Source organism: Diadema antillarum, unplaced genomic scaffold, assembly GCF_040938485.1.
Source record: "Diadema antillarum isolate AM-2024a unplaced genomic scaffold, OU_Dant_1.0 seq00000108_RagTag, whole genome shotgun sequence".
In the NCBI taxonomy this organism is placed as follows: Eukaryota; Metazoa; Echinodermata; class Echinoidea; order Diadematoida; family Diadematidae; genus Diadema; species Diadema antillarum.
In genome coordinates this window covers 1415001-1545740 of record NW_027271194.1, presented here as the reverse complement: position 1 = coordinate 1545740, position 130740 = coordinate 1415001, and the positions used below count along the sequence as shown (strand labels likewise).

Genomic DNA, 130740 nt, shown 5'->3' with positions numbered 1-130740 from the left:
ATGATACATTGAACTCATATCTGCAAAAGCTAACGTAGGTGCCTTATGACAATGTATAACATGGCAACTCTGGTATAGACAGCACACACACACACACACACACACACACCAGCTTTCTACTACCTTGGAAGATGAGCAGCACTGCAATGATTTGATTCCAAGCTGGCCGAAGGTATCGAGTGGTCTATTCCAATTAGTTCCAGTGCTCTTCCTAGGTTAATGTCACACTCCCCGACATGGCATCGCTATCGCTCTAATTTTATGACCAGCCATCGGAAGAGGGGCTGCAACGAGATGGGTCCACGGAAAATTGCAAGAGAGGATAAAGGGCAAGAGAGAGGGGGAGCTAGAGTTAGCCTCTGGGTCCCTCACTGAAAATAAAATGTCCCCCTCTCCGCATCTGTCTATCCGATGGACATTGGTTTGTGTGATTAGCTGTCAGGATGTGTAAGATGTTGGGTGAGAAGAGGATGACCGTCTATACTCAGTGTCACGGGATCCCGTTACAATATGGCGTCAATTAACATCCAGGACTGACCAGTCCGCTAAAAATAACGACAGGTAGCCCTCGAAAGGCCCCCCTGGGAGATTTGGCTCGGGCCTGCTATCACCACACCTAACTGTCAATCACGGCAAATGAGCGCGAGAAGGAAGAAAAGGAGGAGGAATACGTAGAGGAGGAAGCGAGAGACGTCCAACTCTGCTGGCTGAATCATCCAACTCCTCCAGCCCGAATCTCAATCGTCTCCCTGAGCAGAGCGAGCGAGGGAGTGGATCACCGTGACACCTGTTCGGCACGGACGGGGTGGGATTTGAGACATGTACTGGCCGGTCAGGTGACTTCGTCTGCTGCCGCCGCCGAAGAATCATCGACTGTCGAGCAAGGGGGAACAGATGCATGTACTGACACACTGCCTTACCCCCACACGGCTGGCTGAGGCGAGGGAGGTTTATGCTCGATTCTCTGCCATACTCCCGCATATATGAGTTAGGTAGTGATGAGATGGAGAGAGAGAAGGGGAGATACCTGCCTGATTTCTTGGCTACCTTCCTATGTTGAGTGAGCAATGTGTGTGTGTGTGTGTGTGTGCGCGCGTGTGTGTGTGTGTGTGTGTGTGTGTGTGTGTATGCGTGTTTGTGAGTGAGCATGCGTGTATGCATGAGTGTGTATGTGTGTATGTGATTTAGTAAATGCGTGTGAAGCAAACAGTTAGGATGAGATTACATGCGCTAGGGTGGGAGTCTGCCTCATATCACTGGGCAGAATAATAGCTAGTCTCTTCTGCAGACCCTTTTGGCATCTCCAGCCTCACTATATACCCACATGAAAGAGAGGATTGAACTGGATGACTGCGATTCAACTTGATCTGATCCAATTCTTCCATTCAGATAAAGCTTTTCTTGACTGTCTTAAAATGTATACCCTTCACATTTTCCATCAATGCATAAGCAACTTTATTCTATGCAAGGGTATAAAACAGCTACTGAATTCAACAAAGTAATAAACAATTTTCTTTTTTTAAAGAAACCTGCAAGAAAAGCATCAGTGGTGATGCTTTGCTTAAAAGAAAAACTATAAAATTGATAAAGAATAGCAAGGAATCAGCTTCAAATCAATGCAATATCAGACAGACAAACTTATACAGGCATGTTCAGTAAGACGAGAATTTATCCCAAACATACATGTCGATTTAGTGAATGCAAAACTTGAAGTAGATGGAACAAAATCATCAATGACCTTTTGACAATAATGGACAACACATCAAAAAGTCATTAGTTGTCGGGTTTTTTTAAGCTATGGTAGAATTCATGTACCTACATCACTGCAAAGCACAGTAAGACCAGTTTGTGATGTCAATAGGATACAATGTAAGGAAAATATAAAAAGAATTTCATACATCTTTATTTTCATTGCATAATACTAGAGTTCCTCACTTACCTCCTTAGAAAGGAAAATAATACCACCCTGGGCAGATACCTCAGTAAAAGTGTTGAGGGACTGTGTATTCTTCATAAAAGCATGAAATTTTGTAGAATTCTTCTAATATTTTGGGGGACATATTTACTTTAATAGGTAATTATCTTGCTCGTCAATTAAAGATGCTGGCTTTGGATTTTACAACATAAAGACATTCCTTCTGGTGACCAAAGTTACAAGAAAGAAAATAAAAAAGAAAGACTTCTTTCCTAGTTCATGATATCTTGCTTTAGCTACATTTCAAGATGTCGAAAAATTACGGACGACCAACCAAAGTCTGGGCCATAGACTACTACATACACGGTACAGGTCATTCTCACGCTGCGATTTGAGAATGGCTACTTCCAAACATGTCACTGGGCATTATTCTGCAATGCCGATTTTTGAGAGGCGAAACCTTGGCAAACTGCTTAGAGAGGTATACAGTGTTGCATGACAGATGTGACAGAGAAGAACTGAAGATTGACAGAACGTATAGCACAGGGAAGGGAGTGTTCCCTACAATGATCTCTTACTGAATCAGGGAGAAACTAAAAACAAGTAAAACCGGACTTTCAAGCCCCCCCCCCCCCCCCCCCCCACTTTCACATCCTCGAAGAATATAATGAACTAAAACATTGCTTGAAAGGGAATAATAATTTATCACGTTGCTTGTTTTTAAAGAGACTAAAAACATTGCTTAAAAACAAAAATAAGTGTAGGTGCAATATGACACGATGCTGAGATGTCTTGATAACATAAGGAAAATCAAACAGACAGAATGATAAAAATCAGGAAAAGTTACAGAACATTAAGATATTCCACATTTTTATGAATCAGTGATGTTAGTCATAATGACAAATTCACACTCACAAAGGGACTGATGGCTTGAAACTTTCAATGACTCTTCCACTTTGTCTGTAATCATCATCATCATCATCATAATAATAATAATAATAATAAATGAATTCACACTTTTCTTCATTGATTTAGCAATCATTACCTCTTTCCCCCTAAAAGTCTTCCATTGCTAGGTTATTTCATAACACAAATAATTTCATGCAAAGGATATGTCTTGTCACTGATTTTGATTGGTTACTTCTCTTTTAAAGGGACTGCACGGTACTGGTTGAGGTGGGGATTCAGGTTTATAACATTCCTAAGTAAGATAATGAGAAACCTCTTATGAAATATGAAAGAGCATGTAATTTTAAGAAGGATTCAACGTTTATTTGATGAAAATTGGTTTTCAAATGGCTGAGATATCCACACAAAAAAGGGATAATAATAAAAGGTGACAGGCCACGCCTTCTATTAGGATCTCTTTGCTTCACCTTATTTTTGGATATCTCAGCCATTTCAAAACCAATTTTCATCAAATAAACTTTTGATACCCCTTAGAATTGCATGCTCTTTGACATCTCAAAGAGAGGTTTCTGAATATCTCACAAAACGTTAACAGCTAAATCCTCACCTCAACCAGAACTGTACAGTCCCTTTAAAAGACACTTTCATTGAAATATGATTTTGCATTCCCTGCTCTCTTCCCTTCCACTCCCTTTTCTAAAGACCCCTCCCCCTTCTATCTAAGCCCCTCCCTCATCTCTCCTGGCCCCTCCCCTTCTATCTAAGCTCCTCCCCCATCTCTCCCTTCCCTTCTATCCAAGCTCCTCCCTCATCTCCCCTGGCCCCTCCTTAACCCTCTCACTCCCCATCCCCCCTCTTCACTCCCCCTCCCCATTCTAACTAATACTGCCATCTTTCTTTCTAATCTTTTCCCCTTCTCTATATCCCCTCTCTCTATATATTCCTTCTTTCTATCTTTCTCACCTTCTTGGTAGTCATGTCTCTTCCTCTCCCTCTCTCTTCCCTCGTTCTCTCCATCCCTCCCTACCTCCCTCTCTCCCTCTTTCATTTAACTAATGTACTCTCTCCTGTATAACACACTCAGACCTAAGTCAACAACAAGGTTATATCTCATGTCAGAGTAGTCTAAGCAAGCAAACACCACACTTCATATTTGATATCTCCATCTGCACAGCATACATATTATACAGAGCCAACTCCTACTGAGGGATTTATGGTGAGTCTGATCATCACAATTCAATATGTTCGTGCAATATATCTGTTTGTTGTTGTTTTTTTTCTACACCATTTGCAGCACTGACCAGTGAGAGCTATAGGCCTATCTGATAGAATGAGTCTGTGTTATGAAGAGTAATGGCATGAGGAGAAACAGAGTCTGGTGTATATGAGACTAGTATCAAATATACATCAAACATAGTATGTGTATTCCCCTGGAGCCTAGAACTCACCAGACTACCAGTCCTATGACGCCTTCACACACCGATATCGCACCGCATCGACGTGACAGAACAGGGCCTCCCTGCGACGGGAGCAACTCAAGGAGATGAATGAAACATCCCTGTCCCTGATGAGTTGGCGTCGCAAGGCCCTCAGATCGGGGGTAGAGAGGCATGCAAAGGTACGTTTTGGCATCACATACATACACCCTATGCTCGGTCGGCAGCACCAATACACTCCAAATGTATGACAGAGAATTTCGAAATCACATTCGGCTCCGAAAGCCTTGAAAATATGATGCTCGGTGGGATGGTGCATTGACTGTCATGATCAATTAATGAGAACTCCTGAGGGTTACGTGATAGACTGAACGACGCAATCCACGAAAGAAAAAAAATAAAGATGAACCACATAATTCACCTCGAAGACCATTCTTTGATGAGACAAGCAAGTTTTTTACTAACCATTAGGCCATACAGTGTATATAATGGAAGCACGGATCATCATAAGATAATTGTCATTGTTCGCATAGATTACCGTGCAGTGCAGTGCAGTATAAGATGATAAATTTATGTCACGCGAAAGCTATTTTCACTCTAAATGGTGACATCGCAAACGACGCATCACCGAGAGTGGAAAGGAAGATGGAAAAGCGTTGAAATAGTTCCCGCACTCTGACTCCCAGTTAGACATCTTAGATGACGCCCTCCAAAGAGACGTATCAGTGTCACGAGCATCACGTTTCCCCCTGACCCAAATCCTGGCTTCCTATCCGAACTAAGGTTTCTCCAATCTGATTCAAGGAATCAATTTTCCCCCGTCACAAAAGGTGTGAAGGTTCTTCATATCCTTGATTTTGTCCTGGACAGAGTTACAAACAAACAGAGTCATTCAAGAAAACATGAAATTTACATTTCATTCCCAAACAGAGAAGCATAAAGCAATACTGTAGTTGTACACCTAAGGTAATCATGGATGTAGATAATATGTGATCGTGCGTCGCAAAACCAACAAAACGTTGTGTGCCCTGATCTATATGAGGACTCAAAAAAGGTGAAACGGGGCAACCAAGTCAATCTTGAGTATTCCATATTTTCTGAAAGAACAATTCATCTACATTTTTCTAAAGTTTGGGATCATAAAAGGAATGGGAAAATTGTGTTTTCAGCAGTTTTTCTAGAAAACTTCTTGGGTAGAATGATGTGATTAAGTATGTCTTAGAGCCCCTTTTCATTTCTTAAAAATCCTTTACACACTCTTCCTTTTCAACTCTAATAACTTTTGTAAGGATGATGCTACTGCTTTGAAAGTTGTATTGGTAATGGATAAGATTTTTGATAAAGCACGTTTAATTTCAACTTAATTTGATAATCCTTTCAATGTTGTTGCTCGGGTGTTCACATCCACATTTTGTCACATTCATTGCACAGTGAGCATACGTCCTATACATTTACTTCAGAGCCTCATTTCTCAGTGCACCATTTTCTAGAGTGTGTTCTTTCTTTCTGATGTTTAGACAGGTTGGGAGAGTCCATTTGAATGAAGTTATACATTGGTTTAAGGCTGAACATCTACTCTTTCAACCCACAAATGGGCACTACAGGAGTATACCACCAAAAAACATCATTGTAAACTGGATGCTTTAAAAACTAATTGGTGTAGACTTTCCCCAATTATGCGAATGCAGTCATTTTCGTCTTTCCCATATCACTTCTCCAAAATATACCTCGAAAAGGGATTCTGTTAAGTTCAAGAAACATTCATGGCATGAAATGTTCGTAAATTGGAGCTGACAGCCTTTTTTGCAGCATGAAATTTTCATGAATTGCCACCAACATCCACTGAATTATAGTGTAGACAAGAACTTTGGCATGCATTTCAATGTTGTGAATCTTGGCTCTCACAAAATTCATGAAATTAAATTGCACATATGAAAGTTTCTAGCTTTACAGCACAAGACATCAATTTTGGTATGCATAAGGAAGGTCATTTTCCGCCATGCAGCCATAAAGAATCTATCTAATCACATTTACACCTGTGACCAAATTTTTACTGACTTATTGCTTCTTGTTCCAAGCATTCAACAAGTCTACATTTCACCTTTGAGAGCATCTCCTATTAGCTGTTTATGTGCCAAGTTTACACACCGGACTCAATCGATGGCATTCACATATTTTGCTCAAATGCACAAACCCACCCACACCGATCGATAAATCGCCGAATGCCACAGTACAGTGAAAACTTCACTCACGATAACATACCCCACTCATGTACACATAGCTTGTGTTGCCCTGTGACTGAATACCACTGTTCTACAGGGGTTTCAAGTAAAGATTCTAACTTGCAAAGGTCACGCAATTCAGACCTTGGCAATAACGTAGCTACTGGCCATATGGAAGAAAAGTAATAATAGTTTTATCATAAAATTTGCATCATAGCAAAGCTAGGAAATTTTTTTCTCTAACTTACTCATGCATGTCTATGGAATGGAAGTTTCTGTAAAAATGTTGAACACAGAATGTTTCCCACAAGCCCTTTTGCACTATGGTCTCAGAATAAGGTAGTCTGCATCAGCGTTTACATCATGGTACGCATAGAGTTAATGACCAGCATTGCACTCTGCAAACCATTAATTAGGGGAATGTGGAGGGGAGGGGTGCAATGAAACATTAAAGACACTCAGTCGTGGCGAGTGGTTTGTGCGGCACGGAGACGAACGCAACACGCTGCCTCCCCCATTCTGTATCAAATGTAGTGAACCCGAATGAGAATAGCGCTGGCTCAATGGGTCAGCGAACAAAACGTAGGAGTTCTGTGGGCTACAAGAGAGCTCTCTGTGCTAATCTCCTAACCCAAAATGGCTGTCCGAGCGAGCCACGGGAGCTTCCGAATGGACGCACACTCTCAGTGCGCATGCGCATGAAGAGAGGCCAAAAGAGCCACGCGGCTTTGACCTCTCTCCTCCAATCACCGCAGCTCGCGGTGACAATATTTGTGTATGATGCGTACACACACGCACACACACACACACACACACGTCTTCTGGCCTCTCTCCTCCAATCACCGCAGCTCACGGTGACAATGTTTGTGTATGATGCGTACACACATGCACACACACACGTGTCTCAGTGGCAGCATTGTTCCACACGTTTATGGATATAGCACCGAGTCTGGCATTGCGCAATTGCATGCACAAACTTCGGTCGTTCGGAGTTTACGTACCATTAGGGATGGCGATCGGCTGCCTTTAAGATGGTCACAAATCTGCCTCAACAATATCCCAGATTAACTGCAACTATACAGGGCTGCACACTAACCCTTTTTTGTACTGGTCTGACCTGTCTGTTGGACCAGTAGCTACATATTTTTTCTTGTTTTACTGGTCCATTCCTGAAAAAGTTACTTGTCCGACAGTGATTTTTACATGGCAACAAAAGGGTGAGGAGGAGGGCCCCTGGTGCAGCCCTGGTTGGTATTTATAACAATGGCATCATTTGATTCAAATCATAGACTAGAATCAACAACTTCAAGTAACATTAACAGATGTACAAAACCACTACACTGACAAATCAACCCATTACACGTCCAGATATCAACGTCTATTCAAACCACTCCCTCCCATAAACACACACACACACACACACACACGCACACACACACACACACAAATGAACATATGTACTATACACACATCATAACTTACACACAAACACACACACACACACACAGACACAATTACATTTTGATATGATGAACTTCTTTCTTCCATGGATTCAAAAATATTTGCACCCAGCTTGATGAAATTCATCAAACTAATATAAAAAAACACACACAAAAAAAAAACAGGATGTTCATTTTACTCAAGCTAGCTCGAATGCTAGAAACCCTAATGATTGATTCAGGAATATTTCGTTATCAATGCCAATGCTATTACGAACCTCCATATGACCCACGTGTTTGTGTGATTACAATGTAATTAGCATACCAGCTTTTTTTTCTCTCTCTCCACAAGCACTTTATGATCATTGGGGCTCATTTTGAGGAGACAAAGTTGAACTACCAGATTTTCCATGGAAATTTTCCACAGGAAATAAAGGAATAGAATAGTGAGGAGACTTACTTCATGCCATAATACAGTGTACAACAAATATTTATTGTATGCACCCTATTAACAATTCTGACAACACAAAGCCAGCCCTAAATTTTATGGAGAAAAAAAAAAACATTGTTCCCATGACAACATTTTCCGAAAAAGTTTGATACACAGCCATTATAGAGAAGACTACTAATGGGGACAAAAACAGACAAACTAAATGGTTTAAATACACAAAGCACACAAACTGTTCATGGAGAAAAAAAAAAAAACCACGATATCACAGAATTCTCGCCTACGATAAAATCATGAGGCTTAATTGAATAAATAGGGGAGCACAGTAAAACATAATGACAAAAATTTGATGGAAAATTGTATTATTTTTCATATAGGCCTAGTTTTTAACAGATTTGGCAGGGAATCTGGACGCTATAACTTTGGGTGTACTTTACAACTTCCATTGTGATATGCATGTCTCTTAGTTTAGTGGCATTTAGGTTACCATGCATTATGTGAGTTAAATTGATATTAGATTAGAAATGCAATAAAACTTTACCCCCTAAAATAACTAAATGATTCAGAAGATCTGTTCAAACAGCCTCAATGGCACATACTTGGCATCTAAAGTGGTTTTGGAGTACCGTTGGAACCTTTTCCTCGAAAAGAACTCTTAAGGCTACTCAAGTAGAGCGCTCTCCTCAACTCTGAACCATAAGGGTAGGAAAAAGAGATACCGTACTGTAAAACCTTAAATTTTGTGAATTTGGAGAGAGACAAGTTTCACAAAATTAGAATGCATGTGAAAGTTCTTGTTTACACTATGCATTGAATGCCAGCAGCAATTCCCCCAAATTTCATGCTGCTAAAAAAAAAGACCATTGGTTCTAATTCGCAACAATTTCATGCAATGAATATATCATGCTTTAAAGTATACAAATGATGCACAGGACAGAGTGGATCTACGAGAATTGGATGCATGAGTTTGGAACTGTTTAAACCCACTCGCTGCGCTCGTGGGTTTTAGACTGTTTCCAAAGTTAAATAAGAGCATCCAGTTCTCACTGATGCACAAACTATGCCTGTGAATCATTTGTTTTATACAATGAGTGGGTTTTAGACTGCGAGTGGGTTTTAGACTGTTTCCAAAGTTAAATAAGAGCATCCAGTTCTCACTGATGCACAAACTATGCCTGTGAATCATTTGTTTTATACAATGACTCCGTAAATTCATGAAAATCGAACATGGAACACCCATCATAGAATTTCTTTCAAACTGGCGAATGAGAGCTTCTGGTTGAATTTCTTTCATCCTCTCTACTACCGTACAAGTAAGAATGACAGCACATGCACGAAACAGCCCGCACAATGTTGTTGGGGACACTAGTCTTTGCTCGTCATCCAGGAGATTACCCATAATGCCTTTCACACTACAGTGTTACAAGGGAGTTCCCGAGGACACTTAATGATCCTCATAGTTGTATGCTCATGGTAGAAAGCTCAAAATATTGCACATTGAAATTGTTCCACTTAATTTTTTCTTTCTTTCTATAAGTCAGACTGAAAAATTTTGAAATCAATGGACATAAAAGTTCCTTTGAGATACTTCAATGAATTTGAGTTGAGAAAATAGGGGCATAGGGTTCCAATGACATCTTTCTCTTCTTCTATAATGAATATATTCCTTCATGAATTTCTTTCACATTCAACACCAAAACATGCTGGGTACTTTTTTCTTTCTTTTGCAGATGGAACACATTCATGAATGCCGTCAGCTGCTGTGGAACTCCATCGCGAAAGATAAGATTCATCAAATGGGATGACAGCATGGGGAACAAAAAAAATGCCCACTCTGGCGTCTCGCCCCGCACGATGCAGCACGGCGACAGTGGAGGGTTGTGTTAACACTCCAAGGGGAGCGTAAGAGGAACATGGGGTAGGCCTGGCAGATCCCACTGGGCCCTCATGTGACAGACCCATGGTTGAATCTTGCAAGGGAAGGGGGACGCTCTAGCGAAAGGGAATTGTTAGCATCTTGATGGGCGGGAGGAAATCTGTCTCACTTCCCATGCTTTAAAGAACATTTTAGAGTCAATAGTGTCCTCATATCTATAAAGATATCAAACTTTATCATTTTAGATATCATCAGCAGTATAAATTTTTTACATTTCTATTTTCAGAATCGTCGAACTTATTCCTTGTCAAATCATTCATCAATTGCTACAATTACTATAAATTACTATAAATTACTATAAATTTTGCATTTATACGTAGAGTATTGATATTGTGTTGATGTAGGATGTAAAAAGGGATGTCCTTGATTTGTTATTTTGTGTATGTTGAACTGTTATATTTTGTCATTCTGTTGCAGGGCCCCCTAGGATAACAGTGTGTAAACCACTGATGGGGCTAATTTGGGTAAAGACAACTGAATACATAAATAAATTACTATAGTCATGTTCTATTCTTAACTATCATTACTTTTAATACTACCAGTCACATTGTTGAAATATTTTACTTCTACAGTAGATAGCTCGCCACTAAACAAAGCTGACTATCACTTTGTAGCAAAAGTTTTCTTTTGGTAGCGCACATCATAGTGCTCATGACATGCTAAATCTAACTTGATAGCATTTTTAACTAGAACTATCACTCATTGTGATTAATATACCCCCACCCACAATTGAGGAAATTAGCTCAACCAGGATTTTATTTTTACTTTTTAATGAAAAAAAAAAATTACCAAGGCAATGCACTGTCCAACAGTAAATAAATGTATTGCTCACTGTTAGTCAAATGTCCCACATCTCAAGTCTAGTGCTCAAAAACTGAGTGAGCAAGATAAATAAACTGACGATTTCTATGGTTTTTATTAAAAATTGTATAACCATGGCACAACACAATGTTGGATATTAACAAAAAATTGAAGTTTTGCACAACTACAGTAATCATAGCCATCACATGTGCCAAATTTCAAGCCAAATGCTAACAGGATGAGGGGCTTAGTTGAATTCACAATATCAGTGTATCATTTTCATTCAAAATATACTGTTACCATGGCAACACATTTTCAACACTGACAAAAGAGTTTTTGCACATCTAGGTAATGTAGAGGTAACATGTGCCAAATATGAAGCCAAAATGCTGTAAACATAGAAAGTTAGGATCTAATCGAAATGTTTGTATGATTTTCATTCAAAATGCACTGTTACCATGGCAACACATTGTTCAACAATGATGAAATACAAAGTTTGCATATCTCTGTACTACAATTGTTGCATGTGCCAAATTTCAAGCCAAATGCTCAAAGACTGAGGGAGTTACCTGAATCCACAATATTCTATGTTGATTTTCATTCAAACTATGCTGTTACCATGGCAACACAATGATCAACAATGACGAAAGGTTAAGTTTGCACATCTACATACCATAGTGGTCAGGTGTGCCAAATTTCAAGCTAAATGCTCAAAGACTGAGGGAGTTGGCGGAATCCACATGCTTTTTGGTGAAAAAATGTTGTTACCATGGCAACGCATTGTTCAACAATAACGACAGATTAAGTTTGAACATCTATATGCTATAGTGGTCATCTGTGCCAAATTTCAAGCCAAATGCTCAAAGACTGAGGGAGTTAACTGAATCCAAAATATTTTTGCATGGTTTTCATTCAAAATATACTGTTACCATGGCAACATATTGATCAACAATGACCAAAGACTATGTATGCTCATCTACGTACTATAGTGGTCACATGTGCCAAATTTCAAGCTTAATGCTCAAAGACTGAGGTAGTTACCTGAATTCACAATATTTTTGTATGCATTTTAGTGAAAAGCTGCTGTTACCATGGCAACCCATTGTTCACCACTGACGAAAGATTAAGTTTGCACATCTATATGCTATAGTGGTTGCATGTGCCAAATTTCAAGCCAAATGCTCAAAAAGTGAGGGATTTAACTGAATCCACAATATTTTTTTATGATTTTCATTCAAAATATGCCGTTACCATGGCAACGCATTGATCACCACTGACGAAAGATTACCTTTGCACATCTACGTACCACAGTGGTAATGTGTGCCAAATTTCTAGCTAAACGCTTGAAGACTATAGAAAGTTAGCTGAATCCACAATATTTTTGTATGTTTTTTGGTTTAAAAAAGCTGTTACCATGGCAACGCATTGTTCATCACTGACGAAAGATTAAGTTTGCACATCTATATACTATAGTGGTCATGTGTGCCAAATTTCAAGTCAAATGCTCTAAGACTGAGGGAGTTAACTGAATCCACAATATTTTCGTATGACTTTCATTCAAAATATGCTGTTACCATGGCAACACATAGAAAAAAATGACGAAAGAGTAAGTATGCACATCTACATACAATAGTGGTCACATGTGCCAATTTTTACGCCAAATGCTTGAAAACTGTTAGGAGTTGGGCTAATCCACACATTTTTGTATGATTGGTAAAAAAAAATTCTGTTGCCATGGCAACAGATTCATCACCACACACATCAAAATGTGTTTTGCACAAATATATATTACATTGATCGCATATCCCAACTTCAAACTGAATTGCTACAAAACTAAGAGATTAGAGCAATCCACAACATTTTGTAAGATTTATATGAAAATCTTCTGTTGCCATGGCAACGCATTATGAAATACTCATGAAAAAGGTCTCTTGCACATCTGCCTGTGATAGTGGTCACACATGCAAAATTTGAAGTTTATTGCTCAAAAAATGAGAAAGTTGTTCGATCCACAAGTTTTTATGAAAATATGCCGTTGCCATGGCAACGCATTATGCGATAATAATGAAAAAGGTGTCTTGCACATCTACCTTTGATAGCAGTCACACATGCTAAATTTGGGGTCAATTGCTCAAAAAATGAGAGAGGAGTTCGATCCACAACATTTTGCTAGATTTTTTTAAAATTTGCCGTTGCCATGGCAACTCATTATGCAATACTAATGAAAAAGGTGTCTTGCACATCTCCCTTTGATAGCAGTCACACATGCTAAATTTGGGGTCAATTGCTCAAAAAATGAGAGAGTAGTTCGATCCACAAGTTTTTATGAAAATATGCCGTTTCCATGGCAACACATTATGCGATACTACCGAAAAAGGTGTCTTGCACATCTACCTTTGATAGCGGTCACACATGCCAAATTTGGGGTCAATTGCTCAAAAAATGAGAGAGGAGTTCGATCCACAACATTTTGCTAGATTTTTTTAAAATTTGCCGTTGCCATGGCAACTCATTATGCAATACTAATGAAAAAGGTGTCTTGCACATCTCCCTTTGATAGCAGTCACACATGCTAAATTTGGGGTCAATTGCTCAAAAAATGAGAGAGTAGTTCGATCCACAAGTTTTTATGAAAATATGCCGTTTCCATGGCAACGCATTATGCGATACTACCGAAAAAGGTGTCTTGCACATCTACCTTTGATAGCGGTCACACATGCCAAATTTGGGGTCAATTGCTCAAAAAATGAGAGAGGAGTTCGATCCACAACATTTTGCTAGATTTTTTTAAAATTTGCCGTTGCCATGGCAACTCATTATGCAATACTATTGAAAAAGGTGTCTTGCACATCTCCCTTTGATAGCAGTCACACATGCTAAATTTGGGGTCAATTGCTCAAAAAATGAGAGAGTAGTTCGATCCACAAGTTTTTATGAAAATATGCCGTTTCCATGGCAACGCATTATGCGATACTACCGAAAAAGGTGTCTTGCACATCTACCTTTGATAGCGGTCACACATGCCAAATTTGGGGTCAATTGCTCAAAAAATGAGAGAGGAGTTCGACCCACAATATTTTGCAACGGACCGACCGCCCGACCGCCCGACCGCCCGACCGCCCGCCCGACCGACCGACCGACCGACCGACCGACCGACCGACCGACCGGCCACCCGACCTCAGGATGATTCCTATATACCCCCCTACACACTATGTGTGGGTGGGGGTATAATTATGTATGTTAGAAAGACTTCATGGGAAATGATTTACAGATTTGTTTTCAGCTTTCATATTTCGACAGGATTTGTAAACATGTCAGCTAATTTCTCTTTCCATAACCGAAGGACATAAAAAATTTTTCTTATTCTCATTCACTAGAAACATTTGACTTTGTTTCTTCTTATCAGACACTTAATCATAACTGTGTAGGAGACACTTTTAATGTAACAAAAATATATCGTTGTGATCAGTTTCACTATGCTTTGGAAGTTTCAGCAACAGCATTTTTCTTTAAAAAGTTTTTCTTAATTTCTATTCAAGTACATTGTAGTAAAACACTTATTTTTCACAATCTCCTTTCCATTTCCAAAATGCTGTGGCAAAATACTATTAGTGAATTTATTTGTTAGTATTCATTCTTGTTTACGAAATTTCCTTGTAAATATTGCAAATAGTTACTGTATGTCAATCTTGATGCATTTCGAATGTGTTCCCAAATACCTTGGTATAGTGTGACATGGGAAAATAAAACAATTGTCATCATTACCACTGTCACTGTCATTGCTACTGTCATCCAAAGTCATGCTGTAACAGGATTCCACAAAAAAAAAAGTGGCTGGTGGGGTGGCAGAATGGGCGATTGCGCCTTTAAGATCAAAGCTGGATAAGGGGTGCATTGCTGAATACCTCTGCTTGTTAATTCCAGTGATGGCATGGACGCGGAAGGTGTGTGGGGAGGTGGCCAATGGTTTATTCAAGTGCATACTTGGGATGGAAATGCCCCTACTGTTTACCGAGGCCCTGGGGCTGAATGCATCACATACATGTACGAGCGATTCTGCCCAGCACAACCAATTTTCCTCAACTTGTGTGGATGAGAGGAAAATGCAAGCAAAAAGGGAAAAGGGAATCTAATATTGCACTCTGGTGGTCTTTTTGTCAGCATGTCCACATTTATTTCCTTGAAAAGAAAAAAGAAAAAGAGGGAAAATACTCAATAACCTTTCAAAAACTACTGAAGAAGATTTATCTACAAATAATTTCAGCAGCACAGCCTTTTTCTTCTTTCTATCTTCTTTTTTTTTCTCATTTTGCAGATATCTTCCAAACCTGTGCTTATACCTCCTTTGGAAACCTTGTGCACAACATTAACTTTCCTCAGGGCATTATTTCTGCATAAAAAAAAAGAACTAAAGCAAATCTTTTCAATTTGAAATGAACATTTTTATTTTACCAGTTTGCAGAATTGAACGGCATGAAAAGATAGAAAAGGACAAGTTTATATCTTGAAGGTTATCTTATTGCATTTTCCCTCAAAATATTACAGACAGGATGAATTTCACACAGAGTTTTGTAAGCAATAATAAAAAACCCTCAAATTTCCGACAAGCAAAGCAATTTTTTGATCCCTGAAGAAAAGCTCTCTCCCATATTAAAAAAAAAAAATGACTGCCATGATTTCTTTCAACACACATTCATGAATTCATGTCCCCGATGATATGGCTAGGAAGGGGGGGGGGGTCCAGCAACTACCATTATTCTGAAACCACAAACCCAAGAACATGGTTGTTTCTTTCATGCTTTCTGTACACCCTATGCTGGAAAAATTCTTGAGATAAAAATCACTGCAACATTTGCATCATTAGAAAACAACTCTGGTCAAATGTATTTTTGCCTTGAAAACTAGGGCTAAATAATGGTTCCCCCATCATCATCAAAACAGAAACATTTAACATCTAAAATAAAAATAGATGCATTAGTAAGAATAAAGGAATCAATATAAGTCATTATTTGTTTGTTTGGCTTCTTTTTTTTTAAGGTGGTAGGTACTTCCGGACACAGCGTCTCTCTTAGTTAATCTAATGTAGATGTAGACTTATTCAATGAGAGATATCCAACAACACTTATAATACTCCAAGAAATCAGCAACTGATCTCAACAACCAGAAAGAGGCATACAATGTATGGTAAAAATAATATTTAAAAAAATAGACACACACATATTCACAAACAAATTTGTAATCAAAGAAATACAACCAGGAAAAAAATGGCAGCATGCGAATGAAAGAATATGATCAGTTGCACGCTCAGACATGGAATATTACATGACAAAGTGCAAGTCTTATTCTGGCTGCATTTAACACCGACGTTTTTGGACGGTAGACTCGAGGTACTGATGGATTTCTGATCCCCAACTCGGATCCATGCCATAAATCTGCCAGCTCTCAGACGAATCCCCTTGGATGCTAAGATTGAGGAACATATATCTTTCAAGTAGTGCACATAAAAAGAAGGAGGGGGGGGGGGGTTCATGGAAGAATGTGATATATATATTTATGAAATCACGCCACCGAGGGCGAGAGCTTAGAGCACATTCAGACATGGTATAGGGTGACGGAACACAAGCTCCCACAGTACAAGTGCAGGGGCAGACTATTCAAGGCTTTGTGAAACATTAGCAGCCTTGCTGGAAGATGGCGATACTGACGATGACAACAACGATGACGATGATAATGATAACAATGATGATGATGATGATGACGACGGTGATGGTGATGACGAAATTTCTGCAACAAGCTGTTTGCACGTGAAAGCTTCTCTTGGAAGAAATTTGTCATAAATTTTTTGTAGAGCAGGTACATTTGTCTTGAAAATGTTTCGAGCATGTCGGCACGGAGGGACAAGCACTCGGGCGGATTCAGAGTGCTTTGGATGACTGATGCGACACCGGCAAAGCACGTTAGCGATGCAAATCTTGGGAATCACCAAGCAACAGATCGACAGGAGTCTCAAATGATGGTTAGAGGGGGGAGGCTGCTTTGTGTCCCAGATGCAAAATGTTTACCATAAAACATTCTCTCCATCTGCAGGATCAACATGAATCCTCTTCAGATGCAATAGATAAAATCCCGTCCTGGGGATTTACGGAGGAGGAGGAGGAACGGGGGGACTTGAGACATGTTCCTTAGGCAACCGATAAGGGCGTCTTCAAAAAGGATGGAGATCATCATCATCATCACCACCATCGTCATCAAGAATGCGCACTCCACAGAACTGGACAAATCATGTTTTCGAAAATTTGATCTCTGCAGATTACATACCTCCATGGAAGATGGAATGCTCTCCCCTTATTTGCAAGAAGTTAAAAAGAAAATAAAACGAGACAAGACAGTACATGAGACATACAAAATCTAATGCAAATATAACCAAAACTTCTCAAAATATTTTCACTATCTTTCTCCCTGTCTCTCTCATCTTTCTCATCTGCCCCTATTGGCCATTAGATGCCATTGACTGAGAAATCAACTTCCATCATTTTCTAGAAGTTTCCATCTCTCCCTCTCTCTCTCTCTCTCTCTCTCTCTCTCTCTCTCTCTCTCTCTCTTCCTACATGACAGCAACTTAGTGTAGGGATTTGTCCAGAGTGTTAGATAGATTAGTTAGTTAGATTAGTTATAGGTCTCCGTATCTTAGTTTCTCTTGTTTTTCTACTTTTTATGTATATCAGTCTATCAATCATATAATTTGTGGTATTACGTGTTGGGGGGGGGTGCACCCTACAAGCACTGCTTTTTACCATTCCTCCCCATTTCCAGCATTTCCGTATACTTACAATATTTTGTAAACTTATCCTTTATTATGTATTATGGATTAAATTTATGTATTCACTTCCTGTAAAAATGTTTCTGTTGGAAATGGAAAAAATAAATGAATGAATGAATGAATGAAATGAATGACAGGGCTATGATGAAACTACTCAAAATGGTATTGAGCCTTTATAAGCTCAGGCACTAGGTTTAATTTGTCATTCTTTTTCATCAGCACTCATCCAACTTGACCAAGTTGTCAAGCTTCTCAGGAAGAACACTCGGGTGTAGCAATGTGCCTCAGTCCAACAGGAAGGCCATGGTAACACGATAGGGATTATGCGGATTAGGTAATCTGTTTCTGAACAAAGCACTGTGAGGGTTGGGGAGCTCAACATGCGTACGTCTCTGCATAAATGGCAGGACAAGCTACAACAAGATCCATGATCAACGCATATGAAAATGGCCACTTCAATTCGGCAGAGTAAAATCTCTGCAGCTAGTTGGGCAAAGGCAACAAAACAAAACAAAAACACAATTCTACACTTCTCACATGCATGCTTTGGCAAAAAAAAAAATCAATCACTCAATGATACACTGTACAAACATGTGAATACCAAGTATGTATACATGTATTTGTTCCACACGTTACAGTTAGTGGTATTCCCAACAATATCCCCAAGCTGAGACCCAAACCAGTAGCACAGCACTCAATCCAGCAAATAATTTTGTGTTCTTCAAATTGTCGACAACAAATGTTTCATTGAGCGCAGGCCTAAGATTTGCAGACCAACGAGATCGAAATACATAGAGTAATAGATCCTTGTCTTACTGGGTATGTCAGGATATGAAATCTGCTTATTTGGAACCAGATATGCACAAATAATTCTTACTCCCACCCCCCCCCCTTCCCCCCCCCCCCTCCGGAAAAAGCTAATACAGATACATATATGTACATATAATATATATTCATATATTTATTCCGCCCTCTTCCTCTGATTTCTAGCCTGCCACTTACGGGAGACACGCAAACAAGAGCCGAGATGTAATACCGGCTCCTCGTGGTAAACAGTCGCCCTCTCTGCCGGCAATCAAGTCATTTTCCGGCGAAGCAACATGTAGCGACGTCACTCCATCAGTAATCACTCCGCCCCCCGCAAGTCATCCAGTCTCCCCTGCCAGGCGGGCAGAGACAGCTGACTGTCTATCCCTTGATTTGGAGGAGCTTAACCCTGTCATTCCCAAAGCCAAGACTAACCATGTTCACTTGCAATAGGAAGTTTACCACAGTGGTCTTCAAAGGGTTAAAGAGCCCAAGATTCCCTCCCACCTTTTTTCTTTTTCTTTTTCGTAGATGGAACATTATTAGATGCAGAGCAAGGCCCTGCAATTTAATTTGCAAATGCTATATGCGTAACGCAATTTATTTGTTTTCATCAAAATCCTGCATATTTCACTTGATGCACGTGCAGTCTCTTAATTTTCCTCTTTGCGATTTGTTTTTGTGCTCCCCATCAGTTCCAAATATTGTTTTGACTCAGCTGCAATTCCCTTCCAACTTTAAAACTCCTCACACATTCTCCATATCTCATCCCTTCATCAATAGTTTTGAAGTTCATTCTCTCCCCTCAAAGTTTTTTTTTTCAAATCTCTATTCCATTTCTTTGTTAACATACAATTGTACAAAAAAAAATGCTTTCAGAGCACAGTAAAAACTGTACTTTGAAAGAGAAAACACTTTGTAATACCAATACCATCTGGTGGTGCCCCATCTCCAATGACCACACCCATTACCCCTTCCCGCCACCTTTGCACTCAGTGTCACATCTGACCCATCTTGTCTAAAGCTGTTTCATTGTCAAATGTTCTTACACATGTAGTATGAAGAAATACCTTTAAGCTGGGGGGATGTATTAATTCTCTGCTAACTTCTGTCTGTTATCTTTTTTCTTTTTACTTTTTCTTTGAAGGTGTATATATGTGTTCTTGTATGGCTACATAGGCCTCTGGGCCATGTCAAGGAAATTCAATTGACAAGATGTTTTCATTTGAAGGCTGGTAGTAGTTACAGTTCCTCCCTAACATCTTTGTTGTTCCCATTTTGTTGGTTCTGTTGTTCTTGTTCCAAATCATCCTCCTTTTTCCTCTCGCTCGCATTTTCCTTTGTCTTCTAAACCAGTTTCTTCTTGTCTTCTTTTCTCTCCCTTTTTTTTTTCTCCTCAATAATTCAAATTACCAAGTCTACATTCTCAAGAATTGGTCCCTGCCCGATGTCTCCATGCATGTGAAAACAATCTAATTATTTTTCGATCAGGACGTGTCTCAACCCCTAAGTCCCTCATTCTTTCATTTCATTTGTCTGATAAATCTAAGTGCTTCTGAAATCTGTCGAGGGTTCCCCCTCCTCTTTGCCAACCTTCTTCTGATGATTAACCCATTTTTAACCTCCTCTTGATAATGCATATTCTTCTCTCTCTCTCTCTCTCTCTTTCGTTCATACTTTTCTCTCTTCCTTCTGTCTCTCTTGTTTTCTCCTTTTCTGTCAGCATATAATTTCTTTTTGTCTCTCTTTTTATCTCTTTATTCCCTCAGGAAGTCTTGCCAGAAAGCCCACATAAATTTTTCCTCGTACATATTTGGTTTTCATGCTATATTTTCTTTTTCAAGTTCATACGTCTTCCACTAACAGCTTAGAATATCAGACACGCATACAAGTGCACAACTAGAAACCTGTGTTTTTAATCAGGCTAAAAGATACTTTTCATCATTGATTATTCAGAAGAAAGAATGTGCCCAAAGGTTTCTTATTCATTGTATCCCTGAGTAAGAAATACCTACATCTAAAACTCGTTTGGATAGTCGTTTCTCGGATTATTCTGCATAGGGCAAGTCTGTGGTCTTTCCTGATCCTGACTGACACTTTTATTCTGGTAGCCTACTGCCAGAAAACAAACCACAGATTCACACATCGTCCCTTGGATGACTAGACCTTGTATCTCAATTAGCATACATGAATAAACCTCCTAACTCAATTTTGAATTGTATCTCTTTATATCTAAATTACTGATTTGAGTTTTAAAACAGAAAAACCATTAATTTCATCTAAACAAAATCTCCACAATATTTGACATCAACACTGATGTAATGTTGTGAAAATGTTGCAAAAGTACTTTTTTTCACTCTCCTGAAAATTCATGATTTTAAGATACAAGGTCTTGTCACCTTGGGAATAAGGGAAGATATACATATATACTTTTGTTTGGTTTTAGTACCAAATAAACCCACGATGTCCACAGGTTACCTAAATGTATTTGATCTATGCATGTTGTGCAAATCTACCCCGACATTAACTCACAGTAAAGGAGGAGCTAAGGAATCTCTACGTCAACAGAGACGCGGCTCTTCATGCCAAGTCTGCATAAGCGGCGGGGAGTGTGACCGCACGTTTACGCTTTTCCCCGCCGCAGCACTCCCGGGGGGGACAGGCGGGAATGTTGGCCGAAAATGTTGGCCTCATGCTTGGCAGAGTCCTGGAGTGTTTTTCGAGGGCTTGAGGCACAGGTCTCCTCACCCTTACTGTGCTGTTTTCACCCTTCATCACATTTACTGGCAGCGAGGTGGCTCAGTCGGTAGCGCGTCTGCCTTGCAATGCATAATGGTTCACGTTCGAGTCCCAAACTTGAGTCCACCTGAGCAACATTGGCTGTCATCATGCCATCCCTTCTAGTCTAGAGGCAAAAACACTTTGTCCATCGGACAGGACATGAATAATGAAAATAACAATTTGCATTCATAGAGAACGTAATAATTCAGAAGATTCTCTATGCACATTACATGACTTTCCTGTTATACCACAGAAAAAAAAGAAAAGTTTTCAAGGATTTTACAAATTCCTTAGTGTCAGTCTCAGCCCTATGTCTGTCTGGCATCCTAATAAAATGGATGTCTCACGTGTGAGAGAGTTCAGACTCAGACACCTTACAAGATCTCACTTCACCGGGTCTCGCAAAGAGCAGGGTGCAAACCTGGGGAAGTGGTCAGCCCCACATCATCCGCACCACACAATGGGCAAACGATACTGACCCCTCGTGGTTCGCCCCAGCTGACTAGCAATGGTCAGTAAATGGCATCAACAAGAAGTGCATTGTGCCAGTAGAGGATAAAGAAGAAGAAGAAGAAGAAGAAGGCATCCACTAGTAAGACTTTTTGGCCAATCAGCCTTTGAGCAGAGATATCATGACTCTCACTGATTGAGGTAATAATCTGTAATCCTATCAACCCTACTACAGTAACCAGAAACATTGTTGCAGCATGAAACTTTTGTAAGTTGGAGCTGACAGGCTTTTTCACAGTGCATGAAACTTTCATGAATTGTCAACGATGGAAAGATTACGAGTAACTACGTGTACTGGTAATTCAGGGATTCATTTAACTTTCACATGCATATTACTTTCGCAAATGATGGCTCCTCGCCAAATTCGTGAAAGATTCATGATTGTGAATGGTTTTACAATATATATCACAGTCTTCTTTGTGAGGTGTTGTTGTTGCATTGTTACCTTAGTTGCATTCACACATAAGAGTTATCGTTTTTGCATAGTAATACAAAAATCAATATGTATGCTACTGTTCACAAATGGGGACAAGAAAAATCACTCTTCTGCAATTAAAGCATTTTGAATCTCGGGACTGCGCATGAATGAACAATGACCAAAGTATCATCGCTGGCACAAGAGTGTGCAGGCCCGTGTGGCGAGACATACACTGTAGTATGATGGGATTCAAATATTTGATGGATTATTTCTGCATGTGCTGTTCACACATGCCATGCACAGCAAATCATCACAGGAGGGTTTTGTTTTTGTTTTGTTTTTTAATAAAGCTGGATCAATGTTTGCATTACAATGACCATTGAGCGAGTTAACAAAAGAGCCATCTTGGTCAGTTTTGTGACAATCACCCTTTTTCCATAATAGTAATATTTAGCTTGCACTCAAAACAACTTAATATCTGAATTGAATTAAAAATTAATCAGCTGAAAGTGTTACTCCTTCTGCCTTGAGTAGCAAACAAACATGCATGTATTACCCGTGATGCATCTTGAGAAGGGACACAAAAAAATGCTGCAATCTTCAATTCAGTTTTTCAATTTCAATCATATTTTACCTCCATCCAACTAAAAGTCATACATAATACATAGTATAAATTTGACAATTCATATTGTTTAAGAATTTGTACAAAGTATAAGTCATAAAGTACAATGCAAAATACATGTACAACTGCTCATATAATGAGAAAATAAAGCACACTTTGCAATATGCTTGTAGAAGAGAAAATACGGGAAAGAATGATCTACTGAAAAGTGAAGTGGATCTTCCAGGAAATGTAAAATCCAGAGCTTTTAGTTTACACAGCCAGTGGGTGCATTGCTACAGACATCGCCATCATGTGATCAAGGTATCAACAGGTGACAAACGTAAGAAGGTGTCTTCTTGAGTTTTAAAAAGTTACTTTCTCATACTAGACAAGGCATCTTGACAAGTGTTAACATTTGGCAAGTTTCAACAAGTAGAGTCCCTCCCTTCTCATCCTTAGGAAAGCCTCCATTGCAACTTTTAAAAACAAGTTGTCTACTTAACATTTCACCTATTTGCCCTGCCTGAACTAGTCTTAACAAATCTATTTGTTTTCCTTCTTATTCTTATAAAAGGGCCCTTTACGCATTTTAACAAGTAACCTTCTTGCCATTTAATCATCTTGTCCTAAACAAGGTACTGGGATGAATTTCATCAAGTCCCTTCAACTTGTCCTTGACACAATACCTTGGCAAGTTTCAACCAGTCACCTCCATGCTACATGTTAAAGGAAACCCAAACCCAAAGAGAAATGTGAATTGAGTGAAAGCAGCAACATTAGTAGAACATATCAATGAAAGTAAAAACAAAAATTCATTATTCATGAAAATCACACATTCCATCAACTTGATACTGTCAAATGTTTAGGGGAGCAATTATTCCCCCTGCTTTCTGATAGCGGTTAGTCAAGTGATCTTTAAGTAATGCTAGAAAAGTGAATTTTTATGGAATTTTCTTTATATTTTCTTTATATTATTGTCCACACATACGTTACAACCTCTAGTAGTCTCCTAATCCAGCGGTTCCAACACCAAAACATTAAAAATTCATAACTTTTGCATCGATTGTCCGATTTTCCTCAAACTTTCACTGATGTGTTCTACTGATGTTGCTGCTTTCACTCAATCCACATTGCTCTTTGGGTTCAGGTTCCCTTTAAAGCTTCTGCATGCAGTATACAACTGCAGGACTTATGCACAGAATTTCACGGCTTTATCAATTTTTGTTACACAATTCCATTTCAAATAGCATTTTGTTATGGGAGAGTCTGGTGTCAAGTTGATACCAGAGAAAAGATTCCAATTCCAAGGAGAGACCAAAACCATTCTCTTAATACATCACAAGATCTTTATTCTCTGTATGTTCTAACCACAAAGCTCTGTGGCTGCATGCTTAGTGTTCTATCTCACCAGTGCTGCACCACTTTGGTTTCCATCCATCTGAATGCATGGACAATTGAATTGTACAAGCTCATAACTCTGATTGAATTTCCCATTTGGCAGCCTAATTCCATGTATAAATATACTTGGCCCTCATTTTGACATGTGTGTGAGTGTGTGTGTGTGCGTTGGAATATGGTCTCCCTCCAAATGAATATTGTTCAAATTCTTCAAAAGGAGAAATGGCATGTTTTTTGCAAACCTCCATCAACAAAATACAAACAAACAAAAATATATACATTGAAAATGCACGAGGCCAGCTAATGCATTTCCACCCAGGATATTCACCTCACATGGCCTGGATAGAATCAAAACAAAATTTAAAACAAAACAAAACAAAACAAAACAAAACAAAACTCTGTGGAATAACTGGCATCTTGAAAACTTAGACTAGGTCTTTTTGTCTGAGTTGAGTGTACACGGCATCACTTCCTCCCTGATGTCATCATTTCGTAGGGCATTGCCATGAAAATAAATTCAGTAGACGAGCAGCTGATCATATATGCCTTTAAGTGCATCTGATATTAGCTCCTAGATTGTTTATATAAAATCCCCAAATCTTTCTTTTTTTGCAGATGAGCAGACAAGTCCATATAACTCTTGTTGACTGTAATATCTGCTCTAATTGAAACTGAGATGACCCCCTCCTTAATCAATACAAACTTGAAATCATTGTTTTCTTTGAATCATAATTTTGTTAGACATTTTTGTTCTTCAGTTGGAATGTTAATCTATTTCCTACGAATCGGAACTTGCAAGCTTTGAAATACAGTATTTGTTCTTAAATCTGACAAGCAGTCTAAGTTCATACAAAAAAACTCCTTTTTCATCTTCAATATCTTTTCAAATTGATATCGAGGTGACCTGAGAAATTCATATATATTCATGGTTTATGACTTTTTATTTCCTTTCTGTCATAGCCAAGGACATGTAAAAAAAAAAAAAGTTACTCGGCTGAAAATACACTATCTGACAAGATCCAGCTCCACTGAAGAAATAATGCATTCATTTTGAGAGTATTAAAGATTGTTTTGACATAGTGTTGAAAATTCTTATTCCTCTGAAAATTCCTTTTCCAGCAGTTATGGCACCAATGCCATTTTAGCAATAATCAATGTACAGTCATGCCATTTACATTTAATTATCAAATACACATTTAAAGATATATATATATAATAGAAACCATAGTAAGTGTGTTTCTTTTTCTACTTTTATTTTGTATCAGAATGCACTATGTCCCTTGTATAACTTTGTTTGTCACCTCACTTTCATTTCTTAAAAAAAAAAAGTACATGAGTCGGTGATCTTTACTGACACTGTTTCAAGTAGCATTTTGCACAATTGCCTACCAACTTTCACCAAAATATTATTATTTTTGCCATGTTGAGAATTTGTTTCACCAGTAGTATAAATGCCCCCAGGGAACCGTGGTTCATGCTCCAGTCATTGTTTGAGTACGCACACTTCAGACATTTAAAGTGCCGTGCTTGCAGCTGAACAATCTTTTTCTTTTTTTGGGGGGGGGGGGTGGTGGAATGTGTGTGCAGTGGCAAATAAAATTTTGATTATTGCAACTCAATCTCAAAACAAAATAGCTCTTGCATGTTCAAGGGCCTACGTTGAACAACTTGTTTTCTTTTTTGACAGAATTTAGCTGAACAAGTGAGATGATCTGATGAAGGAAAAAAAAAGCATTAAGGACTGCTTGCCTGACTTTTAGTAATTCCTTAATCACAATCACACAAAAAAAGAAATGCATAACTGATCCATTTAACACTTGCCTTCTATTTTTGATCAGAACAATTATCAAAACAATATTCTAATATCCACATTATCAAAGAAATATGCTGAAACAAAAAAAATTGGGTTAGCAAGATTTCTTTGGCTGAGCAAGGATACTTCTAAATATAGAAATAGGTTAATTCAAGAATATACTGTGAAGTCCATACTTATGAAGGCCTGGGAATTAAGACTCCTGAAAATAATTTGAATCCAAAAAGTGAAGGATCCCAATGAAAATATAAAATTTCTGGATCATCCGTTACATCTGCTGAATTTATTTTTGCAGCAGCACTGTACGAAATGATGACATCATGACATCTTGTTTATTCCAATCTTAAAATAGCCTCTCATTTTTTTTTTGGGGGGGGGGGTCAGAAAAAAAGCAGAAGAGATAGAAATGTGGATCTCGATGAAAGAAGATGCCGCATGGGATAATTTCCACGTCAGTAATACCCATTTGAGAAGTGCCGCGGGCACGGCGTACATCATGGCCGCCACGTCCAAAGGAAAACAGCATCGTCTGCTATCTGAGATAGGGAGAGTTATTTCGCATCAGACCATCTGCAATTCCAGCCGCATAAACCTTTTTTTTCTTTTTTTTTTGCAAAATTAAAAAAAGGACAGAAAAAAGAAGGAGAAAGCGAGGAGAGAAAAAAAAAATGTCTCTGCGATGGCCGCTCACAATCAGCGACTCTCCACAGCACCTCTCCTGCTCTGTGGTCTGGAATACTAAGTTGAATCAAATGGACCCATTTCTTTGCCATTTCACATGAGTGCTGGCCCATATTCCACAGTTGTTGCATATGTTGATCTGATCTATATTTCGCTGTTGTTGTCGAGTGGGGCTTTACTCTTCTTTTCTCTTCTTCTTCTTCTTTTTTTTTTTGCATATTCACTTCCAAGAAAATCACTCTAAAGACTGTTCGCTTTGTACAGATAATGGACTCGGGAGAAAGCTTCATCGGCGGAAAGGCACTTCATACTCATCGCATGCATGAATACGGCGTCATTCACACAAGACTCTCTTCTGTTCCTCACACGTGTTAAATATCTACCATAATGGGTACCTATTCCATCACAACTGCAAAAGTTACGGTGATGCTTGCATTCTATTCAACCATGCGGACAACTTTTTTTGAGGAAGTTTTGTATGGAATACGACAAACCCTGCATATATGTCCAAGCCAATTTTGAATAAATAAGAACCCATCTAGCGAGGAAAATATAAAAACTACGTAGAGATAGGAATCACTCCTTTCTCAAAATCATCTTGTCCCTACAACAACAACAAAAATGAGCTCTATATCATTTCTATATCCACTCTGCTCTGACAAATAAATATGAAAAAAAAAAGTCATATTTGAATATCCGTGCAGCATTCTGTTCATTTGACCCGCATTACAAGTTCCAGATTATTAAATATGAGAGTCTTTGTAGAACATATTCCAGGGCTCACATATCCTTTACATGCTCACTTAAGTCACAATTACCTACGTCTGGAACGGAACATGGGATAAAATGCTCCCGAAATCAATAATGTACTCGGCATTATTTATTTCATCAATAAATTCCTTGTCTCCTTCCCTTCCTGCAAACTTGATTACACGTTGCAGAAACATGCCATTTTTCCATGTCAATATCTGCGGAAATTTTTCCAATTTTTCGGCATTGCAAAGTTTGATTGGTTTAAAGGGGTGAGCATCTTCTCTCCCATTACTGTATTAGTATTACCCCTTTTTTCTTAACATCTTCAGCAATACATGAAGTAAATGAATATTGATCTCATCGCTTGTGTTTTGCTCGTCCCAAGAGATATCATTTTGAAAATAATAATATCTTCCTTTTTGGCCCAGCTGCAACAGCAAAAAAACAAACAAACAAACAAAACAAAAGAAAAGAAAGCAACAAAACAACAAAACCATAGAAGAAATCATGCAAAAAGATCCACAAGGTACACGCAAAGCAAAACACTCATCTCATACAAGCATCCTAAATCAATACTTGACTTCTTGTACTACACCATGCTCCATTCTAGTTGGAGTAAGCACAGTTGGAGGACTATGGTTGTCCATGAAGCCGTAAGTATTGAAACATTATATGGTTTGAGAAACACAGAACACAGACAGGGCATTTGTGATCACACTATCACAATGCTAAATTCTCACTCTCGCGTATGACGCATTTCAACGCATTTATGAACGGATGTCCAGAGGGAATGATGATATTCTAAAAAAAAAAAAAAAAAGAATTAACAGATTTAACCATGTTTCGCTGCATTTCCAGAGGCAAGATGGTGATAGAATTAAACCCATTGCTTACCACAAATGAGTCTGTAATGTGTACATTCCACACACCTAAAAGAAAGAAAAAAAAAAAGCTTACAGGCAGTGAGTTTATTTTGATAGCTGCTCTGAATTACAATAATCTCTCTCCACATGATGAAGTGCGAAAGATAATTAAAGGGCTTGTTAAAGAAAGTTGGAACCTTTATTTGCCCACTGTGAGAATTACTTGTACAAATGTACATCTATCAAACAAAACTACTAAATATCACCCCCACATGCAATGCCAATTGCTTCTGTAAAACTAATATACAGACCTTGAATTATAAGCACCAATATACAATATCTGTAGTACAATCAAAGGAAAAACAGATAAGATAAAGACAAAAAGCCATGATCAAACTGTCAACAGGGACAAGCATGCATTCAGGACCAAGCAAATCTCCAATGTGAAACACCTCTGACAGGCTGAGACTGGTCAAACATGACTGTCAAAGAAAAAATGTTTGGAAGAATCTCAATTGAAGCTTCTATTCACACACACACACACACACACACACACACACACACACACACACACACACACACACACACACACACAAATCACCATTAAACATGTTTACAAACGAGTTCCCACCCAGTGTGAAAGGGCTCCTTCTGCCCACTGGATTCTCTCCTTTCTGAAACCTCTTCCCACTTCTCTCATTCCATCTTCTCCCTCACCCAAATTTCCTGTTAACCTCGATCGATTCCAATCCCAGGTCACCACCGCTCACATTTTATTCAGGAGATGTGACATTCACACTAAAACAAGATCTGTAATACGAGGTAGCCCTATCAGCAGAGAACCCCCCCCCCATCCCACCTTTCTCCCAACAAAACAAAACACAGAACAAAACAAAAACTCTGCAGACCGAAATACTAAAATACAAACTGGCGCATAATAACAAAGTCTTCAGACAAAGTTTATACTTTGTTTAGAAAGCTGAAATTTGACAAAGAAAAAGGTGCAAAAACCATACTGTCTTAGTGTGTATAAAGGAAATACATACTAAATATGATATTTTTTCAATACTTAATTGCTTATGTTCTGAGGGTTAAATACTTCTGCTAAAGCACTTGCCTAAATGTGTTGAACAGCCATTTCAAAATCTTGTAAGAATAGGGTTATTTAATAAACATGAAGCATGGCAAACGTAGTGATGTTAATTCAAATATGAAATATGGACTTCAACATCAGCAAACATTTCTATGGAATGAAGAAAATACACACTATTGTCTTTGTTTACAAGCACTGCATGAAAAATTAATAAATCCATAAATAGATAATCTATATGCATGAATAAAATGAAAGTAAATGAGAAGAGATGACTGCACTCTTGGTCGTATCATGTAATATGTACATTTTTATATAATGTTGTGACATTTTTTTTCACTGGTTATTCTCTTCCTTTCAAATAATACCAGAAACATCAATTCACTTTGGTATTACTGTACAACATAACAGCATATTTCCTTTTACAAAAAAATGCAAATGGAAACATATACATTTCATTTGTCAAATAACGAGTAAAAGCAGAAGTGTTATGCCAGAGCAATAAACAGACACACATACATACATACATACATACACACACACACACACACACACACACACACACACACACACAAACACACACCAAATAATAACATGAATAGATTTATGAAAAAAAATCATGCATCAGCCATTTGTCCATCTGAATAAAGCATTACAAACATTACACTAGTCCCATGTGCCACATTCCACGAGTCATGGGAGAAAATTTAGAAACAAAACTGAATCGTTGGAAGTCAAATATTCAGTTGGGCACATGACACTTTCTCTCCCTTTCACCTATACTCAACCAGCACGTTTCATACATTTACGATCGATAACACAACTTATATCTAAACCCCGATCGCACAGACACGGACGACGTGTCATCCGCTCTCATCTCAAACACCCAAATTTCATCTTTAGATGCGGGTGTCGGTAGCAAGCACCCTGTTTACCCCATGAAATGATATCCTGTCCAAACACAGGCTTGGCTGAGACTCTGGCTAGCCTCTGATAGACAGAGGGAGATAGGGATACACGCCAAGTTTTTATAGCCCTGCCGCCAAGGCATTTGCTACCTTCTCGTGTCCACATCAAATTCCAAGAATTGGATTGCACATTGTCCCAGAGAAGTGAAAGTGACTTAGGTTGTGTTGATGCTTAACTTTTGGGGGCCATAATCATTATTTTGAAGCAAAATGCATCTCAAGTCACACTGTATCAAAATACTGATTTAAAAACACACAGAAAGATGCATCTACAATCAGTGATTCTCTCTAATCACATTTACTGGGGAATATAAATGCACAATCATGTATGCTGAACAGCTCGCTACGTAAAGGGTGTATAGTTTTTCAATAATTCACAGTGCATGCTCACAATATCAACTCCTTATTGAGCTAAAAAAAATAATATAATAATAATAAGCATACAATCAGTACCTCCTAAACAGCGTTTTGGATCGACACTCTGGATCGGCATTTCAAAAAACTGATTCTGCCTTCCCAATTTGAACATAAACACACCCACAGAGTTATGGGACTCTATTCGGTTAGAATCACAGTCTAGGGATACAATAATTCCCTAACATGTCAGAGTGCCCGGTCATTTCAGAGGAAGATATGAGCAAGCTTCAGATCTGGAGATTTCCAGATGATACCTGAACCTTTTAATTTGAAAGTATAAGATGTGAAAAGTTGAAAATGTGTTTATAGTCTTCAAACATGAGCCAGGGAAGTCTATCAAATTATTCTTTTAAGTTTCATCTAACTGGAGCATTAGGGAAACCACATCTCACTTTTATCTAAAAAATCTTACAAATCTTCCATATTTTACTACATGTCAAAAAAAGAATGTAGCCTATTCATCATGCCACATAATGGTGATTTGGACATCTTAAAAATATTACAGTCACAGGGGTGGATCCAGGAATTCCGTAAAGGGGAGGCGTCTTTACAAACTTAAAGGGGGTGCACACGCCCCCCTTTTCTTTTTATTTCTTTTGTTTTAACAAAAAAATAATAATAAAGAGGGGCATGCACCCAGTGCGCCCCCCTCTGGATACTCCACTGAGTCAGGTCCGTCTATAGGATGGACATAATGTCCCTGGCTGTGACAAGTATGATACCGGTCATTGGTGCTTATCGGTGACACAACTGTGCACGGCAACTGGCTGACAGCACCGTAAGTATTCTAATCCATCAAATTTCACTTTGATTTCTGCCATGAAAGTTTCATGGGCTGGTGCAAATCTCCTCAAAGGTTAGATGCATCACCTGTGCATACGTTGATACAAATCTAGGATATTGGCAGCTAAGAATACTATCTGAATTTGTTAAAGGATTTTACAACCTAGTGAAGTATCTGACTCAAGAGAGATGTTCTTACAAGATCATCAATACTGGCTGACAAACTCTGGTTCAGAGAAACTCTTTTAAAACTGTGGTGGCTCAATTTAAAAAAGAATAGTCAAACTGTGTTGAGTGAGCTGTATATTGATATTCAAATGGCTGGGAAAAAAAGAAGAAAAAAAAAAGAGCCTCAAGCACAAGAAAGTTTTTAAATAAGGCTATCACTATCCCAAACATAGAACAGATCCCATCCTGCTAATAGAAACCATTCACTGAAAAGTTTATTCCAGCACTGCTAAGTATGTAAAAATTGCGCATTTTTACTTTCTCTTGAAGCATTCATTTCAACTCAATTTTTTTTTTTCATAAAACTTCATTCTTGCATATCATCATACTCAGCTGTAGCCTGTAGGAACATCACGCTCAGATATATACAAACGAGAAACACTGTTAAACACTGCTTTTAAAGGAAATCTCCATAAAAATCAATGCTTTTGCCATACTCATACCAGAACAAAAATAAGCACATGAATTTAAGAAACTGTCAGTTTCTTTCATATAGAGTTTGCTTCAAATATTTGGCAGGTTACTGGTTGTTTGTACTGGGTACTTTAACTGATTTACATCGACAAAATTTCAAAGTTTGTTTTATTAGGCGTGTCTTCATCAGCCCGAAGTTTCAAAATAGCGCGCTATCTTGCGGTTACCAAACTAGTCCGATGTCAAAATAGCGCACTATCTGTGTAGTGAAGACGCAGATAGCGCGCTATTTGATCGGGAAAATTTCCCCCCAAATCTTGGTCTAGTTCGTCAAATAGAGCACTAATTCGTGAAATAGCGCGCTATCTTGGGTGCGTCTCCATCAGCCCGAAATTTTCTCGATCCCTCCACGCTTCTGGTTAGCCAGCTGGCAATGGAAAGAGCATGTACAAGCAGCTAGTGATTGTGTATAGTACATTACACGCACGGTGTATTCAAGGATCACATGTGTGTATACTATAGGCCTACTGTTGTTGTCATCTTTAAAACCAGGGAGGTGATTTCTCTCACCTCCCTATTAAAACTCAGTGCCGTGCATGCTAGCTGTTTTTTTGTAAACTTCTTCTTCTGGTCCACTCTACCTTAGCTGAAGATTCTTGCAGATTGTGTGCATTTTGGATTTGTTTAAACATTGCAATTCGTTAATTTCATATAAGATGCCTCACTGGACAGAAGAAAGAGTAGCGTTATTAATATCCCTTTGGAGAGAATTTGCTGTACTGCTCACCTCTCTGGTTGTAGAATCGTACATACGGTGATATAGGAGATTTTGAGCGGGGAAATCCACTTTCGAACCGCGAGCCAGGCAGAGTAATATTGTAAAGTGCGCATGCATCTATTTTCGGACTAATTTCCCGAAGCAGGCTGTTCGAACTGATGAAGGCGCACATTCGCTGTATCGGGCTATTTTCTAAGACCACGTTAGTTTGAACTTCGGGCTGATGAAGACACGCCTATTGAGTACAAGGCAAGTGCCAAATTGTGTCTCCCCCATTCGCGTAGAAGAAATTAATGTTTTTCTAACTCCCGGAATTTCATTGACCCACCTATGACCTTTGACCTTGTGGTGATCTTCAACTCCCCAAGGGACATCTACCATCCAAGTTTGGTCACAAACGGACAAAGGGATCAAAAGTTTTGAGCCATAATCGAAACGCGCCGTAAAAATTTAACATTGGGCCCTAAAAGTTCGTTGACCCCTGTCTGTGACCTTTCACCTTGCGGTGACCTTCATCTCCCAAAGGGACATCTACCATCCAAGTTTGGTCACAAATGGACATAGGGATCAAAAGTTATGACCCATAATCGAAACGCACCGTAAAAACTGAACATTGGGCCCTAAAAGTTCGTTGACGCCTGTCTGTGACCTTTGACCTTGTGGTGACCTTCAACTCCCCAAGGGACATCTACCATCCAAGTTTGGTCATAAACGGACATATACATCAAAAATTATGAGTCATAATCAAAACGCGACGTAAAAACTGAACATTGGGCCCTAAAACTTTGTTGACTCCTGTCTGTGACCTTTCACCTTGTGGTGACCTTCAACTCCCCAAGGGACATCTACCATTCAAGTTTGGTCACAAACGGACATAGGGATCAAAAGTTATGAGTCATAATCGAAACTCGCCGTAAAAACTTAACATTGGGCCCTAAAGTACATTGACCTCTGCCTGTGACCTTTGACCTTGATGTGACCTTCATGTTTGGTAAAATGTGCAACTTTGTATGACCACTCTCCCCAAGTTTGATTGAAATTAAAGTCCTCAGTAGAGAGTTATTCAAGTTTTTGTAGCGTCACGGACGGACGACAGACGGACAGACGCCGCAGGCAATCCCAAAGGCTGCATTCGAGTGCCCTAAAGCAAACCAAAGTGAACTGAACCAAAGCGTACTGTACCGAACTGTGCCAGATTTGAAGCGTTCGAGCGCTCTGTCGAGAAAGCGTACCTCACAAGTTATTTTTAGAAAAGGTCACGCATTTTTGTAGCAGAATTTCATCCACCTGGCGCTTGAACTACTTACAGCTGTCCCGAACAAAGAGAATGATGTCTTTGCATTGTGACGTATGCGCATGATACACGCATGCTTTACAGCGAACTTTTGGTACGCTTTTGGTACACTTTTGGAGCACATCGGGAAGTGGTCCACTTTTGGCTCGGTACAGTACGGTACGGTACACTTTAGGAGCGTTCGAGCGCTCCTCTGGCATAGGTACGGTACGGTACAGTTCGCTTTAGGAGAGCGCTCCAACGCACCCTTAGTCTCCCCACACCTCCGGTGGGCTCGACAAAAACCAGGTTCTGATATCACGTGTGCATGAGAATGGGGTGTGACAGGCATGTGGAACATGCCATGGACCGGCATGTTCCACATGCCTGTGGCCTAAGTGTGTGTTTCAATAACATAACACCTTTCATTTCCCTACCCTCTTGCAGGACAGCCATCTTGTAGTCTGATGATCAATTGGGTGGGAGAGATTGCAACGAACGATATGATAATGAAAGGAGTGATGCGGAAGCACAGTTGGCCAGCTCTGGGTCATTACAACAACCGACATCCATTCCCTAATTAATCTCAGATTCATTTTAAGCTCATGGACTGACCAAGTAATTTCTCCAATCAGACAAGATGGTGATATACCAATGGGGGTCATTTAAAGGAGACGTCCGGGTGATTCTCAGATTTTTACATTTGTACAACTATGAATTAGTTATACTGAGGACAGAGTTTCAGAATTTGTGATAATTGGGATGAAGAATAAGAATATTTTCAAAAAATAGAACAAATTGCAATGAACAAGGATGATGACATGGCAGAGTCACCATAAGAATGCATGAGTTGGGGCTCAAGGAAGCAGAACAAAAGAAGAAGGCATGCATAGATTATAGACAGGTGAACTCGCAAGCAAGCGGTATTGTTATGGAATTACACTGCTATCATTTCTGAAATATGTGAACCTTCTATGTCATCATCCTTGTTCAGTGTAATTTGTTTACGGTTTTTCAAAGTATTGTTTTTCTGCTTAAGAGCCACAATAAATTCCACAAATCTATACAGGGAGTTGCCGATTTATGTACTACATGAGGTGAAATTATGAAAATCGTCTGGAATGTCCCTTTAATCATCATTTGTTGTTGCTGCTGAATACATCCAACAAATTCCATTTGAGAAAAGGAGATGAGGGATTTCTCATTCTAATTACCCTCCAATGCACAAAGAAAAGAATATGATAGATAAATAAATGAGTAAAACAAAAGATATGCTGAAACACAACCATCAATGTATTCTGTACCCTACAAGATGACGTGTACAATTTTGGCGTCTGCTTGATGTTACCAAAACACACTATTCTAAAAGTGGATATTTTCGCAGGAGTAATTTCTCGTGCTCTGCAAAGTAAAACAAATTTCACATGATTTTAATTCTACAGAATAAAGACAACATATAGTGGAATATAAAACAAGCAAGAATATTTGCAGGCTTTATTTTTGTGCTTGTTTCTGGTCGTGAAAATGTCCACTTTTACAGTATGCGTCCTCACCTGAGACAATTATATCCACGCTGGGCAAAACATACTGTGTGTGGAGGTGGGGACTGCTCTTTATATTTATTGGTAAGCCTTCTACAGGCCTATTTATCAAAGCAAGCTGGACAAACACTTTCTGACCACCAACGCGGGCACCCACACCAACATCATTTTATGCATGCTGATTTTTTGCTCCCATTTTCCTGGAACATCTCACATCTGCAATGATAATGAGTATGCAGCACAGAGTAAAAAAATATGAAACATATGACCTTGCGTGGTAAATATACAGGTTTTGCAGTCCATCAAATATCTCCCAAAGCCATAATGCTGTCATTCGTCAAAATCTATAGCATGATATAATTCATCTAGTTGGGGAAGATTTGACAATCAGAATGCTCAAGGAACAAAAAAGAGGAACCCACTTCTTCGGGATTGGATGCAAATATCACGTTCCATACAGACAAGAGCAATCTTTAAAAGAACATACTGTGTGTGATCCGCATGATTTTGCAGTTCCTGCAGATGTGTTTACAGTGAAAGCGCTTTTGCCAGGGACGTCACACAGCGGCAAGCACTTCACTTGATGACGAATTGTTTCAAATTCATCTCAATAATTATTCCTAAAAGGGGGGAAACACAGCAGCACCATCTACCATAGGGAGAAGGTGGGCGGAGTTGGTCACGAGCAGCACAGTAAAGAGTGTGGGAGGTGATAATTGTGAAGTGTTGATGTGACCAGAATGAGCCTAGCAATAGCACACAGAGTATAAAACATCAACTGTACTCCTAACCTCAATTGAAGACCAGCATTCTGCAATTAGGCACAGTCTCTCCTTTAGAACCACCCTTCCCTTATTTGCTGCAGTGGGAGTACTGCAGTGCTGTGCAGGGAATGAGGCTCTAGAATGGTTAAAGGGATTGTATAGTTTTGGTTGAGACTTAACTTCAGGTTTTTATCATTTTTTGGTGAGATAGTGAGAAACCTCTTATGAAATATGAAAGAGCAAGTAATTCCATGAGGATTTCAATGTTTATTTGGTGAAAATTGATTTTGAAATGGCTGAGATATCCAAAACAGAGTGATCTTAATAAAGTCTGGGACCCACATTTTATTACTTTCATTTTGTTTTACTTTGTTTTTGGATGTTTCAGCTATTCCAAACCCGATTTTCATCGAATAATTTTTGAATACCTATTAAAATGGTATGCTCTGTACTATATCATAAGTGTTTTCTTGGTATCTCACAAAAAGTTAAAAGCCCAATTTTCATCTCCACCAATACTGTACCATCCCTTTAACTCTTCCGGTGCCAGGGACATAGTGGATAGTGTGTGTGCAACACTATGGGGTTTTCTGTGCTGATCAGCACTCAAAGCATGTAAAGGATTCAGAAGAGAACCTGGATTTAAAGGGTGTGTACAGTTCTGATTGAGGTGAAGATTTAGCTTTTAACGTTTTGCGAGATATTCAGAACCACTCTATGAGATGTCAAAGAGCATGCAATTATAAGGGGTAACAAAAGTTTATTTGATGAAAATCGGTTTTAAAATTGCTGAGATATCCAAAAACAAGGTGAAACAAAGAGATCCTAATAAAAGGCGTGGCCTGTCGCCTTTTATTATTGTTACTTTTTGGGATATCTCAGCCATTTGAAAACCAATTTTCATCAAATAAACGTTGAATCCTTCTTAAAATTACATGCTCTTTCATATTTCATAAGAGGTTTCTCCTTATCTCACTTATTAATGTTATAAACCTGAATCCCCATCTCAACCAGTACTGTACAGTCCCTTTAAATCAGGGCCAGCTCATGAATTCCTCCAGGGCTGAGATGTTTAACACATTCTGTCTTTCCTGACCTAGGGGTCTACATCAATACTTGACAAGGCTGTGCTAAACTGATGAAGTCAAAAGCCCACAGGGGGAATAGGGGTTAATACTGACTAGGCTACCCTGGATGGACGAGACTACATTACAACCAGCATCATTATCATACTGCCCATTCTCATACATGGAGATACATATATGTATACTACCATTCTGTTGTGCCCAAATTAACCCTTTATGCATCCATGCACTTAGCTTAACCCATTCCTTACGGGAACCTGGTATACACGGTTCCCATAGCGTCAACTGATCTACGGGAACCTGGTATACCAGGTTCTAGAAATGTAGACAAGATTGCCTGCATTTGTGGCCTAAAGTCATTTTTATTTGTTATGCTTCCAAGATAAATGGCTTAAAAAGAAAGATTAGAGTTTCTTCTGTCAATATCTGTTTTACTTTCTGTATGAAAACTGCATGTATCAAAGTATCGTTTGCCTTTTTTCCAATGAAGTGTGCGCTTGTTTCACGATAAAACTCGTATAGCGATGTACGACATAGCGATCGAGGCTAATCTCAGTAGATTTATTTTGGTTTTCGCTGACACCATTCAGATGCCTCTTTTGTGTATAAGAAAGCGTTTGTAAGCCAATCTGTGCGCGCTCTATTTACACCACGTGCTAAATTGATATTTTCATTTTTTGATGACACATGTAGTTGACCTTGGAAAGGGGATACATGTACCGCTTGATTTCTTTCGAACAGGTGGATTACCAACCTGTCCGATTTCTGTCAACCCGCAAAAAGAATCTCGTTTGGCGGTATTCAGTATTCCTTCCAAATTTGACATAGTTATACATTTACAAGTCTTCAAGTTTCAATGACACGCTGGAACCGATTTTTTTGAATTTTGAACATGTCCAAAATCTCCAGTGTATCTCTGTGAATCCCTATGAATAGCTAATGAATACAAAGAATGGCAAACATGTTACAAACTATTTAGTATTAGCAACGGATGCAAACGTATCTTCCAATTTTCAAATTCACTGGGCATTCATTGGGCATTTGCTCTAATGTGACAGGGCCTTACACCAGTATAACACTGAGCATGCACAAACTTGACTCGCATTTTACAATGACAGTACAGAGCAAGCATACACTTCCTCTTATTGGACCAGCAACATCACACTATCAGAATTAAAAAGTCAAGAAACATTCCTATACAGATTCCTTCTACAAAATCTTTAAAAAAAAAAAAAAAAGATGTTTGAATGAATTTCTCACCTTGAGTGAATCCAATTACAATGCAAATTACTGTTTTCTTTCCTGGAAAAAACTTCAAATTTTTGCTGGATTTTGCTTACCTTGTTTCCGCTGAGATGAATTCCAAGTTGGTCAAAGACCTGCACAGAAATTAAAAGGAAACAAGGGAAAAGCAAACATTTCAAATCAGATGGCAATATACAGAATAATGCTCATAAAATATTGCTTTTATATATTACTTCAAACTTGAGGCAAACAATATAAATTCTAATGTTGATGTCACATAGTTCTAATTTTACCATCAGCAAAATATCACACAGACCATGGGTGCAACTTACGTACTCACAGCCAATGGCTGATTGGTTGTTACCTGGCTGTTTCAATAGCAACCACATGTACACAGTAAGATGTGATTTGCAATCAGAGCACAGGCTTCATAAAAGGAAGGAGACAGCTGAACTAAACATAGAGGTCGACAAAAATGCTTGAAAGATAATGGATATTTATATATAATGTCATGTGAAGAGGTGGACAATATATCATTACCAACAAGGACAAATAGATCTATAGAACCACAGTAGCATATCATAGGACATCAAAACAAACATGATGGAATACTACACACTATACAAGTTCACTGGACCTACTCCATACTCCTACAAAGCAGATCTGCAATGATTGGATATTGCCTTGAAAGCTGTTACTATGGTGACAATAGAACTATTCTACTCATGGAGATCTGATTGTTTGATGTCCTACTGCTTTCCCAGAAAAAGAAAAAAAAAAGTCATTTCAGCCTTTTTGTGTGAAATGAAAACCCTGCCACATATCGGGGAACCATTCACTTCTTGCATTACATTGACTACCGATTTCACTCTTGTGACACCTTTTTGTGGAATGGCGGTGTAAAAACTACAGTTTGTAAACAATATAATACTAGAAATGTCGCTTTGGCGACTGGTATGCCTCCACCATAATGCATGATTTTCCCAATAGGTATAGATAGTACATGTGGAGAATGTGTGATTACATTTTCACAAAATTGGCAAAATATTGAAATGACAAGTTTGTCACAAATGTGTTCAATGTTCACCTTCCTTGACCTAGGTTTAATTGGATGAATAGGAGAGCATGTATCTAGGGATTTAAGGACTTTAACTTGACTTTGACCCATTCATACATTTAGGCATTGAGTAATTTTCAAGGTACAGGTGTAGAGAAAGGGTGCAATTTCTGAATTGAATAGGAAATTGTTACCATTTTCATCTGGCCCTTGACCCTAAAATTCATAAGATAATCACTTTCAGGTAGAACATGCATAATATGTACTAAGTTTCAAGATAACTTGAGTCACTTCCGAGATATGGAGGAAAAAGTTAGTTCAGCACTTTCACTTGATCTTTGACCTTTTGACCTTTGAGGCAAAAAAAGAAGAAAAAAAAAACTTTCCAGAGAATTTCTATTAGGTTACACATGCATACACCAAGTGTAAAAAAATAACCCTGCTGGCATTGCATAAATATGAGGGAAATAGTAAAATTTTGAAGTGTTGCACTTGAACTCTGACCCCTGACCTTTGACCCCATGAACCCTACATTCTCTAGATAATCACTTCCAGTCAGTACATGTATATACTATGTTCCATGAAGATACCTTGAACAATTTTCCAAGGTACGGAGAAAAAAAAAAGTTTTAATATTTTTACTTCACCTTTTGACTTTGACCTTTGACCTCATGACCCAAACTTTCACCAGAGAATCTTAATTGGGTAATACATGTATACACTAAGTTTCAAGAAAATATCTTCAGGCATTCAATAGATATGGTGGAAATAGTGACATTTTATGTATTTGACCCTGACCTTTTGACCTTTGACCTTTGACCTCATGACCCAAACTTTCACCAGAGAATCTTAATTGGGTAATACATGTATACACTAAGTTTCAAGAAAATATCTTCAGGCATTCAGTAGATATGGTGGAAATAGTGAAATTTTATGTATTTGACCTTGACCTTTTGACCTTTGACCTTGAGCATGTGCACCCAAAAGTTGATAGGCACAACTTCACCCCCTAATACACATACATGCAAAGTTTCATTAGGATACCTCAACAGGTTTTGATAGTTACCTTGTCCACAAAATTCATTACGGACGGACGGAAGGACGGACGGACAGAAGGACGGACGGACGGACGGATGGACGGAAGGACGGAAGGACGGACGGACGGACAACCCGAAAACATAATGCCTCCGGCACCACTTCGTGGCGGAGGCATAAAAAATATCGGTACGCTTTGTAAATTCATATGAATTCCTGAGGATCTCATATCAATATCAGCAAACTGCATTCTGTGCAACTATTTAATAATTTACTGTTTAGTCCTTTTTTTTTGCTCATTCACCAAATCTACATCATATCGACTCTTCAGTTCACCATCAGTTTGCAGTAATCACATTTCCTTTTAAAATATATGCATTGAATATAATCTAAGCAAACCAGTTCACTTGAAAAAGGATCACATTAAGAGCATGTTTTTATATGCTTAATAACTCAAAGAAAAATGTCTATCTGTCTTGGCCTCCTTTTTTTTCACTTCTTTTTTGTTTAACAGAATCAGGTCTTTTCAATTTACAATATATACAATGAGTTATGAGAAGGCAGCCCAAGGTAGCGAGTGGGCAAATAGGTATGGAAATAGAATTTATGAATTAATCATGCATCCAATGCTTTGCCCGCTGAGGTTTGCACCTCCTCATAAATCAAACAAATTGTCTTTGGGAGACCGATTTTCCTCTAAAAAAGCGGGATTTCTCTAATGTCTTGATTTGCACATCACAAAACGCATTCGGAGGGAAATCTGGGTAGAGCAGGGTGCGCATGTTATACAATCTGCAGGTAATCACAGTTTACGGTGAGCTTGTGATACGTCAACATCGCAGCGGAATATTCTACAAGAGAGGGGGAATGGTATCAAGGTCCTCGTAATACTGATACAGTAATCATTCTTTTTCGTTTTCGATGGGAATCGCATTCGGCGCGGATTCACCAAATCTCCTGGAAACATCCACGAGTGATTTTAGCCTGGCTGAGATTTATCTTTATGGCTCATTTACGACACGCACAATCTATCATGCTTTCTTGACTCACCATTTATATCTCCAGCTTTTTTTGTGCCCCATCCCCCTTTTTAAATCAGAGTTTGCTTGGTTACGTTTGAAGTATATGTACAAGATATCTCACCTTGAGGAAATTGTTCTTATTTGAAAAAAGGGCAGTGAAACATACTGTAAAACCAGAAACTCGTTCTTGCATAAAACTTTCACGAACTGTGCACACATCCTTCCACCCATTGAGGACGGGCTGATTTTGCTATAACAGGCATTTCGCATAGACACCTGCCGAATATTCTCAGTGCTCGTCTTCATCGGGTAAAACAAACAAACAAACAAATCCTGGATTGGGATCATGATTGGTCACCACCAAAAGCTAATCACCTGTTCCTTTTACTACCACGGACCTATCCGTTTGAGCCAAGTCTATTCAAAACATTTCAAATAATGTGGGCAGCAAACATCAGCAAGAACATGATTTGATTGGCTGAGGTAGAGTGTAGTATTTCCCTTGCAGGGCTCACACGGGTAAATAATTCCCCATAGAGACGTGTGTTAAAATTCAAATTTCAAAAAATTCTGTAAAATAGCTGGGAGAAATGAGTTGTTTCATCTTCACTAACCTGGATAAGTGAGCTATACCTGTCATCCATTAAATTTCCAAGGCAGGTTCTTTGGCTCAAACTCTGTCCAAGGGTCCGCAAAGCCAGACTACGAGTTCTTTTTACTCAAAAAATCACCTATTTTTCGTACACGCACCTAATGAAATATAGTCCCTTCAAATTCCATGAGAAAATCTTTTATCTTCAAACCAAAATGCAGTTTGTAGAGGAATTCATACTTAACATCTGCAGCTATTCAGTTTTATGCCAAACTGCATTAATGATTTTTAATTAATATTTTTCTTCATTCATATTGGTATCTTTGGTACGAATTTGTGAAGGGGTCTGGGACATTCCATTTTATTTACAGGTGTGAGCCCTACAGCGTCACAACAAATTGTGTCATGGACGTTACGATGCCAGTACCCTGGCAATCATACAGGTGTACATCTATAGCAGAAACATGGAGATAATTTTCCTTTTCAAGAAGTAAGCACCTTATATAAGCTTACATGACAAGATGAACGATCCCATGCAAATGACATTAGAATCAGTCGCCATGACTACTCTGGAATGGCCCCCTGGGGGAAAAATCCACACTAGATGGATAACTGGTATCAGAATGAGCAAAAATTCTGAAATATTGGCTCAATATCTCCCAGTTGTCAATAATCTCTTCTGCTGACTCCACGTCGTAGATGACATATCACCATTTTCCCTAATGGTTTATCCCCATCTCCTGCAGGGTAAAAGGTAATGGCGTGTTTGTGTGTACTGTATGTGAGTGTGAGCAAATGTATAAGTGTGCATGTGTATAATATGCAAATGTTGTGTTTAAGCATCTACATTCATTTTTCATATCACATGATATCGAACTCCGTAGACAGTATGCAGGTTTTACAAGAAGCCAAATTCAACAAAAGAAGGAACTTGATGAATGTGAGCTACAAATATCATTTACACATGGTGTGTTCAGGTATGGCTGGGGTTTCTGAATTCTAAAAAGACACAGAATTTGTCTACTTGATGATATTCTTCATCCCGAGAAAAATCTTGCTGAAACCTGCCATCTCCAAAGAAATCCCAATAGTTTGAGGTTTGTCACTAGTTGGGATGAGGATGGATCTTCAAATGCAAATCGGTGAAGAAAGGGGCACACTCGCCCCCCATTCATATACACACCGTAGATCCCGCATTGCAGGAAAAGTCCTGTGGTGCGGGACTTTCCCCTAGAAAACGATAGTGTGGATGCTTTTAAGGGATACTGAAGTATTTTTTAAATATGATACAGTTTCAAACCAAAGAAATGTGTGCTCTCGGACTTTAAGGATTAATTCATGTCTATTGATCATCTTCTCAATGCAGAGCCAGTCTTAATCCGTAAGTGAGGTTTACTAAAGTATAGCCTCGAGTGTTTAAAGGTCACAAGAAAGGATCAATAAAATCAGTCACCCCCAAATACTTATCCACAATATGCGTGGGGAGCATAGTTTATTTCCAATATGCTTCACCACGCTTCTGCACACTGAAAAAAAAAGTAAATAAATATTCTAAATCAATGAAGAAAAACAAATCTTGAGGAAGGATAGGGTAATAATCTTGCCTCTCTCTGGATTTTTTTCCCCAGTCTCTCTGAAATTTCTCTTCAGCTGTGAAGACCAAAGAAAACAACGACAAAAAAAAAAAAAAATGCACAAATCTCGTGTAATTCAGAGTCACTGCACTTTTGTGACGTCTGCGCTGCCCCAGCCGAAATTGAATTCCCCGACTTTCTGGGCGGCTCGTAAAGAACAGCACGATTATTATTCTTCACGGCTGATTCTGACTGGCATTTGAAATGAAGAGTGGGAGGAGGGGGGGGGGGGGGGTGAGGGAGAGAAAAAGGACCAGCAGAGATCACATAAGATGCTCAACTATAGTTGAAAGACCTGTTAAAGATGGTATCATTCACCCAATCCCCCCCCCCCCTCTTCCCCCCTTCCCCGTCAAGAGTCTGTAAGATCTTCATGAGCCCTCCTAATCACCCACAGATGACAGTTTGGCATGTGGGGTGAGGTATTGTCAAAAAATCTTCTTAACAGACCGATTTGGTAATGTTTTCAAATTCTATAATGCATACTCTGTTCACAAAAGTTGCCCTTAACAACAACAAAGCTTGCCAGAGACTTGGCCTACCTAGCAACAATGAAGATAATTTCTGCCCACGAAATTTAATTGCAGGGAGTAGGTGACTGAAATGGGTTGTTACTAGGCTATTGGAAAAGGAACCATGAATTGTAATACATTACAGAAACAGTATATTGACAATCACATTTTATGAATTTTCTTCTGATATTTTTTTTTTTTTGGGGGGGGGGTGGCTCTTTTTCAGATTGATCAGAATTGCATGCAGGGCATCTTCTGGAAGAATATGTTGCTCATTTTCTGAAACAAATTTTGAAATCTGAAGATGCTGATGAAGAGATAGATATCAAGTGAAGCATGTATATATTTCGAGCAATATTGGGATTGGGTTTTTTTTTGCATTTCTTCTTCAAATCAACATATTGGACGTCACACAACACACACACACATAGGCAAACACTCACACACAGTCCCCTAAACACACTATTTGCCTAAACTACCACATGTATGTCCCTGCCAACAGCAAACACATTCTGCACAATGCTTTTCGCCTAAGCACAATGTACTGTCTATTGCATTGCAGTGGGTTTGGGTGGAGGTTGTCACACATAAATTGATATTCCTGAATTAACAACATAGTACAGAATTGTCACCTGTTTAGTAGCTAAATTTCAATTAATTCATTTTTTCCTACGACATGAATCCATAACTTTGCTTCCACTTCTTGAAGAAGGATAACATTGATTTCTCATTTTGCCAGTGAGGTTCTATGTTAAATTGCAAATCTAACCACCAGCATAATTGTCTCACATAATCCAAAATTAATTGAACCTCCAAAAGTTGTATGCTGAACACACTATTTATGCCCACGCGTGTATATATCACATAATATTATGTAATTTTCCCCTCTCCCCAAACCCTCTGTGATAACTAACCCGCAGCTACACTTTCTAGGCATCTGTCCATCTTCTATTGAGCCTCTTCGTCAAAATAAAATCGATCGAAGGGACCTCTTTTCGCTAACCTTTAGGGTTTGAATCTAATAAAGCGTTGAACCCCAGGTTCTTTCCCTACAATATAGCTCGTTCTTGTCCTTTTGAGCAATTCGCGACTCCGCGCCAGATGTTATTGGTCGCGATCACAAACGAGGGTTCAAATAAAACTCAAGGAGAGCTGTCCTTGAATGGCGGATTGAGATCGTAATAAATGGCACAATACTCCCGTGAGACGGTACAGACTTTTTCTGGGATGATAGCAGATTTGAAATGATAGCATGTTAGCTTTTGCCTTATCCAACAAGACATGGAAATCCAATAAGACTGCGTGATTGAATATTCCATTTCAATAGACTTGTCATTATTTGTGAATCATACACTGTGTTTTCATCAATATGAATTCAATGGAATTGGACTTTTTAATGGAATTTGGAAATTATGTATTCATATTTGGTTCCAGATTTCACAAGGGTTTCATGAATTTCCAATCAAACGCAGAATCACACTCAAAACAACTAACAGTTTTTTCTTCATTTCATGCAGGTTCTTTTTTTTCGCATTAGTCTGACAAAATTAAAATACAGGCAAAAGTCTTTTCACATTAAATCACAAATGTAACTTCTGTAATTTCTGTAATAATGAAATGTTGGTGGGAAAACTGATCTCTCATCTGAGTGTGTGTGTGGGGGGTGGGGGGTGTACACAATACTTACACATATATACAATAAACTTGTATACAAATTGGTAGAAAATTGTGACATTTGAAAGAGGTTACAGCCTGTAAAAGCAGGCCTAAGCCAAATATCTCAACCAATAAGTGTTGTGGTAAGTCCTACTTATGCATGTCATCTGCTTAAAGGTCCTGTTTACCTTTGGGAGCAGTGATTTTAAAAATGCTCAAGATATCACTTTTGATGCATATGTGTAGGTCAGTTGTATCACAAAACATCCTACCATATGATTTTTTTTTTTGCAATAAAGCCTAAAATATAAGGAGATATCACTATATTTCTCATTAAACTGTAACTGTAGACGGTTTAGTCAGGAAACATTTTTATTATAACTATTGTTCACATTTTGTATATTTAACAATACTTAACATCGACTATGTAATACTGGTTCAAATTTTTGCATTGGTTGTTTCTATCCCTAACTCACATTTTAGAACTATTTTGAATCAGTAATGCTGGGTTTTTGTTTCATCTGCATATGGTAAATTATGCGTTTAAACACGAGGTTCCTCTCTATTTTCATTTCAACTGTGATGCCAGACATTAATCACACCACAAATCATCCTTCTCATTCGGCATATTATATATATCACTTGAGCATGGATCAGATTTAGTGGATCTGTACCTATCAACAGTGAAATATCAATATTTTACCACATTACATGCAACTAAGTCAAGGTTAGCAATATCAATAATTTGATCAGATCACAAGCAACTAAATCAAGGTCCTTCCTTGAAACAGGATTCCACCATCCACTGAAATAGGATTTGACGGCTCATTATGGAACTCAGTCCAATCAAGCGGCATTTTTAGCAGCTAGGCTAGCTTGGCCCTTAGAATTTGTGGCTGCTGCACCGCACAAATGCAAATGCATGGGACTGAGACCAGTTTGAGGAGAAATCCACATATAACCATATATATACAACATGCATGTGGTGAGGAGACAATGTTATAGAGAGGTACAGGCTGTAGGTAGCAAATTGCACAGTGAAACACAACCCCAACCCACATGGGTCTTTTGTGCCTTGCTCCAGTTTTTCAGTTCGGTCTTTCAACCGCTCTGAAATCAAGAGACCGCATTAAGGCCGTACCCATGCAGAAGGGGCGCTATTATTACACAGCCCACTCCACGACTGTTATTCCAACGACAAGACGAGACGAGCAGACAACACCGAATTTGCGTGATCAATGATATCGATTGTAAATGACATTAGTGGACAATCTGCGCTTAGCCCCCCAAGCTTTCCAGGCTTCTCTGGCCATTCCCGCGTTCGGTGGAAGAGAGCAGCAGCGGTCAGCCGGCAAACTGCACGGCTGCCGTTTTCAGCTGCACCAACAAATTGGATTACGACGGAGAGGAAAACGAAAGACAGAAAGAGCACACGGTATTGATTAACCCATCCATGCCTGAAGTATACAATTTCTTTTCTGCTGACAAAATAGAAACATTAACACCCCCAAACCGACTGCCTGCAGTCTTCCTCACTGCTGTAAATCATTTCTGTAGGGGTATCCATCTTTCTTTATCTTTCAGCCTCAGCGATTTGGCACTATACGACATCAAAATGAGAATTGATTCAAGAAAGAAATTATACAAAACATCTCTCATTGTATTCTTGGATGATTAGATTTTTAAAGCATTACACAACTCTCGAATAGCTGGCTGGCTTTGTAATCAAAGCCGTTGAATAAACCGCTACATAACACAGATAGAATGTGATTTGTGTTGTAATTAGTTTGTAATTGATTTTAAATCTCTTTCAGTAGCACCTGAAAGAGAATAAATTATGAAATGTTATAGTTCATATTTTGTCGTAGCTTTCAGCATTCCAGCTGATCATAGTAATTGATCTCAAACTAATCTTACAAAGAACACTCAGATTTAGAAGCCATTAATATCTAAAAATAGGGAATATGATTATCCCACAGATCTAGATTGCAGCCAGAGGGATAAGAGCAATTTTAATGCATATCTGAAGGATTAAAGGGGATGGCTAGTAACTGATCAGGGGGAATGCTGGGGGATGATTGTTCCAATCCTTGTGGGATTCATTTAAGAGTACATTATATATCTATTGTTGTGTGAAAATCATTTGCTTCAGAATGGTCTCATATTCAAATAATGTGCAGTTTAAAGTTACTTCTAAAGGTTAGCATGCCTGTACAGTGACGGGGCATATGAGACCATTCTGAAAATAATTCTCACGCAACATATACAATGTATATAATGTACTCTTAAATGAATCCCACAAGAATTGGAACAATCATCCCCCAGCATTCCCACTGTTTCCCACTGATCAGTTACTAGCCATCCCCTTAAAATTTTTATAAAACAAGGAATGAATATTGAAAATACGGTATAACAATTAATATCCATGGTCTTCTGTAGTGTAGGGTACTACAACTTCCTGGATATTAAAGGGATGATACAGTTTCTGTAGAGATGGGGCTTCACGTTTCCAACGTTTTTTGATGGTGATTTTTTTTTCTTTTAGATAATGAGAAACCTCTTGGAAACATGCAAAATTGGTTTTGAAATGGCTGAGATATCCAACAAGAGACCCGCGGGTCTAGCGCTCACCTGAGTATTGCAAGTTCACCTTTCACGCAGTCACTAATCTAAATTATTCACAGCTCTACCAAAATTTGACCAGGCATTCTCAAGTAGAAGATGAAAATGTACAATAAGGGCCCAATTTTTTTAAGATTCCTTAATTTGGGGGGATTGGAGCCCCCTGGGGCCCTCTGGGTGGGGCATGGTGCCCATTTTGATAAATTGAGATCCTGAACACCTAGGGATGCTACCTGCCAAGTTTGACAAAAATCCATCATGAGGTTTTCAGGAAGAAGATGAAAATGTACAATTCAGGCCCCCATTTGGACCCTTCCAACCACCACCCCCCCCCCCCTACCCAAGAGGGGCACCCCTGGATCTCCTATGAACAAACTTGAACCTACAGTCATTAATGTACTCACTCATAGTATTATCTCAGCTCTATATATAACTTCTGATTCTAGAGAAGATTTATAAAGATTCCTTCATTTGGGGGATTTGGGACCCCTGGGGGCCCCCTGGGTGGGGCATGGTGCCCATTTTAACAAATTGAGATCCTAACCCCCTAGGGATGCTACCTGCCAAGTTTGGTGAAAATAGGTCATGGGGTTCTCAAGAAGATAAAAATGTACAATTTAGGCCCCATTAGGACCCCTCCTCACCCCCTCCCTCCCCTGGGTCCCAAGGGGGGCACCCCTGATTCTGCCATGAACAAACTTGAAACAACAGTCATCAATGTACTAACTCATAGTATTAACTTAGCTCTATCACTTCTGGTTCTAGAGAAGAAGATTTTTGCGGATATTCCTTAATTTTGGGGGGTTTGGGCCCCCTGGGGGCCCCCTGGGAGGGGCATGGTGCCCATTTTCACAAATTGATTTCCTAACCCCCTAGGGATGCTACCTGCCAAGTTTGGTGAAAATGGGTCATGGGGTTCTCAAGAAGACGATGAAAATGTACAATTTAGGCCCCATTAGAACCCTTCCCCACCCCCCTCCCCTGGGTCCCAAGGGGGGCACCCCTGATTCTGCCATGAACAAACTTGAAACTACAGTCATCAATGTACTAACTCATAGTATTAACTTAGCTCTATCACTTCTGGTTCTAGAGAAGAAGATTTTTACAGATTCCTTAATTTTGGGGGGTTTGGGCCCCCCTGGGGGCCCCCTGGGTGGGGCATGGTGCCCATTTTAACAAATTGAGTTCCTAACCCCCTAGGGATGCTACCTGCCAAGTTTGATGAAAATCGGTCTTGGGGTTTTCAAGAAGAAGATGAAAATGTAAAAAGTTTACGCACGACGCACGACGCACGACGCACGACGGACGACGGACGACGGACGATGGACGACGGACGACGGACGACGCACGACGCACGACGGACGCCGGACGAAGGGCGATCGCAATAGCTCACTTGAGCCTTTGGCTCAGGTGAGCTAAAAACACAGTGATCCTAATAAAAGGTTTGACCCGCCTTTTATTAGGATTGCTTTGTTTTACTTTGTTTATGGATATCTCAGCCATTTCAATCCTGACTTTCATCAAATAAACTTTTAATTCCTCTTAGAATTGTACGCTCCTTAATATTTCATATAAATGATTTCTAATTATCTTGCAAAATATTTAAAGTTGAATCCTCACCTTAACCAATACTATACCATCCCTTAAGTTGTCAAATTATTCCATTTATCTTCTCAGAAGATGGGTTGGGGTGGAAACTGTATCCATGACAACTGGGCTAAAATCTCTAGTTCTGCAAGGTCAGCACCACTTCTCTTCTGGGAAGGCATTCCGGGATGACTGATATCTCATCATTTGAGCGTGATCAATATACAATGCCAGCCTGCTAATAGTCAGCAACAGCTTCCTTATATATGAACCTGCCACCATTCTCAATTAAATTAGCTACTGAGACTACTGTCTTTTCCATCTGTTTTGCAACGTGTGTATAGCAGCAATGAGACACAAAATCATCACGAGTCTGTCATCTACAATGTAACAAAAAAACAGAATACAGGCCATGTACATTGCATTTTGCAATTGTGTAATACCAGGTGCCCATTTTTACATCTGGGTCCAGATGAACATGGTGGATAAAAACATCTTGTCCTACGACGTAAGTGCTAGCCTGGATTTGAACTCCTGTCCTCCAGGAGTCAGGAGTCTTATTCACTGTGCCACAGTGCTCCCACAGTGGTCAACATAGAGCGTGTTTCTACTGAGCGATGAAAATTCGAGGTGATGCCAGGCGATGCGAGGTGATTCGTGGTGATGCGTGGTGATGCGCGGTGATGCGTCGTCCACCTTCTGAGGTAGTCGATGCGCGGTGATGCGAGGGACGATTCTCAGTAGAAACACACCGGATAGCAAAATTCGTGGTGTACCGGAAGTCTCAAATTATTGGGAGCTTTCGCCCGCGCTTTTCAAATCAGTTCATCGCACACTCCGACACTTGTGTACATGCACAGTGACCGTAGTTTCGCACACATCATGCCTTGTACGAACTCCTACTAAATACATGAGGTGGTGGTACATGTGTGCATTCATCGTTTATTGTTTGCGTGCCCAACAGCCTACTTATTGTACTCTGATTTTTACACTACGTTCACTTTCCCAAAATATCGTATCGTCTCGAAGTTGTAGATTCCCTAATTCGTTTTCGCTGGAATACTAGCGTTAGTATGCCGGAGCCTCTAACTTTAGACAGCATTAACTGGACCCTAGACCTGCGACGATTCCTAATAACCAAGTGGCAGGAAATCTTGGTGAGAGGTATTTTGAATGGAAAATCTAAACAAAATTCAGTGGTCTACCACAAAATGGCAGTTGAGGCAGTGTGACCCGATCTGTGTCCTGAAAATACGTGACTTCCAGATTCACCACATTTTGCACGTCACCTTCCGTCACCGCGTATTTTATCGCTCAGTAGAAACAGCTCGAGTGGTCGTAAAATACGACGTGACGTGGGAGACAAAATTCGCGGTGATGCGAAGTGATGCGAGGTGATGCGAGGTGCTCTCAGTAGAAACACGCTCATAGTGGTGCCTCCACAGGGTCAACCAAAAAGAGGAATTTGAACCCAGGATCTTGTGTTCAAAGTCCTGCATTTCATCCACTACATCATGTTGCTCCCATAAGATACATAAAGCTTGTGAATGAAATGACCGCAAATTTTGAGGATATTTTTAGTCTTCCATTATCAAGGTAGTACATTATATTGCAAACATTCTAGCATCGGTTCTTCGTGACATTCATACATGACATCCAACCGATATGTTTTATACACAAAGACTTTGACAGATGATCCAATGACTACTAAACCTAACTCATTTCATTATTTCACATAAAACAATGAGGGCAACAAAATGATCTATGTATATGTTTTATAGTCTCCCAAATTACACATTTGTCCAAGTTTTCCCCCCAGTGGAAATATACAGTCACAAGCCGTCTCATATGTTGTAAGAAATTGGAAATGACTGCTATTCTTCCAATGCCCATGGGAATGCATTGTGACAGTATGGGATGCTATGAACATATCACAAATGAATTGCTCATCACAGTTTAATGGCAAGAGGGGGGGGGGATGGCTTGTAGTCCATCATCCACTGAGACAATAACGCTGTAACCTTGAGGAGAATTTATGTTTCATCAAGCTGATGGGTGCTTAGGTGTATGCATTTTACCAGCCGTTATTTTCTCTCTTTCCTTTCTCTCCCTCCCTCTCTCCTTCCCTCCGGCTTTCTTGCGCTCGTTCCTTCCGTCCAGCTTGGCACTCACTTAGGCTGTTTTCACACGTACCAAGAGAGAGAGATTTTAATCATGATTCTAATCACGCATCACTAGAATCATGATTCAAATGGACCATTTTGGCCATGTGTATGTAAACTAGGATCATGGAAGGCGAGATGAAATTTTAAACGCAATTTTAATCCTGATTCATATGACGGTCCAGAGGTGTTTTGAATCACGATCACCCAGAATTACATAACGAAACAGTCATGTATATGGATTGGCCTCCAAATTGCGTTTTTTGGGAGGAGCTTACAGCGAACTTTCAACCACTTCCGCAAAAAACTGTGGGCTTCATATGCTCGTGCTGCAGTCGAAGCGCGCAGTACTTACCGCTCAAGAGTGATTGACAGGAACTTGGAAAGAAGCCACACCTACTCTCCTCCCTCTGAAATCTGCGAAGCTTTCCTTGGTCGTATGTACGGACAATATCCTGTTTGTAATTGTACTCGTAATTGCAATTCCAACATTGCAATTACGTCTCTCGACCAGTGTGAAAACAGCCTTAGAGCTGATCCTTTTTTTTCTCACCCCCCCCTCCCTCTCCCTCTCCCACTCTGCTACTCCCCCCCCCCCCTTCCTTCTCCAGGTCAGTGTTTAGCAGAATGAGGAGAGTATGGATGCATCAAAAAACACCCATTGGATGATATGGTGGTCATTTTACTAATGGAAGGGCTGCTTAGCATTGTGAATTAAAAATATACTTTCTTTTTTTCCTTAATCTTCATGTTTCTTTTTTTCCAATTCAGGGGAAAAATGATAGCATTCATTCAGATTTCTATTTACCAATTCGATCTTAGAGGTTCAGAAGATCTATTTAGTGTCATTCTTCAATCAACCCACTGTATGCCACATTGATTCCCTATGGACTTGTGGGTAAAATTTCGGCACATTTGACTCATAAGGGAGCTTTAGATTTTTGCTACGGGGACGTTCAGAGGAAGAAAACATCTTCTGAGCATGCGTACAAGCGCGCGTCAAGTCAATCTATTTTAAGCTTGCGTCGCCTGAGTTTTTCACTACGCGTACTGGGCTATTTTTACATCCGCACAGTTTGCAACGTAGAGAACTACTTCATGCACTGATCATATGGGGGCGCCATTTTATTTTTTTATACGTTGCGTCCTAGCGTAATCTACAGCTACTTTTCAGCACGCCGCAGGGGAGAGGAGAACGTCCAGCGCAAGCGCCGTCTCAAACGTCTACACGTCAAAATCTAAAGCTCCCTCTTGGCACAGAGAGGGTTAAACTATATTTAGTGCTCCTTATGTTTTCCACTTCATTCCATTTTCTCTCCCTATGTTAATACTTCTTTATGAATATAGTTATACTCCTGTGTGAGTGTGTGTGTGCACCAATATGTTCATGTGGTATATACCAGGGCCGGCGCACTGTTTTCAAAAGTTTTCACTTCCGGGTTTCATGAGCTAACAAGCCAAAAAAAAAAAAAAAAAAAAAAAAAAAGGTCCTCAGCTCATCTCTCCCCGTCCACTTCCGGGTTTCTTCAGCTGACAAGCAAAAAAGAAAAAAAAAAAAAGGTCCTCAGCTCATCTCTCCCTGTCCACTTCCGGGTTTCTTCAGCTGACAAGCAAAAAAGGTCCTCAGCTCATCTCTCCCCGTCCACTTCCGGGTTTCTTCAGCTGACAAACAAAAAAAAAAAAAAAAAAGGTCCTCAGCTCATTCTCTCCCCTCCCATTTTAGTGCCACTTACGTACTTCCGGGTTGAAAAAAGTGTGGGGGCCCAAAGTGATGACACCTTATGTATTCCTTTGTATGGTGCACAAAAAGTGTGGGGGCCCAAGCCCCCACGGCCCCCACGGCTGCGCCGCCCCTGTATACACATGCACACAGATATATGTATTGTGTGTTTTACACACACACATACATACATACATGCATACATACATTGTATACATACATACATGCATACATATATACATATAAGCATGCAAATACCTCTACACTATCTCACCTATATATATCTCATCTCTGTTGTTGTACCATTACGAGGGCTTCTAAAATTTCCGATCTTAAACAATTCATAAACTTCTCCGTGCACAAATGACAGCAGAAGGATTTATTGAAAATTGCATTCAATAGAAGTCTTGGAAGTCTTGCAAAAAAAAATCTTAGAACCTTTTCAAAAAAAGATATGTATACTTCATTCTCAAAAAAGACAATTACGCTGAAAGTTCTTCCTCCTTATTTCAAAAAAAAAAATTGTTACTGCCATGGACACAAACAATATCCCTTAAGATAGAATATTGCAAAACAAATCTATCTATCTCTCTCTCTTTCTCTCTGCAAAAAAAGGAATAAGAAAGTACCCATCACAAAAACAAAAACAAATCAAATGTTTTACTTCAATATAGCATTGTACAAAAATAGTAGACCAAAAACTATCCTTACCAAATAGAAAATGAAAGTGCTCCTGACAGAAGTATGCTGAAATACATTAAATAAACTTGACATTTTAAGAACTACATTTCACACAAATGATTATGACAACCTAGTTTAAGAAGTTTCACTGCTTGTGTGCTTTGCAATCAATAATCATCTTTCATGCATAGATGTGACACAGAGGTATAAGATGTCTGGTAAAATTTTTAAGACAAATACTGCAATTAGTTCATCAAATGAAATTAACATGCCTGTGGCAGGCAAGTGAGATATGAGTCTTTAAATAGCGCCCTCCCACCAATTTGGATGGCGGCTTTTCAGCACTGTCAATCAAAAACTGCCAAGATGCTCAAAAGCCATGTAATGGCAGCCGAAAAATTTATACAAAAGGGTGTCCTCTTCAAACTTGCTCGTCCTATTGACATCTTCCCTAATTCTGTCGCACGGAATTCAGACATGCACGCGTCAAAGCCATACCGAAGTTCCTTGTCGAGAAAGGGAGTAGAGAGAGAAGGACGGAACAGAAGGAGTGAGAGGGAGAGGGGGAGATTATGATATCGCTGTACCAGTGACCAGCACAAGAACAACAGGGAGGACCTTAATTGAATAAGCCCAGGTGTTCAAAGCGACTCCGGCTCTCCAGAATTAAATCAAGAGCCCCGCAAATAGCGACGAATACACCCGTTACATCACCGCTTAATCAAATTAAGTCTCGGTCGGCACGAGCCGATGAGTCCGCGACGTGCTGAAGGGGGAGGAGGGGAAGGGGGGGTCAGGGTGCCGTAGAGGGAGTGGGGGGGGGGGACTAGGGGACAGTGTCCATGGGTATAAATTAAATTCGATACAAACTCTGGTCATGTCTTTGGGGATCAAGATGGGGAAGGTCTGTAATAGTGTCACTTCTGCTTGACCCACTTTGACTGCTAGTGTATATTACTGTTTACTTTTTTCTCATCATCATATCTCTCTCTCTATCTATCTATTCATCTATCTATCTATCCATCTATCCATCTATCTAACTATCCATCTATCTACCTAACTATATATCTATTCATCTAGATCTACCTTTCTTCTTTATCATGATATCTATCTATTCATAATTATGTCTACCTATCCTGGGTATTTATTCATTTAGATTTGATTTTCAATCTATTGCTATCAATTTATTCATCCATTTGTCTACTTATCAAGACAATATCAAGACAATACTAATTCATCTAAATCTGCCTTACTTTTTTCAGTTCATCTTATCTTTCTATCTCTTAATCTATTTATCCAACTATTTGTCTATTCATTCATCTTGCTCTACCTCTCTCCTTTGATTATCTATCAATTAGTCTGGAAAGACACAAATATACTTGTTGATATTTTAATCTGCCAAATTTTGTTCTACATCTATCTATTTGCTTACTAGATCAACAACAGGTATGATAAATACCAAATCCTCATGTCATACTTATGACTATGCACTGCACGGTGCGTTGACGCTATCAAGAATCATCATAAAAAATAATGTCATGACTTTTTTACACGAGTAGATGGGATGGGGGTGCAACTTACAGATGTATACAGACTAAGTTCTACGGTACAATTCTTGTCAAATGATTTTTGTCACAAATGTATGGCTGTGTCAAATCCGTTCTGCACAATGCCGCAGCATGTGCCAGTGTTGTTGAGAACTGCCAATAAAACAGCAATTCCTTGCCGGAAGAGGTAGCCTCAAATGACCCGAAGAGAATTCCTCCCTTGAGCCTCATCAGACTGCAATATTTCTTCTTTCCAATCCCAGAATAACCCAGAATATTGGCAGAATAACCCAACTTCTGTGATAATTAAGAGAGTTTTGCACTAGTGGAAACAATGCATCTTCAGCTCCCTTCGACAACAATTCAATTTGAAAGATTATCACGTGGGTTTACTTATTCCACAAGTTATTCTCATCCTCACAAAGGCAATATTTCCCAAATGTCAGATTTTCTTTCGTTTCCATATTTTCCTCACTTTCCACATCACAGACTGCAGCATCCCTACAAAATGTAAAATCCAAACAGTAACAGATAAGGGTGTAAATTGCTAAATGTTGCATCCTGGCAAGCGAGGGGGAGAAGAAATATTGTTCTAAAAATACTTCATGCGTGTGCGTTGTGAATACGGTTTATGTTCCAATATGACAGCGAGTGTATCATAACTCTTCCAATGAACGAAACTCACAGAGGACTCCCGGGGTCTGTTTTCAGAGCGGCACAACATCAAAGGCATTGTCCAGCTGGTGGGGCGTCATTTTCATCATATCAGGTATATCTCTTTTCTCCTCCTGCTCTCTGACCACACTCTTCTTCTCTCTCTCAAACACACTTTCTCTCTCTCTTTCTATCTATCCATCTCTTTATATATTTCTATCTCTTGCTTCTACATTGTTTAAGACCCTCTCCTTCTTCTTCTCATTTCATTCTAATCCTCTTTCTATCTATCTATCCATCACTTCATAAATGTCTATCTCTTGGTTCTACTTTGTTTTAGACCCCTCCTCCTTCTTCACTTCAATTTCACTGCAATCTTTTTCTCTTTTTATGTATCTATCATTCCATCTCTTCATATATTCATCATTCCATCTCTTCATATATTTCTCATTCCATCTCTTCATATATCTATCATTCCATCTCTTCATATATTTATCATTCCATCTCTTCATATATTTATCATTCCATCTCTTCATATATTTCTCATTCCATCTCTTCATATATTTCTCATTCCATCTCTTCATATATTTCTCATTCCATCTCCTCATATATATTTCTATCTCTCATTTTTACATTGTTATAGATCCCCTCTTCCTTTCTTTTGATTTCCCCTCCAATCCTTTCTCTTTTTCTATCTATCATTCCATCACTTCAAAAATTTCTATCTCTCTGTTCTATATTTTTTTAGTACCCCTCCTCCTAATTCATTTCAATTTCATGGCAACCTTTTCTCTCTTTCTATCTATCTCTTTCTATATATTTCATTTCATTTCATTCCATTCCATTTATCAATTGTCCATAAAATGGAAACTCTATTCATGAATCGAGTGGCATACATAATTGTGTGCAAGTATGTGTGTGTGTGTGTGGGTGTCTATCTCTCTCTCTCTCTTTCTCTCTCTTTCTCTGTATGTATCTATCTATCCTTCTATCTATCTATCTCTTTCTTTCTCTCACTTTTGGTTGATGTGTCACTATCTATCTTCCTCTCTATCTACTTATCTCTCTCTCCGAATGATTACACTCCTCCCCACAAATTTTTCTCCCAGGTACCGGACACCACAGGCAAAATCACCGGTTCATTACGTCAACTCCAAAAACCTGCCCCCCGGTCTTGAGCTGCGGCTCTACACCCATTCATGTCACGCTGCGTTGGCTCCCCGCCGAATTTTCGCCGGGACGTATTTAATCACGGGCAGATTGTGGCCGTTGCTTGTCGCGGGGCGGTTTGGTGTTTGAGAGTGTGGTGCGATTGCAATTCCGTCCACTGTAATTTTGGGAAGTGCTCCGGGTTTGAACGATGAAGTGGGTTAAGCGAAATATCAGAGCAAGTTAGGGTTGCAAAAGATTGCACTCCATTGCTGAAATGTACCTGTGAATACTATTCATAACCTTCCCCCTGCTGAACAATTCGTGACTTCTTAGTGCTCATAAAAGCAACAAAAAAAAAGAAAATGCCTTGGTAGAGTAAGATATTCACCTATAAGCAACAGGGTCCCATTTCATGCGTGACTGCCCAGTTCAATATGAATCTTCACTTTTCTACAGAGTAAAAAAAGAGAAAAGAAGGGAAAGAACTCTAATCTATAGTAGGGTATGACAATAATGCACAAATGCATGCATTCTTATTGTGAGTTGCGGAGTATTGAAACTTAATGGTCATTTTTGCTTTTAATTCAGGCAAAATGCATCTAAATTTGGCATACCAATGAGGTGAATATCTCATCAAATCATCTCTTATACACATCTTAGATAATCGCCACAGTAACAGAGTGAAATTTCAATCACATGCATACACACTCATTGGCAGGGGGGGGGGGGAGAATTGCAAGACTGCAACAACCAGGGAAAACCACAAAACGTTACATCTCTATAGCGAGAAATGAACCATGTGACATTGGCCTCCGGGGTGCAATAGAGCTAAAGTATAATAACCCTACCTTCAAGAGGGGAAAGATACTAAATATAGCCAAAACAATCAATCATGAATGGGGGAAAAGAAAGAAATACCGAGATCATAGTTGTCATCCCTAATGTCTGTTTGTGGACAATTTTTATCGCATGGGATCAAAACATTCACCTCGAGATGACAAGAGAATATAAACGGCAGGTGCGATCAGGCCTCAACTTGATCTGAACTATGACAGTATAATCGAACACTGAAGAATGTTCTTCCATTTTGCCATTTTTCAATGTTCTGGCTCTTAACGGTCTTCTGTGGCTTTCATTCCATCACCACACGTTGCCCTGAACAACAGCAATACATCATCAAAATGTAAACTCCCTCCACCCACCCCCCCCCCCAACTCTGTAGGTGATCTATCACTTGGTCTACTCCCACTTTGTCTAATAGTCACTTAGTCTCAACCCACATGGTCTAATCCTGTTTTGACTACAACCAGTTTGTCCAATGACCAATTAGTCCAATAGCCACTTAGCCTCATTACTAGTTGGTCTACTTCCAGATGGGCTATGCCCATTTCATCTAATATCTTATGAGACAAAATGGAAAAAAAAAATCCAAGGAGTCAAAATTGCAATTAGACCATCCAGTCATTAGATGAAATGATGATTAGCCAAACTAGATATTAGACCAAGTGAGGATTTAGACCAAACAGGCATTACACGAAATTGATAGTAGACCAAATGAGCTTAGCCATAGTAGTGTTAGACGAGCTGGGAAGTAGACCATCTGATATTAGACCAAGTGGCGATAAACCCCTCTGTATTGGTATCCCCACATTTCAAAGGCACTCTGATGATGATGTGGCCAGATGACTTTCTACTGTTTAACAAATTGACACCCTCTCTACTGGCTCACTACCTCCATTCGATGACAGGTATCTCATAACTTTTTTGGTGGAGCTCTCAGAGAAATTTCACACATATTTATTGGCCACCAACTTGAGAAACATCTTACCAAGATGATGACAAACCAACTACTGTATACACCATATACTTTGCAAAGGTTTTTATTTTTGCAAAATTTGCGAGTCGGGTGCTATTCGCGAACTTAAAAACACAAAAAATTATTTACTCTGATCCTGACATGAATGCGGTGTGCATTCATTACTGTACTCCCTGATCGCGTAATCAACCACCAATGAAAGTGCCGGGAGGTCCCGATTCGCGAAAAACCAAGACCTGCTATTTCATGGTGTATATAAGTACCCTATTTGTGGACTTGTTGTCCAAGAATGGTAAAAGTGCCTCTGGGGAAAGTCTACACTCGACACAAGTGTACATGTACGAGACAATGGCACGTACAAACATTATCTGGTGACTGAGAGTGGTATAAAATTAGAGGAAGACACCTGGAATACAGACTATATCCAGTCCTGGGCACAGCTCTTTCAACCCATTTCAAGAAAAAGTTGGAGTATGCTACTTGCGTCATTAGCAATAAATACAAATTACAAAAAGGCCATTAAGTCTGTTCTACGTTGATAGACTAATGGCTTTCTTCCACTCGGTTCCACTACCAAGTGATTTCAACTCAAGATGGAACCTAATGCTTCATCTAAAAGTCCATCAGAACGCTACCAGCTAGCGACAAAAAGGTACGCGAGCGAGCTAAAAGCTTGGTAGAAATTGGTCCATGGTACAAGCCCTATAACAGCCCTAAGAAATACACATTATGTGAAACCATCCCGCCCACACTGCCCCCCCCCCCACAACCCCTAAAAGAAACATAAAAGGTTACATCGGTAACGTTCACCACGACGACAACAGCTTGCTTGCGCATTTCGTCCGTATCACATTGCATCCGAGACACAGGGTCTGCGGCGACCTTCTCCCACACCAGGTTGCTTAAAAGAGGTTGTTCAATCTTGCAATATGTTGTTTTTTTTTCCCCCGCTTGTCATGGCTCGGGGATATATTATCCTGACCTTTTGAAAGTGCATCCGAGCAATTTTTTTTCCCTTTTTCCTACCCCCTCCCTCTCTTCCTCTCTCTCCCTCTGCTAGCTCCTCTCTTTTCCTTGTTCATCCATAGTACAGAGCAAATGCTATGCCTCTATCTGCCACTGCTTGGAAAGCGTTAGAACATCAGGCGTAAAATCGTGTTAAGAGTCCATCAATAATCGTCAAATTCACGGCAGCAGATGGTACGCACTGAGCGCGCCCGGGCTGGCAAAAATCTTCATACGGGTCCTCCTGTATCAACACAGCGGGAGCAACACCTGGAAGGACCCACCACTCATTATGAATTGCTGGCACGTCTTTAGTCCCACACATACATTACTGCTGTTGGGTAAAACTGACCTGTCAATCCGCACACCTTCCAGTCCCACTCATATGCATTCGTGTCTGGAAACTGACTTGTCACATAATGCCTCCTCCAAGCATGAAGTGGGCTCTTTGATAACAGTAGTCCATTAGACAATGGTATAATACTGACAACTGCTATTCATGTCTCTACTAGAAGTCACATATTTAGTATTGTAGTGTTTCATCTGCATCAAATTGTATCTGAAAACAGTAATATCAAAATTTTATATTGTAGAAAGTCATTAAATCCCACAAGTTTTACTCATTATATGATTGCTTTTATAACTCCTGACACTGACTTCAAGAAGACAAAAGAGTCCTGAGCAAATAGATATCAAAATAAGACTTTTCATTACTACAATCAATTTGATTCAGAAGCAACAGCATAAAACTTCATGCATTAGGCACAGTATGAAAACCCTTCTTATAAGGGCATTTTTTACCTTTGTAAGTGCACAGAAGAAGACCAAATATCAGTCTCAAAAGTATCCTATAATAGTTTGAAGACAGCCTTTTTTACAGCCCAGAGTTAAGATCATTCACCACCAAAATCATCAAAACAGCTCAACTTACAAGCTGTGCAGAACACATTTTTCTTTTTTCATGATAGATTAGTAATCTTTAAAGAAGTCTACGACACAGGAGACAGGACAGTGGGTGGTGGGGAGTGTTTGGGGCGGTGGACTGATCGATAGTGTGACATTCCTTCGGCAGGTGCATTCATGTTGGGTGGGAATAGAGAGCAGCGGCAACACACACTCAGGAACATTGGGGGATGGATAAAACTTCCTCCACCATCGGTGACATAGGGAGAGAAAGGTAGTAGAGAGAAAATGAGAGATGAAAAAATGCGCTCCATGAAAAGATACAAACTTCACATGAGGCAGAGAGAGAGAGCACTATAGACAAATGAAAAAACAGAAAGATATAGGGAAAGAGAAAGGGAGAGATATAGGGAGAGAGATAGGGAGAGATATGGGGAGAGAGATAGGGAGAGATATAGGGAGAGATAGAGAGAGATATAGGGAGAGAAATAGGGAGAGATAGGGAGAGAGATATAGATAAGAGAGAGAGATAGAGAGAGGGAGAGATAGAAATTGATATATATATAATTATATACAAAGAAATAGAGAGAGATAGAAACAGATATATATAGAAATACAGAGATAGATAGAACACAAAGCAAGGCACAGATGACAAAGAGAGAGAGAGAGATGAGAGAGGGAGATATATGGTATATAAGCTAACAAAAGGACAGACAAACAAAATTCATATCCCTTCCTGAGGGGAGAGGAGAGATTGCATAAAATGTGTCCAAGGGACTCATGAGTGTCCCTACCAGCGAAAAGAGGTCACGTTGTCGTTGCTAAAGGAAATGAACCTCTCGAAAAGTAGCCATCGACCCTCAGTATTACCATAAGCGCCTCCCTAGGCATTAGTCGCGGTAAACACTTTTGTTTACAAAGTTCGCTGGATATTTTTTGGGCAGATGTATCTGTTTTCTCCCTTATGTGTATTTTGCCTTTTTCACTTATTCTCGAGAATTATTCAGCACTTCAAGATGCAGATTACATACAGGAAAATAGAAAATTCCAGAAAGCACTTAGGGTCATGACAAAGGAGAGTCATATGTCCTTTATCAAAAGAACAGCAAAATATAACTATATATTCTAAACATGAATTTGGACTGCTTATATAAAACACATACACACACAAACTTTTTTTATTTGTTATTTGAATATCGTTCAATGCCACAAAAATCACATTCACACAGACACAAAACATTATACACTTACAACATTAAACAAAGGCATGTCAACACCATGATTCAATTTAAGATCAAAACAAAATCTGTTTTTTTTTTCACCATAAATTCTACCCAACTCTCCTTCTTTTAATTATTCTTTTTGTGCAGGAAAAAAAAAAAGAATTGTATGTGTGTGTGTGTCTGTGTGTTTGCCCATACATGTATGTATCACAGTTGTAGCCCAATTGGGCCCCTAAAATCTTTAAATCTGATATTTTCATGGCCGAAACAGATGTGTAGCAGATCGAAATAAAAGCAAAAGTAATAATTCATTTTGAATCTTAGCTGCCCCATTGAGCCACTAAAAGATGAATTTGGCAGCTCGACACAAATTTCTACTGGCCCTGGGCCACCAGGCCACCGCTAATGTTGAGCCATGTGTATACATATATAACACAAAGTATATAGAGCAAAAATATACATTAAATCCCTATTTAAAGTGAAACGTTTTCATTTATTACCATAATACAATGTACATTCCTTAATCCACAAATTCTTAACACCCCCTATCCTGGCCTAACCCAAGTCACTGCCCACAAGGGCAAATGCACACACACAAACACACACACACACACATGTATATGATATATAATATTTATAAGTGTGTTTAAGTGTGTAGAGAAAAGATGCATTTACATTATTATATACATACACCGTAAGCATGCATACAAGCAGAGAGAAAAGTGAATTCAACATCTTGGGCTATAAAAAACATGTTATTTTTTTATAGTATATATTACAAGAAGGGTCAATGCTTTTTTAGTATGCACAGGAGAAAAATGTTCATACTTGCGTTCTCTTCCTCCGATACATGACTATCTCAAGAACATCACTTCTTTCATATCTGATAAAGATAAGATGCTGCTTTAAAGGCGTCTTTCACGGTTTAAAGAAGCAGCGCACGTCAGTTTTCATTTATGTCAGAGTTGACATTAAACATAATAACTCTACCACTTTTAGCCCTCGAGTGTTCGAAAAAAACTCAATACTCTCCACTTATGGATACAAAGTAATTACATATCATCAATGCAACGTAACTCTACGCGATGTCAAACGCACATCACGCACACAAAAGCACCAATTCACGTTGAGTTCACTCCCACAGGGGGTAGAATCTCAATCTCAAAGAAGGGGGGAAGAAGTATACAAGACCATTAACCCCTCTAGATGCGGGGAAGACGTTGCCATGGTTACACGACCCGATTTCTCTCGACACTCTCAGACAGGTTGTTGCCCTCTTTTGCATGGCTGGCTTGTCCCACCGCAGGTGAGCCAACCTGAAGAACCTGCGAAGGGACAGCCAACCTGGCTCCAGGAGAGCTAAGCCTAGTCAATGCGGACTTCAACACAATTACGTCTCGACGGAACGTGGTGGCTCTTCCGGAAGAGCAATGACTTCGGGGTGTTTACAGCCTACGCTTTCCTTCCTTGAAAAGTCATGCCAGCGGTGAGGTGACTGCTATGTACAACTGTTAAGTGCTCTGGCATTTGTTATGGTTATTGTTTTCTTCATTGATATGGCACAGTGTAACAGGTTGATTCAGTTTACTGACTATGTAGCAAGTCTCCTGCGGTGAACCAAAAGCGTTGGTATGATTTGCCCTTAATGCTCATGTGCATGTGTGTGTGTGTGTGTGCATATGCAATAAGGAGCTGAAACACACAGACAGGGCAGGGATGGTGTCTACATTTCATGTATAGTGACAATAGAAGATGACATGTTGAAAGTGTACTAAACGGAACATATCACTTTGCTGTATTTGAATCCTCCTTAGCAGGGTCATTCACACTGAATCTGAAATACCGAGCTACCCTTTCCCACTTTTAGAAGTTTTACTATCAAAAATTCCAATGTGAAATGACCATGTACATGTTCATCTCACGAAGATTTCATGCTCATCAAGGTTTTGCACACAAGCTTTGTGAATATCTCCCGTAGCATGGAACTCTCACTGTGTTTTCATAACACGACATCTGGCATCTTCTGTCGACTACCATTATTTACAATGTACATCTCAGCACACCAGATATAAGTGCAGTTACATGCCCAAAACACAGCAAGAATATTGAGGCACTGTGACATTTTAACGATTGTGAACAGAAAAGTCTAATCTGATGAGTTTAAGATCGTCAAAACATTTGCAAGAAAGCATGGTTATTTTGGCTGGATAGGAGGTCAGTGACTTGATGCCCCAGGCAAGACATGATGTAGGTTTGTGGCCCATCCTCTGCTCGGAGCATGCAGAGCAAACAATGAAATGATATAAAAAACTGAAATGCTGCAGAGAGATGATCGGGCTGATAAATAGGATGAGGATGATGAGAGTGAGGAGAATGAGGATGATAAAGATGACAAAGAAGAAGAAGAAGATGATGATGATGATGATGATAAGGATGATGATGATGACAATGAAGATGATGATGATGATGATGATGATGATGATGATGATGATGATGATGATGATGATGATAATGATGATGATGACAGGGGTGTGATGATGATGATGATGATGATGATGACAGTGAAGATGATGATATGAATGATGATGATGATGATGACGATGATGATGATGGTGATGAATGAAGGTGTATTCCACATGGTGCAGATATTATATATTACATTTATACTTGGCACTCATTCTGTTGATCCTTTGTCAAGACTTCACACACCTGACACATCCCTGATCAAAAGCCCAGATGTGAACATCCACTCCAGTTGCTGCCACGGTCCAGACTACCCACATGTTACTGTAGAGATCAGCTTTACAAGATGGCATGAAAAGCGTCACAGACTCGTCAGGGACATTTTTAGAGCATTTCAATCCAACACTTCTATTCATAACGGTCCTACGAGAGAATGCGAGCACACTTTTCTCGCTTATTGCATCAATCGAGAACCACAACGAGGGACACAGTTGAACGCCCTGAATGGGACATTACAGGACATACGAATGATCCACGATTCAGAAAGGAATTACGCAAATGCCTCTCCACTCCTTCACATTTGTGTCAACTTACTGCTGCTCGATTGTCCGGCCTCCGGGCACGGAGTGGGCCCGTGCACCCCGACTGTACCGTCTGACATTTTACAGAGGCAAAATGTTTCCCAAAGTGACATTCGTGATTGCTCTACTCCTCCCACAGCGCCATCTACATGAATAACGTAACGCATGTTTTGTTTGGGGGCTTCCTGTTGATATCTTCTTCTTTTTTCATATTGGGGCCAACCACTCCTATAAGTATTTCAGACAGTCAATAACTACCTACACACCTGCTAGACATGTAAAAAAGGAGAGACACAATATTACAGTGGAGGTTAGAGTTCAGACGATGCCATACTTTAACATGGCAAATCTACTTTCTTCTACAGTCTTATCTGGCAATTATTGTCTCCTTTTCCCAATGATCTGTTTTTAATGCTTTAATATTCCTTGCATTCCTTACTGGCTAGAGCTATTTCGACTCATAGTGATTTCATGAAGATCAAATGATGTCAATTTTGTGTATTCATATGTACTTGTTGATGCAGCTGTACATGTATTATACTTTTGTTTACTATTGTTTGTAATTGTATTTGCTTCAGGGACATTTCACCTTCTTGTACAAACTGTTAATGCTACTTTGCAGTAATTTTGTATTATCTGGCTACGGAAACAAATAAATGAAATTAAATGAAATATATTTTTGCCCATTGAACAGTGATATATAGAAAATAAACACTGTCATGTCCATTCTTCTGGTTGGGCAGCTGCATGTCAATCTCTCACCCTTCTCTCCCTCTCTCTCTCTCTCTTTTTTCTCTCTCTCTCTGACAGAAACATCTGCTTATGTTATCCACATAAAATGCACACACACACACATACACACTCATGTATTATATGATATATAGCTCGACATAGATAGAGAGAGAGATAGATAGATAGATAGATAGTAAATAGATAGATATACAAATATATGATATATATATTCAGAGAGATAGATGCACATATCAATCATATCAAATACACTTGTGTATCTTTTGTTTACTAATTGCTTATCTTCCTATTCATATGTTTGATATACCAATCTAGCCATATTCCTATCTATCTGTTCATCTACTTTGATCTCATCATCTCTTTCATAATATACCTCCAGTCCCCCAGCACTGAAGCCTGTAACCTAGCACACTGGGGTTGCACTATGGTTGGTTACCTCTTGATTAACTCTGTAATTACCCAACCCTAACCGTAATTATGAGTCAATCTCACATGATTAAGAATCTGTGGAGATCGCTTCATCGGCTTCCCATTTCTTTTTTTCGGGGGGGGGGGGGGGGGGGTTAATAAGAACACTTTAAAGGGTGATTACTCAACATCTGAAAACAGACTTTCATTAAGTTGTATTCCATTAATCTAATGCACATGACACTTTTTCTTCACATTGTTCTTCACTGTAATAACCAACTGCAATGTTCCTTCGCCAGTATAGAAGTCAAACATGCTCAGAATGTATAATAATTACAGCCTCCAGAAACAGACTTGATATACTTGATCAACCAGACAGCTACAAAGTCTTCAACATTCCTGGAATCAAGACAAAACTCTTTTTGTTTTGAAATTCACGGAATCTCACAACATGGAAATAGCTGAAGTTCAGAAGATCTCCATCCATTACAGCCTACAGCATGAAAAGAAGAGCCAGTACAGAATCAAACAAAAACAAAAAAAGGAACTCATTCCCACATGTAAACTTCCAAAAGGGCAAACAGAACATCATAGTTTACTCTGGTGAAACTACTCCATCATATGCACGACCTCGAGGGGCACTATGATTTGATGATGGTGAATTCATAATGCACGACATCTCATCTCTGAGCCCCCCCCCCCCCCCCCTTTCTGTTTTTTTTTTTTTCATTCCTTCTCCCTCTATAAACCTCTTGAAGGGGGTTAAACTAGTCCTTAGGGGTGCGTCCAGGGTCTGTCACGGCTCCGGATCTGGGCTCTCATCATCTCTGGACCTTCTCCGAAGTTGCTCGGGAGGAAAATTGGAGCAGCCATAGGGAGTAAGATTGAGTTCTGGGAAGCTTTACTTGAGGTTAATATCAAAGGGAGGAGAGGAAAGAGAGAGAGAGAAAAGAAGAAATATAAGAAGTATATGAGAGAGGGAAAAAAGAAAGGGAAGATGCAGAGAAGAGAGATGAGAGAGTGAAAGGAAAGGAGAGTGAGAGAGATGGAAGAGAGAGAGAGAGAGATGAGAGAAAGTTAAGAAACATAGGAAGAGAAAAGGGAAGAGAAAGGATGGTGACATGCAATTAAGAAAGAGAATGGGGAGGAGTGGGAAACAAAAGGAAAAAAAGACCGAGAAAAGATGAGACATTGAAGAAAAAGGCACAATAGTGGGAGAAAGGGGGAAGAGAAAATATGGGAGAAGAAGGGGAGAGATAGAGGTGACTGAAAAGAGAAAGAGGCAAGAATAGATGGAGAAAGGAGATGAGTTAAAAAGGGATATAAGAGAGAGAGAGAGAAGGAAGAGAGGAGAAGGATACTGGGACAGTGCACCTGTATGTTTCCACTTTTTTTTTCTATGAGCAGCAATGGTTGTTTAGTTGTGTAATTTTTTGTGTGTGTTTTTCTGAGGAGATTGTAAAACACAAGCTATGGGTTTTTTTTCAGCAGTCCCCTTCATTTCCAACAGCCTACCTCATTATCCATTGTTTAATACAACATAAATTGATTTCATTTACAATATAATTTTACAATAATAATCATATTGTGATTATACTATATTTTGACATATTTAGAATATATGTATAATATTGTTTTAATCAGCATGACATGTTCTGTACATTTTCTTTTGTTCAAAACGAAAATGAAATGAATGAAATTAAATGTGACTTGGTTTAAATTTTGCTACCTTTATCATATGTGACCCTGCACCACAACAGCACCAAAAAGTCGCCAGACAAGAATGTTTAGTTAAGGACGGATTCTAAAAGAGCAGGTTCTGAGCTTTCAAATGAGGTATTACTTGATACAATCTAAATAATGGAAAGAATGTACACACTCTGGAGAAGTGTTTACTCAGAAAAGAGCCTTTTCAATTTAGGGTCTATTCAAACGCATAATCCTCATCAAGCCACACTCTGTGCAATAAATAGGACAAAAAACTGGATGATAAACTCCATAAACTCCACAATGAAGGGATTTCAAGATTAGCCTGAAATTTTGCACATTGTATAAGTATATTGTATTCATGACCACTTCTAAATTTCAAAGCAGTAGCAGTGTCCTTTCAAAACCTATTAGTATTGAAAGTGAAGAGTGTGTAGAGGGTTTTTCAGAAATGTAATGGGGCCAGTAAAACATGTATAATCACACTCTTCTACCATAAAAAGTTGTAGAAAAACTGCAAAATTCACAATTTCCCAGTCACTTCTTGATTTCAAACTTTACAATTATGTAGCAGAAGAATTGCTGTTTCAGGAAATATGAAAGTATAAAGATTGACCATGTTCACCCATTTCACCTGTTTTGAGTCTTCATGTAAAATTTGGGCATGCAACTCTTTATTGGTTTTATGAAGCATGGTCACACATAACAAATTAAGTACAGATGTAAATATTTGAAATATTTTGAATTCAAATGTTGTGTTTATAATTCTTATTTGTTGGAAATATAAAAAATATATAAATGAATGAATGAATGATATATTGTTAACGATGTATATAAAGAAATGGAATGGAAAGATGAGAATTTTAAATGATAAAGGAAGAATGAATGAATGACAATCTTTGAAAAGGCCTTCTCTTCCCTGTATGGTATTCCCATTACGTGAACTCGTCATCTCTGAAGAAGAGGAAAATTCTCCAGAAGGCAAGCCAACAGTCAGGACAAAACAAGTCATTCTGTATTCCTCGCATGATACATTACAAATGGCCCACATGGGAAAAGGTTTGTTGTGAGAAAATATTCTTTACGCGTCGCAAAAGAGGAGGAAATGCACCGAAACTAGAATAACTCATGCGCACATAAAAATTGGTTAATGGTTAATGACCTTCCTTTGCGATATATAATCACACACAGAAAGACACAGGAGATTGAAAAATATAGAAATAAGATTATTGTATACAGATATGACTACTATACATGTATCTGATGGATGATTGTATTTCTAAATAGGCATGTCTCATTCCTATGTTACATAGTTGCCATCTGGTTAGCCATGGCATTAACTTAGTCATTTATCTCTCTCTCTCTCTCTCTCTCTCTCTTGATATACACATATATAACTATTCATTTATTTATCTTTCTTTTTCTCTTCATACAAGCATACATATATTCATGCACTTATTCATCTCTCTTTCTCTACAAATATACACACATCTTTTTATCATTCTCTTTCTCTACACACACACACATGCACACACACACACACACATACAAATATTGATTTACTTATCTTTCTCTAAATACACACAAACATACACATATTCATTTCTTTATATACCTTTCATTTCTTGATGCACACAAATACACACACACAAACATAAATATTCATCCACTTATCTATCTCTCTCTTTCTTTATACACACAAACATACAATGATTTTATATATAATTATTATACAGTACGCGCAATAGAAAACGCCCGACGAAAGTGCGTCCAAATTTCGTCCCAACGCTTTTTTCGTTGTTGATTTCGTCGGGGACGTTTTCAACGCTTTTTGCGTCCAGACTTCATGGACGGATTTTGGACGAATTCAACGAATTCAACGAAATCCCCGAACGCTTTTCCGAAGCTGTGGACGCTTTCAACGCTTTCGACGCTTTCAACCCTTTCAACGCTTTCACAACCCTCTGTACACATCACACACACAGCTACACTGTATACAAAGTTAGCTCGAATCGCGAATCGCTAGCTCTCCCTTCGTCGAAGTTGTCTAGGTTTCCCGTCCATTTCTCTCATTTTCTCTCTTTTGCTTTCGTATCATTGTATCCCTTTCTTTTCAGAGTACAATCATACTTCCGAGAGTTTAGTTTTCTCATTTTTATTAAGTGATTACCTTGTTTGCAACAATTTGGGGTGAGTTTTTGTTCGAGTGTTTGTTGAGTTTTTCGATTGAACGATTTGTCGATTATCTTCGTGTGTGCGAGGACATCGTACCCACTCGTTTGTTTCCGTGTAAGTATTTTTACCGTAAAGTGTCTTCATCGTTCGTCTTCACGCATCGGGTTTTCACCTAGTTTTCCTCATCGTAGTTTTCCACATCCATTTTTTTTTCCGGTGCAAGATACTCTGTGTATTTTCTGCTACGGTAAAATGCCATCGTCGATAGTTTTTGTGTATTCATCGTAGTTTTCCACCTCCATTTCATTTTTGTGTGCCAGATGTGTAGCTAGGTCTGCGATGTCTGAATCGTTTACAGGTTTGTTTTGAGAGGGATTTTGAGGGTTTCGCGGTGGATGAGATTGACTGGAATGATAGTGATAATAATAATGATTCTACTATCTAGTGGTGTTGATATACGAGCTCTTTTGATGATGCAATTTATTTCGTGTGACCGACCATCATGACGTTGGCGATGACGAGTACGAAACGAGTAGCCTACACATGTACAATGTAGGCCTGTAAGACGAGAGTGACACTGACGACATGGCCTGGCCCTGGGGGGCGGTTTTAGTGTTGGCTCGCTCGATCGTGCACTGGAGTGGTCTAGAGACCTGCATTTTATTTTTTCATTTAATTGTATCCTTTTGCCTTTTTTCACTCTGGTTTACTGCTACCAAAATTTATGTCTCTGAAGAAACTCAACCAGAAGTTAGACAATATGTTTGCACATCAAGCCCAAGTCTGTCAATTGCGATGTTCCTACTCCTTTTTAACTCGAAATCCCATTTTCTTTGCTCATTTTTCCACTGATAAATTATTTAGAACTGTACTGCATTTCTGATGAATTGCTTTTGTGTTATATCAAGAGCCTGCTGAGTAGGTGTTTCATTCTATCCTTTCAATTATCTTTCTATCACTTTCTTCTTTGACCCTGGATGGAAAAGAAAAACCCTATCTTGCCATGTAAAGACAGAACACATACCATCATGAAATATCATGACATTACTAAAGTAATAAAAGAAATAGGAAAGCGATGAAAATTCTTGTTTGTAAAATCATAAATCAAAGGTGATTTCATATGAACCAGCTCTTTGAAACGTATTTAATTTGCCTATTGATACTTGCTTTGCAAGTACACTGTATACGTTTTCTCTCCCATGGACTTTGTGTCCCCCTTTTTTTATGTGCTTTAATGATTATTATTCTAGTTTGTTTTGTCAATATCATCATTATTGCTGTATCATTATTACCATACTTTGATATGGTTAATTGTATTTGTTGATTGACTCTCACTTTCATTTCGTTGCCTCCTCTTGGTACTTGTGCAGATCCTTTCTAGGTCTTGCTGTTTGCTCACCCCCCCCCCCTTTGCTGTTGCTATTTCACTCTTTACCTTTCTTTATCTCTCTGTTGTTCCTTATCTTTTTTGATGTTGCCTCCATATTCATCCTTTTCCTTCAATGGTTGCCCCCTGGCCCTCACGACTATTACTAACCTTCCCCTGCCTTTTGTCTGTCCATCCTCCTGCTCTAATCCCCCTCCCTTTACCTGTTGGGCTCCTTGCCCATGACATCCTACCCTCTCCTTTTGTTTTCTTTGTTTCGTGTCCCTTGCCTGTTCCTGACTGTTCTTGTTGTGTGAAGTCGCTTTACATGTATGTGGTTGCTTTTTCTGCCTATTTGCCATTTTGCTTCTGACGAAGATTCTGCTATGATCGAAAGCTTAGGTCCCTTTTGACTCTATCCTAAAAACATTCATGTACACTCCCAAAACTTGCTGGGCTGTAGTAATGGAAACTTCATTATCTAGCATGGGAGGGGGAATGCTTTCATTTTCTCAAGAGAGCATTTGTGTGAGAGAATGCAAAACTTGATTGAGTGTTGCCAAGTTGTTTTCAAGCTTCTTCATTTTATTTGATCTTAAGCATAATCACTTTCGTAAGTACATGTACAGTATTACGATTTCTTCTCCCCTGACTGTAATCGGAAAGTTCGCCATAACGATGATCGCTAATGTGTTTGGATGTGCCGATATGGGAAACACGTGGTTCAAAGGAATGCACCATGTGCTACTGCAAGTTTAATGGATAGAATGCGCCATAGGCTTAGTTACGGTAAACAGTTTACGTTCGATGCGAATGATTATTACGTCTTTCAGGATCGAGGAATAATACACACAAAACATGCAAACAAACAAATCCACGAACGAGTGTTGATAACCAAAATTCATATAATGAAAAGTAATAGGCAGTTTTGATGAGCGTGAAATTAATTGTCATAATTTTGCTGTTTAATCGGGTGGTGGCTGCATCACATAGGACATCGCAGTGAATTTGTCTAGGCATATGAGACATTTCATATATTTCTGTGATTGCATTTTTGAGTGATTAATCAATTCCTTTCAACAGTTCGGGAACATATAAACGCATTGTACTTAGATCAAGTACACAATAATCGACGGTTCGATGTATGCGCCTAAAGAAAGGCGAAAGAATCAGAACATCTTTGCAATGATTCCTTTAACTCAACTCACCAGCGAGTTCTTCGATCGATATTAGACCAGTGCGCGCATTCTTTCGACTGGCACCTGGGGTCTGGCACGCACCTGGTTTTGTGGAAATTTCCACAAAGGGAGAGGGTGGGGTTTTTCCAATCCCAAGAGACCGCATTACACAAGAAGACAATCTCGTCGCTTCTATTATTTTCCGTCACTTGTGTTTCCCCCTTATTCTTTGCTAATAATGAAGATTTAGGTTGAACTTGATGATGGTTGTTCACACGTGGTTCCTTTTGTTGTGAGGTGTAGGTATTTTCTTTTTTATCATTCTTGGGAGGGGAAAGAAGAGTAAAAGAGGGAAAACTCATTTAAATAAACGAAGGGCGCGTACGCTCAGCATCCACAGCAAGCCGTCTTTTACATCAGCATCGTTGATTATCATCACCATCATCAGCCATCACTCCGATAATTTTGTCCTTTTCTTATAAACATTTAGAAACACGATCACCATCACTCGAGATAAACACGTAGCAGTGGCAGATCCAGAGGGGGCGCATGAGGCGCACGCCCCCTTTATTTATCGTTAAAAGAAAAGAAAAAAAAAAAGAAGTGAAACCAGGAAGTGGCACCAGAAATATTACAGAATTCCTGGATCCGCCCCTGCCTGTACGAAAATAAATGACAACAAACAAAGTATCAACAACCTCCCCGACAACTACATTAAACATTACCACAGAGCACACCGAAGCGGCTGGGATCAAACACCCTTCGAAATACTGCAGCAAAGCGGGAAATCGCCGTTACTAAAATGCATATGTACACAGTGCGAGGCAATTGAAAGAATTACCTTTAAATATTTCAGAATATAAAGGGAACAAATTAAGTGATATGAAACGAAAGAAATCGTATACCAAACGAGAGGTATGAGAAACGACCTCCAATATTATAGGCCCTTAGCCGCAGCATATCAACAAACATGAGTAGGCACACGGAATATGCGTGTTTGGGATTCCTCCCTTCTATATTTCTTTCCTGAACTACTAGTATTCCTAATGCCCGAATAAAATAATGACTAGTTTGTTACTCTGATTTCTTCTTCTGAGGTAAGGAAGTTCGTTCATCCGAAAACGAAAGGATTGACACTCCGAAAGTTTGCTAATCGGACGATGCCCCCCCCCCCCCCCAAAAAAAAAAACAGCCCACAAAATGCTCGTTAATCAAATTATTGGTTAATAATAGTGAAAGACGATAATAATGATAATAATAATAATAATAATAATAATAATAATAATAATATAACAAAAGACAGAAATAAAACAATATATGGCCCTATAGCAATTACCCGCAGCATGATTACATTTTCGAATCAACAAACATGGATAGGCACAAGGAATATGCGTGTTTCGGATTCGAAATAACGCCGTAACCATCGGAATAGCGCACCCGTTTTCTTTTTAGGAATAATGAACACCAAGGAAATGAATGAATTATTTCAAACTATAAGAATCCAACGTAATTCTTGCCTTAATGATTTTCCTCCCTTCTATATTTCTTTCCTGAACTATTCCCAATGCCCGAATAAAATAATGACTAGTTTGTTACTCTGAAAGTGGTGTTGTGAGTAAAGGAAGTTCGTTTATCCGAAAACGAAAGGATTGACACTCCGAAGGTTTGCTAATCGAACAATGACAAAAAAAATAATAATAATAATAGATTTATTTTCACACTAGGTACGAACGTCTGCAAGGTGTAGGGAATTTGCGTGTTACGGAACATTTTATCAGTTTCGCATCAGCGAACTTTACGTGGGTACTACAAAAATGCCTCCCCCCTAAAAAAAAAATATAAAAAAAGTATTACACCAACACTTGAGCATAACAACAAACAAGAAAGCTAACAAACAAATAAACAACTTAAGATTTAATCTCATTTAGCTGCTTTGAATATTTCACGTTCCGTCTGTATATTATACTTCTTTTCAGAATTATCTCTCGCTTCCCGCTTCACAACTAGGAAATAAACGATGTCATACTACAAGTATATAAGAATTAAACTTATTGTCTTGCTCTAATATAGAATTCATTATTCCAAAAGTTCGTTTATCCGTGAATACAAAAGGCTCGATACTACAGTACTACGAAGGTTTGCTTATCCGACAATAACGCACCTACCCAATCACAAACATTCGTGCATTTTCGGATTATGAATCATAATATAATTTGACTATCACATTTACGAACATCTATACTAGTATTTCGTGTAGGGAAGTCGCGTGTATCTGAACGTTTCATTTTCGTAATAACGAACCTTTATATGGGTGCATGGGTACAACGAACATGACCCTCACTCCCCCCCCCAAAAAAAAAGAAAGAAAGAAAGAAAGAAAGAGCTTAGTCAAACTAAGAATCAGTCAGAATTAGTCGCTTTGAAAATTCCACGTACCGTCTGAATTATCTCTCTGTCCAATAAAGAAATAAACGATATGAAACTAAGAATTAAACTTATTGTCTTGTTTTAAATATTTTTTTTTTTTTTGCTTTTCTGATTCAATAAAAAAACGGGCAATGTAACGCGCAATTGCTGAAGAAAGAAAATATATTTAATGACCAAATAACGGCGAACAAGTCCTTCTAATTTCTTTTTTCCTCTTTTGGGGGTTAATTTTCTTTCTAATACTCAAATGGATTTTACTTACACGCAATTTTAGTGAAACCTTTTTCTTTTTGGTCGGCATTCTACGATAAGGTTCCTGTGGGTTCCCGCTCGCCAAAATTGCGTGATTTCTCTTAAATACTATGAACCCGAATGATCTCTGATTGGTAATTTAGTCTATTTCATGATCAACAGTTGTTTATTTTCTGCTTGTAAAAAAAAAAACAAAACAAAAAAACACCACGTGAACTACTCGTACTAGTACATCGTACATATCTCTGTTTCGTTCAGCCAGTCTCACCTGCCTGGTTCAGCCCACAGAACGTGGTTCAGGCGAGCGAGCCATGCCATAGCAATGGCGACGCACACACGGCGCACTCGCCTTTCCCACCACGTGCACTTTCCCTGGTTAATACGGTTACGCAGCCAGCAGCATGAAATGTGATGTATCAGGTGACTTACTAAATGCAGTGATAACGGTACCGTACTTACAGCTAGGGTAAGGGAAACTAAAACTTTTACAAATTGCTTCAATGAAAACGGCATCGATATATGTATACATGTTACCATTTTAATATTATCATGTGTATCAGGTGAATTCCACGCCTGTCTACAGTTCTCATTCCGACCGCTGTGCTACTTGCTGAGTCTTGCAGTGTGATTCTTGCCGGCTGGCTAGTGGATGTGGCCACTACACACACGTGTATTCCATGTGCGCCTTGGATCACGGACGCTTCTAACGAAATTTGGACGAAACTGCCGAGCTCCGAACACGCATTTTCCGAACGAGCAACGCATTTGCCGAACGGAATTGAGCGGGCGGTCGTGCGTGAAATGCGTCCACAAAGCGTCCACAAAGCGTCAGAATCGTTGCTACTGGATCGATAACGAAAGTTCGTCCAAATTTCGTCCAGATTTCGTTGCTACTGGATCGATAACGAACTTTCATTGGAAAACGAAATTGACAGAGGCGTTTCTTATTGCGCGTACTGTATATACATGCACACATATATTCTGTTTTCTTCTACACTCACACACATACATACACATAGGCATATTAATTTATCTATTCATCTCTTTCTCAATGCACACACACACACAAGCACACATATATTCATCTATTTATCTCTCTCTTTCTCTACACACACACTCTCAAGGAAGAACAATACACAAGCAGAGATCACAAACACAAAAATGACAGAGAATGAAGAGAAGATACTCACTGGAAAATACTTCAACAGTGGCAGCCAGGTAAGTTAACCCTTTCTGAGCTAGGAACTTAAGAACAGTGTGCACAAGCCAATCAGTTTTCTGTGCCAATCGACACTCAAAGCATCAAGAGGGTTACGAAGGAGAGAAGTAATCTTTCAAGGAGGGAAAGGAACACTGAGAGAAACATAAGGAGAGAGAAATAGATATAGAGGAAGAGAAAGAGAAATATAGGGAGAAAGTGAGAGAAAGAGAAATAGATATAGAGGAATAGAAAGAGAAATATAGGGAGAAAGTGAGAGAAAGAGAAATAGATATAGAGGAAGAGAGAGAGAAATATAAGGAGAGAGTGAGAGAAAGAGAGAGAGAGAAATATAAGGAGAGAGTGAGAGAAAGAGAAATAGATATAGAGGAGAGAGTGAGAGAAAGAGAAATAGATATAGAGGAGAGAGTGAGAGAAAGAGAAATAGATATAGAGAAGGAGAGAGAGAGAAACAAAAAAAAAGTGTAGTTTCATTTACCTTAAATGTCCAGAGAGATGTCCGATAAAGATCAGGTCGGTCCAAATACCAGCAGGCAGGTATTGGTTCCAGGATCAAGTCACAAGTCAGGGCAGCACGTCTCTCGGCCACAGACCCTACAGAGAATTCAGGAGACAGAGATGTCAAGTTCGGGGAACTGAATTGCTCCTTGATGTCGACAGAATGAGAGAGACAGAAACCAAAACAAAAGAAGATTTTAAAAAAGAGAGAGACCTGCATCCATACCAAAAGAGCTGTTTAAATGTCACCAGTCTGTAGCTCATTGATCCCAAGAACCAAACAGAGAGTAACTGACTGGGAACGAGAGAGAATCTCTTCTTTTTTCTTTGGAGGGGGGGGGAGGGGGTTGGCAAAGGGAAGTAGTTGACAATGATGCTGCAGGCATCCTTTCACAGCATCAAGAGTTTGATCACCTGATGCACCCTCATCAATTGCCCCCCCCCCCCCCCCCAATAACAAAACAACTCAAGGCACTGTTTAAAGGTTGTATATCTCTTTTTTAAAATGTCACAAAATTTTGCATGGTTAAAGAAGAATGTCTCCTTACATTGCATATGAAATCTTGCAGTAATAAACCTCAGTTTTTAAATGAAATAAAGGACTAATCCACATCACTTGAGAATAAGCTCCCCTTTTGCACCACAATTGGAATTTCTTCAGGGTCTGAACAAATTCACTGGAAATCTAAAGTTTTGTTGCCCCTCCATCATAAAGAAGTTTTAAGCTTTATCATTGAGGAAAGGTCTGAGGCACCTAACTCTATAATCTACCAACTTATGAAAGAAATCCAATTTTCAGAGTTGCAAAAAGGACAAGCAAACTTTAACTTTGTTTCCAATTTGAAAAATCTGAGCTGCAAGGTGCATGCTACCAGATTCTTTAACCCATTGAGGACAGACTGATTTTCCTATAACACACATTTCCCATAGATACCTGCCCAAGTATTCTCGGGACTCAATTACAACAGGTTAATACTATTGTGTACAGACGGAGCTATGAAAAACTTTGTTTGAAAAGTTGGTGCCAGATATTCAAACAAGGGAAAATCTGTGAGTTATTAGATTTTACCATGTGCTCAACTTTATCAACATGCTTTTCTGAAACAATTTGTTAAGAGTTTGTAAACATGGTGATTTTTTTATCACATGCACGCCATCTTGATGGTAACAGCATTATTTTTTAAGTGTTTGCATGCTTGATTGTTGTTTGGGTTTGTTGTTGGTCTTGGCGGCCAAAGAAAATTCAGCCTGATGTGATAAAATGTAATCATCTCAAAAACACCACACACAAGACAAATATTAGTCTTACATGAGGGACATCACAAGATACAATTAACACAAGCTTCTTTCCTTCTCCTTTTCTCTGCACTTCTTACGTGCTGATTATAAATTTACAGGGGCATCACATCTAATATTCTGACAGAATTTTTTTTTTAAATCCACAAGATGCATAAGGCAAAGCACAAAACGCTGTATCAAGTAGCAATCAACTGTATACGAGAAATGGGTCAATATATGGCCGTTTTTACCCTTGCAAAACCATCTCACTCTCAATGCCGGTGATGCGCCCAAAGATTACGGCAAATGACGGAAAAATGTAATGTTTCCCTAAATCTCAAGTCTACATCCCAGCTCAACGGACTGCGTAGGTCAAGTAACCACTTGTCCTCCTCTGTAAATGTCCTCTCCAAATGGGTGTCCCGTGGAAAAAAGCTTCCTTCGCAAGCAATATCATCGGGGGCGTGGGATGGTATGAGGGGCGAGAGGAGGAGGAGGAGGAGGAGGGGAGGATGGAAGGAGGAGGAGGAGGAGGAATAGGAAGACAGAACTGTCTTCAACCACGTTTGCAAGGCTGAGTTCCTCTTGGCCCCTGACATTTCCCCGGCCCTGTTTGACCGGCCCGTGAGGGTACGTGATCGGAGGCGAACGGTCGCCGATATCTAGGCAAACTGGAGCCAGAACCAGCGACCCACTTTCTTTACGATTCTTTTGTTTAGGCTTCTTCCTTTTTTTTTATTCAGGGGAGAGGAGGAGAGCGTAGTGCAGAGAGAAAAAAGAAATGTCAAGATTTTCATTCTGGCGTGACCGAGGGAATAAATTCCCTCCAGTTATCTGTCTGTCTCGGCGCTCTCTCCCTCCTTCGCAATCTCTTTCTCTTCTTCTCCTCTATATTGATCATGTCATGCAAACACACATACTTTACTGAAGAATGTTTCTAGGTCTCGCTAAATAAGTGAGGTTCAAAGCTTATCGTCCCTCCCACTTCTCATCTTCTCCTCCTCCGTTTTCTATGCTTTCCTCATCATCATTATCCTTTCTCTTTTCTGCTTTAATACTAATCATCATTTACGACTTTTTCTCCCTTTTCTCTGATCCCTCAACAACTCTTTTTGTTCTACTGTATACACCATATCAACAACGTAACAAGTCTCATTTTTTTTGCGAATTGGCGCTAGTGGTTAAATTCACAATTGTGAAATTTTTGCAAATTTCGTGAGGAGATAAGATTTGTGAAATTAAAAATGCATGCAAAAATTCTTGTCTACCTACACTACACATTGAATGCCAGTGGCAATTTGAGGAGATGTCACACAGCGAAAAAGACGGTCAACTTCCATTCAAGAAAATTTTGCACCACGAATATTCCTTGCTTTACAGCATAACTTCTACCTCTTCCTTATATCTTTCCCCTCAACTTTTCAACACAGTCTTCTTCTTTGACAAGTTATTTTCTTCCTAACTTCATTCTCCTCCTTCTTTTCTCACCTCCATGCCTCTTCTTCTTTTCCTCTTCTTTCTTCCCCTCCTTTCTCATCATCCTTTTCAATTCTTCTCTCGGTCAATCATCCCATGACTTTTGGTTTCCTTGATGAGGGAAGGGGAGTGATATGCAGACTGATGTGCAAAAGGGCTGACATCGCTCGTTGACATCGCGACCACAAACGCATCCCGATGACCGCCCCTGTCACTAGCTAGGGTCACTCACTCTTAAACGGGCAACCAGGACGGCCAGGAGAGGAAATATTCCACTCAAATGTTCTCCGCCCCTGCTAGGGAGTACATACCAGCCATTTTCAACAGCTCCTCACGTCTCTCCCATCTGACAGCCTCATACATGCATTCATGCAGTCCTCCCAAACCCTCTTCACCAGATGGACAGAGTTCTTTGTGGAAGTGTTTATTTGCTCAAATCAATCAATTTTCTTCCTTCTTATATTCTTCTCTCATAGGAATATTCTGCCACACGATCTAATGGTCCACATATTTGTAGAGTTAAAGGCTTTGGAACATGTTCTCTTCATGCTCAATATTCAGGGGGAGGAGTGGGGTTATTTACGTTGCCCGTTTTTGTGTAAATACGTAACTTTCATAAATGTTTGGAATTATTATTATCAATATTACTACCATTCAAATAGCTGGATAAACTGACTAACAGAGGTTTTACAGCACCAGCAGCTATCAAACTTGTCGGTGGTTATATTGATCCAAGCAGGGTAATGACCTGTAGATGGACTTGATATGTAGATTACCCATTCATTAGATGCCATCTGTCATATGGTGGCTACTCAAGCATGTTTTTCACTTCAAAGGCTCCATTCATGGCACGATTAAGGTACAAAATGAATCCCTGAGGGAAAAAAAGAATCACTCAATTACGCACTTATATTTTTGGTTCTCTAACATTCTAGCAAATCAGATAAGTGTTTCCTTGTCAATCTTGTGTATAAGACCTGAGTCCCATTTTATCAAAAGATATAATCGATTGTAAATTCCTTTACCACAGAGGCTGCCATAGACTTGAGATAGAAATCAACTATATAATCAATTATAACTCTTAATAAAACAGGGCCCTGAAACATTATTACCGGTTTAACTTTTAGATAGTGTGTTTGTTTCTTATTTTATCTAACCTGAAAAATTATCAAAGAGAAAAAATGAAAACCATTGTTATCTGTCTCAGTTCTCTGCATTAGGAAAGCACAAAGAATACAGTGGTTTTATATGTGACATGTTTATTGTTGGAAATAAATTTCATGCTTTTTTCCCCATACAGCATGATATCTTGTTGAAGTCTCATGGATGTATCCTTTTATCCTAACATCATTCATCTCATCTGAATTACTTCTCTGCTCTCATGTCCCTGGCTCGTCCACTGAATTACTGCCCAATTTTCTGAGTTTCTCTGCTCTGTGTTTGAGGTGTGGAATATCAGTTACAAGCCAAAATGCATGCCTTACATCTCGAGCTGTCACTCGGACGATCCGTGCATCTATGTAAATCATCCCCCATCGTCGACGAGCTACTGCTACACTTTCCAACCACTCAGCTCTCTCACAACGGCTCTCGTTTCAAACGGCCCAGAAACAACCTGCACAGGAGATCTCGACGTGGCCTTGAAAATTCAGCTGGTCTCATTTGTATGCATGCCCAAGCCGGGTCCCGGCAAGAAGGGCATGGCCCCCTCGTGTGTAGCGTATCATTAATTCTGACCTCTTCTTTTTCTCGGAGTTTCAGACTCCACAAAAATCTTGTTTGTAATCTCATTTAAAGTTTCAAGGCATTCAGACACAGCTACAACCTGCCAAACTGCCAATTTGCTGGATCCACAATAAATAGAAGTATTTAGCCGCTAGAGGGCTGTATCAAATGCTTATTTTTTATTGGTCGCCGTGCGTTCTGGCTATCACGGGTCGAGTTTCCCGTTGTGCTGTGTACTTCCGGTATATACGAGTATACTCGGCTTGCGAATTGCTACACGGAGAATTCATCAAATTTTATCAGTTTGTTTTGTCGTTTCATTCATCATTATGGACGGTTCTGAGAACAGAGATTTGCAGAGGATGACTGTCCCCCAACTTCGTAAGTTTTTGACTGACAGAGGCGTACCATGCAATGGTAAACGGAGAGACGAGCTCCTCAGTCTTGCATCGAAAGCCGCGACCACGTACGATGTGATACAGCCCTGTGATCGTGAAGAATCCCTGCGCAAGCGGCGTAGGGTGACCGCAGCGGATGGCTCCGAGCGTGACTTTCCTCAGACCAACACATCGCTGCTTCACAACGGAAGCCCATCGTCACAAAATTGGTACTACAAAACCACTTTTTATGAACAAATTTGAAATCCAATATTTTACTTACTTTTAAACAGCGTGACCCGTTTGCACAATGATATCGCTTTCTCACAACATAAACACTAGTACATAGTGATCACCACTGCACACAATACAAACAGCTGTACGCTCGCACTGATACCGGAAGTAGGCATCACAACCAAAAGGCTAAAAAAAAAAAATGTCACCACCATCGGCGAATATCTTACAGCTATTGTCGATCCCTCAAATTGCTGTTAATGATTATCTATACAACAGCTGATACAAACTCTGTAGACTGTCCAGCAAATGTGCAGCTCTCCATAAACATACGTACATGAAGGAGTACTCTTAACATCCATACATGCATGTACCATCGTGATAGCGAATACGTTTTTTTACATTCCCCCATTCTGGATCACATAAATATGCACTGATTAGACTCAGTGAATTAGTAGTAGAAATAACATTCAGGGTTTTTGTAATACCCATGATTATTCAGTGTTTGAGTAATATCATGGCTACTACTAAAACACTACATGGTACAATAAGTGTTTATAACGTCAACATAGGGCAATTTGTCCATCAGTTGCAATAAAATGCATTTCTGTTCCTGCCACTCTCATTTGCTTAGCCTCTGCTACATGTACACAAAATCCTCACCAAGGTACACACTACACAAGCTAACACAATATCACTCTCTCGCCAAAACTAACTGCGCATACTGTCAGCCGCGAGGGCGCACCTACTAGGTTTGCAATGTGATGATCACATGACATAACAAATAGGGTTCATGCACATTCCGTCCGTTAGGAATGGAGATTCCCCCATCTGGACAATTTCCAAGAAACCGCTTAACAGTGCAGCTGGCCTTGGCTGCAGTTGAAATGCCTTATTGACATCATCCGCTGAAATTTTTCAAAGGGCATTTACGACTTGCAATGACTCAGGAGGTATCTCATTCGCACAGGGCAAATGTTGGAGTACCGTACTTTTACCGGAAAATCACCCAGGACTTGAAGTTGTAAGTTAACGAGCACATTGAATTACTTGTTGAGGTTGTACAGAGTCCACATAACATCAACGGTCATGCATTATGTAGACTATAATATATAACAGACAGCATTCTGGGCACAGGGAAATAATGTGATTTCTAGCGCTCAAAAGCCTGGAGTGAGCGAGTGGCATCAAAACTCAGTGTGATGTCTCTGAGGCTGCGTTTATCATCTTTCCCATGTTTGAAACGTGTTTCAATACCCACTATCAAAATGCGTTTGCAAACGCCTTTTGGATCATGTTTCTTGAGTTGTTTATGAACTCTGTCGTGAGTAGATTGGGAGGCCTCATCACGGCATAGCTCCATTGCGCAGTTAGCGGAGATATGTACTTGGCAGTGGCTGGCGTGGGCAGGTCTGGTGTCTATCAACTCTACAGAAACATGTTTCTAATTCAAACACATTTGCGATAGTACTTCTTTCAGCATTTCAGACACGCGTTTCTAATCCAATAATTAAAACAGCTTTGCATTTATCACCTGCCAAAGGAAAAAAAAAAATGTAAAGCAAAACAGTACAATGGACTATATCATGCAATGAACTGTGGGAAGGCTTACTGAAAAGAAAAAAAATTTTGCAAAACACATCGGGGGGGGGGGGGGAAAGTCTGGGGTCATGAAATATACAGGACTATCTGTGAATGGTTAGAAAAAGCTTTATCCAGTTAATATTTGAGACAAACTCCATCCCAAGCAGTGCTAGTATATCAACAGCCCATGAAATCTACACCTAGACATGCACAGATGGGTAAATAATTCATTTTAGAACGTGCCAAACTATCAGAAATTTTTATTTTACTATCAACACAACAATCATATCTACAGCAAAAACTCTGCCTCACATAGCTTGGTATTCATGCATGAACTAATCCGTGAATCCACGGTATCAAATTCAACTGTTGGAGGTATACATTTGTAGTATGGCAGAATGAACACCCTAGTGCAAAAGCATTTAACTACCACACTACTGCACGGTTTGTATCTATTACATTTCACTTCGACCCTTGACATACAACATTCTTGTATGTCACATACAGGTGGATCATAAAAAGTCCATATACACACTGTACACTTGTATTACTATTATAAACAAGGCCTTGACTCCGTAAAGTCTACCAACCGGTACTCAAATGTGTCACATGACTGTTCATCTGCTGTCACGTCGATACACATTTTGACGCCAGGACACTCGTGAAATGACATGCCATTAACTGATAGAATTTGGTGAAGATTAAGGGCACTTGCTTTCAAGCAGGAGCAGATCCAGGAATTCCATAAAGGGGAGGAGCCTTCACAAAATTAAAGGGGGCACCATGCACCTCCCCCCCCCCATTTTTTCTTTTTATTTCTTTTGTTCTATCAAAAAAATGAAGAGGGGTCACCGGTGTGCCCCCCCCCCCCCCCAATCCGCTACCGGATTAAGGCCCTCTGCTGTTTTAGCAGCAAGATAATCGTTGTTTTCGTATGTAGACCAAAGTCCAGAGTCTGAGAGACAGTCTACAGTTTCTTGAGCTGTAAAGGAAGACTGCATCGCGGTGATCTGGTTACGTCCACAGCGAGACAGAGACACAAGTCTGGAGTCTACAGACAAGGATCCTGGGCCTGATGGACCACTGATGGCTTGTACTGCCCCTAACAGGGTGTAATCCCATCTCTGAACAGCATCTCAACAGAGTTGGTGTTCATGAATGGACATTTAATAGCGGCATGACCTACTACTGAATGAATGCACTGCCGGGGTGGAGCAAACATGAACTCGATCCATGTTGCTCGGTAGGCCCATTCACACCAAAACAATTATCAGCTTTGGGATCGCAAAACTGATTAAATTTCCTTCATGTTGTGAAAATTAGCATCAGATTTGCACTTGGCTGTACTATCGTAGGAAAATTGTAACTCCCTTTGTTCTTTTTCTATATTAAATCTTAAACAGAAATTATCTCATAAACAAAGTTAAACACAAGCACGTATTCCTACGGTTGGCCCAGTGAAACTAATCAACAACTGAACTTAACCATGTGAAAGTATTAAATTTTTCTATGTCACACGAACCTCGGAGCAAGCTTTCAGGTTGTTATGAACAACCTTTATTGTAAAAATGCAGAGTTAAAATTCAAATGTGATGGTAAACCAATCTCTCATTATTACGTTTTGATTGAAATTACACAAAAAATCTTTGATTCTGGCAATCCATCGGAATTTTTCATTGTGAACTATCTACTCAAGACTCGCAAATGATGTCTTCATTACAGAAAGTTGAACTCAAAGACTACTCTGTTCATCATTTTATGCTACTTTGTGATATTTTGGGTGAGCCATTCACTGCAAGGCAAATGCCAATGTTGCTTCCTGATTGTACAAAACCAGTTTATGCATCTATTACAGTTTCATTCATATGTCCTCATTTCATACCATCCAAGGCATTTCCATAAGACACACTGGGGTATCGTTTTGAGTATGACTGAACTCCAACAACTAATTTCTGTAATCGATAGTTTCAAAAAAATGTTGATGATTATGACACAAAAACAAAAAATCTACATATATGTATGTTCAAAGCAGATTATATGACAGACAACAAACTGCCTGGCAATTTGGGCAAGAAAACATCTACTGTATATGCCGTATATTTAGTGAGTCTAAATTTTCGCAAATCGGGACTTCCCGACGATTTCGCGAGTGGTTAAATTCGCGATCGTGGAGTACTGTACTGAACAGAGAAATGTATATATGTGTGCATTGGGTTCGTATCGGGATTACAGTCATTATTTTTGTGTGTCTTTAATTTTGCGAATAGCACCTGACCCGCAAATTTGCGAAAATAAAAACCTCGCGAAATATTCGGCGTATACAGTAAATAAGTTGAATACAGATTGGGAATACATATATGCAGAGAATTGCAAAAGCTTTATCAAACCATGACATTAAGCCAGTTCGTAGTTCTACTTTGCGCATGAGCAGAAAAAGGTCATTGGTACCAAAACGCATGATGGTTTTTAAATTCACGGAGATAAGGATCTGTCATAATGATATTCATACAATCCTTGTACATGATACTTGCCATTACATCCACCTGACTGCAAACCTGGTATTTGGCAATACGAATATAAATGCATTCAATACAAAACAAAGAATGACTGGATGCTTCGCCCAAGGGTTGTTTGACGGACCATTCTGGTCACCTGGTCTCGCTATGCAAGATCTTTTTTTTGTTGTTGTTTAACACAAATTCCATAAACTGTTATGCCGGGCAAACTTTAATACCGGTACGCATTATGTTGCTTTGAATATGAATGAAGTGCCTAACCAACTGAGAAAAAAAGAAAGGTTATTTGTACCAACGTGCACATGAGCTAATTACGAACTGCCTTATTGCATGCTCTCAGTGAATGATGTTAACCTTGCCAGGAAACTAAGCAAGGTACAAAAGATCAACTCTGGAGAATTTAACTTGTGGTCAGAGCAGCTGCAATCGCTGTCTCTCGCATCTGAATCCGCCAGGATCTCTGGGAAAGAGGACAAGGAAATCCTTGCACAATCTCATACAGGATGTGCTTGCACTATGTCGCCAGTTTTTCAAAAACTTCACATATCGAGACGTGCAATGGCCTTGAAAGCCCCAAATCGTGCATCATTTAGAATATTGCTATCAATGTCAAGACCTCTGTTGACGATGGTATCCTACTTGAACAAAACCGATAAATTTACTTGATGTACGAGAGATATTAAAGTTTCTTTTGCGCACATGAAGAACAGAAAAATGAATAAAGAAAGATCGAGGGAAGACAAGTTGGGTCACCTGATATAAAAGGGCAAGATATTGCATTCACCTCAATGTCATCTACAGCTCTGAGAGAAATCCAGGGGTAACAAGAGGCGAGCTCACCTGCACAGCAAATCGGCATTAGGACGATTCTTGCAAAACATCTCGGACCAATGTTTAGATCCTCTTTTTTAAGATGTACAGCAAGTTCTTAACGTTTCCCCATTTCTCTCAAGAGAGTAAAAGCTCGTTACGTGCAAGTAAGAGAAGAATATTGAGCTCCTAATGGACGGAGTACTCAAGGAAAATAAGTGAGGGAGATTAAGTGATCTACAATACGGCTAGCAACTTTCAGCAGCCTCTTTATTCATTTGTACTTTAAAGCCTCCATACATCCAGTCATTACTTTGTACATACCTGAGGCAGTCCTTATATCTTGAAGCATCTATGAAATGGGTAACAAGTTAGGTGCAGTCACACACACAATAAGAAATACAAGAAAAAAAGATTTCTAAACGAACTGCAAATCTTCCACCCTGGACTTGATTTCAAAAAGTTTTTACAGAGGGTGACATGCATAATGCAAAATGATGAATTCATAAATACAATAAATATTTTACGAGCTGAAATTTTTTCTGTGGTATCATTTTCACAAATTTCGCAACTCACTTTTGAACCACGAAAAAAAAAAGCATGAATATGAAAATACAGAAAAATATTGTTTCTTTAAAAAGTGCTAAATCATGCGCAACTACCAACTACTGTACATCAAGCACATTGCGTGGGCCATGACACAGTGATGTCTAGAGCATAACAACACACTAAAATACAGAACTTCAAATGGAGAACATACTTCTTCTTTACATCAAGGGAATCACTGAGTAAAAACATTCAGTATAAGCACTAGTATTGTCGCTTGCTACTCATGCTCATCCAGAATAGTTTACCATCTACCAAAGATAGCACAGGTGCTTGTATCTTGCTCTACACTGTTGGCACATACATTGCTGGATTCTGTTAAATATAAACTTGCTTTAATCTCTGATGTAACGCTTCTACAGTGACCTCGTTTCAGGGCGAATAGTCTAATCAATCATGGCTTTAAAAGGCAAGTTACATAGATTCCTACCCTTTTTTTTTTGTAAACCTTTTTTTTCAGAGGGGGGGGGGGTTAAAGCACCACAAACTCTCACAAGGGCGTGTTAATTATTGATTGCAACTAAATCAGAAAAGCCAGCAGTTCAGTGATAGCCAAGATTTCTCGGCGAATTACCTTTATAGCCACAGGGGAAGGGGGAGGCTGGTGGGGGTTGGGGGATAGTATTACATAATGCCTACAGAATTGTCTGATGGGAATGGTACACCAGTGCATACTTGGAATATCTATAGTCCTCGCTAAAAGATGGCAATGTGAGCCTCCCTCACTGCTGTCTACACCGGAGACATGGGGGCGCGTGGTTACAGCGTGATGCTGCATGGTCCATCGGAGCCGAATGACGGCAATTACCCGTGGCAGGGAGCCAGCCGAGGGATGGAGAATGACGTCATGGTAACGGGGATCGCATCAATATTCACAGCTCCCCTCTGCTCTGACTTGTAATGAGAGAAGGTTTAAAGGAGCACTTACACTCATCTCATCTTACTCTAGACCTATTTATCTGTAGTGCTCGGTTTTTGCAAGCTAGTGGACTTTTTTTTCAATCTTGTTTCTCACCACAGCTTATGATGTTACATGTTCAGCATCTGTTTCAGTATAAAGAGCAATATATACAATATCGAAAGGAAAAGAACAATTTTTATATAAAAACGGCAACAAATATTACAGATAACAACTGTCTAATCACATAAGAGAACTTGTTTCCTTTGCTGTGTAAGAAACTTAATTCTTAATACTTTCATATCTTCAGGAGACAAATCAGTCTTTAAAAAGTTTTTTTTTCCCCTGCTGCATAAGATATCAATGAAATATTCTAGGAAAGGTGGGCTTACAGTGGTTTTAAAAAAAGCAGTCTATAATTGGTAACAAAAGGAATGCTAGTTGCCATGAAACATCATGATTTGCGGATCACAACTTGAAGTTTAATGCTACTTCATTTCAGGGGAAAAAAATGGAGACGTCTGCTGCTAGTACTCCATTACTCTCTTTTGCATCGTCTGAGCTTGATTAACTGACAACTTCGTGCCACTGATACTGTATCGAGTTTTAAATTAAGTATGCAAGACGATTCTCTGGAAATGTTCCTCGATGGGGTGAGATAGCATTAACAGGCAGAAGTTCATTGACTGTGGAAGAGTCGCCACACGGTCTATTCACAGAAAGTCAGATCAGATCCTCTGTGTCTCTCCATATGGCATATAATATCTACTCAATGTAGTCAAATCATACAGAGGTATACATTACATCACATCATGGTTTTCAAAAAAAAAACTATGCCACTTTGCTACAACAGATAATTCCCTTCTCCTTGTGACCCTTCGTTCATAATAAGGACGACTCTCTTTCGAAGGGAAATGATAGCAAAATGAGCAGAAGAAGGGCGCATCTCTGACAACTCTCGTAAAGCACCAACGTCCTTTTAATCCTAACCCAATGCAAGGCAGCATGGCATGTCTCCTGCCTAGATTTGATTTCAAATCGGCTTGTTTCCACACAGCGTCCTCGAGACCAGCATGCTGCAACGAAGCAGCAGACCAATTTGCATCCACGCGCGTCGTCAATGCACGCCAAGCGGCCTGCTAGCCGAGGAACAAATTTTCCTCGCTAATCAAATGAGGGTGCAACAATACCAATGCCTTATCCTGTAGCCTCCTAATGTCTGCGTGCGGGAAGAGCACAAGATTTCTGAGAATGGCTTGCAAAGAGTCTGTAGTCATGATGCTAGACTCAAACAGTGACAGACTATTCGGTAAAAGAGACTCTCTTTCATGCGGTCTCAAACCAAAAAAAAAAGTCTCTTCCATGTTTCTCTTCCATGTTTCTGTCACACAGTGTACCCCAAGCTTGAGGTTTTTCATCCCATTCTCACAAGCACAGTGTGTTTGTGTGTCACATAATGCTTTAGAATCATCTCCTGACACTTCTGAAAAAGTCATTACATTTCACTGCACTGTGCTCACGCCCATTCAAACAATCACCATCATGGAACATTTCTTCTCACATATCATTTTAAACATTTCTTTAATATCCATTTTTTTCTTTTAATTCTTACTCCATATCGAACATTAAAAAAATATCTAGAAATTTAAACTGGAAAGCTTTGATCCCAGTCCTAAGTGTTGCATTTTGAAATACCACATCCGCAACAGAAAAGGAATAACAAACATTTATATGTTGGATGAACGTACGGGCAGAAAAATGATCAGAGACATGGAAAGATGGGCAGATGGATTGACAGATGAACAGATGAATAAACAAATGGAAGATCTGACCGAGAGTAAAACAACAGGTCACAGAAAAGTTGGCATGCAGGTGTGAAAACCAGAGGGGGCGCAGGGAAAAAATACGAACCCAGAGAAAATGAGGACAGTTAAAGATATTGTGAGCATTTTCTTTTAATCAGCAAAGAGCAAGGACTAAATGAGAAAGGAGTGCACTTATGCAAATTGAAATCTTCAAGCCAAGGTTTCCAACAGCAATGAGAGGATACATCAAGGTTGAGAGGAAAAGGAAGAAAAACTGCATCGATAGTTGTTGACCCCACAGGCAAGGGTTTTTCTTTCTTTTTCCATTCCAGCAAGAGCGGCTGACTTCAAGGCACTGAAATATATTGCGCCCATCTAGTTCGACAGGGCGGGTTAATATTCAATCGACAAATGCTTTTTCTTGTGAGCCATTTACTAGGGCTCTCCCATCAAACACACTGTCCATTTTAGAGACAAACAAGGAATGAAACGATTTCATTTCAAAAGATTACATTTTAGAGGGAATGTATATGACAGGACTTCAAGTATTACAAAATTATCATTAACTATTCTGCAAAGATATCCTATATCTTGTTTCAAACAGTAAGTGCATATTTTGTTTAACATCACTACTTAAGAAAAAAGAAATGTTCGTTTCTTTTGTACATGACACTAAGAAATTTCAACATCACTGTTATTTTGATACAATTGTTATCAAAAACTCCTAGCAAAAAGGCTATAGTACTTTGCAATGTTAAGACACTGAATTGACAAGACAAGAAAATATTGACTTTGATATTGACAGGCATTTATAGAATTCCTTCTGTTGAGTCACTGACTATGGCTTGTGTAAGGAGTTCTGGGAAATATTGGGATCCATCTCAATCGAGATGTATGAATCTGACAGGTGATTCCCATGGTAGGAATGTCCAGAGGTCCAAGAGTAGATGAGATGTGAGAGCGTGATTACTTTACCACATGACGCTGACAATGACTGCTATGATTGCTGTGAGACAAGTAGGTGATATGAGAGAGCTTCAGACTGCAAATATTTCTCGTTTCTAATCACGTTTCTAATATGCAGGTCTGATCATGTTTAAAGGCACATAGACCCTGTGGTTTAGTCGAATGCACATGCGGGCGCATGGCGCAAGTTTCCGACAGAGACCTATGCTATCGACTCCTCTTTAGCACTTACTGTATAAGTGGATATTTTCGCGCGACTAATTTTTCGCGCTTGGCAGGGTAAGAAGAGTTTTGCGTGTCTTTAATTCCGCGGAATCAAGACATCACGCACAGGAACATATGGCAAGCAAAAATATTTGCGTGCTTTTATTTTCACGCTAGTTTGTGGATGCGCGAAATGCGCGAAAATTTCCACTTTTACAGTACGCTTCGAACCATTTCCATATGAGTCCGAAGAAGTCCGATCCACTATAGTCAGTGGTCCGATCACAGTTCAGTTCATGATTTGGCTGATGATGACAGCTTTAGCAAACTTCTTCTGTGACGTCATACTAAGAAGCACGCACCCTGGCATCACTACAGACTGCATGATGCGCAGAGAAGACAACTAAGGCAACGTTACCTAGCAACACCTATGCGCTTTACTCTTGATGACAGCTCAACTTCGGCAATCTTCGTATCAATGCTAACAGTGATCGGCACTACAACGGTGTCATCCAACAGTGCCCCTGCAACTACTGGGTCTATGAACCTTTCAGAACTAGAGCTTTCAAAAACTGAAGTGAGTTTCCTTGATGACTGCTAAGTTCTGCAAACAACATTCTATGATATAACAAATGCGTCACATACTGTATACGCCATATATTCAGCGAGTTACCAAATTGGTACTTCCAGACTATTCTGCAAATGGTCAAATTTGCAGTCATGGAGTACAACAAATTATCATGCATACTGTTCACATACTGTGTACAGCACACTAGTACATGTGAAAATTGTGTAAATTGCTGCTTTTAGAATTTGCACTAGCCAAAAGTAGTATGTGCAAAAATTAATGCACCATGAAAATTTGTGCATTTACAGTAACAGAATACTGATGACAAAGTATACTGCAAGTTCCAGTTGAGTGCTGCGGCAAACAAAGTGTTACTGTAAAAGTGAAAATTTTTGTGCATTTTACATGATAAGAAAGTAGTGCAAAGATAAAAACACATTTTTTTTTCCTTGTTGTGTGAAACATTATTTCATATTTTGATTCCGCAGAACTTAAAAATGCACTAACTTCTCTTAACCCAACCGAGCATGAAAGAGTACTGGCGCGAAAAAAATTTCCACTTTTACAGCAACTGGCTGCTGGCCAATCTGGACGAACAAAGCTATAGAGTGATGCAAACCAAGAGAGGGAGAGAAAAGTCAATAACATTTGAGTTTATATGAGGGCTCACGAAAGAAAATTCCCCCAAATGAATATATGCACCTCTGGAATAAGAGCGCTGAGCCCTGTAAGATTTGCGCAAAAGGTATTGATGAGTTGGAAGGAATATCAGTAAATTGCTCTGAGCAATACACAGTAATCTGGCCACTCACTCTCCAGCCGATCTCTCATCTGTGATTATTATAGACGGAGGGTCAATCAAAAAAATCCCTATAATGCCGAGATCTCATCAGTCCACAAGGTGTCACTGCAAACAAAAGCCAGGACAAGAACAACAACACCAACAAAGTTACAGCAGGTGATATAAAAGAGTCATCGGCATCAGATTGGGGAAACATTGATCTGTTATGATGATATCTGAGGACAATTCCACTCTCTCGTTCATCTCTGATCGATTGATTACGATATTGAGCGCGATCGCCTCTGATAAACAGAACTACACTGTTAATGCACTCAGCATCCTTTTTTTGCTCTTGGGGTAAAGATATAGAAAATCAATAACTGCACTGACAAAACTTGCATTAGTGCCCCCAGTTTTGATGTTTGAGGGCTTTTCAATTATATTTGCCACTTTTCAATTGGAAATGTCATGGCCAAGAGGAGGCCGGGAGAGACAGAAGATGGAAAAATGCTAATTGACAGCAATATTAACCCGTTGAGGATGAGTCCCTAGTATACTTGGGCAGAGGTCTGTGGGAAATGCGTGTTGTAGCAAAATCAGCTCGTCCTCAATGGGTTAAAGCCACAGGTTCCCTGGTGTCAACTGAAATAGCAGCTTCCAAAGTGGGTCCCAGTTTTAGGAATGTGTGAGATGCATCAAACTTCATGTTCTTCTTCCTACAATGTAACTCTTACTGAGCACTAAGAAAACTTTGTTCATAATGCAGCACATTCTACTCATGAATATTGTTTTCTATTTTTATGCTTGTGAACCCTCATCACCTTATCTTTTTTTCATGCTTTCTTTTGGGAGTTTGAAAGATTTACTAACCCCCACCCCCCAACCTTTATGCTGAAAAGGTTTCCCTCTATGCCTGCTTTGTTACTAAGACCAAATCTTCCATTTTCCCCCCTTTCTGGTCATCTTTCATAATTTCTGTCTCTTATATCCTCTGCACTGTGCTATCTATCTCTTTGTCTGTACAGATGTATTATATGTATACTCATGCACACATACACACACACACACACACAGTACATATTTACACTGAATCATATTGATCATCTTTTTCACACAACATTCCTCCAACCTACTCTTTCCTTCTTCTTTTTCTCTCCCTCTGTACTGTAAAACTCAAAATGTTCGCTTGCATTTTAATTTTGCAAAATTGAAATGCATGCGAAAGTTCTTGTCTACGCTACTGTATACGGCATATACAATGTATTTTGTGAGTCTGAATATTCACGAATCGGGACTTCCCGACGATTTCGTGAGTGGTTAAATTTATGATCGTGGAGTACTATACTGAACGGAGATATATACTTGTGCGTCACAGTCATATCGGGATCAGAGTCATTATTTTCGTGTGTCTTTAATTTCGCAAATGGCACCTGACTCATGAAATTTGTGAAAACAAAAATCTCATGAAATATTCTGTGTATACAGTATACTGCCCTACTTTGGCAAAAGGAAGCAAGTGACAAACCATCCGAATTTGAGTTATTGATGTTTTCATAATTCACATATGAGCTCTTCTTCCAGGCCAAATTTCATGCAGAAACACTCATCTTACTAAGAGATATGTTACATAAGACATCATGATAGTCCATTGACGTCAGTGTAAATGACAGACACATTTTGCTCTTTTACGAGAAATGTCACATTTGTCACTTGCTTCCTTTTGCCAAAATAGGGCAGTATATGCACTGAATTGCCAGTGACAATTTGCACAAATTTCTTGCCGCAAAAATTTCAAGCCACGAAAAAGGCCATTGGCTCCAATTTGCGAAAAATTTCATGCTGCAAAAATATCTTGCCTTTCAGTATCTCCTTCCTTGCTTTCTCTTTCTCTCTCTCTCTCTCTCTCTCTCTCTCTCTCTCCCTCTCCTTCTCTCTCTCTCTCCCCCTCTTACTCTAGTTCTCCTTTTCGGGGAGAATGAGCCCCAAATTAATAAACAACTCTCAATTAGTCACTAGCCGTTCCTCGCCAACATCCAAACACGGGGCCAAGGCACCTATCGAACCCCATCGCTTGCCCCTCGTTCACCTTTCTGCTCCAAATTAAAAACTGATATCCGTAAGCCAAAACTGACATCTCCCCATCTCTACTATCCTTTCCTACATCCACCACCCCTATCCCCCCTACCCTCCACTTGTGAGTTCGGAGAAGGTCACCATGTTTCAAGGGCATATCGTCCACTGGGGAAGACGGTCATCCACACCAAATAGTTCCCCGATGCCCTCGGATTGCAGTCTGCACGCTAATTGACCGTGCCGGATTTCAGTCTACCGGTCCAGGCGGAGCCCTGGCTGACCAAATCAAGCTCCTCCGTGAACAGGAATGGTGGGCAATAAGAGGTCCAAATGAGAGTGTGTATTGAACAGCCCCCCCCCCCCCCCCCACCAGAGATTTAGACTTTCTTCAAGACTTTCTTTGTTTATGAGGGCCCCATCCATTTTCAGCCCAAACTGCTCATGATGACAATCTCCTGCATTCAATTATATCTTTCATTGACTGGAAAGAATATGTACCATATACTTATTTTAATTACATTGTTTTGTATCAGGTAGAATACTATTGCCTATGTTTATCTATTTCGTTAATATTTGATATATATCAATCATTGCATTTGTCATTATTCGTCATCTTCAAAAATTTGTGTTGAATTTGTGTTTGCTTGAATGCAGAACCAAACCAAATCAAACTTTTAAAAAAAAATCTTTATTTGTTTATTTTAAAAAATGAAAAAAGATGTCTTCCAGGTAGCAGATGTCATGTGCTCTAGCTGCCTGACCTTGTAGGGATAGTAACTTACCAGCTGCTCTGTCTAAACTCGTTGAGGATGGGCTGATTTTGCTATAATTTATAACATGCATTTCCTACAGACACCTGCCCGAGTATACACCAGACCCGTCTTCAACGGGTTAAACTAACTTTTTAGTGCAGTCACAGCCAATGATGAAGCAACACCTTTACACTCAAAATTTCTACATCAAATATGATGTTCATCACAGAAATATAAGAGGGCAATCCAACCCATACAATGAACTTTAGAAACACTGGAAAGGAAAAGAGATTAGCTAAAATAAAAAGTATGTCGTGTCAGAGAAACTGGTGAGAAAGAAATGATATTTGACTGTTGGTGAACCACCTGCTATGGCTTCCTCTGGGTTTCTAAAATTAGTGGTAGTGGTCATGTGACCACAGCTTTATTTGAGTCTACACCTCACAACATCTGTCACTGTAAGAATTCAAACTGACCTTTTTCCTCCATGAGAATTACAATACCTGAAGACAGTGGTATATATAAAGAATGACGAGACAATGAGCAACCTACTTTTATACCGCCATGCTAATAAGGTCAAACATGACCAGCAGCATGGTGTAAAGTACCAATACTTGCGGTCAATGGTCAGTGCCTAAAATCTGGAGACATGAGGAGCTAGGTTTTGATTTAAATATCATGGAGAAATTCTCAGAAAACAGGTAAAAACTTTTCAAAAGACATACAAGGAGAATAGTACTCCATCATACTGTGTCTATATATCCCTTTTGATTTTCCCCATAATCTACACCAAGAGGGAATCAAAGACAATTAGATGAGTCTTGAACAGAGCCTAGTGCTTGCTCGTTACAGATAATTTGAGAGAGAAGCAATAATGTCGCCCAATCAGTCGCAAGGAGCCACTTCTTCAACAAAAAATGAGGCCATGACACAAAGACTTTATTGCACTGAGGAGGCAAACTTGGTCAATGACTTTCTTCCATTGTTAGCCTCCTTTCTCACAAACATATGGACCATACATGGCACACATATTTTACGTACCAATTTGTCTATCGAGGAAAACTTTTTGTTTTCATGATTCATCTCAGAAACTCGGTTTTCAACAGAGTAATCAAATCTGCTTGACCTTTCCTGCACGATTCATTCCATTTTGATTAGGCAATTTTCAAATGGTACTTTTTTTTTCTGATTTTACATACTTTTATCAACATCAATAACTTTCAGAAGGAATGTGAATGTCTGCCTGGTAAAGGTCTTTAGGTTTCATCATCTAAAGAGTTAAAGCTAACGAAACAAAAGATTGGTAGATCTACGTAATTTCTAAATGAACAGTAAGCTTTAAAGGTATATCTAAATAGTTGGAAGAGCACTACTTTGTATAATTTTTATCTGAAAAAAAAATACTGATGCCTATGTACTACACATTTTGACAGAAGGATTTGAAATTCAATGGAAATACTTTTACGATGGAGAATTCAAAACAAAGGCAGATCTACCTAAGTGAAAAAAAAAATACAGATGCCTATGTACTACACTGTACATACTTTGACAGAAGGATGTGTAATCAAATGGGGATACTTTTATGATAGAGAATTTTAAACAAAGGCAGATCTACCTAACTTTAAAAGAAAAATACAGATGCCTACATACTACACATTTTGACAGAAGGATTTGTAATTAAATGGGGGTACTTTTACGATGGAGAATTCAAAGAAAGGCAGATCTACCTAAATTTATCTAAACATAAACAGTTGTGCAATTACGCCCATTTCCATGGTTACCGGAAGATGTGATTGGTCTTGATAAAAGGCAGCTTTTATCTCCCCTCTTTACATGACGCCCAAAGACATTTGTGGACATTATCTGGAAATCTTCCCTCCAAACCCGAAACTGGAGATTAATTATGACGTGTGTGCGCCACCACGACTGCACAAGATACAGAGCTCAGTCCCAGCCTGACAAACAAGGCCTGCAGATCGGCACATGCGGCAGGATCGACTGGTTCGTGGGCGTCAGTTTTCGCCGGTGCATCAACTTACTGACATGCGATCTGACCGCTTCTGTTTTTGATCTGCGACACTGAGGGCGCACCGTCGACAAACTGTAAGCATATTCCCCTTCCCGATGTAATGACCTCAAAATGCAGAAGGATGCTGTTCAATATCAATTCATGGCTTTCTCTAAATGCTTCAAGTACAGTAGTACCTTTTCTTTGTTTCCATTCTGTTGTCATTCTCCCTGTCATTTTCTTTCTGTCTATGGACTAAGTACTCTAGATGATACCTTCACAGTAATCTGCCCCATATATACAGAGCATTTATTGAAACACTGACATTCTCTCAGTAAACAACAAGGTGCAGGCCACACAGACATGAATATGTGGGACTATTCAAAGTGGTCCAGGAATATCAGACTTCTATTAACATTGTACTAATTTTCCAAGAGAAAGCTTTTTGCTCCTTTTAGGGGGGGGGGGGGGGGATAATGCTCTTTCCCAACAGTACTCCTCACAAATGAAATTTTGAATACTAGTATATGGTCATCTTTAAATTACTGGCATTTAATGCATTGTGTAGACAAACACTTTTGCATACATTTTATATTCATGAATCTTGGCTCCTCAAGAAATTCACTAAAGTTTCATACACATAAAAACTTCTGGTTTTTACAGTATACGAAGTATGGATGGAGGACTTTACATACAATATGTGTCTGAATGCATGTTTACACTAATATGCAGTATGAAACATTGTGCAATATATAAAGTATGGTTTGAGCATCATTTCATGCAATTATCTTAAACATTCATACTGGTACGCATATTCATGTCTTAATGCTCTCATATCCGTACGATGTCTCATATCCGTACGATGTATACATATATGTAATTAGGCAAAGCTTTCTCACAAAGTGATTACACCAAATGCATATTCATGAGCTTCCAATAAACATGAAATGCACAGGGTATGAATGCTGCTGTACGATTGTCGTATAGAGGGACATTGTGTCTATCGTATCTAATACGAGTGCATCATATATCTGTCCATGGTATGAACATATATGATTTCACTTGGAGTACAGTTGGCAGCAAAATTATTCAACCCCTCTTTTGCATTTTGGACACTCTGGCGTAATGAATTACATTATAACTGCAGATTATTGCTAAATCATACAAGTGGTGATCAGATAGTTTGTTACAAGTAAATAACAGATCAGTAGCCTTTGATTTGCATATAGTTACAAACTTTGATCATTCATGCATAAAGAGCACAATGGTCCAGTGAGCACATTTATGGTCATTTTCAGTCCTTTCGGTGATCACTGAAGCGTAACGTGAAATGTTTCGTTGAACATGGTTTGTTCACTCAATGTTTTGATAGGTGACACAATATGACTGAATTTGATGTAGGATTCTTAATATTTCAATCGGTATTTTCCATTGTACAAAAATATTTAAATGAACTAGTTTCTAGTGAAAGTTGCCACCATGGAGTTTGTACAGAGGTTTAGCCATGATATTAATAATTCAATGTTTAAGTCATGTCAAAATGAATATAAGCCATTGAAATGCTAAGAGTTGTGTATAGAATGGCAAGATATTATTTAAAATTCCATAAAAACAAAACAAATTAATCGTGATCATCAGACCATAACGAGTCATGCTTCAGTGATCACAGAAAGGTCTGAAATAACCATAATGTGCTCACTGGACCGTATCTCTTCATGCATGAATGATCAAAGTTTCTAACTATATGCAAATCAAAGACTATTGATCGGGTAAGCATTTGTAATAAACTGTCTGTTCACCACTTGTATGATTTTAGTAATTGTAATGTTATTCAATTTGCCAGAGTGTCCATAATGCATGGGGGCTGAATAATTCTGCTGCCAACTGTACTTTGTACATCTGAAGATGCTCCTTCCAATGCATTTGATTCTCTGGCATGGTGGTGTTTCATCGTCCATTTTTCATAGTGTGCTATGTGTATACTACATATAGGCCTAATATACACGTACCAGTTACAAACATTAATAAATTCTGTGTTCTGAATTAGATAACTGAACATCCACTAAGCGATTCAATACTACAGGAATTTCAAGTCAAAGTAAGACTGCTTGATATTATGAAATAGCAATACCTACCTACATGTACCTTCGATAGAAGGCTTTGCATTTGACAATATCTTCAATGGGTAATTTATCACATTTTTACATTTTGTTAGACTCTGAGTAAAAGATGATTGATAAAAGATTAATAATTCAAGTTTTACTGACAGAATCCTAGATTTCACATGTAGGGCAACCTGCCAAGGATTCAGCGCAGTACTTTTAGTTTGTATGACCATTCCGTTCAAAACCAACGGTTTGGTGGCCCACCACTACACTGCCAATCGCAAGGGCCCAAATTCACAAATGTAGTTTGAATTTTGCTTAGATGTACCAGTATTATGTATATATATCCAGTCAGCAGTCAGCATAAATCATCAGCATGACAGATAGCTTATGGCAACATAATGAACGATACACACATGTGAAATGTATGTCTATTTCGTACTGGTTTTAGTCCACAGAATAGATTTAAACCACAGATTTGATTTAAACTACCAGGCACCTTTTTTAATTCAGGCCTTACAGTTTCCAAAAACACTCCTGCTACGTGTCTGTCAGAAACTGCGGCCCTACAGTCCCTCATCTTAATGTCCGCAACTAATCAAACTGCCCTGCAAGTAAAGACGACACACAATAAACAGACATGCTTGGAAAACTCAATCCATATGCGCACAAATAAGATTGGGCATAATCTCACTTCGACTACTGTCATCTAGACCTGATTTCTTTTCTTTACTGGAGGAGAACAAGATTGGATTTACCAAAGAACACATCAGAGTAGGAAATCCATCCACTCACAAAATAAAGAGAAGAAAAAAGCTCAAATCATGTCTCATGCCTTGAGATAGCAAGATGCAATAACCACCAATTTCTTGTTTGTTTGTGGGTTTTTTTTTCACATTGATGATTCCAGGTGTTGTTTACATATAATGTATACTGGCGGTTATTAAAGGAGAAATCAGGATGATTTTCAGACTTACATTTGAACAGCTATAAATTGGTTACACTGGGTACAGAGTCTCAGAATTTATAGTAAGTCATTGGGTTGATGATAAAGAATATTTTCAAAATTCAAAACAAATCACAATGAACAAGGATGGTGACATGGCAGCTTCACCATAAGAATGCATGAGTTGGGGCTAAGGGAAGCAGAATAAAAGAAGAAAGCATACATGAATTCTACACAGGTGAACTTGCTGAGCAAGCAGTATTGTAATAAACACAGTTCACTCCTGTTATAACGAACACGGTCATAACGAAATTCAGGTTACAACGACATACAAATTCAGGCCGCAACGTTATTTTCTCAATGTATTTTTATTGTTTGTTTGGTTATAACAATATTTCGATACAACGAAAGAAAATTGCCGGTCCTGAGGACCTGCGTTATAACTGGAGTCCACTGCAGAATTATGTTGCTACTTTTCTGAAATGTGTATGTGAGCCTCCTTTTATGTCATCAGCCCTGTTCAGTGTAATTTGTTTTGAGTTTTTCAGAGTATTGGTTTCTCTGCTTAAAGGGATCGTACAGTTTCGGTTGAGACTGAACTTCAGGTTTTTATCATTTTTTTGGTGAGATAGTGAGAAACCTCTTATGAAATATGAAAGAACATGTAATTCCATGAAGATTTCAACGTTTATTTGATGAAAATTGATTTTGAAATGGCTGAGATATCCAAAACAGAGTGATCCTGATAAAGTGTGGGACCCACATTTCATTACGATCGCTTTGTTTTACTTTATTTTTGGATGTTTCAGTCATTCCAAACCCGATTTTCATCAAATAAACTTTCAATTCCTCTTAAAATGGTGTACTCTGTACTATATCATAAGTGTTTTCTTGGTACCTCACAAAAAGCTAAAAGCCCAATTCTTATCTCCACCAATACTGTACCGTCCCTTTAACATTTGAACAACTATAAATTGGTTATACTGGGTACAGAGTTTCAGAATTTATAGTGATTGGGTCGATGAAAAAAGCAAGCAGTATTAAAAAGAATTACATTGCTACTTTTCTGAAATATGTGAGCCTTCTATGTCATCATCCCTGTTCGGTGTAATTGGTTTTGAGTTTTTCAGAGTATTGGTTTCTCTGCACAAGGACCATGATAAATTCCACAAATTTATACATGGAGCTGTCAATTTATGTACTGCATGATGTGGAATTATGAATATCATCTGGACTTCTCCTTTAAGGCATGGATTTTGATCACAGATGCCATATAATTTCCATTCTTGATTATCTTCCAATGATTTCACAGTGGAGTATCAGTTTCAAGGGAGTTTCAGTACGATTTCATTTCTGCAATTTTTCCACCACAAACATATCATACATGCTAACTTGACTAGTTTTTCACAACAAATCAAAATGACTTATATAATTCTTGATGGATTTGATGGTTAAAACACCTTGAAAGATATGTGATGAATTGCTTTATTCTTTATATTCTGTGTTTCCGTGAACTGAGAAAAGGTAAATGTCAAATTTCTTTCATCAAAGTGTGAGCTTCCTTCAAATGTCTTTTGAAGTTTCCTTAAAGTTTTATTGATAATGACAATAAAGATAATAATAGACAGTGTTATATAGCATATTTCAAATTTGATACTGATCACTGCAATGTACAAAGTAAATTTCACAATACAAAAACAACTAAAAAAACTTCGCAAGAATCAAAAGGCATCCTGCAAATTTAGTGATCTCATTGCACAATGTAGGATGCAGGATGTAGGGCAGAAATACACTGAACATACTTGTACTAAGAAGCATACACGTACTGACATTGCCCAATCTACTGCTCTAAATCATATGCAGCGTGATATCTGACAGCGTGTTGGGACTGACGTTGGTCTGTGTAAAAAGCAACCTTAATCAAAGTCAAGTCCAATGCCTATCACCTCAGCACACTGCTCCAAACGTCTGGTGAGATATTCCACCGCACCGCTCCAATTTCCGGAGGTTGCCGCAAATGTAAGCTCAAGAGTTATCTACCACTCACCTCTCTCCCCCTCTGTCTGTCTGTTTCTCTCTCTCTACCTGTATCTACAAATGTATCTCTTCCTCTATATATCTCTTTCTCTACCTCTGTCTATCTCTTCCTCTCTTTCTCTACATATATGTATCTGCCTCTATCTCTTCCTCTATAGGTATCCCCCCCCCTCTACCTCTCTCTCTCTCTAGCTCCATCTATCTCTTTCTCGATCTCTTTCTCTCTCTACCTCTATTTATCTCTTCCTCTATATCTCTCCCCCTCTCTCTACCTCTATCTACTTCTTCCTCTATCTTTCTATACCTCTATCTATCTCTTCCTCTCTCACTCCTGTCTCTCTCTATGTCTCTCTCCTCCTTTCCAATCTAAAGAGACATCATGTGCCTCGGATGTAGACTGCTCCGTCCAAGCTGACGACTTGAGACATGAGCAGCATCTTGCCTTGCCTGCCTGTCAGTCACGTCACGCAATCACACTGCTATTTACCCATCAAACAAACTACGGCATTGCCCCACGAAAACCAGCCTTTTCCAAGTAGATTGGAATCAGAGAGAGCTGACGGACAGGTTGGATAGGGAAATTTATCATTGCTGCATTCCCCTTCCTCCCCCCCCCCCACCCACACTTTCTATAGAATCATGATAAACTGTCATTCTGACCTGTAGATACATGTACAAGTGTAGCATCGACTGCAGTTCCAAACCATATTAAAAAATATTATACACTGATATTAGTCTCAAACTGATTTTAGTGACACCAGCAAGGAGAACATTTTTATTGCCTGAAAAAAAAAGTTTAAAAATTAAATTAGAGCATCTAAGCCAAACAAAAAAAGCCAAACATAACTTCTACCCACTAACAAAACCCTGATCCTAACCCTCATCCTCACATCAAACTACACCTACAACCCTATCACAACCCCTAACCCTAAACCGAAGTCCTTGGAAAAAATAAGACTGGACCGAGTGACACATAGGAGTAACTGTCGTGTCACCCTTTTGGACACCATAATACTCTTGAAGCAGTAGAAATTACAACACATATTTGCAATAGCTGTACAATTGAGGCATAAAGTCTCATGTCAATAAATGGGAAAAAATTGTAAAATGGATTTCATAACATACATTGTGATTCAAACATTACAACTGCAATTGAAGAGGAGAGACAATCACAAATTTATTAAACATTACTCAAAACGGAAAACACTTCAAACACACAGAAAATTTTCTACACTAATTAAAAATGTATGATTTCCCAGGCAAGTTATATACCTCTATGTAATCTAGACACTGTATACACTTACTGGCACATCCTGAATGTAAACAATATATTAATAAATTTGGGGGTATAAGCTAGCCGATACTCATATTTTCTATTCCTTGAGTTGATTTCATTGTGTGTATTGGTACAGTGTGTTTATTGTTAGTTTTCCCATGATTGTATGGAAAATTTTCTTATATGATTCACACTGTGTGTTTTGAATAAAGAACAAGTAAAAGAGTACCTTCAACTCCAATACTACTTAAAAATATCAAGAATTTCTAATAGTTGCCATGGTAACTGGATTACAGCAAGTTACTGATCATAGCCGTCACTCTTTCAATAAGTTGTTGATCACGTCTGTGTGTTCTTGTGCTTGATTCATTGTAAACCACTGATTGCATGGATTATACACTCAAAACATGTGAGCAAATTACAAAACAAGTAATATTCAGCAGCATTTTCTATTGTAAAATCTACAAGATACAGCTTTCTTCTAAAGCTTCACAAAAGCAAATTACATTGTACTCTTGTAATGGCAAGGATAGACCAGCTCAGTCTGTACTGTCCCAGTTTTTACTCAGACTTTTAGTGTAATTGGGAACCTTTTAATGGCAATTATCAGACAGACAAAATATATCTTTAAAAAAGCCCTGCTTGATGAAGCGGTAGACAATCACCCACAAGTGATCATGCATACAGAGAAGGGTGGGCAAATGATCTTGCAGGTAAATATTTACAGTTGACGATGCAAAGTGCTGGGGGGCTACATTACCTTACCTCTGGGGGGTGCAAACAAAATGGCTCGTCAGACAATAGAAACATTTCACATGATCACCGTTCGACAGTGCCTTAACCCTGACAGTAACAGCAGTTACTGGCTCATGTGCAAATCAAGTGGCATTCTACGACACAGGGGCTGAAAAGGTTAAATGAGAAACAACCAACAAAGAGTAACATACTCATACATTCTGACTTCAATTATTCAGCCATGATAGGACTGGCAACCTTCCGGATAAATGATATGGCCAGACAAGCGACATTTATGTGCTAAAGCACAGCACATTTCAAGCAAGTAATTATGTTGGGATATACAACATAAGATAAAATCTACTATTCACTGTAAGAGATGATATATATCATACTGACATGTTTCATAGTTAAAATAATGTGAAAATGGTTTGAAACACAACTTTGTCTTGGTCATAGTTCCTTCAAGCAACAGTATTTCATTCTGAAAATGCAAGGATAGTTGTTTGTCAGTCCATGTTCAGATGATGAAAAGATCAGGAAAACTGATGACTGAATAACCAAGGTCAAACTGTATTTGCTTTTAAAGGGATCGTATAGTTTTGGTTGAGACCTAATTTCAGGTTTCTAACATTTTTCGGTGAGATAATGAGAAACCTCTTATGAAATATGAAAGAGCATGTAATTCCATGAGGAATTCAAAGTTTATTTGATGAAAATTGTTTTTGAAATGGCTGAGATATCCAAAACAGAGTGATTCTAATAAGTGTGGGACCCACACTTTATTACGATCGCTTTGTTTTACTTTGTTTTTGGATGTTTCAGTCATTCCAAACCCGATTTTCATCAAATAAACTTTGAATTCCTCTTAAGATGGTATGCTACAATGTGTATGTACTATTTCATAAGTGTTTTCTTGGTATCTCGCAAAAAGTTAAAAGCCAAATTTTCCTCTCCACCAATACTGTACTATCCCTTTAACCTATTGTATGTGCTACCTATGCTTCTCATTACACCAAGTCCCTGGAGAAATGGTTCGGCACCAAATGTCTGTGTGATGAAAACAGTTTATGCTCATTCATGTATTGTCCTTAAAGGGATAGTACAGTTTTGGTGGAAGTGAGAATTGGGCTTTTAACTTTTTGCGAGATACCAAGAAAACACTTATGAAATAGTACAGAGCATACAATTTTAAGAGGAATTCAAAGTTTACTTGATGGAAATCGGGTTTGGAATGACGGAAACATCCAAAAACAAGGTGAAACAAAGCGATCGTGTGAAAGTGTGGGTCCCACACTTTATTAGAATCGCTCTTTTTGGATATCTCAGCTATTTCAAAACCAATTTTCATCAAATAAACGTTGAATTCCTCATAGAATTACATGCTCTTTCATATTTCATAATCTCACCAGAAAATGTTAGAAATCTAAAGTTAGGTCTCAACCGAAACTGTACAATCCCTTTAAACTTTACAAATCATTCAGCACCTCACAAAAAAAAAAAGAATTTATAATATTATGTCGAGAGTGACAATCATAAGTTTACGTATCGCACACCATGCTTTTATTTCAATGAGTTAGCAGGGACATGAAAACATATATCTAGGGAAGGTCTATGATTAGTTGGAATAGTTGACAGTGAATTAAAGTAGTGCAGGTAAGGGCCAGTTTTGACAGGAGCCGGGACTGACCGCAGTTATCTGGCTCATTGTCCATTTAGCACATCAGAGCACCAAATGAATTATTCAAAGCCCCATTTCCACTGCCAGTCAATTGCAGTCTTGCTCTGACCACAAGACCACAGAAAACAAGAAGCGAAGATGGTGCACCACAAATGGAGCTGTCATCACTTTTGGTTTTACCGAAACTTGGTGATTCTTATTCATCCATTATCTGGGCAGAGCCAAAATTTGCAAGAGTCAATTTGCAATTCATGATTATTTCAATCATAGCAATGACCATTATGTCAAACACTTTTAGAAATTGGAATGAAAGCAAAACTTTGCTTCATACAAAGTGATTTACACATGTAAAATGCTTAATTCAATCTAATCATATTCAGTTTATCAGTATAAAACCAGATAAAAAGCTTCTGTGAACATTACAATTAGGCACAAGTACAAGATATGTACATCCCATCATGAGGTTACCAGAAGAATGCATATTAAATTTATGTCAATGAAGGAAAACAGCATAAAAGAAGAAAATAGCATCTTTTTGAATCAAAGCTGATCCATCACCCATATATACAATGAAGAAAGTAAAATTGTAAGTCCAATTTTAAATTTTGAGCACTGACATGCTCTATTTTCAAAATCACATCAGCAAAGAGAAAAAATGGTTAAAAATGGATCTATATTGTATTTTTGTATGAAGGTACATGTAGGCCTACTTTAAAGGGAAAAATTACTCAAAATATTTTTTTATTGTATTTTTATATTAAGGTACAGGTAGGCATACTGTATCTAAACCAATTCCTAGCCCTATACACTGCAACACACACTCTGCATTGCTTGTACATATATCACACATAGAAAATGAATGGGTATTCTAATTTTCTCTATCATACACAGACAGACAGACAGACACACACACACACACACACACACACACACACACAAACACAGTCAATTAGGACAATTAATACACTAAGTCCTTGAGCAATGACCTTGCCTGGTAACTCCCCAGTAATTGCGAAGTTGAGTTAAATAATTCATCTGTGCATCCTTTGAATAACACCACAATCTAATACCAAAAGTGTGGTGGGGATCCATTTTACATTGGTTGCAGTGGGAGTCAATGATAATGCATAAAGGGCTTCAATGACTTCTGTACTTTACAGTACATTGTAGTTCCCATACCGGTTTGTATTCAAAACTTCCACAATGTTCAAATATGATCATAAAAGAAGATCATACTAATAATAGTGACAGATGATTACACATGAGCAACCTAATTCAACACTGAATCCAACACCCCACCCCCTGCTCCAGTCTTTGGGCTCCGATGGTGCATTTAAAGCATACAATATTACTGTAGATACAGTATAACTGTAAAAGGTTTTGTAACTGCACTGAGATTGATATGTACTTTTTTTTTTTTAGTATTGACCGATTCGGGTTCGTTGAGGGCAGCATACATTTTACGGCACAGGGCGCAGCCATAGTGGGTGTATCAGCGACCCCCCCTGCTCTCCCCCACCCCGGGGCAACATGTTTATCGCGCACTTGTAACAAAGGTTCGCGCACTAAGCAAGCATTCGCGCACTCAGTACGAGACGCCTATTGGCTAAAGCAGTTTTTCATTCTGCGCGCGTGCTAATGTAGGGAGAGGGGTGGGGGAGTGCGGAGGGGGGGTCTGCTGATACACCCACTATGGCTGCGCCTATGCTAAAAATACACATAGCGCGTCACAGAATCGGTCAATACATTCATGAAGATTAACTAACCAGCATCGCTTTTTGTTGGTACAGATATTTCTTTTCTTGATAGACTTTCCAGGGATGCCAAGTTCAAAAAAATTTTATGAGTGAGATTTTCATGACTCGGCATCTCGGCGAGCGAATGTGCGGGCGAGCAAGGGTGTGGGAGGGGTTTTTCCCCCCTGTGGCCTCCCACGGTAGGGAGCTTTTTCAATTTTTTGATGCTATCAGGTGCATACTTAAGCGACTATTTTTTACTTATTTAGAAAGACAAAAGGAAAATATACCTTCAATTGCAACCATCATTTTAATCTTTTGAGCTACGCTCATTATTATAACTGTCCAAGTTGCAAACTTCGCCCGATGAGTGCGAAAAATGCATGCCATGCGTGAGACGGCCCCTAAATGCTTGAGTCTCACGCAGAATGCATGAGACTTGGTAGCTCTGTTTATCATCATATATATACCTTTTTACATTGTATGTTTCATGATGATTTAACGTACCCAAAATTTATGACAAGGTATGATGAAAATGGCAGGAGTGTGGATTGTGGAGTAAATCTAAGCACCTTAATTCATTCAATTCAAACAAAATAGGCAAAGGCTCCACATAGAATTGACTGGAAATAAAAATCAGACAATCTATGGGCCATTTGGATATGGACAAGTCACATAGGGTCTTACATGTAGTAATTAGTTAAGTGTCTGTTGAAACTTGAATCAGACTGCACTCAAGGTAATACATTTTGTCACAGGCTCTGTGATGTTACTACACATACAGTATGTACAATGTACCTTTAGTTGGACAAAAATTCTGCTGCAACTACAACACAAACATCGATGTCCTACACATTACCTATATTTCTTGAAGAATAAATGCAAGGCAGTAGCTTCAAATAAAGAAAAAAATATATACATGTAAACATATGTGGTTTTTTTGCCTGTTTTCCTCAATGTTTAGCAATAAAAAATTAGAATTTCTGCACACTTGGAATCAGGGTTACCATGCCTACACAGTAACTCTGAAGCTCCACTGGATTGCTACAATTGAGGATTTGCTGGTGTTAATGTGACAGCCACAATTTTCTCTTAATTTGTATTATACACCTGTACATGTACATGTTGTACATTTGCTCTCTTTTGACTGATACGGTGCTTTATATAGAATGCCACTGCAAATTTCCAACAAAACTGTCTCCAAATGGGGTCTGCGCTTCCTCTTTAGAGGAAAACAAGTAGATCAATAAAATATAAAGCACGGTATGAATGTACAACCTCCAGTGTTGATAGGCATAACATTCTGAGCTGCACACAAAGTGCTCACAAACCGTAAAAAAAAAAAATGAACATCGGCTTTCTACAGTCCTACCTGAATTTGGTAGGTAACAATACGAGAATGGGCATTGTACATCAAAGTTCAATCCATTATATCTCCAGGCATTTATGACTTTTCATATCTCACACCATAGTGACGACATGGAGCACATGACAAGCTGAAGAGGCTGGCAACAGCTTGGGGGGGGGGGGGGGGGGGAATGACCAAACACAATAAACAGAGACATGCCCAAAGTCCAAAGATGAGTAGAGTGTGTTTGCATTTATGCAAAGGGGGAAGGTATAACACGACATCCACATGACTCAAACGAATGCAAACAAAAAAGGCAATAAGGAACTCACAAATCCAACCCCGTTGAAGTGGGAGCATTTCAGCTAACAGACTGAAGTCAAGTGACTGTACCTTCCACTTGATTTTGCCTCAAATCATCATTAAATCAATAAGTTTGGGGAAAATTGCATGAATTACATCTTCAAAAAGGGGGTGATTTCTCTATTGCTCTTAAACAGACCTACATGTATGAAGGCTTGGTCACAAAAGTCTCAATGTTGTTTGCATTTCACAAATATTATAAGTTGACACAGGAGCCTTGGAACTACACATGTAAATGTTATCATCATAATATAATCACAACATAATATTATAAATAAAACATAATTCCCTTAAACATCAACCACTCATATGTTTTACATTAAAGTGCATCAAGCAGTGCACTCCCGTTATAAAGAACAAAATGATAAGGAAATTACAGATACAATGAAGTAAAATTATCAGTTATAGATCTTTACATACTTTATCTGTTCGAATATAACAAAATTATTACATAACGAAAGAATATTGCCGGTCCTGAGGACTTAATTATGATGGGAATCAACCATATTTCTATGATTGACTGACATTAAAAGGTAGCGCAAGAGTACAAGTAATTTTCATCCATTCGATCTTCAACAACATCCATCATGCACCACGTGTTCAACAGGATACATCTACCTATTACGCCTCATTCTTTACCCAGGTGTGTAGGTGTCAATCTGGCAATGGTGGGGTATGGCAGAGACCTCGATCTGCCTTAACCCATTATATTATTGTAGTCTGAAAAACAACATATTTTTGGCATGGTGTTAACTCTTTTAAAAATGTTCATTATTTCACTGCTCCTGGTTTGTATTTCAGAAGGGTAAAATAGAATATATATAATCCCTTTAGTTGTTCACATACAGTTGAACCTCTCGTATCTGGACAAGTCGGGACCGGGGCTCATCCGGATAAGGGATTTGGCTGGATACGGGAGACTCAATGCTTTATACATGTACATATACATACACATGTACTGATGTAGCCCATTGTAGTACCACATGTAGTAATGTGTATACTGCAACCTTTTCATTGTTACACTCAGTAACAGACTCCAAAACAGAGGTTCGTGTTTGCAAGAATGAAATAATTTTCTTTTATAAATTCTTGGGATGATTTACCTAAATAATTATTAAGAAATGTATCAAGTATATGTAATTCATGTGTGTTTGTGTAGGAGTTCTAAAGGAGTTGGGAATCCCCCTTTCCTCCCGTAATTATTTTTTTTAAAAAGTCACGGCGAGATTGCGTCCGTATAATAGAGAGATCCGGATAAAGGGAGGCCTGATAAGAGAGGTTCAACTGTAATTGTTTCAGTTTCAGAACATAAAAAGACTATTAATCCCCAGAGTTAAACTGATTCTAAAAATTGACAGCACATTTTAAAAGATGGAAATTCCTGTTTCTCTCTCATGTTGGCAAATTTCTGTAAATCTCTCTTGCATAGACAATATGTAATAAATGTTACATGTAAATTACAGCTCTGTCTAATCTCTCTCCAAATAAGAAGTACACAGTAAACTTTAGAGTTGCCAATTCACTTAATTCATTTCTGAGACACTGTTACACCATTATGTTCAAACTTTACGGATGAATCTTCTTAATATATGATTTCTTACATTCACGGTTCATATTTCAAGAGGTATAAGAGTATATATTTTGAACCCTTAGTTGTTCATATGACTGTTTCAACTGCAGAAATGTACAGGGATTATTTAATTGCATGGAGTTATAACTGATTCTAAAATTGATGACCATTTTAGAAGATTAAAATTCATGTTTACATCAATGGCAAATTCTTGGAAATCTCTCCTGCAAATTTAATGAAGTTAAACAGTTTCATCTTATATCTCTCCAAATAGGAAATAGATTAAATTTCAAAGTTACCAATTCAATGGATTTAGGGTGATCATTTCCATGACAAAAGAATTCCAGGGCTTGATGTGTCATTAAACTGATGAGACTACTCTCAATAATAAATGGCACCACATCATAAATCATACAACTCATACATATGTTGTTATGGTTACAACATTTCGTTCTACGAGAGAACGCAGTCAAACTGCATTCTAAATTGTTTCCCGGAACTGGCAAAATTACTCTGAAATCATTAAATATTAAGAATACCATGTACACACACAGTGTGGATTTATGCACTAAAATTATGTGTATCTCAAAGGGATATGTGAAACTGAAATAATGACTTCATTTTTCTCAGTTGGAACAAAAAAAAAGATATTGTATATCACTTGTTATCAGTACATTTATCATTACATCTTGGATCAAAATCATTTTTTTTTTCTCATCTGTTCAGTACAATTAAAGTGTGTTCAGGTATTTGCAATGTTTCTTTCTCTCTCACAGTAAAAATAACAGTTTCTAGTACCTGGCTTTGATTTCTTTTGATATTTTCACACTTCACTTGCACTGAAAGAACATTGCAATGTATTCAAAAGTCTTGCAATCAATTCTAAATGAGAGTTGATACCCCTTTAGATACATGCACAAGCATTAAGTGCACAATACACTTATGGTTCTGTTTGAAAAAAAAAAATCTTTTTTTTTTTTCAAACCATTCACTAAATCAAGATACTCAGACTCTTCCAGTCTTAACTACAGAGACTTTTATCCCAGCACTTTACCAATAACTTATATTACAGTTTGCATGTTTTTCCACACAATACCAACTGAATGAAGCTGGTATCTGCAACTACAGGAACACAGACATTAATGTATGCTTGGATGGTCCAACATAAATATGGGTTTACGATTTACAGTGCCCTTCCAAGTTATACCAGTAGATGAGGTTTTTTCCCATGCAATTCACTTTAAAATTTGCATGATGGTATGATACACAGTACATTCACATACAACCATGTTTGAATCGTGTCTTTTGTCACAGATTTGATATACAAGCACCAGATCTCATTCACATCACCAACAGAATACAAATTTTATGTACATGTAGAAACACTACAAGATAGCAAGAAGGCTTGAGGCTCCCTATGACTTGATTGAGTATCAAAAATAGCCCAGTTTACATGCAAGCCACAGACTACAACAGTGTATCTCTTCTTCTCAGACCTAGTATTCAATGTTTTAGGCTTCATGTTCCCACCAGAAACATGTCAGTACTTCAGAAGCATTTTGCAAGCATTGGTTGAGTAGATTGTAGCCTTGGAGAGGCTATTTGGTTGTAATGAACAATCTTTTGGACCTGTATAGAGGTATTTTACAAATGAACATATCAGGTAAAGAGTGCAGTGACAACTTACATAAAAATGAATCATATTATATGAAAGAAAGATTATATTATATGTTTCTCATGTTGAACCTGACAAAAGATTGAGTCTGAAATATTTGCTTACCTACCAACTAAGCCAGTAAAATCTTTGGAAAATGTGTCATACATTGTATGCATCATTCTAGCCACCAGCAGTAATCACTTTTTTGTATTACAAAAAAAAAAAAAAAAAAAAAAAAAAATGAGTATGAAGAAACACTTAGGCAAGTACATTAGAGTAATATTGTGAAGTTTATGCAACACGAAAAGGTCTGTTTATGCCTATAATTTCTACAATGTGGTACTGAAAGGATTGTGTTCTGGATTCTCTTTTTCTGGTCAATAATGATATTTTGTGTATCCTCCAATGTTTGCTTGTTTGGAGGGGAGTTGTGTGTGTGTGTGTGTGTGTGTGTGCTTTATCTTTACGATTCATAAAAATAACTGAAGCGTGGTATACTGGCTTCCTGTGTATCAAAAGATTTTTTTTGCAAGACCCCGCAGGCATTACCAACTCTCTGCCTGTAGTCCTATATATTCAATAATATGCACTGTTCCATGGCATAGTATGGGGATGAAGATTTCTACGCTTGCAAGTAACATGAGTCACCCAAATGAAGCTACTGTAAGAGGATTCTCCTTTCTCACCGAGACCCTCCACCATGATTGGCTAATGAGGTCGTCCCTCTGTTTAAAGGATGTTACCCTCCATTGGCAAGGAATTTTGGGAAATTTCATCATAATTGTTGTGTGCTACCAGCTCGATTACCAGCTCAATAAGGACCCCTGTTGTTAAATACCATAATTTCACAGTGGTTTATTTTCATGAATTTCATTTAAGTCAACAGATGATATATTCTTGTAATAAACAATACACTTACATAATTATGTAAACAATGCATTGCTGCCCATCATATAAATGTAATGCATTTTAATAATCTCCGAAATGAAATGTTGCAACTTTGCCCCTTGAAAAGGCATTTAACACTCACTGCTTTTTTTTTTTCACCCACAAAATTTTCTTACAGACCTATGTCTCAAATCCTACAAGTCCTAAAATCATACTATATACGTAACTACAAGTATGGCATACCATAGGACCTACATACATGTATCTAACCTTTTAGGGACAGTAGTTTTGTAAAGTACCACCAAAGTATCTTCCCCACATACATACTGTTGCCACAAATCAACACTTCCCAACCTAGAAATTCAAGATCATCATAAAGTATAAAACATTTGAAATAATCATAACAATTATAAAAAATGCAACCCTTCCATTTTGGGGTCACTAAAAGATACTGGTACCTTCAGCACTTCAAAAAAAAACAACAAACAAACAAATTAAAGAAACGACTGTAACAGCAAACCAGAAAAGTACTTGTATGGAATGAAATGATCTTTTTAATAGTTTCTACAGCACAATAACTGTTGCTTTTTGGAGCTACTACAACGTAAAATGATATCCAATAGTTTAATGCAGCTAGACCTTCTGCAGATTTAGAGCTTGCCAGCTAGAATTCTACAGAGATGGGGAAATAAAGCTGTAAGCTTTAAAAAGGAGACCTCCAGATGATTTTTTGACTTTTGCACTTTTAACATTCTAAATTGGTTAAACTGGGTACAGAATTTTAGAATTGACAGTGATTGGGACAAAGAATAGGAATATTTTCAAACTTTATAACAAATCACAATGAACAAGGATGATGACATAGCAGCTTCATATAAGAATACATTTTTGGGTGCTCCGGGAAGCAGAGCAAAAGGAGAACGCATGCATTCATTCTGCACAGGAGAACTTGTTAAGCATGTGGTATTGTAACCTCATTCGGACAATGCTTCATAACTGGAATATTATGAGCCTAATACAATTTTTTGTATGTTATACGTCATCATCCTTCTTCAGGGTATTTAAGTTTTGGGTCTTTTTAGGGCATTGGTTTATAAATCAGCTCTAGAACCAATCAATTTCCACTAATCTATACATGTATGGCACTCTGGATTATAATGTCCTATGGTGTAAAATTACATGAATTTTCTCGAATGCCCCTTTAAGGATGGCAGGTGTGTGTGTGGGGGGGGGGGAGTTCTAGGTCTTTTGAGAGAAGAGAGAATGAGCACTGAGTCACAGCTTGAGTCAGACTGGATGATAAATGTCTGCTCATTAGAATAAAATATTTCACACAATCTGACTTCTCCCCCAATCTTCCACCAAGAAGTGGAATTCGCTGGAGGGAAGGGGTGTATCCCTTCCACCAATATTGAATGAGATGTATGCGGAATGGGGGTGACGGCAATTTTCTCTCACCATATATGCAGTATGAAAGGTATTGCACATATTTTGTGGAGATAAACCATTTCAAAGATGTCCTCTTTCCTGCATATTAGATGATATCACTTCAATATGCAACATTTGCATGCGAATTACTACTGATTATGTTTCTCTGCAATTATATACAATATCGGTACTTCAAAGTGGGGAGTTTTTGATAATGAAATATTCATAAACACGGAAGCAAATTTTTATTCAAAACAAAGCCACCATGCCAAATGGATGGGGAGCAAAATTCACAGATTTTTAAATTCTGCAATCATTCTTCTCGAGGACGAGGAGAGGATGTTGTCGAAGGGAGACACTTCTGAGAATCGATCAGATTGAGATGTATCGGCTAGCAACCACAGACGGGGAAAAACATTTGCATAAAATTCAACCAGAGAACACCACAGGCTGCTGTAGTGGCTACATGAGCCTGTAAGGAGGCCATCCCGAAGACCACCACATTAAGTCTCGAGTTACCATGGAAATTTCTCCCGAGTGGGCTAAACCTCAAGAACACTCACAAACAACCAGAACTGTAATTCAATGATAAAACTAACCATCAGTTAGGCAGTGAAGGGAAACTTGAAACCGGGTAAACACCAGAAATTTGCTTTGAATGGTTTTTATGGTAATGGTTGGTTTGCTTCATCTGCAAAATGCATGGTTAAAGACATCATGCATGCTACAACATCAAACATGACACGAATGAAATGGTCATTCTCCCACATTTTCAACCCATGGGACAAATGATTGCTCATCTGAGAAGAGATGAAATTATTTTTCATTAGGACTGACCATCAATCAACACTTTCCTCTGTAAAATCATGGGATCGGTTTTCACTAGCACAAGAGACTGTGGTTGATTGCACACTTCACATCTATATTCTATGCAAAGGGCTATGCCTCATTTGAAAGAAATGAATCGTGATGAAAAGGAAAAAGGATAAAAGAAGATGAAGAGGAGGAGAAGAACTTGTAGTATGAATGCCTTTTCTTTTGGTCAAGTAGTTAACAATACCATGTAAATCTCAAAGGAAAAGCGAGAGAATCCATACAAATATTTCTTTATGCCATAGTCTCTTTCCTACTTAAGCATTTAGTTTCCAATCTTCAAAATCAAAACAAATTCTGGAGCATAAAAGAACACAATGTTATATATCTCATAGGACTCTACCCATTGAGACATGTATACAATTGTATTATCTATATGTATAGATGTATACAACTGATTGCTGCACATTCACAACAACTAATGATGTAAATCCCATAGACCTTTGTTTGATACATTGCTCACATAATGATGGGTTTTAAGTGCTGCATCTCGCATGCAGGGCCATATACTCCCAAGGTACAGTAATTATATGCATGCTGTTATAAAATATGCCCAAGAGAGGAGGGGAATCATCGCACTATTGTAAAGAATTTAATCAAGATATCCACACGCCATAGGGATCTGCCATGCAACAAATCTTCAGTACATAACAACAAACGCATAGTATTACTGTTGTTGCCACCAGGTCACAGTACAATGACATAGGACAAAACAACTCCAAATCTTAGCGAGTAACTCTAAGCAAAACATCACATTTGATATTTGCATTCACTTTTTATACTGGATTTCCTGAATATTAGGTGCCTTCTTATGTTAAAGTGCCATATCTACACATATGGAAGCCAAAATACTTCCTATTTTAGCATCAATCTGAGCATGGGTCCAATTTGATGGATCGCATTAATACACAATCAGTCGCTAGAGGTCTGGTCCATGTATGCTGGCCACATGCTACGTGCAAATGAATGAGGTGATCTCAGGCACCTGTGTGGAGCATGCGGAGTCATACTTTCGCAGTTCATTCATATGTATTTCCGGTAATGCCAATGTACTGTGCAGTAGGCATGGACAGAGCGTAATGCTGTAATCACATCTTATTTTCCCCTTTTTATCATGAGTAAAATATTCTCCCTTCACAATATGCATTGTTAGAGTTTACAATTGATATTCCTTTGTAGCAGTAAGAAAACCTACATGTACAACACTGCTGCAGTTTCTAGAAAGATATAGCACTCCGTGTTCTTCGTGTATGATCAAATAAATCATGCGCTGTGCACCGACACAGCATTGTCAATTCATGTATTATGGAAATTAAATAGCACCACCGTTTACAGTTTGAATAGGTATTAAAGAAATGCAAAGAGAGCTGTATTGGGTTAGTATAAAGCCAAATACAGATCTACAATGTACAGTTGTAATCTGCTGATTTTACAATAACCTTCTATCTTTACAGACTAACATTAATTCATTATTTTCAGCACACCCACATTAATATGTTAATAGATCACATCGTGGTACTGGTGCAAAATATGCCACACTGGGCCTTAGGCAAATTACTGCACACAAGCATTTTGTGCTTTCAAATGGCAATCACGAACAGGCTTCAATCATCAGTATCAGGGTATGCAACGTACTCTTTGTGTATGGAAAGGAGAATATAATTCACTGTCTCAAGTGTCATCATCACATTCATGAGAGTATACCCATTAAGAAAAATTATTTTTAATGAAGATATCTTCAAATACATACTACAGATGTCTAATTCTAGCTTCATTGTATCTGCAGCACTGAGTTCAAACATGAATAGATAAAATGTGTAATGTTACAGGAATCTAATATAGTACGTAGTGCATGATATCTAGTTGCAGAGTTGGTGCAAAAGGTGAAATATATACAATAGGTCTAAAGTACAAAAATCACACATAAAATTTACTAAATTGATTTATCGGGTATAACCTTTGCAATATCAGGCATGATAGTCTTACAGAAGACTTTATATACTGAGCACTTGCTCTACTAGATTTAATAGTACTAAGTCTAACATCTACACTAAAATTAAGATGGAAACATATATCTCATATTAATCCGACGAATCCTACACACAAACACTTCTAATCTATCAAGTCTCGATAGACATTCATTTGTGATACCAATGCATAAAAGTGACATTAAATTTTCTTCTCAGAACATTGGCAGAGGTAATTTGACAAAATGACGTGTAGAACCCATGGTATTTGTATACTGTCTCAATCACATCATAACTTCTCACGAAATACATGTAGGGCTAGAGGTCTACGAGCACGCTGTCATCACGTCTACCTTGGCAAGCCCTTTACCCCACATCACCGCACATGAGCGCCATTAGCCCCCCGCCTGAGCCCATCAGTGACCCACACGCGGCCCGGTGCGAAGACAAGACGCCCCTGTGCATAAACATGCAAGAGTAAATACGAATTTACACACACTACTACTCGTAAGATTTACCTTCAGTTGGTCCACACACGAAAATCTGTCCCTTTTCACTGAAAATGACAGTCTTCAAAGGATTTAAGTGTCTCCATCAAATGCACACATGAAATCAATACGGGATGCAGCTCTCCTGATGGACGCAGATTTTCTCCTAGTCCTACGTCAATACTGTACTGTGTCTACATTGCACTTCAACACGAAGGCGACAAAAAGTTACCCTGAATGGATCTTGATTACCTAATGCACTTTGTACGTACATGTACACCGTCCAATGTGCTGCGTGTTCAATGGTGTGTTGTGGCGTACACCGACACCGTGCTGTGTTTGATGTACGACAAGCTTTTCAAGGTCATATTATCTAATGGGATTAAATGATACACCAGCTCACCCTGCTAGCATGTCGCAGATTTTACTTCAGTTGTGCTGGAACCTGTCTCAGCAAAGTACTATAATTAGATTTTGTCTTGGATGAAAAGAGAGATGTTCATGTTTATCATGTCTGCAAGAACACGTGATTTGGTGATGTTGCCAAGGAGGTATGAGAGAACCTCCTTGATGTTACAAAAAGGATGGACGGATTCAGTGGTTAGTTCACTAACGGACTACGGTACCTGAAATGTGGATCATCATCATAAGCCACCAACAAACACACTAGCACAAGTATAATCATGTTAAATTGATATCTGTTATGCCTGTCAATAAACTTGTTCTAGTAAATAATTATATTCATAGTATTGAGTTCCATACACTCGCTATCAATAATTCGGTTAGTTCAATTCGACGGGGGAAAAATGGAAAAAATATAAGAATGTCATATTCAACCTTATATACATGCACTGACAAAAAAAATAATAATAATAACTATACAAAAACTTGGAGCAAATCTCACCACTGTCACATGAATATTGTATCTATACATATCATTCATTCTATTATACTAAATGACAACCATGTGTACGCCTTTCTGATATAGGCTAGGTGATATGTAGCTATAGGGCCTAATGATTTTTTTAAGTACTTTTAATTTTTGCTTCTTTTAACATCTAATAGGCTTTTTTTAATTTTGTCCGGCGGTATTTCATCTCTCTGTATCTTTGCCATTAGAAAGGTTAGTATAAAACGCCGTTTTTTCTGCATGGGTTTCTTAAGAGGTATATGATAAGAAAAAGGAAAAGTGAAATTGATTTTGAAGCAATATCTCACTCTCTTAGGGTTTAGGGTTAGGGTTAGTATGAACATTTTAAACTGCATTGTCTTCATTCATTTGTTTTTCCATTTCCAACAGAAACATATATGAATCATTTTACAGAAGTTGAATGCATGAATATATTGCATTACAATGTACACAATAAACAAAATTTAGGTCCTATAAGTTTGCAAACAATCAAAACTAGGCCTACATGGAAATATGCAGAAAATCGGGATGATGGCTACTTATAGGCGGCACCCCCTATAAAAAATATACATGTAATACAAAAAATCGCATTATTGATACTGTTACGAAACTATTATACTGTTTCGAACATAACATGACGTGGAAACTAACTAACCGTATAAACAAACACCCCTACAGAAAAGGAAAAAAAAAATCTCTACACTAAAAAGTCTCTGCCATGCAGTAGAGAAGAAAGAGCGAGAAAAAGAAAAACAACCCAATTGAGTGGTGTGAAAATAAAGAGGTAGACATGGTAGAGAACTGTAGGGGGAAAAAAAAGATAATAATAATAATGGATGGTTGGAGCCGGTGAGTAATTGCTTGATTTTAAGAGAAAATAAAGTTTGATGTTACCGTTCTTTTGCAACAATTAAAGGATTAGCAACATTTTACGATTTCATAATGGTAATTTCACTATGTTTGCAATATTTTATAATGCCTCCTAGCTTGATATCATGTATTATTTTTCATTTTCTGATATTATGCATCTTAGCTGGATACTAGTATCATGTATCATTTAATTTTGTTATATATGATGTTTGTTTTTTTTATCGAGAAATATGAAAATCAATTGAAATTGAAAAATTCACATAAAACGTTAACTTTGATGATGAGGCTCAAAAAGATGTTTATAGATAATCACTTTTTCTTCTTCAAATTAATTTTGAAAGAGCTCAAATTTGGGGACGCTTTAAAACTATCACAAAGACTATTCCAAAATTTGAGTAGCTTTAGATACAGCAAATGTAAATGCATATTGTGTGAGAATAGTCCTGCATGTGTTTTAGTTAAAGGCAAATGGAATTCATTATAAAGAGTGACGAGTTGGGCATATATGGAAGGAGCGGTTTCTCGCAAACATTATGCCAGTGAAAATGGGAGGTAATGAATTATTTATGAGTTTGTACATAACGTATTGACCAAGACAATAATAATAAAGATCAGTTGTCTTTAAAATCTTGTTTTCGGAGAATAAAACATCGGTGAGACATCTCCAGTGTCCAGGATGCGTGGAAAATTACACGAAGGTTTTTTTTTTTTTTTTTTCTGGAGACGAGACGTATAGTGTATATCGACATAAGTTGAATAAGTGTTCCCTCATGTTATAATTGAGTATAAAACGTAGTTAAGATAAGGTACGATTAAAGCTGAATATAACATAATGTTGAGGACGAGTCCCGAGTATACTCGGGCAAGTGTCTATGGGAAATGCGTGTTGTAGCAAAATCAGTCCGTCCGCAACGGGTTAACCCGTTGAGGACGGACTGATTTTATTGAGGACGGACTGATGGTATAGTATTGGTTGAGGTGAGGATTCAGCTTCTTGCAAGATACAAATAAAATTTAAGTTTTGAAATGTCAAAGAGCATACAATTCTAAGAGGAATTCAAGGTTCAATTGATAAAAACCAGTTTTGAAATGGCTGAGATATTCATAAGCAAAGTAAAACAAAGCGATCCTAAGAAAAGGTGCATGGGTCCCATCTTTTATTAGGATAGCTTTGTTTTGGATATCTCTGCCATTTCAAAACCAATTTTCATCGAATAAACTTTGAATTCCTCTTAGAATTATATGCTTTTTCATATTTTAAAAGTTTCTTGCTATCTCAAAAACATCACCATCCAAAATGTCAGAAACCTGAAGCCCCTCTCAACCGAAACTGTTCCATCCCTTTGAGAGTGTGCGGTGAAAAATAGAATTCAACTTTATTGATAACACAAATGTTACGAGATAAATTGTAAAACAAACACTATCAATATGTGGTTTCCACTATAGAGTTTATTATTAATTATCAAACCTAAAAACTTGTTTGATGTAACTTCATCTATAACTATATCATTTAATACTATATCATCGCGGAGGCTATTCAAACTGTTACTAAATAACATATACACTTAGTTTTTTGAGAAGGCTTCAAGATAATTTGAAAGCAATTCTTTAAGTTCAGAATTTAAGGTATCCATCAAAACGTGATGGAGATCTGACTGCGAAAGAAACAAGTTTCAGTCATCTGCAAACAGCAAAAAAAAAGATAATATATTAGAAGAATTTTTTTATCATTTATGTAGCCCATACGAAGTGAACAACAGAGGTACCAGTAAACTGCCTCGAGGAATACCACAGTGGACAGATCGTTTGCTATAGAGTTTGTGCGTATACGAAATGTGTTGTTTGCGATCAGCAAGGTATAGTCCCTGAGTCAATCCAAGGCCTTACCACGGATACCATTATATAGTAGCACAATTTAGAAAGTAATATTTTATGATCAATTGTATCGAAGTCCTTGGAGAGGTCCAGAAAGACACCCACTGTATGACGAAACATGCGTGTTCAGGGTCTACGGCTGTGGCGACCCTTTCAACAAACGAGAGTATAGCTTGAGAGATGCTGTGTTCTTTGCGAAATCCCCATTGTGAATCAGAAATAGCACTATGACCACTGAGAAATGTATGGAGTCTTGAGTAGACAACTTTTTTTTTTCTAATAGAAATCGGAGACAACAAAAAATTGGTATATAATTACAAATATCTTCTATGTTACCTTTCTTATATAGTAGAATTACTTTATAGCTATTTTCATTGGCAATGGGACAGCACCATAACTCAATGATAGATTGAAAATATAAGTTAAAGATACAACAATATTCTCATTTATATTCTTTGAAACAACATTTTGTCAGTACCATCTGGTCCAGTACTTCTTTAACTTTCTAAATTCATAATAACATAATTATACCGGTATCTTAACTCATACTTGTAACAACAAAACAAAACAAAACAAAACAAGACAAAAGGAATTAGAATTGGGTGTGAAGGACTTCGAGAAATTTTTTTGGCACGATCATGTCCAATCTGAGAAAAATAAACATTTCATACATCGGCTATCAACACAGGGTCTGTTATTTCCACATCACCTAACTTTAATTGTACGGAGTTTATCATTGTCTTTAACAATGGCACTGATTATCATATTCCAAGTCTTATCCACGTCATGTTTATAAAGAAATATCTGATCCGTAAAATGTTTCTTTTGTCCTGACGCAATATTCTTGTACAAATGATTTATACATTGTATATTTTTGTACGATTGGATTGTTCAGTAAGTTTGATTTTATCTGCATTTTTTTTTTCAATTTATAAATCGTAAAAAAGGTTTTGTTATCCATGGAAGTCTAGGATGCTTTTTTATAATCACAATTTAAAGGTACTGTTTACCATTGGGAGCAGTCATTTTAAAAAAAATGTTCAAGATATTATCATATATTTGATGGATATGTGTAGGTCAGTTGTATCACAAAACATCCTACCATGTAAAATTTTCACAATAAAGACTAAAATATCAGGAGATATCACTATTTTTCTCACTAAACCATAACTGTGGACGGTTTAGTCTAGAAACATTTTTATAATAACTATTGTTCACATTCTGTATATTCAATAATACCTAACATTAATTATACTGATTCAAATTTTTACATTGGTTGTTTCTATCCCTAACTCACATTATAATAAGAACTATTTTGAAGTACCAAAGCTGGGTTTTTGTTTCATCTGCAAACGGTGAATAATGCCTTTAACCAAAGGAACTTATATCTAAATGGGAATTTAAAATTTTATAAAACATCAAACGGTTAATCAATATCATGAGTGTCATTTATACTTCTCTTCATTTTTTTTCATTAAAGCTATTCATCCGATTCTCTAAATTGTCAGGTGGTACTTCACTAAATGCTTCTCTAGTTGGACTAATAATGGGTTTCGAAATGAATGGGACAAACGTGAAAATTAGAAAGTCGTCCGATGTATCAGGCAGAATAATATTCAATTTAGGAGTATGTGTGACATAACACAGTATAATCATTATCAATAAGAGAAGCTGTGTTATTTGTTTAGTTATGAGTGGCAAGTTCGGTTTAGTTATGAGTGGCGAGGAGGAACCTAAAAAACATGCTATCAAGTAATTTAATGTGCGACATTTAGAAATGTTTGTGTTAAAATCGTCCATGATGAAACAGTCTTTGTTGACAAAAATTGAATTGTGGATTAGGTCCTGCAAAAATGCTTAAACATTTCTCCGTTGGAGTTAGGAGTAGATAACTGTGATCAAAATATTCCTATAGAATTTGGCACATTAATTTATTTCAATAATGAGAGATTCTGATGTTATGATGGAGTTTTACTATTAGCCTCCCTTTTCTACGTTATGGCAAAGTTTCATGTTCATATACACAGAAAAATCATACTTGTTGAGTGCAGACGAGTTAATCAAAATTAAATTAATTAATTAAAAGATAAACACACATACGCACACACACACACACTACACAATGCAGCTGCAGAGCTGCGTCGGGCATATTCCTCAAATTGTTTGATATCATTACAACGTATCATTTATACATATAAATACTGCCGTGTTTTATGCATCGTTATGGGGTGGCTTTTCGTAATTCTCTTTAAACACCCTTCCAATCTTGAAGAATTTGGTTGATTTTTCACTTACACGTATATAACGATATTTGTTTTCCTCAGTCACTTTTCGGCACTTGAATATACAGTAATGGCAACATAATACATTGATATCTAAAATAATGAACGTTTATTGCCACTCCAGTTGATATTTGTATACGAACTAAATTAGAGTGTCTTAATGACCACGTGAACTTTATGTCTCATTTTACTTTAGACCAATTCGGCAGAACTTTACGTTATTGTCTTTTAAAGGTTGGCCCATCGAAACAAAAATTCCAAGACATTCGAAGTTGTGAAATTGTATGATACAGAAAATATGTTGACATTATGTGTATAACGAAACAGTTAACATTGCCAAGTGTTAGCTGCATGTCAGAAAAAAATGTAATAAGCTTATAATAAATCCCTGACAGTCGATATTTTGGACATAAAGAATATTACTTCTCGAAACCTCAAGCGGAACAATTTGTTTTTAATTCAACACTCTTAAAACATCCGAGTCAGAACTGACCCGGAACTGGGTCCGTTGGGGTCACACACCGTTCCGGGTCAGAAATGACAAGGAATGGGGTCAGATATGACCCATTCAGAGTCATGAATTGGGTCAGGGTGACCCCATTCGGGATCTTCATGACCAAATTCCAAGTCATTTTTGACCCAGAACGGTGTGTGACCTCAACGGACCCAGTTCCGGGTTAGTTCTGACTCGGATGTTTTAAGAGTGAAATAACTTTTTCCACAGTGGAGGAAAAGTATTGTTGTATTGTTTCATTAAAACGATTCTTGCAAATTAAATCATTGCATTTGGCTACTTATACATTAAATGTAACTTTGATGCTTTGTTACGATATTTTAACATTTGAAACCAATTTTCCAGGATTCGATTGAAATTGTTTTCTAGGAAACATTTTAAAACACTTTGTACAGAAGCGGCGAGTATATTTTCATATTCCTATCAAAAGACAAATAAAAAAATACTTTGTTATAAAAGTCGTCGTGGTCTTTTTATACCCTAGATTATAGCTCTCAAGTTTACCGTAAATCATAAGTGACTCATGATATACATATCGACTTTGATCAAACCAAAAAATGACAGGCAATGTCAGGCAAATATGACATGTTCTAGCAGGTAATTTTCTTAATTATCTGAATATCATTGTTACGTGGCACTTGACATGAACATTATATATATATATATATATATATATATATATATATATATACATATATATCATATCATATCATAACATATCATATCATACAATATCATATCATTATCATAATGCCCAAACTTCTGTTTCATAACTGGACATCCATTTGCTATATCTGTTGATCGGGAACGAAGGCCAAAGGGGTATAAGTAGATATATATATACTGTTATGTCTCATCAAGCCCTTGAAAAAGACTGGTTACACATTAGAAAGCTTGGGAGAATAAAAGGCCATAGTGAACATTACTGCAACGTCTGCGAGTCATTCCTCCGTCACACACACACACACACACACACACACACACACACACATATATATATATATATATATATATATATAGAGAGAGAGAGAGAGAGAGAGAGAGGGAGAGAGATAATAAAACAATGACAGTAAATTTGTATTTCAGTGTGTAGCATTATATCCATCAGTACGCCGCATAAAGTATGAATATAATGTTTAGGTTGTAGAGTCCATGTTTTGAGCAAAATAATGGTTAAAGAAAAAAGAAAGCATAAGAATCTAAAGTTTTATTTGAATTCTCAAGAAGATCTTTGACAAATTAATCAACTTCGTAAAAAAAACATGGATATTGTCTAGATGCTAATCTCAGAATTTCTGCGGTAAATCTTTTGCCTTGACATCAATGTCTCCTCACAAAAGATACGTGATAAAAGTCAAGAACAATAATAAAAGAAAGGACGGACACATTAATTGTTACGAACTACTGAATGTGCTTATCGATTCCAAATACAAGAAGATTTTGTTTTACACTACAATGTAGCATATTATGCATTCATGAGCGTTATAAAAAAGCATAAAAGTCAAATTATAGAAATAAAGCGCTTGTGAAATGTAACTTTTCATGTTTTGTTTCATTCTGTCTCTTTTGTGTCATACATATCCATATACGAATACATATATATATATATATATATATATATATATATATATATATATACATCACATGATTATGCATACATATGTATATGATCTATATAAACAAAAACAAATTCATAATTCACAACTTTAAAAAAAATCACACAGTTCTGTACATAACACGCGCGTGCATATGAAAAAAAAATCTGATTATGTTGGGTAAGTTATGTTTATTGATCATTGATTGACTGATTGACTGACTGATTGATTGATTTGACTTTATTTCCACTTTATATTGACACATACACACAAAAAATAGTTTTAAGAACAAAAGACGGATGACTAATTTAAAAGCACTGCTTGTATTACTTAGGCCCCGAAAATTGGATGTGTGACAAACCATATATCAAAATGGTTTAAATTGAAGACTAAACAAGCATCATTCATTAGTCACTCATTTAAATGTTAATGTCTTGTTATCAATGTAAAGTAAAGATGCAAGGTATCTTTCCTGGTCTCTAACATTCAATTTGATAATATCATGGGAACATTTTGACCCTGTTTGAGGGCACAACTCTACATTACACTTTTTTGTGGAATTCAAACACTGATTTTTTTTTTCCTCATCACGGACAGACTGAGGTAAATCGTAAAAATACAATTTACGCTGGGTGTACCTTCATCAAATGAATTCAGAGTTTTACATGTATTTCCCTTATAATCAATGTGATATATCAGATTATCTAGTATGCCAGATTTACCTAAAATTAATATGAGCCCATTGAGATGAGACATTAATCTTCGTGATTGAAATCATTCCAGTCACGTTTTTCCCCCTCGGGGAAGGCTGGTCTCTTTGCATTTTATTCCACATTGAAATCAGTTTCCTACCTCCTCACTTACGCAGTTGTGTTACATTCGATATGGAAAGTTACATAAGTTGCAGCGATATGATCGACGCACACTTTCAATTCAAGTGTTATTCACGACATTCCCATTTATAATTATTTTGAGTGAATGCACACTTCATAATGCGGCAAGTATGATAAGATTCTCCTGATTACGCTTCCGTACAGGCAAAATATTGGTGTAAGACAACCGTAGATGGCGCTATATAGCTAGAACTATTACATGCCGTGTCGGAATACAGTTGTCAGAAATCGTGGTCGATCATGAATTTTGTGCTTACAGATAAACGTGAAGAAGGTTAATAAGTACATTTAACAACAACAACAACAACAAAGATGACATCATGAGAAGACGGGGTTCAAATTAAATACAGCTTAATGGAAAGATACATATTTTAGCTGAACAGGTTACTTGAACTCCCATCAAGGTCATATTACACCGTCAAATGAATTGTATTGAACTGAGCGGCGTTATCAACTAATGACGTCCTTGAGCAGTTTGCTACACAAACCATCATCTTATTACCCACCATTCAATCAGCCGCTGTGAAATACTGCTGCTTACTTTTTTTATTTGAGAAAGATTAGATAGAACTGGCTATATTCTTTAGATATGCAATAGACATTGAATGTGCGAAAGCAAGTTCACCTTCATAGGCTCGTGTATACATGTCGTTTGAGTGAATGCAGCAACATTCAATTAAATAAAACACATCAATGAAAGTTTGAGGTTAATCAGACAATCTGTTCAAAATTTATTAATTTTCACAGTTTCTGCGCAGCCACTGCTGGGTGAGAAGACTACCACAACTTATGACTTTCACATGCTTAGAACGATGAAAGGAAACTATATTAAAAAAAAAATCACAAAATTTAATTTTTTGAAAAAAGCACACATTTCCTTGACTAAAATGTCACTGATGTGGATCTATATTAAGGGTTATAATATTGCCCCTGCCTTCTGAAAGAGGTAAGTCAATTGCTCTTTCATTTTTGCAAGAAAAGTGAAAATATGTTAAACTTTCTTTATAATTTCTTGTACACGTATACACATGTGACTTCGCATCCACCGATGGTGGTACTGAAACTTTAAAAATTCATAACTATTAAACGGATTGTTCGATTTTCCTCAATAATTTCCACCAAAGTGTTCTACTAATATTGCTGCATTCTCTCAATTAACATGTATATGAAGGTGTATGAAGGTGAACCTTTAACTGTCTAAAATATATTGGCAGTCTAAGAATCAATTACATTGCAAATATTCAGCGATTTAGACACTCTTGATGATTCTGCATAACAATTTTTTATATATAAAAAGA

The 130740-nt window shown here is 38.4% G+C and overlaps 1 long non-coding RNA gene across 1 annotated transcript; it reads right to left on the bottom strand.

Moving 5' to 3' along the window:
- Nucleotides 1-39234: 39234 nt before the first annotated feature.
- On the bottom strand, nucleotides 39235-120683 carry LOC139727007 (uncharacterized). The gene is made up of 3 exons (XR_011710726.1): nucleotides 120534-120683; nucleotides 78725-78840; nucleotides 39235-39274 (listed from the first exon to the last, which is right to left on the bottom strand). It is a non-coding gene; the product is annotated as an uncharacterized lncRNA (long non-coding RNA).
- Nucleotides 120684-130740: the final 10057 nt, after the last annotated feature.